Genomic DNA, 110,934 nt, shown 5'->3' with positions numbered 1-110,934 from the left:
ACCAACATGGTAAGAAATATTGTAACAACGTCATGAACAAGTAAGAGTTGAATCGTGTTAATGCCGCTCTCCTGAAGAACATTGTTGCCTTCTATGATGCAAAAAGTCCTTGCAACACGTCCTCCAAGATGAAACAGGCCCTTGGAAGGCCATCTAGTTGATATGCTTTCAAACAATTAGGCCACGTTGGGACAATGGGACCCAACGGTTGTACACACTACATACAAAAATACTCAAAATAAAGAGGGAAAACTCAAAGCATGTAAAGCTAAAAAAAAAGAAAGAAAGAAGACGTTTTGAGAGAGTAAGAGAAAAAAACAAGATAGTAGAGAAAAGTGAGTTGCATCATTTCTGAAAAAAAAAAAGAAGGGGAAGTACTCTTTAGATACACTTGTATTGGCAATACGCAAAACTGATACGATATTGATATGGTATCGGCTTAGATCGGCTGTATCAGACAAAATTATCCCTGAAATTCTTTAAAAAATGAGTTTTCTGACCATTTTACCCCTTGTTCGTACCATGCTACCGATACGGTATCAGTGACTGAACCATGCCTCCACATATGGTAAAGAGACATATCCTATTGCAAAGTCATGTCCTTGTGTAAAGATACAAATTTCGATAAGGAAGATATCACTATGAAAAAAGTGCTCAAAAACCACACTTGGGTGGAGGTCTTTATGCCGAGAATCGTGGCGAAAGATACTATTTAGCCACGGTTTCCAACAAACACGGCAAAATGTACTTTGGGGTTGCAAATATACTAAGGTTTTACATAACCGTGGTCATATATCATTTTTTAACCGCAATTTTTTAGGAACTGTGGTAATATACCAATATTTAGCCGTGGTTTTTAAGAACTGCGGTAACATACTATTCTTTAGCCGCGGTTATTGGTAACCGTAGTCATTGACTAGTTCCTTAGACACGGTTTCTATAAACCATGTTAAACTACCACTCTTGTAGCCAGACTTTCTAAAAACTGTGGTCATATATTGATACATAATTGTGGTTTATAATAACTATAACTATATATTTATATATTTTACCCAAAACAAAACTATATATTTATATAGTTATATGAAAAAATATTTTAAATATATATGAAATAATATTTTATATAAATATATGTACTTTTATATACATATATATTTATATATGAAAAATATTTTACCAAAAATATTTATCTTCTTGTTTTATAGATATATCAATACTTTACCAAATAAAAAATATACATACATATAAATTATATGTATACTTTTTTTTGGTAGAATTATATATATATATACATACATACATACACACATATTATTAATAATTTTCAATTTTCCATGCTCTACTCACAATTTTTTGGCTTGCATCATTGTCAGCCAATGATGGCCCTCGAATCAAAATCTTTTTCCCTAAAACTTCGATTGATCTGCTTTCAATGTCATCGTATCCCCCTATCAAAATTCAGAAACTTAGACCTACGATCTTCAATTTTCGTGCTCACCTTATAATTTTATGGCTCTAATCATTTTTGGCCAATGAAGGCTCTTGAAACAGAATCTTTTCTCTGGAACTCCAATGGATCGGATTTCAATGTCATCGAATCCCCCTATTAAAATTCAGTAGTTTAGACCTAATATTTTAAAATATTCGTGCTCCCCTTATAACTGTCTAGCTCACATCATTGTCGGCCAATGAGGCTTTTTCCTCGGAACTTTGATTGACTTGATTTCAATACTATTGTATCCCCCTTTCAAAATTAGGTAATTTAGACCTACAATTTTATTTTCCATGGTCCCCTCACAATTTTCCGGACCCATCATTGTCGTCCAATGAGGGCCCTAGAAATAAAAACTTCTTCCCTGGAACTCCAACTAATCTGATTTCAATTTCATCGGATCTCCCTTTCAAAATTTAGTAGTTTATACCTAATATTTTCATTTTCATGCTCCCTTACAATTTTCTACCTCGCATTGTTGTTGACCAATGAGGTATATGGTTTTGTTTCTAGGGTTTGGGTTGATTCTAGTCGATTTTAATATTTCATCATTTTTTAAATATGTTGTGTGAAAATGAACTTATTTTCAGTTCCCAATTTTAATTTTAATAGTGTATGCGGTTTTCTGGATTATTTACATTTTTTTATTTTCACAATTTTATTGTAATATATTATAAATTTTATGCAATATTTTGACAATAAATTATCTAATTTTATGATTTTTTATACTGAAAATTTATTTATAATATATTTTTTCAAATATAATTTTATGACTATTCTTGAATATGTTTAAATATATATCTTTTTATTTTTGGTAGATAACAGGGCTATTCATTCACGCGCGCCCCACGCCAACAGAAAAACAGGCTACATAAAAAGATACTAAAAAAAGATAGGTAGCATGACCAACAGAAGGTTTGGGTATATAGAACCCAGATCGACGGAGCGGAAAGTGACCCAGTCTCGCATGCCAAAGATTGAGTCATCCGGAGAAGGGGATGGGTGAAAACCATTGCCCCAGATAAAGTGCTGTCAACATAGCAACTGATAAGCATGCAATTTCGTGCCAAAAGAAAGGACCCCAAAAGTGTCGAAAAGATCCGCGCCATCATGCCCATGCAAGCTGGCACGCTGCCGCGCCGAGAGGAGCTTCGGTGAACGGTGACCGGGCCACAAGATCTGTACGGCGAGAGGGGTAATGGAGCCGGCCATTTCCATGGCAACACCAACGCCATAACCGACGTAACCTGCAAAACCAAAACCTAAAAAAGAAAAAGAAGGTGGTGGAACTCGGCACCACCCAACTAAAAAAGAAAAACCTTCCACATCAAACACCTCGGCGTTGCTCACAGCTAGCATTGCCGATACTTCCAACAACTGCAAGGACTGAAACTCCAGCAGCATCAGCCATGTCCCCCTGCCTATGAGGCTTCCACCACCATCCATAAATGAAGAACAGCTGAGAACCACTAGCGCAGACCGATTGTTCAGCAGATCTAAGAATAAAATGGGGGGCCAAGCGCTGGGTTGGGCGAGGTCATTCATGCTACAAGCAGGGGAATCGACATCACAGTCCTTGCCGCAGACGTCGTCCCAGACGATATCGCTGGCCATTCCAACGGTCGGTGCCGAAAAATCGCCGACAATCGGAACACAATCTGGAAAGTCCCAATAAGAAGCATAGGCAAGTGTTTCAAGGCGAAAGGGTAGACACCTAAGCTGCCAAGGACTTGCGACAGTGTTGCAGATGAGTGCATCATCGTCTGCAGGCTGCATCTCGCACAACAGGCAAATACCATCTTCGTCGCAAGGGAGTTGTCGTTGACGCTACGCTTCCATCGTTGACGGAAAGGAGATGGCCACAGAGGGATTTCCATCGTCGGCATCGTCAGCGGCGGCGGCGTCGGCATCGTCGTTGTCGTCGGCGTCAGCATCGCCGTCTTCATCATTGACAAGGCTGAGGAGTAAATAGAGAAGAAAACACGCACAAGGGCGGAGATACAACATGCACAGTGGCGGACGGAAGCAATCACGGCTGCGGCGGAAAGAAAAGGGAAGGGGAAAAAAAAACCCTTTAAAATATATATCATACTATATACTATTATATAAGTGCACCAACTCATGCTTCATGGCTACTTTTTTACTTGACTATTTTATCCTTCGTTCTTGATTTTTTTTTTTTTTTTTTGGGTCAATCCTTCATTCTTGATTTAACTACATTTTTTTTTTACAAATGTATTTGTCTTTTATTAGGTATTTTCATAATTTATCGGTACCTTTTTATTTATTTTCATTTTTATTTTATATCAAATAGTATTTTCCCCACTTCACATCGTCGACCCTCTCACCCCCTCTCTTCCTCGGTCTTTCGATTACGTTCTCTCCATCGACCAATGCCAATCTCGATTCCTCCTCTTCTCCCAAACCAAGCTCGAACCCTAAATCCCTTTTGTAAATGTTTGTAACCGAAGAAACCTGGGGATTTTATACCTTCCGGCAACGGATGCAGGCTTGCAGCGGCGAGTCTGGCGAGTCTCCACTCTCCATCTAAGGGTATTGGATTGCAGCGTGTCTTCTCCTTTCTCAGTGGATTGCAACGAAATATCTCTCCGACTCTTCAGTGGATTACAGCGGCCCCTCCTCTCTGTAAATATCTCTCCCTCCTTCCCTCTGTCGACATGACGCAGTTATGTTCTTCAAATTGTCCGGCACCACCATTTAATGGTCCCTTCCCCTGTATCTTGAGCAGTTATATTTTTGTTTGATTTTTTTTTTTTTTTTAAACTTTTCCAAACCCTTATTCGGACCTTTTGAAGTCTGTTTAGATTATGTAGACAGGTGAGCAGCAAGACTTCCATACTGCCATTGCAGGACCTGGATTTCATTCACTGACGAGTCTCCACTCTCCATCTAAGGGTATTGGATTGCAGCGTGTCTTCTCCCTTCTCAGTGGATTGCAACGAAATATCTCTCCGATTCTCCCAGTGGATTACAGCGGCCCCTCCTCTCTGTAAGTATCTCTCCCTCCTTCCCTCTTTCGACATGACGCAGTTATGTTCTTCAAATTGTCCGGCACCACCATTTAATGGTCCCTTCCCCTGTATCTTGAGCAGTTATATTTTTGTTTGATTTTTTTTTTTTTTTTTTTTTTTTGAACTTTTCCAAACCCTTATTCGGACCTTTTGAAGTCTGTTTAGATTATGTAGACAGGTGAGCAGCAAGACTTCCATACTGCCATTGCAGGACCTGGCTTTCATTCACTGAATTCAAGGAAACTAATAGCTCGGAAGAGTATAGTTTCTGCAAGTAATGTCTAGAGACCCCAGTGGAGTAAAATTTCATGATCCATGAGAATTGGATGAAAAAGAATGAAAATAAATATGCAAATTAAAAGCTAATTAGGCTCATAGTCTGCCACACAGTTTCCCCCAAGGTGGTTGTTGATTTCCATAAACTTGTTTTGTTTCCATTTCTGAAGGACTAAGGGCGTCTGATCTCTACTTTTGCCATTTCATGACTGCAAAATTCTTCATCCTAGGCTTGTTTGGGACCTTACTTTGCAGACCATAACTCGGTTATGTCGATAAAGATTTCACCAGTATACTGAATGGGTGGTTTTGTGCCATCTTCCAAACGCGGCTATGCCTGACTTTTGCTTGATCATACCAATGAACATTAGCATTGACCCACTCCAGATGGGTTTGGATCTATCCAAACCAGCACTTTGAACTGGGTGGTGAATTATACATTTAAAGGCTATTAGAGTTGATTTAAGCAGAGTAATTGGGTTAAGAAGGTTTTGGGTCAGGCACTCATCGAAGGGGTATGATCCTGAACATATGAGAGTTTTAGGGGGAGCAAGACTTGGTGGGTGAAGGAATATTACCAAACCAAGGACTCTCTAGGTTATGTTAATTACAGAGGGAGCAACATGGAATTAAGTCCATATTGTGCCTGATGAGTTTGTTCTGATCAGGTTTTTTCTGATGGCACAGAATCCATATAGAACATTTAATTGTTGCATTAAGGTATTTGTGATGGCACAAAAATGAAGTTTTTGATAATCAATTTTCACATGTGGATTTAGGTAATATAAGAGGCCACAGGCTCACAAAAGGGTAATTTAATTCCTCTCATTACTAATATTGCAAGTAACAAATATACATTTTGGCCATGATACATGGAACTTAAAAGACAATTAACATACATGTATGGGTTGTGTATAGATCCATTTGGAGGCAAACCTTCCATCAAAAACCAATTTCCTTGGCACAAATAGAATATATAACAAAGCATTACACTAAAATAAAATACACCACCAAGTTATAGGATATTTTACTTCTAATGTTGTCCTGTGATGTTTGACAACATTTTCAATTTTTTTTTTCTGACATTGTATACTGTTATCACCTCAGGAGTCAATTTGGTCAGAGAGTCTGTCCACAGCCTGATAGAGCAGGAAACAAGGCTCTTGTAGGAAGCTCAAAAAGAGGTCAAAAGAAGGTCAAAAGTTCTAATGCTAAAGAGGTCTCACAAGTCACAGCCTTCTGAGGATTGGGTTAACCCCAATAGCAGTGCCTGCATGCCAAAAAATGCTGGCAAAAGACCAGTTCATGCGGAAGGCCAGTCCATTGGTCAGTGGTATATAGGCCAGGATGGGAAAAGGGTAACTAGAAATGCTATATTTTCTTTTACGTATGTAGTTCTAACACTTTATATATCAACATGATACCACACCTCTAAACTATCATACCTGTGAAGGAAGTGAAGAATCTTTGTATTATAATTTAGGACTTATGGAAAATGAATAGGATTTATTTTAGTCATTAAATATTTTGATCTGATGATGTTTAATGATGTTCTCTACTCTCTCATATAAGATGGAATGATATATCTGATTCTTAACACCATTCTGCTTCAGGTCCTGTTGTGAACCCTCATTAAAGTTAGGGGCATTGTGGGTTATAGGTTTATAGCTATCCATTGTGGTCTTCAGGCTTGATAACTATCTGATTGGGCAGTCTTTTTTTTTATTTTTTATTTTATGAGTCCTTTTGATTGCCATTCTGTTTTGGTATCTGCAGGTACGCATGATCTCTTCTATAAGTTCTTTAGTAGAGAGCTAATAGGCCAGTAATATTGTTAACACCATCTATGTTAGGCACCAAAAACCAACAATATTTTTTCAACCCATTGATTTTCGTGTGAGAACAAAGAGAAATGCTGTTTTGATTGTTTCCGAAAAATCATGTAGGCTGCAATTGATTTGTTTCGTGAGTACAGCCATCTTCAAACTTTGTGTAAAATCTTGGTATTTGTATTTTTGTTTGTCGGAGTTCAACACTCCTAAATATTTTTCAAATGCATAGTACGAGGGCCAATGGGAAAAATTTTAAAACTCGGGAATGTGACTCGGATCAGCCATGGCATTCCTGATCAGGATTAGCCAATCCATCCTGATCCAGGATGAAAGTTTATGAAATAATATTGTTATCGGTATTGGATTGCTACATTGTATTCCACTTATCCATCTTTATACTTAAAACCATGGCAATGGGTGTTAACTGGCTTACATGTAAATCCGTTAACTGGCTTACATGTAAATCCCCTTTTATTATAAATAGAATAAGAGGAAGGAGGGTTGTTTGGTTACATATAAGGGCTCTTTATGACTGAAAGTCTGAAACTTGTCTACTTGTTTGGAGGTGATCCGGCAATCATCAAGCCTTTTTGAATCACCTTTGATAAGTTGCCAACTGTTTGTTTCAATTAATCTTATAGACCTCAATTTCATTAATTTCTCAGACCTTTAGCATTCTTGAACACTGCAACCAAGAGCTCTGACCTTGTTTTATTAGAACCTCCAGCTTCACAACCCAGTAACCTTATATCCCTCCAGGTTCCATGCCATGATATTTGCAACTGAAACCCTGTGTTGTCCGGCCGCCTTGGCCCCAAATATTTGGAATATGGCTTGATAAGTTGTCTTTTTCTGTTTTAAACTAGATAGCTTAAAAACAGTTAATATATATTACAAAAAGACATGTTTCTTGTATAAATGTTTTTCTGCCATATTATTTTGGATAAAACACATGCAATTGTGATTACGAATTTTCATCTATTATGTAACATAGTCTGAGCATCAACTGGATAATCCCTGGGCATTTTGCCTAGCTAGGACCCTGGACACCTGCATTTGGGTTCTGGGTGGTGGGTAAGAGGAATGGCAGCATGATTGAAATTAAAGTGTAGGAAAGGTTCCTTTTTTCCTTAATGCCTAAGTGCCTTAATGTGTCTTCTTTTTGGTTCAGAGTTTATGTTATACTGACATTATCTCTTGATCATCAGGTTTATGTCAATAAAAGTGGACAGGAGTTGATGGGGCGAGTTGCTTATATGCAATATAGGAAGGTACTTCTAGATAAATTTTATGCCATTGTCATCTCTGCAATTTTTCCGTTTTTGATTTGCATGTGGAAAACATATTATGATCCTCATTAATATCCCTACAATCCCTGTTTCTTGATCCACATCTTATTATAGCATGATCCCTTCCCCAGATCTCATATTAGTTCTTTGAATATTCTAAATCTTGATCGATTATTTGAACTATGATGACTGTTATTGATCTCATTGATATCAATTTGTGATCTCATTGATATCCAGAACTATGAATAGAGCTATTATAGCAGAGCTTGTGAAACTGTACAAAGGTTCTGATCTGGGAATGAGATTGCTCGCTTATGATGGAAGAAAGAGCTTATACACTGCTGGGGAACTTCCGTTTACTTTGAAGGAGTTCAACATTAAACTTGTGGAACAAGATGATGGAATCAGTGGTCCCAAGTAAGTTTATTGACTCAGCTGTTCCTATCCCCTTCACTTTATTCGTATCTTTGCTGGGGACTCTCTATCCTTTGACGTCTTGGAACCAAGATGGATTTCATTAGACACGAAAGAAATGTTTCAATGGCTTCTGGTGGTTTGTTTTTTTGCTTTCCTTTCTTAGCATCATAATGTAATTACTTCTTCTATCCTTACACAATTTTTAGGGTAACTGAAGAGTTGAAATATAACTGAATTCTTCATGAATTGATAGAGGCATGCATGGTCTAGAGATAGGGATCACTTGTGGACTTATATATGCAAGTTCCAACAAAAAAATAGCAGCTAACCTTGTCATGGGACATTCTTATGCAGGTAAAAAAATAGCAGCTAACCTGGCTACAGTGGGTTGGAAGTTGTAACATTTCTTTAATTTCTCCAAGATAATCCCTTAAAATTATTTATAAATGTTTTAGGGTTTAGAGAGTATGATAGGTTTCAAATTCACTCCTCATTAATAGAATATCCAGATCTTCTACGGGGCGGGCTGTCCCAACAGCCGTGCTGCGCAGATAGAAGGTGGTACGCAATGACCGCCTTACCCCCACTCTAGCAAGTTGCTCAGACAGGGGTAAGGTGATCATTACACACCGCCTTGTGTTTGTGTAGTGTGGCCGTTGGGGCAGCCCGTGCCGTAGAAGATCTGGATTGTTGCTTTCTCATGAAAAGAAGGAAGAATAATATTACAACTTTGAATATTGAAAAGCCATTTATAAAGAAAATTATCACCACCCATGTACCCATTGCTTAAGAGGATCCAAGCTTTTAGGTTGACAATATAAATGATAAAATTAACCAAAGCTTAATTATTTAAATCACTACTAATCACACCCCACCCATGGAAAATTATTTGTTATTTGTTAATGTTTATTCTGTTATTCTAATCACATGAATCGGTACCAAACTTCAGCAAGAAGAAAATATTATAACAAGCGACCCTCCCCTATCAAATATCTCTTCTGGATAATGTTTCAATGGCTTTTGGTGGTTTGTTTTTTTGCTTTCCTTTCTTAGCATCATAATGTAATTACTTCTTCTGTCCTTAAACAATTTTTCAGAAGGGAAAGAGAATATAAGGTGGTGATCAAGTTTGTTGCTCGAGCAGACTTGCACCACTTGGGCCAGTTTCTTGGTGGTAAGCGAGCAGATGCTCCACAGGAAGCTCTTCAGATTCTTGACATTGTAATGAGAGAACTCTCCTCTAAAAGGTATGATTTCATTGAATTGTGTGTCTGGTTTTACCAATCTATGGTAGCAGCCATTCTTATTTGTCCAACAATTTCTGTAATTTAAAGGTATTGTCCTGTTGGGAGATCTTTCTTTTCTCCTAACATAAGAACACCACAGCGGCTTGGAGAAGGTGTGGATTTTATCACAGGATAAGGCCTACCCAGATGGGCCTAACCCTGCATATTGGTGAGTGGATCCCAATTAAATAATCTAACTGTTGATAAGAGAAAAAGATTTCTTGGTGTCCTTACTGAAGTCTTGTCCATTTTCTTGTCTGGTTGTGAATTGTGATAAGAATAGGCTACCAGTCCCAGTTCTGATGATGGTATCTTTGTAAGGCGGTCACTAATTGTGGGTCGGTGAACGGGTCGAACAGACAACCAACTGAAGAACCATTGGAACAATTATTTGAGCAAGAAGCTGGGGATCAAGAAGAGTTCTTGGTCAAACTCAGAAAGAGAAAAACTGAAAAATGCGGAACTATGCTGGATTGGACGAAGATTTCCCTTGTGATTGGACTCTGGGTTCATTAACTGCTACCCTATTGTTCATGGTCTGAAATACCCTTCTCCAATCCAATAAGAGAGAGAGAGTCAGATCGGGTTGATGAAGAGATACTTCTCTTCCCCATGGGTTGAGGGAGAGAAACTGAGTCCTAATGGATCAGTGTCAGCTATGGTTTTCAGAAATTAGGGTCACTGAAGAGTTGAAATATAACTGAACTCTTCATGAATTGATAGAGGCTACATGCATGGTCTAGAGATAGGGATCACTTGTGGACGTATATATGCCAGTTCCAACAAAAAAATAGCAGCTAACCTTGTCATGGGACATTCTTATGCAGGTAAAAGAGAAAAATGATACCTGAAACTGGACGAGCAATATGATTGGAATGTAGGGGCAACAGATTGTCTATAAACTAAGATGCAAGAAGGTTGTTTTAAATGAACAATATGAGCAGTTGATGTATCTCTGTCATTTCATGTATCAATCAAAAACTATGCTCGATTTCTTCTTTTCCAATGGGCTTGTATCTAATCACACATTGACTGAAGGGATGCCAACCAACACCATGTTAATGTTGGTTCACTTTAGATAGACACCATGTTTTATATAAAAGAGAGATTATGAACAGGTGATAACTAAAATGAGGAATTATCCATTATTCTATGATAGAAATACTGTTTGTATTGTTATCAGCAAAACTCAGCAGCATTATCATCTGACTGAAATGTGGAAATGTATTGCTAGAGGCATTTCCTTCTCTGGTTGATTCTATTGGTTACTATTTGTATCTTGGACAAAGTGGATAATTCTCCATACACAATTAAGCTTAAAAAATTAATAACAGAGCTATGTTATATGTTCAAAGAGTTGGTATTTTGATCCAGCATAATGAAAAGAGCAAGTATCAACTTCCATTACATAAACATAAGGCAGTGCAAATGCAGAGGAAGTCGGTCAGAGTTCGGTCATTTTCGTGCGCTATTGCGCTCCCAAAGGGCAATGGCACACACACACACTCACTCAGTCACTCACTCTCTCTCTCTCTCTCTCTCTCTCTCTCTCTCTCTCTCACTCATGTGTGGATGAGAGAGACTAAATACTGCGAGAACAGAGAGAAATGGTACATATGTAAAAGGAGTTTTGAAGTTTATTAAAGAAAACGGTCATATATACATATAGGTACAAATTCTAGGATAAGGGTAGCAGATGTGATGAGCCACCGACCCATGGGACTCCATCGCTTTTGAAAATTTTCATTTCGAGAATATAGACATAATACCGCGAGGATCCACTGAAAATCCTAGGGGATTTGATTGATGGACGTTGTTGATAATCCCACTAATTAAGTTAACAATGATGGGTGCATGCCATCCATCTTCCTCAATCTTTTTCTTCCAAAATTTCCCCACTGGATCTGCTTTCCAATTGAATGATGAAAATGAAAATGAAAGAGGCCATCGATCTTTCCACTCTTTTGTTTTTATGTTTTTCAGAGTTTCCAAAAATCTTGGTTTCTTTCAATGCCTATCTCTCTCTCTCCACTCCCCTAATTCTCACGTTGTTTTACTCTCCCCCATGTGCCTTCTCTTTCTTAAACTCTTGTTTGTCACCTCACAAAGTGATAGGATACCTTTGGCCATTAGTTACACAAAAAAAAAAGAAAAAAAAGGTAAGATGGTTGAAGAAGATATGAAATAAATCTCAAGTTAATACTTACCTATCAATTATAGATTTTGTCTCAATTGAACTTACAAAAGGAAATAATTGATATACTAACACTTCAATAGCTCCGTTCAATTTCTCATAAAGGAAAGAGAGAGAGAGAGAGATAGGAAATAAATCTAAATTCAGTACTTACCTATCAATTAGAAAATCTCTCTCCATCGACAGACCACCTCTTTTTATAGCTAACTCTCTTTTACTTTCTCTTTCTCGTTCTCTATTTTTTGGGGAAATCTGAGGGCCCCTCAGAGTTGGATGATAGATATGTCTGGTTGTAAGTCTCCAAGCCATTAGCTATGGTACTGAGAACATCTTTTGCTGAAAGTGCTGCAATTCTTTTGAACTCTAAAGATCCGTTGGCCCCTCTTATTTTCAGTAATAGAATTGAACACTCTGGCTTCATGGGTTGTTATGTCTTCAATGATATATTCTTTGTAAAGAAGAGTAATAAATAGTCACAAAGTTGTTCTCATTTCTATAAGTTGTAAAAAATTTTAGTTCTTTTTTATGATTAACGGGTTGTACTTGTATTCATATTCTCATAGAGAAGATTTGTCTTTTTTCCTTTATCTTGGCAAAACTGAGAAATTCTTTTTTTCAACATTTTGATTGATGTAGTAATGGAGAAAATATGAGTGCAAATGGAATGATCTGCTCACTTTTTTCTCAAACCAAACAAAAGTAACCTTACATAGTTATGTTCTTTACTTTTGACACCAAATGATCCAATTAACGTGTCACAAGCCAGAATCAAAACAATCAAAACTCCAGTACCTACATTTTCCCAATTCCCTCTGTAGTAGCATTGTGCTCTAACTTGATACAGTCTCTTTAAAGTTGTTTGTGACTGAAATCTGAAACCAGTCCCCTTTTATGTAGAGTTGCTGCTTCCCGTTTCCAGCTCTTTCTTGTAGATCAAATTTGGCTACCATGTCCTGCCCTCTCAATCTTTTGGGTTAATCTTTCACTCCTCCCAATAAAAGCATTTGAACCCGTGAATTCCATTGGAACAAACTTCACCAATAACAGCATAATAGCCTATATTTAGTGTTAATTGAAGATAAAGGGAACCACTAACTAAACCATGGACCACTTCAATCTGGCTAATGGAATGGGGTATTGAAAAGAAATTGTTTTCCTTTACATTGTATAATACATCAGTGAATTTAAGCTTTGTCGAGTTCTTGAAATCGAATTTGACATTGAAGAAATCTTTCGTATGTGGGTGAAATTTTTTTCATAATGGTTAAAAAAATTGTATTTTTGTTGAGGCCATCTCTCATTTCCCTCCATTCCTCTCTCTTTCACCCCTTCCATATTTTTTTCATAATGGTTAAAAAAATTGTATTTTTGTTGAGGCCATCTCTCATTTCCCCCCATTCCTCTCTCTTACACCCCTTCCATTCTCTCTCTCTCTCTCTCTCTCTCTATTTCTCTTTCTTACGGTCACACACACATTCTTGTCAATTTTACTAGTATATATATATATATTACCAAAAAAATTATATATATAATATGTATTTATATTATGTATTTGTTTTTACAAATATTTAATAAAAATTATTTTAGTGTTAGTTGGAATTTTATATAAATCTATATATTTATATAGATATAGTTTATATATGTACACTTATAAATATAACTCTGTATATATATATATATAGAGAGAGAGAGAGGAAAGAAAAATATTTTATAATACTTATTTATATTATGAGAGAGAGAGAATTTTATATAAATCTAGATATATATATTTTTGGTAGAAAATCTAGATACATATACACTTATAAATATGGGTGTCTGTTTGTAACCAAGACAGATTTTGTAATCATATTTTTACCCTAAAACAGACGTGTCAATGAATTATTAGGTCCAAAATTGTAAATTGTAGACCGTCATCTCTCCCAAAGAGGCTGACAAACATGTGACGGTGGTATTTGTGGGGTTAATATGAAGAATTCTACCAAGGCCATTCTCCTTCGTGAAACAGATCTGTTTAGCTTTCGCAACTTCTGTTCGAACTTTGTTTTCAATCGTACGAAGTTCGAGCAAGTTGCAATGAGTTAAAACAAAGACGGATAGTGAAGGGAAAGGCCATGGATAAATAGAGCAGGCCATGTATCTCTCTTCCCCCAAAAATACTTTTTCGTCATCTTCTTCTTCACCTTCTATTTATTCTCCAAACCTAAACCCTCCAACTTCTCCTCCCAAAAAATCCGATCATCTAACTTGTATTCTCCAAAAACCCTAACAAATTATCAATCACAAGAAAGCATTAGGAGAATAGGTAAGGTTTTAGACCTACCATTGACAAAAATTTCCCCTCTATCAACTTTTAAGAATCACTGTTAAGATCATTCAAGTGTTAGGATCGAATTTATTCTGCTATTAGCAAGACTTTGAAATTTCGACTATTAGGGATTCATCTGAATTTTTTTCGGTCGCCCTTGTACGATCACAGATAGATGATTGACGGACGAATTTTGGGCGGAGAGAGAGAGACGGAGGAACATGCCAGATCTCCCTCTCATATCAGATCAGAGAAGCTCATCACTGTACGTAACTAACCTTCTTTCCATTTTAAGATAGAATCTAATTTTTGGAAATGATCTCAAACTTTAAAGTTCAATTACAAAACAATCCCCATCTCAAAATATTGTACTCTCCTATATGCAAGGGTATGAAAAAGTGGTTACAAAATCTATTGTAACCAGCTTGGTTACAAAGAGCTTTACCTTATAAATATAACTATATATATTATTTATGTTTTTTAATCTATTTATTTATTTTTAGTATATATTAATAAAGATTTATGTATATAGCTGCGGTTAGGACATAACCGTGACAATATACTAGTCTATAGCCGCGGTTTACGGTAATTGCAACAAAATCTGGGGTTAACTAACCAATTAAAGACGAACACGTAAATCAACATATGGACATAGTAATATAAAACCACGACCATTAGTGAAATTTGAAGAACCAAAAACCCACCCAAATTTTCTCTTCCCGCTCTCATTCCCTGCCTTCTTACTCCTCCATGTCAAGTTTTTTGTTGACCAACAGAAGGAAAAGAAGAGAAGAAGATGATGAAGAAGAAGAGGGGGAGAAGAAGAAGAAGAAAGCTATTGGGCGGGTAAGTTTTGTTATGTTTTCTTCTCTAATTCTTCATTTTTGTTTTACAGATTGCTGGGAAGAAGAAGAAGAACAGATGAAGAAGAAGAAGAAGAAGAAGAAAGCCTACGATAAGTTTTGTTATGTTTTCATTTTTTTTTTTTTCTCCCCTTCAATTTCTGACCTCTTTCTCTAATTCTTCATTTCTATTTTACACATTGCTGGGAAGAAGAAGAAGAAAGCCTACGGGAGAGGTAAGTTTAATAGTTGTTTTTTCTTTTTACTTCTCTCTCTAACTATATATATTTTGTTTACACAGTTAGGGGCGGTGTGAAGGGGCAGGGGAACGATGTGCACGAGGGCGAGGTGTTGAGAACAACCTGCAGAGGTGGTGGTAGTTGCAGGGGCGAGTGATGGTTGGGGAGCTTTGTGATGGGACGGTGCTACAGGCCATGGGATAGGGTGGGTTGAGGGTGCAGCAGGGTCGGGTTGGGACGGGAGTGGACTGAGGGTGCACCAGGGGCAGGGGAGCAGTGCCGGAACAACCTGCACCTATCGGACCTGGTAGGGGTGGGTTTTTCCAAATTTTTTTTATTAAAACAATTACATTTAGCTACGGTTATTTATAACCGCGGCTAAATATAAATACATATTTTGTAAATAAAAATAAGAAAAAGAATATTTACCCAAAAAAAAAAGAGGAAAAAAAAATATGATACATAGACATGGTGATGAGGCATGAAACACCCCTCCTATCAGAGGCTGCCACATGGCCGACCCGACCTCAGTCCGAGAACCGAGTTGGGCCGAGCAAGAGGCCGGCCGACCCCATCTCCGATAAGTCACTGTGAGAGCCAGGACTCGAGCGAGCTAGTCGGTGGTGCGAGGCCGAGCTCATCTGGTCGCCATAGACTCTGGCCGAGCTTACGGCCGAGACCAACCTCTCGGGCCGACCTCCCTTGCCGACCTCCTCTGCCGACCCCACTGGGCCGACCTCAGAGGCCGAGCCCACCTCCACAGGCTGCCATAGCACCCCGGCGAGATCTCCAGGACCACGTCGGCGCATCCCGAGAATCGCGGGATAAGGATCGAGCCACGATCCTAGCGCAACACGGAATCGCACTCTACATGGACTCTTACCTTAATAAGAGTCCGACACCGAAAATAGCTCTCCACTTCGCTATATGCGAGAGAACCTTCCAAAAGAAGGACTCCTACCATACTAGGACTCTCCCAACCGCCTCATCTCCTCCTCACTCTATAAATACCCGGGTATGAAACACCATCGAGGATCGGGGATTTTACTACGCGATTCTGTTGTTGCATTGGAGACTGACTTGAGCATCGGAGAGTCCTAGGCCGGAGCCACACCGGTTCTCTTGTGCTCATCGCTTGGTTTTGGCAGGTTCATTCGTGGGTGAACCAAGCATCGGAGGTTTTCACACGCAACACATGGTTATTTAAAACCGCGGCAATAGAGAAGTACTGGAATGTAGACCCATGCACAATAACCACAGTTTTGTAAAACTGCAGCTAAAGATTCTATACATGCGTGGAATTAAAAACTATGGCCGAAGACTATTTTCCAAATACTGCAGTAGCTTTCGCCGCGGTTCTGGGTGAAAGACTTTTGGCCGCGGATTTTTGAGCATTAGCCACGGAAAAAACCGTGGCAAAATAACATATTTTTTATAGTGTATACTTAACACATGTCCTAATGTAGGGGTACATCTCTTTATGTCTCTACAAAGAGATTTGTCTACCAATGTAGAGGTATGTCTCTAAACCACCTATAAATATAAGAGGTAATTTGAATCTTTAAAACACATTTTTAACATTAAAATACAACAAGCAGTGCACGTACAAGCATCATACGCTAATACGTACGTGCAATATAGCCAACTCGGTTCTTTGAGTCGCTTGGGTATCCTACACACCCCTTTTTCATAATTGTCTTTCCCGATTATATTAGGTTAGGTTAAATAGTCTATCTATCATAACCTTCGTAGTGTTTCTCATTGGCATGATGTCAGCGTAGCACTCTACAGTGCCATGATGTCAGCTTAGCACTCTACAGTTGCATCTATGTTCATGTGAGACAACTTTTTTTTATGGGACAGAGTTCTTTGGCCCAATGGGGATTTTAATCCTCTCCATTTCTAGATCCATTATTTTTTTATTATTTTTCCCTCTAGAGTGCGACACGTGGCAATCTTCAATCCAACGGCTTTAAATCATTCTCTTGTTTTTAAGTAATAAATTAACTATGGTTACCCAAACCCAGAACCTAACCCGGGTCAAGATTAACCAAACCAAACCAAACTAAACCCATGGTAAATTCAAACCGAAAAACACCCAACCCTAATCTCATCGTGTCTCTCTCTCTCCTATGCCCTCATTGCTCAACGAACAGAGAACGAGAAGCTGCTATTGCCGCTGCCGCAGGAATCGTCGAGTTGCGAACGGAGATCCTTCATTTCGTTGTCGCCCCCATCTCGCCGGATCCGTCGAGGAGAACCGGAGTTGCAATCGATAGGGGTTGGCTCCCCATTAAAGGTACTCTGATTTTTATTTTATTTTTTATTTGGGTAGAACCGTTCTTTCTCTGATTGTGTGGACTAAAGATGATCTTTAATCCTAAAATCCCACTTTGAAACATCCGTCCTTTCTCTTCTTCTACTTCTTCTTTTTTTTTTTTTTTTTTTTTACAAATTTGTATATACTGCATAACTGCATAGCATAGCAGAAAATGTGGGGAAATATTCATATATACCCCGTCTCATAGCAATTGGGATAAGGCTCAGTGAGATGAATTGAATTAAATTTCTGTTGCCTATATGTGTGTTAATGTAGACAAAAGGTTTGGAGTGTTTTTTTTGTAGTAGTTAAGTGTTTGATTTGAAATTAATGTTAATTTGCTAGGATGTATTAACTATTTGGAGATAAGAGAATAATTTTTGTTCAAAAAGATAATATGGACTAAAGGGTTGGAGAAATAAGCGGATGGTTAACTGTCTGTTTTAGTTGTCTATCAAGAAAAAGTGTTCTGTTTTGGTTGATACATGTTATAAATGAGAAAACATTTCTATTTTAAAATACAGATGATTAACCCTCTGTTTTAATTGTCTATAAGAAAAAGTGTAATGTTTTAGTTGATACATGTTGTTAGTTGTAACAGAGCTGGAAAGAATAAACCAGCAACAGAAAAAGGGAAGAGAAGAGAGCACTCCACTTGTAGGTATGTGAAAAAACTGAGTGTGTAATAGATGTATGTGAGTCTTTAGCTCAAAACGGAAGAGCAACTAGGGTTATACCCAGTAGATGGTGGTTCGACTCCCCCAAGACTCATAATTTCTTGACTAGGGGATACAATATGTCCTTTCTTCATGTCAAATACTCTACATATTCTTGCTGATTAATTCATCTATTGTTTGGTTTTTGTTCCCATTTTATTTGCCTTGTTAAGATAGCTCTGTCAGATTTGTTCACTTAAAGTATCAACATTTTTAAAGTAAATGTGTTCTCATCATCATGTAGGAAGGAGCGTGGTACGTGGTAATACCTTTGAGAAGGTTGCCCACAATTTGTCACACACTTGCTGTCATTATAGGGACCACGGTAGTCACACACAGAGTTAATGCTGCAACCATCTTCATCAGCAAGGAAGCTTGGCCAGTATCTACCAATGCTCTCTGACCATTCACCCAAGCATGAACCTTACCCAAACCTTGTAAAAATTAGACATGAAAACAAATAGTTTGAATGATGATAGTAAACAGAAACAGAGTTATTTACAACATTCTACCAAGTCATCATCCTGTTGATGGGAAGATCCTCAGTGTACCAACTCTTATGTGATTGGATATCATAGAGCTGCCTCTACTATCTAAATGATCCCCTAGACAAAAGATTCCACTAAAACAGGCTAGTCTGACTATCCTCAAGAGGATTCCATCATGGCTCCATTGCCAAAATCTTTCAAAATTAAAAACAAGAAAAATACAGCTCAAGAAAGCAACAATCTCAATTACAATTATATTAAATATAAAGGCATTCACATGCACTCCAAAGCAAAGAATTGCCTCTTTTTAAGTTCTTATTGAAGCCATTTTCTCACAATCGTGTTAACTGTATGAATCCTGATGGATTCGAACCATCATAACCTGGGTAATTTTCAGGTGCTCTCCCATTTTGAGCTAAGGATTCACTTTCAAAAAAATATGTCAGAATAAACAAAAGGATTAATTTGGTTTGAACACATTGGCCTTGGTGCAACGTTTAAAGGGTGCTCTATTGTGATCCGGCCGATCCCATCCCGATTCTTGAAACCCTGTTCTAATAGTTCTAAGGCAAGAAATGGGCAAGTTTTCTCAGGATTAATTCCAAACCCAGTTCACCTGGTACAATTAGTTAACAAATGGATCAAGGACCATGGGTATTTTCTCCTAAGTGAACCTATGGAATTTTTTGCAAGCCCAAATTAGATGTTCAATGATGGGGAATCTCCTATGGTAACTTCTTCTGCCCTTAACTGATAAGAGTAATGGCCAAGAGTTGAAGGAAGCAGCTTGAGCTGTAGTGTTCATTTAAGACAACAAACCTCTCTTAGCTTATGTGAAATATGGACACACAGGTTCATCACAGGAATCATCAGAGGGCAGAGGCATTCAATAGGGATTTAGGTGAGCAGAGTGGATTGGAGAAGCAAAAATAGAACAGATTTTCACAATATGTTATTTCAACCTCCACAATGCATCAAAAAGAAAAATTACTCAGTCCTGCATACTAAAAAGAACATTCACTTTCTATTCAAAATTTCACAGGAGAGAGAGAGAGAGGACCCCTACTGAATTACTAGAACTATTCACATTACATTAATCGAAATGGTCAATTTAATCAATAAATGAATTATTATAATTGCTTTCCCCTTGTAAGACTAAACTAAATTAAATAAGCCACTTCAACCACAGTAATTCCCACCCATTCATAACATTATTTCTCTACCTACATTTAGAGTGGAGTATTGAAACTACATCCAAATAACCAGAGCCATCAAGAGCAAAATTTTGTCCCCTCAATGCAGTGATGAGAAAGAAACATTAATCAGCGAAAGAACGGTTCTATAATTAAAAAAAATAAAAAAATAAAAAACAACAGAGAAAGGACGGATGTTTCAAAGTGGAATTTTATGATTAAAGATCATCTTTAGTCCACACAATTAGAGAAAGAATGGTTCTACCCAAATTTATAAAAAAAAAAATCAGAGTACCTTTAATGGGGAGCCAAACCCTATCGACTGCAATTCCGGTTCTCCTTGACGGATCCGGTGAGATGGGGGCGACAACGAAATAAAGGATCTCCGTTCGCAGCTCGACGATTCCGGCGGCAGCTTCTCGTTCTCTGTTCGTTGAGCTTCTTTGTTCATTGAGCAATGAGGGCATAGGAGAGAGAGACACGATGAGATTAGGGTTGGGTGTTTTTCGGTTTGAATTAACCATGGGTTTAGTATGATTTGGTTAATCTTGACCCGAGTAATTAGGTTCTAGGTTTGGGTAACCATAGTTAGTTTATTACTTAAAAACAAGAGAATGATTTAAAATCGTTGGATTGAAGATTGCCACGTGTCGCACTCTGGAAGGAAAAATAATAGAAAATAATGGATCTAGAAATAAAGAGGACTAAAATCCGACCAATGGGGTGGGATATCCAGCCAATGGAGAGCATAGGACATGGTTAGTTTTTGTTTTTTTTTCCGATAAGAAGGACACGGTTAGTCAATAAGGGGTGGAGAGGAGAGAGTGATAAAAACAGAGAGATAAAGATGGATTCACATCCTCTACTTCCACTACTTGTACTTCCATCCTACTTCTAAGCCCTATGAGAGTATCACCTGTCTTTATGAGCATCCAACAGCTAACATCAGTCAAATTCAAAATTTTTTTTAATTTCATCGACATGATTGATCCACCTTAAACCCCCACTCAAACCGAACCCAACCCAACCTACCCTTAAACCAATCTAGGGTTTAAACAATTCAAACCCAAAATCCCCAAATAGATTTGGCTATTCATTGTCCTTTTCCCAAAAAAACGCAGATTAGGTCAAACTTCTCCATCGTCTTCTTCCCAAAAAATGGGGAGCAGAGCAAACTTCTCTTCTTCTTCCCAAAAACGCAGAGATTCACGATCAGAGCAAAGCCCTAAAATGAGTTGCAGAACCGAGACCATGAGAGGGAAGTGGGACGGAGGTCAAAAGATGTGAGCAGAGCAGATCAAGCAAGTAAGCATCCATTGAGCTACCCAATTAAAGTATCCATTGAGCTACCCTGTCCAACAATAAAGCCCAAGAGGGGGAGGGGAAAGAAATATTAGGACGAGGATTCACAGAAAATAGCATCAGAATTGACAAGACAAGCACAACTCCACTATCCAAATCTGGTGGACAACAAGAACACCATAGAACAAACAGATTTAAATATGCTAATTACAAGCCAACTTGCCTGATATTGACAAAGCAATCAATATATAATCTATTCATAGTACATAATTTCAACAAAGCCAGCTTACTGTAGCCCTCCAACCAAACTAGCACAGAATCAGATAAGCTGAGAAACTCTCCCCTTCCCCCTCACCGGCAAATTCTCTACGAATAAGCAATGAACCAATAGAGAAATCTGTAACCAGATTCATCAAAACATTCTTTTTTTTGTGTGTGTGTGGGGGGGGGGGGGGGGGAGAGAGAGAGAGAGAGAGAGAGAGAACCCAGAAAGAAAACTTCATGTCTAGGTACTGTTATCACATTTGGTGCAATTGGAGGAGAAAATGCCTTTGATTCACCTAATATGAGTTCGATTACAGCAAATAAGGAAGAAATAAAACATTTCGTATCAAACAACCCCCCACATGGTCTTGTCAACCAAATTGGCTGGATTTGAGCATGCAGCAATCAGGATTCTTGTTTATGACATCTACTCATGATAGAGTTAGCTAAATCTGTCCAAATGTGAATGCAGTTGGAGCAGGAGATGATGTTAACAGAAAATTTATAAAGCAGAAGGAATGAGTCTATCTGAGGGTGTATATAACCTGAATTTGAGACAACCGTGTCACTCTGAATTTGTATTCTGATTTGTTTCAGAGAGAGAGAGAGAGAGAGAGATTAATTACCTCAGTCTGATGACTTGACCGTGGCACGTTGCTGCGCCGTGGCCTCAATTCAGAGTCCGACAACGACCGTCGCACGGTGTGAAGGGAATGAGAGACTGGGAGAGAGGCAGTCAATAGAATGAAGAAGAGGAGATGGGGGATCGATGGAGAGGGCGAGTGTTTTGGGGATAATTTTAAAAGCTAGTCTTTTTAGGGGACCTTTTGCTCCGCCGGAAAGAAGAAAAGGGAGAGAGATCGGGTTCATGGGTGGAAACGTGAGCTGTTGGTAGATGATTTTGGAGAAGATGGATTGAGTTCAATTACGTTTTACTTCTCTATTAAAAAAATTAGTTGATATTGTTGGTTTTCTTTGATTTTCTAATCGTGAATGTAATTTCACTGAACTATCCTCATATAAGTATTTTTATCAAAAAAAATTTATATATTATAAAACAAGATAGAACATGGGTTTCCATACCGCATATGCTAGGATAGGAAAACAAAGAAAGATAATAATTGGATTTGGTATCTAGAAAAGAAGGCGCTAGGCTGCATGCAGCGTACACCCAAACGCGAAAGACATAATGATTGCCTCATCCCCATGAAATGAAAAATTTATTCTTAAGAGATGTCCTTGTGCACACCTCCATTGTAGAGACCACACAACGATCCATTTACCACAAAGGGAAAAAGTTTTATGTTTGAGAGCGTGACTACTGTGCCAGCTCGAGACCAATGAGAACACACGAAGAAACATCAACAAGGGTGGGGTGATCCATAGAAAACGAGTTCGGGACGTACGAAAATGTTCTTGTACCAGAAAACATTCTTTCAAAACAAAAATAATCATACAAAAAAGACAAAAACCTTTATTATGATGCTGATAAAAAAATTGAACGGACAAAAAGACAAAGCTGATTTGTTGGTGACAGATCTGTTCGTTTTGTTTGATCGGTAATTAGTAGCTTCTTAGTGTTCATGTAAAAGCGTAATGGGGAAAGCAAAAACTCAAGTAGTAAGAGGAGAGGAAAGTTGTAATTACATCAGAATTGCGCATTTTCGTTCCATATGTCTCCATGTTCTCTTGCTTTCTGGATTTCTGGAACCCTATTATGAAAATTCGCAATTCGTGAGGTCGGAGAGATGAGCGGGAATGAGTTCCGTTTCTTCTTATCGTGCGACATTAATCATCCTGCAACGTTTCAAATTGAGAGATTGGAAGGAAATTTGCCGGTGACGAAGTCTTCTCGCTCGGGTATATTATCATTCAATTCTCGAATTCTTAACAATGTTCAGTTGTTAGTCATATTTTTTTACGATGTAAGGGAATATTGGTAATTTGGTGTGATGCTTCCGTGTTTCCATTTCTGTTTTGCTGTGTGTGTTCCTTATTAGTATTTAAAAAAAAAAAATTCCCCGGAAAAGCTTCGGAAACGAATGAAAATGAAAATTTGGGCTTTCCTTGATGTTAGAGAAGGGTAAAAGAAAAAACAGTTTTCCTAGTAAAAGTTTTTTATCCTTCGTGCAGAAATTGATTCACCTGCAGACGAGAGAAGGGCACAACTATACGTTGAGTGTGCCTTATACATTGATGGCGCACCCTTTGGACTTCCTATGAGAACAAGTTATCACATAATTGTTGCCTGATACTTTGTATACTGTTAATTATTTTGATTTTTTTTTTTTCTCTTTTATGTTGATATTACTTGTGGGTTTTAGGGTTTGTATCCTTTTACTTGCCACTCTGCTCCCTTCTAAATTCTAGCTTTTGTTTATTTTACATAATGAAGAACTTGCCTGAACTGCAGGTTGGAATCTAGTGGGCAACCATATTGCTGGAATGAACTTATCACCCTTAGTACAAAGTATCAGGATTTAACTGCCCACTCACAGCTCACATTTACTGTAAGTTAGTAGGACTGCCTTGGAATGAATAAAATCCAACCTCTACTTTGGTGGGTTTTACTATTTGCCTTTTAGATTCCAATCACCATATCTTCTGCGGTTAATTGGATCAATGCTATATTACCAGTTCATTAAAATTTATTTTGATGATGCATGTCACATGTGTTCCTTTGGGTCCTGAAATGACTGGTAGCAAATAAAGAACTAAAATAATTTTTTAATAGTTGAAGATTTGTTTAGTACAATGCTGATGTCTCAGTTCTAGTATCTTAATTGCTCCTGAAGTTAATATATCCCAATAGATAGCTATTGGCGTTCACTTCACATTATGTTACATAAAACCTGAAAGTCTATTATAGGAACGACAAGAAGAGTTGCAATTAATCCATTTGCATCATAATCTTTATCTGATTATCTAACAGTTAACTATTTCTCGATGACTTCTTCGATTTCTACATTGGCAGTATCCCTTTTTCTTTTTTGACTATTTGTGCATTATATTTTCTATATAAAGGAGTCGAACATTTAGAGATTTGTTTGCCCGTTATCTTCTTGGACTTCCAGGCTTGGGATGTTTCATGTAAGAAGGATGAGGGATTAATTGGTGGGGCTACCATTCTTCTTTTTAACAGCAAAAAGCAACTTAAAACAGGAAAGGAAAAGCTTAGGCTTTGGCCAGGAAAAGAAGCAGATGGATCATTCCCTACAACTACTCCTGGAAAGGTTAATTTTTAGGATGATAGTTTTTTCCTCTCGAATTTTTGATTTAATTTAAATTTTATTATATATTTCAATATTTCTGCCTCACCTACCTTGTTATCTGTTTTTTTTTTTTTTTTGTCAGTCAGTTTCACTTATGTCTTTACTATGGCTTAACTTCCTACAGGTCCCTCGCCATGAGTGTGGAGAGTTGGAATGTTTGGGAAAACTTGCTAACAAGTATGAAAGGGGACAGATTCAACGTATTGACTGGCTGGATCGTCTAACATTTAAAGCCATGGAGAAAATCCAGGAAAAAGAGAACTGCAGAAGTGGAAACTCTCATTTATACCTGATTGTTGACTTCTGCAGTTTTGGACACAGAGTTGTTTTCCAGGTATGGTTTTGGTATGTTTTTTCCTTGACTAGCTGAAGTATTTTTAAACTGTTTGCATCCCTTAAACTTTTATTTTGGATTTTCTTTTGAAACTCTCATGCTGTTTATGTGTATGGACACACAACACTGAGAGAGAGAGATATGAATGTCTAGCTGTATGATTTACTTCTTTGTGCTTGTAACTGAAATTTAGTTGCACTAAAATTGGCATGGATTAACCTAATACCTGAATGTCTATCTGTATGATTTACTTATTTGTGCTTGTAACTGAAATTTAGTTGCACTAAAATTGGCATGGATTAACCTAATACCTATGTTGGTAGTATCTGTACCAAATGTGAACTTGTTCATCAGGATCTGGTTGTTCATTGTTGAGTGCTTTTGAATTCAAGAAAACTGGTGATTTGGGATGTGAAAATGTAAATAGGTTACTATTTACTTGCTGATAATGGGGGGGGGGGGGGGATGTTGTGAAGAAGAGAAAACGAAGTCATGCCCATATCCTAATAAGAAAACAATCTAAGATATAAATCCTAATGACAGAAGCTAATCATTCTTTCACATCATGGGCAGCAATTCATTGTGCTAATTTTATTAAGCCTGAAAGCTCATTTTGGTCTGAGTATGAGGTTAATGGTAGTCATAATAGTTCTAACAAAACCCTGAAAATGTTTTCAGATAGAAGAATATGTAAAATGAGTGGAGCTGAAATAGGGATGTTGACATGGTTGATTGGAAAGATTATGAACTACAAGGAGAGAATTAGACATGAATATTTGAGGGCACTCAGCAATAAACAACTGGCAAAAAAGATGAGGGAAATTTGATTGAGATGGCCTAACCTTTGTAACTGTGACAAATCAATGCATCAGTGAGAGCGAGCAATATGGTTCAAATTGGTGGTCTTTAAAGATGAGGGGAAGGGAAAAAACGATCTGGGTTGAGGTGGTGAGGAAAGGCATGAGTGCTTGTGCTGATGTGGTCTTACATACTGTGGAACCATGGAGCAGAATTCATAAAACTGATCCAAGTAATTTAGATAAGTGTTATTGTATTGACTGCTTACGGTGCAATTGGACAACTTAACCTCTCATTTTATAAACATAAGGGATATTCACATGTATCTGACATTTGATTTGAAAAAAAGAGTTAGTTCTTACATTCTTATTTCTAAGATCTTTTGGGGTCTCCTCTCCCCTTGTTTTAATTATATCATTTTGCTAATAGAAACTAATTTAAATACTTCCAACTTCCAAGAGGTAGAGAAACTGGCTCAACATGTCAATTTTGTAGTCAAACTTCAGTTATATAGCTCATAATGTATTGACCTATTCCCATTGTAGTATCAGCCACCAAAGCTTTACATTCTATTAGAACAAAAATTGACAGGGGCTTTATTTTGTTACATGGCAGATATCTTTTGTGATGAAATTTACCACGGGCTTTATGAATCCTCTCACTATCTATGATATTTCTGACCTTATGAGATAATACAAATTCATAGTTCTTTGCATTTTTTTTTGTTCCCCTCCTGTTGTGGTTGAATCCCTGAAAGTAAGTAATTGGTCTTATCTCTCAACCAGATTGATGCTATCTGAAAATCTAGATTAAGGATCTTAGATGCAAGCAGGCCCAATAATCAAATCTGTGATCAGATCTGAGGTAAAGGAAGCAACTGTGTTGTTAAGGGAAGAAATCAGATTGATGGAAGGGAAGGGAAGAGAGATGATATCGATCCTCTTTGGAGGAAGAAGAGAGAAGAAGAGAACAGAAGAGAAGAGAAGAAATCAAGTTTGGGATACCAATCCCGTATGCATTGCTCAACAGCACCAAAACTCTTAGAAAAAACTCATTCTTTACTCAAATTATCTCTAATTGATGGGGGATGTATTACATAATTAATGACCTTCTAAAATTCCTAATTTGACTCATAAAAGTGGTTCTAGTCACTCTAATACACTCAATAAAGTAAATAAACTCATAACAGAATTCTATCTAGCTATTAAGTATCCTAATCTAATTCAAACACTCTATTTAACTACTAACCCGTGTACTAACATTATCCCGACTTTATGGGCTAATAAGTTAGGTTCATTACATCAATAAACCCAAAAATAAGAAGCCCAAGGTCTATAGAACCCAACCATGTGCCAAAATAAAGTCTTCAATTGACCCAATCGACCCAATTGAACAATCTTAACTGCATCACAAATGTTCTGTCATAAAAAACTATTAGGAATAGTATCGTTTTGTTAATGTAAAAAAGTAATTTGTGTGCTAAGCAATATCAGTAGCGCAACAACTCAAGTGGAATCTAGTCTATTAATATACAAATTTAGTTGAAGTATCATGATGTAAATGATTCAAATATTTTATCATGATTTGGTACCATGCATAGGGTTGGAAGAGAACTCTTACAATCTATTGAAATTTGAATGCATTTATGATGTATTTATACATTGCTTATTGAATAGCATGCTAGCTTGATTTAGTTCAGGAGATAAAAAGTGTTCTTCTAGTTGTAGGAACCACTTTGATTTGACCTAAGATGGTTTTCATATACCAGATTCATCAAGTTTGGGCTCAGTGTTTGATGGCGATGTGCTCAATGCTTTTAATGGAACTATTAATCTAATTTTCCATTTTCTGACAAATTTTTTTTTTTTTCCATTGTTCACTTTGATCTATTGATATAGAATTCTATGATGGTGCTTGATATTGTTACTTGTTTGACATATAGGAGTCAGGAGCGAATTTTTTTTCATCATCTCCTGTATCATCAACAAATGAAATTGTTACTGTGTGGGACCCAGAAATGGGAAAAATAAATCCTTCTGGACATAAGCAGCTCAAACTGGCAAGGAGTTTGACTCGTGGTATCATTGACAAGGATCTCAAACCAAGCTCTAATGAAAGGAAGTAAGCTCAAATTCCAAGCTTATCACAGTCATATCTTTTGTCACACCCTTTATTTGGTATCATTTGAACTCATCTTATTTTATTTTCAACTTCCTCACTGTTAGAGCAATGTTGTGTTCCATTTATAACTTGATGTGAAAGTCTTGCTTCCATGACAACTATTTCATGGTTGGTGAGCTCCTCATGTGCATCAGTGGCACTGATTTTGATTCATATTTCCTCGTGTATGAAAAAAATTACAGAAATAATATAACCTGGGGAGCTCATGGGAAAATGAATTACTGTAGTCGCATGAATGTATTAGCTCCTTGTATAAACCTTAGTTGTCATCTTCGTTTCATTTTCATTTTGGACAAAAAAATCCAAAGCGTTTTGTTTTGGTGGCAAAAACAAATCAATTTCTTCACTAATATTCTCCGGTTTAAAATTTTGGGGTTTTCAGCCGTTTCGGTCTTCGGCCTACGTCAGCTTTTTCGCCCAAATGCACAGGAACTGTCAATTGGATTCCTTATTATAAAATTCAAAATCAACGGGTTTTTTTTTTTATTTATAACAAAAAGTTTAGGGTAAGTGAGGTTCCTCATTTCATTGCCTATAACTTAAATTGCCCCCTATTTCAGCTCATATTTACTAAAATTACTTCAAAGAAACCTCTTCGTAAGTAAGTACTTAAGTGTCAATAAATCTATATTACAGTATATAGATAATATTTTTAAGGAGTGGTATTTTTTTATATAGATCTATAGGGTGTACCCAGTGCACGAGGCTCCCGCCACTGCGGGGTCTGGGGAGGGTCATAATGTACAGAGTCTTTATCCCTGCTTTGTGGAGAGGCTGTTTCCCGACTCGAACCTGCAACCACTAGGTCACAATGGAGCAACCTTACCGCTTTGCAGAGAGGCTTTTTTGTATTATATTGACCGAAAATTTCCATCGAAATGTCAAAATACCAAACAAATTTCATTTTTGGACCAAACCAAAACGGCCACCAAAACGAAACTTGCAACTAAGTTACGCACACTACAGGATAAGGCATATTCAAATTTCAAAGTGTGGCAAAAGCAAAACAAATTAGTGCCTCCAATTACATTGTTTTACTGAGGCACTAGTATGAGTGGTAAAATTTGCAGTTGTTTTCTAGTCGTCTATTATTTTATTTACTCATTTTGTTCTCTTATTTCGTTGTCTTTATCATTTCTTCAACACAAGTTTCATATTTTTTGGAATCTATTTGTTGGTTCTTTATGTTGAGGATAATCATGCCTTTTTCTTTGTCATAAGATCAATACAAAGAATTCTAAAATACCCTCCAACAACGACCTTGAGTGGTGATGAGAGGCAACTGCTGTGGAAGTTCCGTTTCTCTTTGATGTCAGAGAAGAGGCCCTCACCAAGTTTCTTCGATGTGTTGAGTGGAGTGACCTTCAGGTCAGGATGCGCTCATTTTGTTCTCATTCTTTTTCTTGGGTCATTTTGTGGTAAAAAATATTGAAGTTTGGTTCTTTCCATCTAACATTCCAATATCCAGATTGCTATTTATTATTCTTTTGTTTTTATTGTCTTAGTGCTCACTGGGTATCAATAATTTTAGTTTTGTAATATTTCATTCTTTGCCCCACCTTACTATTATGATCACCTGTATACTTTCAAAGCTTGATTTTAGAGGTCTGGGTTTATGCTACTGGACTGGATCAGCAACTTTCCAAGCCACGAAGTTCTTGAGTATAAGAACATTGTATACTGTCAAACTATATAATTCAGTCAACTAAGCCTTTGCCCAACTAAATGGCCTTGGCTACAGGTGCTCTGTTTCGCTACTCAACTCTGTTTATACTGTGATCATTCTCAATTCGAGGCCATTCTTATCTTTTCTCACCATTTGTTCCCAAGTTACCGTTGGTCTATCCCTTCGCCTTATAGATATTAATCATATGATAGTGATAGTTATAATTGGACTTTTATAGTGTTGGATCTGGCCAAGTAATCTAGTGGTTCAGCATGGTTAGATATTAATCATATGATAGTGATAGTTATAATTGGACTATTATAGGATTGGACCTAGCTAAGTATTCTAGTGGTAAAGTATGGTTAGCAAGTTTGCTGAGTAAAATTTCAACCTGACTTTCATGTGTAAGGCCATTAGAATATCTTTAAGAAGTATTCATAATACTGCATAGCTCTGATGATACTTGGATATATTTTATATGTATTGACTAATAATTTGTACCGAGAAGGCTTAGTTGAGTCGAGTATATTGGCTAAGAATTCATAAATTTGGAGATACTGTGAGGAATAGAATAAATGAGCTTTACTCCTGTAATGAATTTGGGACTTTTGGTTGAATTTTTTCTGAAATAATGCTTTAAAGGAAAACATAAATAGACGATTTCTATGTTGATTATATTTATTCTAATCTGTCTTAAATAAGCTAAGTTTTGAGAGAATTTTTGCAAAACAAAGGAATGAATCTGAGATGGAATTTTATTGAGGTTACAGAATCTCAGAGTGCGGGTGAGCCTTGGCGCAATGGTTAAGTTGTGCTATTGCAACCTGTTGGTTGCAGGTTCAGAACTTGGAAACAGCCTCTCCTGCAAAGCAGGGGGTAAGGCTGCGCACATTTGCCCTTTCCAGACATGCAGTAGCAGGATCCTCGTGCATTGGGACACTCTTTTCTTTGAGAATCTTAGAGCTTATCATCTAATCTATTGATACTTTAAATATAGGTATTTCATTACAAACGCAGGAGAGTTGGGAGATTATGATATACATTTAAAAATTTATGTTAATTTAGTAAATATATGAGTAACTATAAACTGATTAAATGTATATGTGTGCTTGTTAGAGGCATAATAGATATTTAATAAAACAACTAGTTAGTTAAGGAAGAAAAATTAGATATCAAATTTAAAATCTAGGATGATTTTTTATGGTATATTAGTAATTTAGTATAATTTCTTATAAATGTATACTTAAATTCTGCGGGTGCTTTAATTAAATTCGTTATAAATTAAAAACATGAAGGTCCTTGAAGGATATTAAAAAGATAAACAGTTTTAAACTTAAGAGTATAATAATAAACATTATAGCATCCAAACACGCTCATACTCATAGTTCGAGAACTCGTGAAATCTCGGCGAGTTTCTCGGTTTTTTGAGAAACCGAGACGAGATGGAATACGATATTAAAAAGTACAAGATCTCGGGTCGAGATCTTAGCTTGACCCATAAAATGACCCATCTACCAGTTTATTTACTTACCTAACTTGACAGAACTCGACATATCTCAGCGAGATCTCGAATCTCGGGTTGACCCATAAAATGACCCATCTACCAGTTTATTTACTTATCTAACTTGACAGAACTCGACATATCTCGGCGAGATCTCTCGGGTCAAGATCTCGGGTTGACCCATAAAATGATCCATCTACCAGTTTATTTACATACCTAACTCGACAAGATCTTGGATCTCGGATCTCGGGTTGACCCATAAAATGACCCATCTACCAGTTTATTTACTTACAATCACAGGCTCAGGATGATGATATGAGTATGAACACCATGCTTGCAAGTTTCGGAAGCATGAGTATAGATACTATTAGTGAGCGATAGTCGTGGCATTCATCTCAGCCTCATCACGACTATGATTATGGCCAGGAGAGCACAGGTTCCGAATATAGTGGCTATGGTCAGTTTGGGCAGTCAACACATGAGTTTGACAATTAAAGCACTGGGTCTGGTTTTGGGCCCATATTCCCAGTCCCAAACTAGCCATACCCATACATGCCTCAATATGACAGTAGCAGTGGATCTCATGCCTCAAACCAACAGCCTCCGCCTCTTCTATACCCTAGGATAGGGGAGTTGGAATATGTTGATGACAACACTTATATGAGTGTTGTGGCAAACTATGTGCAAAACTACAACAACACTATGGCATGGGAATTTTATGTGGATATGGTTGGGACTGAATACATTAACATATCACATTTTATATAACATTTGTTTAAAGATTGATGTATTGTACAATTTAACATTTCTAATGCTTATTTAAGTTGTTTTACATTAATTGAATGTTTTGATTGCTGTCAAAATTTGGACTTTGTTTTTGCAAAATCTGATAGTGCCATTGTGTTTAAATGGCCTAAAATAGGTTGAATATCAAGTTTCAGACCCAAACTAGGTCTAAAACCCACCGAGTTGAGGCTTAGAGTCGGAAAAAAAAATGCACCAACTCGGCTCATCTCGCCGAGATCTCAACTCAACTCTGTTTTTCCAAGGGTCGAGTTGGTACCGAGTTCTGAGTTCTCGAACCACGCTTGTACTTCACACACAAACATATACATTGGTGTGTTTTGTTTCATTTTGGATTGATAATTATATCAAATCTATAACTATTTTTTTGGACATTCAGAAAAAGAATAATTTTTGGCTGGTATTTTGTTGCGACCCTTGGCGCAATGGTTAAGTTGCGTTATTGCAACTAGTTGGTTGCAAGTTTGAAACTTGGAAACAACCTCTCCAGCGAAGCAGGGGGTAAGGCTGTGTTCATTTGCCCCTCCCAGATCGTAGCGGGAGCCTCGTGCACTGGGATGCTCTTTTAAATATTTTGTTTCAGATCATTTTACACCATTTCAAAATCTTGTAGAATATTGACAGAAATCTTTCATTCATGAAAGGCTTAATTTACCAACAAATTCAAAAGTGTGAACCTTGTTTATTAGAATTATTGAGGACATGCGTAGTTAACGAATATGATGTTTATATCAAACCATTCATCCCAGATGTGGTTTATAGCAGTGCCCTAGTGAAGCATTACATACACCTATGCTATGGCAGGCGCAAAGTACCTTCAATACAACAAGAACAACAACTCAGCCTTATCCCAACTAAATGGGGTCGGCTATAGGGATCCTTGCCCTCCAATCAGTTTTGTTTGAGATCATACTTGATACAAGGCCTAAGCTATGCATGTCTTTCCTCACCACTTCTCCCAGAGTCACTTTAGGTCTGCCCCTAGCTCTTTTAGCTCCTTCAATTTGCATCAAATCACTCCTCCATGTTGGAGCATCTAAAGGCCTCCATTGAACATGGTCATGCCACCTCAAACGACTTTCTCGTAACATATCATGTATCGGAGCTACTTCCAAATCAGCTCTAATATGATCATCCCTTACTTTATCCTTCCTAGTTTTGCTACACATCCATCTCAACATCCTCATCTCAGCAACACTGAGTTTATCGATATGATGCATCTTAAGTAACCAACATTCCGCACTATACATCATAGCCGGTTGTATGATTGTTCTATAAAATTTTCCTTTAAGTTTTAAAGGAACATGCCGACCGTAGAACACTCCAAACGCATCTCTCCACTTCATCCATTCTATCTTAATTTCTGTGAAACATCATCCTCTATATCGCCTTCTTTATTTAAAATTTATCATCCTCTATATTATATTTTGTCCCTCTCATCAATTTCACCACCTCATTATCCGTCCTAGTATAACTAAAGTTACACATCATATATTCCATCTTCGTTATACTTATCTTAAAATCTTCTGATCCCAAGGTTGATCTCCATAAGTCCATCTTGGTGTTAATCCTGCTTTTGTCTCATCCCCCAAAACAATATCATCAACAAAAAACATACACTAACGGACCTCATCTTAAATGTCTCTGGTTAAATCAAATCTATGATAAGTGCAAACAAATAAGGGCTTAAAGCTGATTAAACCAGTTGTAATTGGGAATTCACTTCCTTGACCCCCTATAGTTCTTACACTATTCACCACACCATTATACATAACTTTAACTATGCCCACATATCTTCTCTAGTACTTGCCGGATTAATTATCTAGGGGTTTTTTCTACATCAATAAAGACCATATGGAGATCCTTCATGCTATCTCTGAATCTTTCCATGAGTCTCCTAAGTAAATAGCATTTGCCATGGATCTTCTTGGCATAAAACCAAATTGGTTCTCTGTAATAGTAGCTTCTTCGCAGATGATTTTCAATAACTCTCTCCCATATTGTCATAGTATGACTCATTAGTTTTATGCCTCTATAGTTATTGAGCTTTGAATATCCCCTTTAATTTTATAAATCATAACCACAATGCTTCTCCTCCATTCATTTGGCATTTTCCTTGTGTTCATAATCTTATTTTATTATATAGTTTGGTTAGCCAAGATAAACCACAGATTCCTAAACTCTTCCATACTTCTATTGGGACCCAATCTAGACCTGGTGCCTTGCCTACTTTCTTCCTCTTTAAAGCTTCTTTTACTTTAGGCACCCTAATTTTTTGTATATATCAACGATGTGTGGTGTGAGACACTGTGAGTGAGACTGGAAGCTTGAAATGTGAACCAGCGTAGTTCGACATTGGTGAGATGGCCGATGCTATGTGTGAGACTGGAAGTTTTGTGTCTTGATTGGTAAATGCTGCCTTCCAGGACACTATTAGTCGGAATCGCTTCATTTAGTAGGCTGCAGAATACCTTCAATAATAATAGATTTATCTATTGAGTTGTACATGGTGAATTGATTTGTTACAGTTAATGAGCCTTATATTGGAGGACACTCATCCTTTTTGTATGGTTTCCCTACCCTTCACAATGAGATCCCTGCATGGGGACTAGGATCTTAGGAAGTCCAAATAAAACTACTATCACTACAATGCATTACTCCGATATCAAGTTATCCTTTTAATCTTCCAAATTTATGTTCAATCTTCGTATTTTGTGTTTTATCAAAAGGTGAACATGCAGGATCAACCATGCTGGCCCAAATTTAGAACTCCTTCAGAGGCCCCTCAAGTTTGTTGAGTCAAAAACTTTCAAATGGTCTTGTTCTATGATTAATGCAATTGAAATTACTTACCAGTTTTAGATTGCCATTTTCTTGGTGATATTTTCCCTTGTTGAGGAAGAGGCATATTTTTTGACCGTTTGGTCGAACAATATATCAGCATATGATTAATATGTTGAAATATTTACAGGAGGCAAAGCAAGCGATAGAACTGATGGGGGAGTGGGAGACAATTGATGTGTGTGATGCACTGGAGCTTCTATCTCCTGTTTTTGAAAGTGAAGAGGTGTGTATTGAACATAATCTTCAGTTCTTACGGGTTTTTCAGTTTTGAAACTCCTTAACGTTAACGCCATGTATCATTGTCCTCTATTCTACTCCCCTTTGGCTTTGGAAATTTGGAATCTAGCCCAGTATCATTTAATGTCACGTAAGATGCACTGTAAAAGCAGCTTTGGGGGTGCATTTAGCATGTTTTTATTTCTCAGTTTGCAGAAACAAAGTGCAATTTTTGCTTAGTGATTGTGTTATTTTCTGCTCTACCCCAGTAACCCAAAAAATGGTTGGTTTAGAAAAAGCGGTCAACCGTTTTCACTCTACAGGATAGTGCATCAAAGATTGAGTAAGTAGAGTGAGAAAATAATGGAATCTGTGTAAAAATGATTCCAAACACTGGATCAGTTATCTAATATATAATATATATGATGCTACCACGGGTCCTAAAACCCTGATTATGGGTCGCTATGCGCCCACCCAAGTAATAAACTGCTCAACAATCGGAAGTGAACAAAAAATTCATTACCAAAACAAGATAAGAAACAGAGGGACCCCTAGAAGAAGGGGGAAAAGAGAAACAAACAAATAGCAAAATCAACAATACAAAGCCTCACCCACTCTAGAACGAGTGGGGGAGATCCCAAGAGGCAACAATGAGCCTATTTCTAGGAGAATCAACACATCTAGAGGGGCCCACAGACGACGTGTTTATGACATCAGAGAGATTAGTGTCCCAAATCTGCTGGAATGATCTTGATTTGGAAGTCCATCTTCTGAGATTGCGCTCCATCCAAATGTGATATATAGTGACATCAAAAGCAAGCTTACCCACATGATCACATATTGAGTTACCACCAAAGGACATGTCCGCACAAATCCATTCACGTTCAAGGGGAAAAATTCTTCTTCTCTGGGGCCAATGTCTAGAAAGGAGACCACTCCAAATCATTTACAAGAAGGGGCAGCTGAAGAAGAGTTGGGCATCATCTTCATTGGCATTCCAACAAAGGCAGCATGAGGAGGAGCAGAGATCTGCTTATGAATAAGGAAGGACTGTGTGAGGAGGTAGTGGGAGAGGGCCCGCCATGTAGTGAAGTTGTGGCAGGGAATGTGGATCTTGAATCAAACCAAGTTGCGCTAGGGAATAACCGGTCCACGAGTACGAAGAAGATCCCAATCCAACTTGGAACTGAAAAGCCCCGAGGAAGAGGCAGACCAAAAAACAATATCTCCACCACTAGTGGGCCTTCTAGGGATCCCCGACAAAGCAGACCATATAGCAGACAGCTGGGGGGAGGAGTGTTAAGAGTACTTAGTTTCAGGGGTATATTTGTACTTAGACACTTATGTATTTAATGTGCTATTTGTATTAGGCTAAGGGCCTGAGTGTAATTAGATATTCTTCTCAATATAAGGCTGTTTGTCTCAATTTGAGAGACATAACAGATTACACCAAATTGTGTTTGAACTTTGCCTCCCTTGGAGCTTTTCTCCTCTAAAACCTAACATGGTATCAGAGCACTTTCTTCCTGGAGTTTGAAGGTTGTGTGGAAGGCTGGAGTGAGCTGCAATCTCCTTGTTCTTGTTGGTTTGTGAAGGAAACCTTGGGGTATCTTCACCAAGCTTCTCCTTCCTTGTTTGACAACCAAATAGGGAGCAACTAGATGCTCTAGCATCGTTTGGAAGTCTTCTTCCTTCTCATTTGATCCGCTCAAATCTGCTGGTAGCATCGAGAGGAGACAATGCGAGTTTCGGCCAGGCAGTTTTTCTCCTGGTTCCGCTGATCGATCTCTTGGAGTGATCCAGCTCTTAGTGTGAGCTTTGTTTGCTGCTTTCTTTGGGCCATACAGCATCGTTTTTGGGTAAGGAAGACTTACCCTTGTTGCTCCGCTGCTGTTTCTTCTTCGTTTGGGTTTTACAAGCCTTTTTCAGTTTTTCCGGTCTTTTTTGCCTGCTTTTTCTTTGTGTTCAAGGAGCAGTGGCTGTGGTTGAAATACTGTTGTTTGGACTTATTAAGCATTTGATTTGAGTTAAATATGGGTGACAAAAATGAGGAAAAAGCCTTGCCTTTGTCTGTAGACCCACTTGCTGCATCATCCTCTGTCCCTTCATATGAGAACACCAATGTGCAGCTTCCCATTGTCAAGTTGGACAATACCAATTACCTAGATTGGTCTCGATCCATGAAATTGATCCTTAGGTGTAAGGGAAAGATGGGGTACATAAATGGCAGCATCAAGGCACCTCTTCTTACCGAGCAAGGGTATTCCAAATGGGACACTGAGAACTCACTGGTGATGGCTTGGCTTCTTTTCTCAATGAAGCCTGAGATTGGACGGAGGTTTATGGGTAAAGAGACTGCCAAAGATATTTGGAACAGTGTTGCTTGTATCTTTGATCGTGTTGGAGACTCTACAAAGGTGTACCAACTTCTCCAACAGATTGTTAGCCTACGCCAAGGTGATAGAAGCATCTCTGACTACTATTGTCTTGTTGTGGGCCTGTGGGAGGAGTATGATCACTATAGAGATCTTCAGTTGTGTCCTGATGATGAAGTCAAGGTACACAGGTTGTTTGAGAAGGAGAGGGTACTATTTCTTCTTGGTGGCTTGAATCCTGAATTTGAGCCTCTAAGGGTACAAATCCTTGGCCGACCTAGTCTTCCCTCATTGGAGGAGGTGTGTGGATATCTACAGAGTGAGGAAACCCATAGGGGTGCCATGGAGACTAGTATCAACACCACTATTGAGCGCTCTGCTCTTGTTTCTTCCATCCCTCAGGACTCCACTAAGGGAGCTGATAAGGGGGCTGCTAAGGGGTCTTCAAAGAGCCGATTCTTATGTGACCGTTGTGGTAAAACTGGACATACGAAGGACTTCTGTTGGGATTTCCATGGGAAGCCCCCACCTGGTTCCACTTGGGGACTAAGGGACAGCGGAAGAAGGGGCCTAAGGCTCATGTTGGGGTCATTGAAGCCGATTCATCCTCTCTTTCCCCGTGACATTGCCGCTTCGCCGGGTTGTAGCCCACCTCGGACGGTTCACCCAGCTCCTACTTCTACTGCACTCAGGCCTCTTCCTCCTCCGACATCACACCTTGGGTTATTGACTCGGGCGCCATGGATCATATGACTGGTAGGTCCCAGCTGTATAATTCCTACTCTGTTTGTTCTGGGAAAGATAAGGTAAAAATTACCGATGGTTCATTCTCTTCCATCTCTGGTAAGGGAGATATCCAGGTTACACCTTGCTTACCCCTGAAGTCTGTTTTTCATGTTCCCAACTTTGCTACTAACCTTCTTTCCATTAGCCAATTGACTAAATCTTTGAACTGCTTTGTCACCTTCTTTCCTACCCATTGTCTTTTTCAGGATTTGGTGACGAGGAAGGTGATTGGCAGTGGTCATGAAGCTGGTGGCTTATATGTTTTGGATACTGGTGCTTCCTCTGTTGTACAACCTCAATCCTATGTTTGTGGGCTAGAAGGTGGACGTACTCAAGAGGATATTTTGCTTTGGCATCGTCGGTTGGGACACCCTTCTTTTTCTGTTATGAGGAAACAGTTACCTCACTTGTTTATTTCCTTTCCAGTCTCTTATGTTTTTCATTGTGAACCTTGTCTATTTGCCAAAAGTTGTAAAACAGTTTATACATCCAATGGTAATAGATCTACTTCACCTTTTCATCTTATACATACTGATGTTTGGGGGCCTTCCCCTGTTACCTCTTTGCGTGGCTTCCGCTGCTTTGTCTCTTTTATTGATGATTATTCTCGGGTTACTTGGGTGTACTTGTTGAAACATAAAAGTGATGCCCATGTTGCATTTACAAATTTCTATGAGTTAGTGTATACCCAATTTCAAACCCGGATCCAAATTGTTCGTTCTGATAAAGGTGGGGAGTATATGTATAGTGGTTTGGAAACCTTTTTTTCTGACCATGGCATTATTCATCAGGTGGCCTGTGTTGATACCCCACAACAAAATGGGGTGGCTGAAAGAAAAAATCGCCACCTTCTTGTAGTGGCTAGGTCCCTTTGGTTTACCATGCATGTTCCCAAAACTTTTTGGTCTGATGCTCTACTCACTGCTGTCTTTCTTATTAATCGCATGCCGTCTAGTGTCTTACAATTTCAAGTTCCTCTTGATGTCCTACCCTCACGGTCTTCTTCATTCTCTCTCCCTCCAAAGGTGTTTGGTTGTATTTGTTATGTACATGTTAGCAAATCTGCCCGCACTAAATTGGATCCTAAGGCTCTAAAGTGCATCTTTCTCGGGTATTCCTCCACCTCCAAAGGATATAAATGCTATCATCCTCCCACTCGTCGGTGGCTTCTCTCCAGAGATGTCCGTTTCTTTGAAACCATACCTTTTTTTCAGTCACCTCTTTAGGGGGAGTGTCCATCGCTTGGTGGTGGTATTGCAAGTGAAGAGGTTCCCGAGTCTGTCTCACTTCCTATCTCCTATCCTGTTCCTATTTCACCTTTTCAGATTGACAAGGGAAAGAGAAGTTCTGTTGAGGGGGAGCCTTGTATAGAGAATGTAGTTGAGGGGGAGCATCCTTGTGTACAGGCATAGTTCGAGAACTCGTTACGTTTTGGTATTTGAGTGACCGAAATATCCGAAATATTCGAAATTTCGGATATTTCGGTCAAATATTGTATTTTTCTGGTATGTTTCGATAGGTCATTTCGGTGGGTTTTAGGCCAAGTTAAGGCACGAAACTTCATGGAAACCCTATTTTAGGCTATATAAACACATTTAAATGTTCAAATTGCAAAAATAGTCACCCAAAATGGTGTTTTGGATGTGCACCATTGATTGGCAACGTGCGGTCGAACCTAATGTATAAGTGTATAACTTAGTTAACTACACATTTACACATATACATTGTACATTAAACAAGTAAATTGACTTGGAACTAAGTTGGAAACATAATGACTCATAAGTTAAGTCATAAATCATAATATTAAGTACATAAGACATCAAGTCAATAACAAGTTAACAAATAACAACTTAAGAGTTAAGATTTAAGAAGATGATATCAAACATTCCAAATCACAATATGTCAATATCCCCAATTGTCCCCTACAAGGCTACTGAAGTCAAGTAGTCAACTAGTCATCATTCATCTCAAATGTTTACAAATTTGCTAATAATAACTACTCCGCCATCCAGGATCAACCCCCTCATGGTCCGCCGAAGCCGACGTGTATTGCTCTCCGATGTAGGACAAATGCATGCCACGTCATAGTCCGGGAGAAGAAGCGAGTGTAGTCATCCACGTAGCCATGTAAACTGCATCATCAACATCTTGAAGGTAACCTATCCTAGGATATAGGTCACCAAAGCGTGAAGAAGTACTACCCACTGATCCACTATGATATGAGTCTATGACGGCTCAGGAGCATGTACGGGTTATCAGGCCGCATTGGTGGGTTGGGTAGCCGATATAGGAAAAGAAGTCATGCACAAAAGACGATCCACTATATCCTTGTGAGTGGGAGTCATACTCAAAGCGGGAATGGATGGAGAAGATATAGGCTTGGCCCCAAGGTGCGCCCAGAATGCCCTTCGCCACATGGATGTGAATGAGATGAACCATGCTACGATTGTCTGGAGATGGACTGCTTGTCTACATGAAAAGATGGGGCACGGAAATGCCCACTCGATCCTCTGTCTCTATCGCCAATACTCGACCCACCAACAGAGTCGATAGGGCATCAATGTCCATAAGCTCACCGCCTACTAGTACCACTACCACTACCACCAGGCGGACTGGACTGCCACGCTGTTTTCTCGAGTAGGTCGAGGTGGACGATGTGGGCCGTGTGGCTGGTGTGGGGCCGGTGGGGGCACGGATTGCCTCTTCTTGCTCTTGTACCACAAACGGGACTCGAGTTCCCTCATATGCTTGACCACCATCACCATCATCATCACGTCCATCATTACCTTCATCGCGTCACCTCCATCATCACCATCTCCACCAGGACCACCACCACCATCTCCACCATCACCATCTCCACCACCACCATCTCCACCGAGATGACATGACCAATCTTCATCCTCCTCATCAACACCACCATGGCTGGAACGGTATGGGTAATGCGTCCCGTGCATGTACCTACCCCTCTGCAGCCGTGAAGTCATCCACATCGGCTTGTATATGTTCAGCTATCATGGGGTCGAGTCTACCTCCAGGCTGATCTAACACTGGCTCACCTCTATCCCTCACCCAATCAACAACGGGATCTTCATCATCCGACTCCACCTGGAAAATGTCGGCGAGATCGATATTTTCCCTAATACCCTCTTGTCCCACGCGTATGTGTTGCATCTTGAACCTCAAATTATAATGCATATACACTAAGTCGGAGAGATGTTCGGAACCCAATCTATTTCTCCTCTTGGAGTGGATGAGAGAAAATGTACTCCAATTCCGTTCACGGCGGATCTTGAACATGTCCGGGAGAGAACCTTGATTGCTATTTTTCTTAAATTGTTTGCGAACCCCATACAACACCCACCATTCATTGCATTACAACAAAAGAAACATGTCACCTTCATTTCAAAAGAATAAGATATTGAATTGAGTAATGACTAATGAAGTAATGACTAATGAGTACCGGCATCACGCGTGTCCGGCCTTCTTGCACTTCTCGGTTCCAAAACTTCCCAATGCATCCCTAAAAGTCTTCAACTATAATCATTTGGAAAATATTTAAAATTAGTAATGACTCGTTACTATTTAGTATTGAATTGAGTAATTCCAAATGAATTATAACGTATAAGACTTACCTCATTGTGCATATTGCCTGTAAGTTACTATTCGGCTCCAACTTGCAACTACTTCTTTATTGCGTCAATAAGACTATTATTCAACCCAAGCCTATAACTATATTGGTACTTGGGGTTCAAATAATATGCTGAAATTGACATTACATATTCACTAGTTAGTAATATATCCTTCAAATTAACTTTAAAAGATGTAATTGCATAAAAAACAAAGAGTGTACACTCACACCTTATGCAGGTGGATGCATAAGTTGATTTTCCAGCTCCTTGATAATTTTGAGAAAGTGTTTGCTACCTCGTGGATTTGCATTGTAAACACCTTCATTCATCAAGTCTATGGCAGCATATAGATGTGGCATGGTTGGTCCCTTGATAGCAGAATCAACTATATACAAAACCTTGACCACTGGGTCCAGAAGTTGTACCACTTTATGCAACTTAGACCAAAAGTCATCGATGAAATTGTAGCTTGTGCTTCCTACCACCATGGGTATTGGACCCATTCCATTGAACTAGTCTTGAAGCAAACATTGATCTCATCCGGACTTCTTGGTTTCTATACTCTTGAGTGCAATGTAGTTGGTGGTGAATCTAGTTATGCCTGGCCTCACTAAGTCACCCCCACACTTCTCCCTCAAGAGGTTTAGTGCAAACCCATGGTTGTAGACAAAGTTGGTCATTTGCCTTGCCTTGTCCACGACATGTTGTACCAATTTGATCTTTCCCATGTCCTTCAACATGAGGTCTATACAATGGGCAGCACATGGAGTCCAAAACAACCGGTACTTATTGTTTTGCATCAACCTCTCACCGCTCTTGTAGTTGCTTCCGTTGTCCTTTACAATTTGGACAACGTTCCCACTCTACATCTTCTACCACTTCCTTCAAGATTTGTAGATATACTTTGCATCCTTTTTCTCCTTGGATGCATCAACAGACTTGAAAGACTGTCATCCCATCACAATACACCATAAAGTTGATGATGGACTTTCTTGTAGGACCAGTCCAACCATCACACATTATGGTCACCCCATAGTTCTCCCACAGCCCCCTCATTTCATTGATGTAGTCTTCAAGCTCTCTCTTCGTTGGGCAAATACACATTCATAATCTCATATGGGGTGGGCCCCTATACCCTGGGCCAGCCTCGGAATGGAATCTATCATAGTCGATAAAAGGGGCCTTGTCTTGTGTTTTTTGGATGGTATGGTATAACATCCACTTAGCTATAGATTCCTTCACCATCCCCTTGATTTTTCATGCTCCCTTGATTTTTGGTTGTTTGTTGCCTTTCTTTCTATAAACACCAGGTGCTTAGTGAATCTTGGGTCATCTTGTGGTGGTGGAGGCGGGGGAGCTGCCCTCGTACTGTGATCTCCTAAAGGGATTAGGCAACCCACCTCCTCCACTTGTACTGCTCCTCCACTACCACTAGCACCACTCTCAGAGGTACTAGCTCCTCCACTACCACCTACTCTCTGTCTCTCGACTCTCTCCCGATCCTCGGATAAGCGGCTCGCTCATCATCCGTGCTCGTCTCCAATCCCTAGCCTCTTGCTCGGTCTCTATATCATCGGGAACATAGACATCATCATGTCATCATCATCATCATCACGATGGCTTGATTGGCCTCCGCGTACACCTCTGCTTCCTCAAGATCTACTTTTGCCTTCTCCCTCTCGAGCCTTCCTCTTACTCCCTCCCTTCATGTAATCAATGACAGCCCTAGATACCTCCACGGGGACCATATGACATGCGACCACTTCAGGAGAATTCCCGGCTAGATGTTGTTTGAGTCTAGTGGCACCACCTCCCAAAACTGCATGTGACAATAGTTGCATTGGGATTTTCTTTTATCCCCATCGAATTGGAGTGCCATGCAACCATGCAATGTCACCCCTAGTGCGCTGGGTGTGCTCCCCTCCTCCCGGGTGCGGGCCGGCTACCTCTGCCCCTCTTGCCTCCGCTCTGTGCGTTTACCATGGTTCGTCATAATCGACTAATTCTTTGTTGCATGAATAAAAGACAATTCATTAATCATCAAGCACATCAAGTCTTTTAGTTTAAAATTTTAAATGTTTAAGAATTAAGATTTAAGAGCACTAACACAAGTATATAAGTATATAACTACTTAGTATTTTTCCCCTAACCCTCATATTTTTCTCATATTTAAAAACAATTTTTAAAAATATTTTTCAAATAAATATTGGCCTAGCACAACAAAATCGAAAAGATATGTAAATGGGCAGCAAATAAGAAGTATGTACAATTTACTTTTATATTTTTCAGTAATTTGAAAACAAAAACCTCATATTATTTCTTATTTTTTACTATTTTTTTGAATTTTTTAAATATTTTTTATAATTTTCAAAAATTAAAATAATTAATTATTGGCAGAAATATATTTTTGACACCATGAGGCCATAGATCGGCCAATGGTGTCTAACATATATTTAATTCATCACCATACAATATACATAACCCCTATTATTTTTTGATTTTTGTTGTAAATAAATCCAATTTTTGAAGTAGAAAAATAAATAAATAATATATATACCAAAAAAAAAATTCGACACTGTGAAGTCGTAGATCGGCTTCCGGTGTCTAACATATATTTATTTCATTATAAACAACATGTTGATCAAGCATTTCCCTAAAAAAAATCAATTTTGAGAATATGGTTTTACCTGAAATAGTGGAAAGGCTTCACAGATGTGCTAAGAAGTTTGTTCTCCAAGTGATTCCGGCGTAGATGTGGCAAGGATTCAAGTGGGAAGTGGAAGATTGAAGAAGAAATAAGCAAAAACCTTCAAAAACCAAGCAAAAGAGGAAAAATGCTTTGTTTCTCAGTTTTGGTCGAAATTTCGACCGAGACTATCGAAACATGGTATTGTATATAAAGCATTTTCTCGAGATTTTCGAAATCTCGCGAGATTTTGAAAATGTCTCGAAATATCTCGAAATCTCGAGAATTTCGATCGAAATTTAGTATTTTTTTTATTCGAGGGGTCATTTCGTTTCGAGGGGGTCGAAATTCTCGAAATCTAGATCGAGATTTCGTGAGATTTTGAACTATGTGTACAGGGGAACAGAGAACAAGGGGAGCTACTGGTGTATACGAAGGAAAGGAGAAATCCTGCTTCATGGCTGCCTATAAAGAAGACCTGCCAAAATCCTTCTTCATCACCTCATCCTGAGTCTCCATCCATCGAGACAGGTATACCTTCTTCTACTCCTATATCCTCAGACTTGGACCTTCCTATTGCCCACCACAAGGGAACTCGGGCATGTACTAATCCCATTGCCAAGTTTGTTTCCTATGATTCTATTTCCCTTACAGGTATAGCCTTCTCTGTGACAATCTCCTCCATATCTATTCCCAAGAATGTAGCAGAGGCTATGGCAGATCCAAAATGGAGAGAAGCAATGAACACAGAGATGTTGGCACTTGAGAAGAATCATACTTGGGACCTTGTTGAGCTCCCTAAAGGGAGAGTCCCTGTTGGGTGCAGATGGGTATTCACAGTCAAGTTCAAGTCTGATGGTACCGTGGAGAGATATAAGGCAAGACTTGTCGCTAAGGGTTATACACAGGTGTATGGCATTGACTTTCAGGAAACCTTTGCTCCAGTGGCCAAGCACAACTCCATTCGGGTACTTCTCTCAATGGCAGCAAATCTTGATTGGCCTTTGTACCAACTGGATGTGAAGAATGCATTCTTACATGGTGACCTAGAAGAAGAAGTGTATGTGCATCCTCCTCCTGGGTTCAAGCATACTGGTGACAGTGGGAAAGTGTGCCGTCTTAGGAAGGCTCTTTATGGACTCAAACAGTCTCCTAAGGCTTGGTTTGAGAGATTTAGACAAGCTCTCCTGCAAAACGGATATACTCAAAGTCAAGCTGATCACACATTGTTTATACAAAGGAAGGACAGCACTATTACGACTCTCATTGTTATGTTGATGACATTGTGGTCACGGGAAATAGTGAAGCCGAAATCTCAAAGCTTAAACTTTACTTGTCTCGACAGTTTGAGATCAAGGACCTCGGTCCATTGAAGTATTTTCTGGGGATTGAGGTTTCTAGATCCAAGCAAGGGATCAATGTTTGTCAAAGGAAGTTTGTTCTTGATCTTCTTACAGAGACAAGCTACTTGGGATGTAAACCAGTCTCCTCCCCCATTGAGCAGAATCACAGGCTAGGGGAAGATTGTGGTGAACCGCTTGTGGATGCTGAAAAATACCAGAGATTAGTAGGTAAGTTAATCTACCTTTCCCTCACCAGACCTGACATTACCTATGCTGTGGGAGTGGTGAGTCAGTTTATGCATGCACCCAAGGTGGGACATCTTGATGCAGTTTACAGGATCCTCAAGTACTTGAAGTCATGTCCTAGAAAGGGTCTTCTCTTTTCTAGGAATGGTAACTTCAGAATTGAAGTATATACTGAGATGCGATTGGGCGGGTCTATTTCTCGATAAAGGTCCACCTCCGGATCTTGTACATTTGTTGGGGAAACTTAGTCACCTGGAGAAGCAAGAAGCAACCTGTGGTAGCTAGGTCAAGTCTTGAAGCGGAATTTAGGGCCATGGCTCATGGTGTGTGTGAAATCTGGTGGTTGAAGAAACTTGTCCAAGAATTGGGGTTTGAGACGATAGAACCTATGAGTCTATACTGTGACAACAAGGCAGCCATAAGTATTGCACATAATCCGGTCCAACATGACCGGACAAAGCATGTTGAGGTTGATAGGCACTTCATCAAGGAGAAAATAGAGTCTAAGACTATTTGTACCCCTTTTGTGAAGACAAGTGAACAAGTGGCAGACATATTCACCAAAGGACTTAGTTCTCATCACTTCAGTTTTATGTTAGACAAGCTGGGTATGTATGACATATACCACCCAGCTTGAGTGGGAGTGTCAAGAGTACTTAGTTTCAGGGGTATATTTGTACTTAGACACTTACTTATTTATTTTATGTGCTATTTGTATTAGGCTAAGGGCCTGAGTGTAATTAGATATTCTTCTCAATATAAGGCTGTTTGTCTCAAGTTGAGAGACATAACAGATTACACCAAATCGTGTTTGAACTTTGCCTCCCTTGGAGCTTTTCTCCTCTCTTCTCTTTCTCCTCTAAAACCTAACAAGGAGGAGGGGGAAACCCAATCATCATGTTGGATTATGTCCGAAACCTTGGTGCAAATATGAAAGAGGGTTTTTTTTTTTTCTGGAATTATGAGTTAGAATGGGGTTAAAACAGAAACAATATAAATAAGAGGATTTTATGTAATAACAACATGTGAAGTACTTAATCCCCAAACTCTTAGTCCCGAATGCCCTGCCTGCTGTAAGAACAAAACCACCAACCAATTCAGCTTTCACTAGTTCCACTAGAGTCAATTGCATAACTCTTTCATTGTTTATTTATCTGATTATTTGACCTATTGATGACTGTTTCTAATAGATTTGTGAGTGCAGAATCTTATCTCAAAGTTTCAGGTTGATCCGACTCTTGTGGTATGTGTTCCTTACTGCAGTTCTGTTGCTTTTGTCGTTAGGTTGAAAGAAGAAGTGCTGAAATTGCCATTAAGTACTTTTTTTTTGGTGAATAAATAATGTATTACCAAAGAGGAGAAAAAGGACAAGAAGGGGGGGGGGAATATACAATGGGGAAAGAGGGGGGAAGGGGAAGCGAACCAACTAGCGGGTCCTCAAAATAGAGCTATCTAAACCCCAGGATACAACAATATGCCTGTTCCTTGGGGTGTCCGGGAGGGCCTTCAAAGGAAAAACACGAAACTTGGAGGAGACATCAAAGAAGATGGCTTTCCAAATCAAGTTGAACGAACGAGAATTGGATGTCCATCTCCTAAGGTTCCTTTCCAATAGCGGGTCCTCAAAATAGAGCTATCTAAACCCCAAGATACAACAATATGCCTGTTCCTTGGGGTGTCCGGGCGGGCCTTCAAAGGTAAAACACGAAGCTTGGAGGAGACATCAAAGAAGATGGCTTTCCAAATCAAGTTGAACGAACGAGAATTGGATGTCCATCTCCTAAGGTTCCTTTCCAAGATCAGACTGAACGGTGGTCACGCTTTCCGGTCTACCGTGACCCTCCGCCCACAAGAAGCGGATAACGTAATCTCGTTCCATTGTTGGTGGTCCTTGATCTTCCCTCCTGCTTACGCAGTGTCGATTACTAAAGCTATTCCCTGGTGCATGCATTTGAATCGCGAATTGTTTCGTGATACCGATTGTCAGCGTAGTGTGTATTTGATGTATGGGCCCTTTTAACCAGCGTATGTATGCTTTTGGGTACGGGATTGTGCTTCTACCTCACTTTTGTTTGATAGTGGACCACTACGTGGACCCTAGTTTCCACCGTCTTTCGCTAAATCCTGGCCGGCCTTCACCCCCTCGAGGGTCTATCTTGGAAAGGAACCTTAGGAGATGGACATCCAATTCTCGTTCGTTCAACTTGATTTGGAAAGCCATCTTCTTTGATGTCTCCTCCAAGCTTCGTGTTTTGCCTTTAAAGGCCCTCCCGGACACCCCAAGGAACAGGCATATTGTTGTATCCTGGGGTTTAGATAGCTCAATTTTGAGGACCCGCTAGTTGGTTCGCTTCCCCTTCCCCCCTCTTTCCCCTTTGTATATTCCCCCCCCCCTTCTTGTCCTTTTTCTCCTCTTTGGTAATACATTATTTATTCACCAAAAAAAAAAGAAAAGTACTTAATGGCAATTTCAGCACTTCTTCTTTCAACCTAACGACAAAAGCAACAGAACTGCAGTAAGGAACACATACCACAAGAGTCGGATCAACCTGAAACTTTGAGATAATATTCTGCACTCACAAATCTATTAGAAACAGTCATCAATAGGTCAAATAATCAGGTAAATAAACAATGAAAGAGTTATGCAATTGACTCTAGTGGAACTAGTGAAAGCTGAATTGGTTGGTGGTTTTGTTCTTACAGCAGGCAGGGCATTCGGGACTAAGAGTCTGGGGTTTAAATCTCCCTAACGCATGGACTCAATCCCCCAAATATCAGGTCAAACCTTGGAGGAGTTGCTGAGTTCCAACTTCGTTTCTCAACCCACAGTTCTTTTATTTATGCTGCGTAACCCAACAATGTAATATGGGAATAGAATGAATTGAAGAAGATAGTTGAGTTGTGGTGGTGTGTTGCGAGAGCCTACTGGCTGGCCGCATCTCCTTCCCTCTCTCTTATTCTCGTGTGCTGCTACTTTCCCTTCTTTTCTCTCATTGTTCTAATCTGATTAAGGCTTCTTATCACAGTGAATCTCTCTTGGTCCTCCCTCCCTTTGCCATAATTATCCTCCTTCATTCCCTCATTCCCTCTTCCCTATTCTGTTATTAATTTCTATTGAGTGGGAAATTAAAACAAAAATTACTAACTTAAGAAAATCTCATACATAGCTATCTCAACAATATAAAATAAAATGCAATTACAAAAATATTCCCAAATAACAAAATAAAACCTTATCAACCCGTTTTGGGATTGGTTCATCTCAGTCTGGGTTTCTAGATTGGGTCATGCTGGTCCAGCCATGATATTGCTACTGCATCAATTTTGTTGGGCAACTGGCAGTTGGTGTTGTCATTGTTGCCAACACAGTCAGTGACAGACTCACAGGCAGTCCGTAGTACAATGGTAGATTGATGTGGCACAATAGGTGGGCAAATGTACAAAGTACAAAAGCAGACTGATGCAGAGTACAGAGCATAGTGGCAGTGTACATGTGATGGTACAGATAGTACAGTATCAGCAATCGCAGAGCTATAGACAGATGTGATGTCACAGAGCAGTGGCAGCATGCAGTTGTCAGTATCAGTGAGATGGCATGGCAGTTAGTGTGGCAGTCAGAGCGATGACATGGCAGTTAGTGTGATGATATGGCAGTTGAGCAGTGGTAGTGTCAGTGTCAGCAGTCAGTCAGTGTGATGACATGACATAGTTGGTTCAGATGTGTAGGGTGTTATGGCAGTACTGCCACTCTGGCAGTGAAGTTTTGGTGATGTGTACAGTGTTATGGCAGTCAGATAGTGACTTGGCAGTGCAGTGGTAGTACAGTCAAGTTGGTAGAGTTACTGAAGCTTCCGGACATGTGTGGCAATGGTTTATGATGTTTGGTGACATCACAGAGGTTTCCGGATGATGCACAATATTTACAAGTGTTCTGGCAATGTTGGACAAGTCAGACAGTGAGTTCGCAGTGCAGACAGTATTTGGCAGGTATACAGTGGCATCTGGGCATGTATGATGCCATTTGGTAGCCTATTATGGCCTTACACAGTGTTTGGCAGTACATGGAAGCAGAAGGTGAAGGTCCCGTATAGTAAAAGTGGAGATTTCATAGGTTAATGCAGTGGCAGGTTTGGAGCTATTTTTGTAAGGCTTAATAGTGAAACTGGCAGAGTGAGATCTAAATGAGAAACATAGTTTGTTGAGTCGTCTTTCCAACGCAACCGGAAGTGCGTAATTTCAATGTCGGACAAAGGAGTTATGACAATTTCCTTAACGTCACATAGAAAAGAAGCTAAATGGGAGGTTTTACGGATTTTTGAGCTCTCAGCAACTTTTTCCTGAGAATGCATATATGGAGTTAAGGTCCTCCCCGTCACGAGCATGGTGGGGAAAACTGTGTCGAAAAGTACCTTAAAATGAGGGAGATATGGCAAAGATACCTTTTCAGGCAATTTGAAAGGCTGAGGCAACTTAATATGGTGAAATTGGCTACACTGAATCGCGATATCAGTGGCCAGGATCAAGCCACGTCGACCGATGCAGATTTAAAGGTTTGGATGAAGGCGCTGAAGGCGCACGATTTGGCGACGAGAAAGATGCTCTTGCGAGCATTCTGGTTGGTCAGGTGAATGGAAATACCTGCGCTGCAATCTATGGGATAAGAAGGCTCTCATGTCAATTCTTCCGTGTTACTCGTCACACTGTGCACGCTGGCGGAGATTCCATTTCATGATTCCTGCTCGCTCCCGAGTTTGTAGACGGAAGAGATTCTGATGTAGATTGAAGCATGAAGAAGACCAAGACAGGAAATTTTTTTTTTTTATTTATAAAAATGTACTGTTCACGTGAAGTCGTGAACAGTTCCATAAGTTACTATTCACGTGAATAGTGTTGTGGGGCTCAAAATCAAGATTTGGCTTGGATGAGATCCTGCCAATATTTGTTAGGATACTATCTATTAGTTTCTATTTCAGTAGTTTTTATTTTCTTGCATTGTTATTGAGTCAATAGCTAAAGTTTCTATTTTCCGGCAAGTTTCTATTTTTATGTTAGTTTCCTTTTTTCAGTTTTATTGGCAGGCAAGCAATCTCCCCACACTATTGGGAGTTGCTAATTTTGTAACCATTGATGAGATGATTATAAATAAGTGTATGTGGCTGAGCATATGCTTGTGTGTGTGATTGGTATACTCGGGACTGCCCCGACCAATAAGGTTTTGGTTGAAGACCTCCATATCAGCATTTGTGTTTGTGCATTTCTTTGTATGCATGTGTGCCAAAAGTGAGATTACGCTATCAGTGTGTTTATCAACGAGATTGAGTTATGTGTGCCGTACCGTGAGAGTTGATAGTCACAGTGCCATCGGTGTTGGGAGTACCAAGGGTGTGTTGCAACTGTGTTGGGAATAAATTTGGAGAAAATTTTGTGACCCTGATTCACCCCCTCTTAGTGTCAATCTAGGAATATCAAATTTGTTTCTATTTTTGTATGAATAATGACTATGCTTTTAATAAGCAAAAGGAGAAGAGTAAATATGTTTCAGCTTGGAAGACTGATAATTAATAAGTTGGAAGAGTTGAGTGGTATATTTGTTTAAAGGTATTCATTTTTCCAAATGAAAGGTAGTTACTTTCCATCCTTCAAGTCTGATGGAGAATTTTCAATCATGAAGCTCCATAAGCCAATTGATTTGTGTTTTCCCCTATTGGTGGCCCAAGATACTTAGGAGCCTTCTCTCAACATCACAACTAAAAAGATTAACTAATTTGGTTTTTATCTCTTTTCCATAAGTAATACCAGCCCATATGCCTTTACTTAAGCCTACTTTTGAATTGTACTTGTTTTCAAAAGTCTTTTTTGGAGCACAAAGATCTTGAAAGCATTTCAGAGGATTCAGATTATGAAAAGATTTGGTTACCTGGTGAAACTGAGGTTCTTTGTCTTCTCAAAATTTTTATGCAAAAGTGATTGTTCCCAATTCCCACTATCTGGCTATCTGCAAATTCTTTATCATTAACAATTGTAGGAGTAAACGATAGTATAGATTTGTAAACAGGGACATTCCCCAAGTAAAGGTTGAAAATTGCTAATTATTTTTGACATACTTACTGATTATTCGGTGCTTTGGCTTCATTTCTTGCATTTCGGTGTTATCCTTGGGCAATAAATGTTGCAGATGCAGTTGGTCTTCCAGTACTACTACTAAATTCCTTTTGTGGTTCATCCTGATAAGTATGCTTATTTAGATTTTATATTATGGATTTCTGGTACATTTTTATTTATGCAGTTTTCATTCCCCCTGAATAGGTTCGTGCATATGCTGTGAATGTCCTTGGAAGAGCTGATGATGAAGAGCGTCAGTGTTACTTACTTCAGTTGGTTCAAGCTCTTCGGTTTGAGCGCTCTGATAAATCTCCCCTATCTCATTTCCTTGTGCAACGGTGTATGCTTAAATTAGCTCTCTAAGAAATATCATTTTAAGTGCCAAGCTTCTGCAGTAATCTACTGCCAACCTCTTGATGTCATCTGAAAGGACTCCGTTGGAATTTGACAGCATTGCAGAACATTGAGTTGGCTAGCTTCCTTCGATGGTATGTGGCTGTGGAACTCCATGATCCTGCATATGCAAAGCATTTTTACTGTACCTACGAGATCCTTGAAGAAAATATGATGAAGGTATGGCCTTATCATTTTTAAGGGGTCTGTGTTGCCCAACCTCTGCTTAGCATGATAATCCTAATACTTGAGGTAAAAATGTGATAAAAGCTATTGGTACTGTTTAGTGATCACTGCAATACATTCATTATTTAATGCTAAATAGTCAAAAGATGGTTAGTCCAAAGATAGAACTGAAAGCTATCCAATCTGTTACCCAATCTGTGGAATCTGTTATGAAAAATTTCACTTCATATAGCCAAAAGAAGAGATTCTCCTTTATGTATGTTGAGATATCGCATTTTCATTGAAGTGGATATTTTGTAACAGTATTAAATTATGAAATCCCTCCGAGGCAAATTCGAGAGCTTGTAAATTGTAGTTAAAAACGTTTGTCATGTTAGGTTGGTTTGGCTGCTTAATGTTGCAATAACCTTCTGCTGTTAGCCTGAAATGTTTATTTACCCTTACCACAGTTGACAGCTGGTGTTAATGGTGAAGAAGATGGATACAAATTGTGGCAAAGCTTGGTGCGCCAGACACAACTGATTGCCTAGTTATGTTCTATAATGAGAGATGTTAGAAATGTACGTGGAGGCAAGGATTTAAGTCTCGGTATCGGGTATCGTATCGGTCAGGCGATTTTAAGAGACGTATCGTATCGTATCGTATCGTATCGGAGATACGTATCGATCGGTGCAGAAACGCATGAAAATGATCAAAATACACATGAAAATACACTTTTGGACACAAAAAACAATATAAACAAGCAATTTGTGTCATATATCATGCATATATACTAAGAATTGTGAATAATCAATAACCGAGACAAGTGCAGCACTTTGAAATTGTTATAAAAGATTAAATGATGAAATTCTTTACATATAGAGTCACTCTATTGCCATGAAGAATGTCGGGGTGGATCAAAGTCATGTCCTAAGGGTCTTTAACAATAGGAGCGACTAGGATGATGTTGTGTCTTGTCCGAACATAAGCACAATCTCGAGCCCAGTCAAAATACGATGGTAGTGACTCTCCCACTCATAGTAGAATCGTGTGTCTTTGCTCTGGAGTGGCTAATGTCACGACAAGACTAGGTTGTGCTTGTGCTTGATTCTCTCCGTATCCATAACTTCCATACCCTAAAGCCCCATGTCCATAGCTGAAGAAGAACTCGATGCATAATGCCCATGGCACGATAAAGCACCAATAATCGAACTAATGCTAAGTGACTCCATGCCACTCATAAGCACATCACTATCATATGGATTGTGGGAGCGCTTGGCGGACTTGCCCTTATGCGGCTTCGCGAGTAAGTCTTATGGCCGGCAGGCTCGGCACCATGATCCATATCTTGGGTAGTATATGTGTATCCGCCTCACATGTGAATCGAACCCCAGACGATGTTGTGAAGCCTCATGGCCACTACCACTACCTCCAGCACCATGGCCACCACCACCACCACCACTACCATCATCATCATCGTCATCATCATCATCATCATCATCATCATCATCGCGGCACGACAATGAACCACCACCACCATCACCATCACCATCACCATCGTCGTCTTCATCCTCATCATCAACATGTTGTTGAGTTCCTCCATACGGATGACCGACCTCGTCCTCCCGACTAAACCTTCTTCGAGCTACTTTCATTTTCTTCAACATTAGGACAAGGATCTTGTGATGGTGGCCGTGTTGCATCCTCATCCATCTGTTGAATGATGCTCTCTATCACGGATCGAGTTTGGTTGTGCGCGATCCTCACTTAATTGATCCATCACCAATACCTTATCGGTATCTTCTATCCATGCTCTAACTGGATCTTCATCGCAAGTAGGTGGTTGATGTCGATTGGGTTGACATCTACATCATCTCCTTCTCTTTCCAGCTCTAAATATTTAAGCTTGACTTCATGTTGTAATGGACATACACTAGCTTCTCCAACTTTGAATAAGCGAGACGATTCCGGGGTTTGGTGTGTATCAACCCGAATGTACTCCGATTCGTTGCCACTAGAGGATGCCGTCAGGGATAATACTCAATTGCAATTCGGGTTAAGTGTGAGCACTAGTACCCCATAATTGAGCCACCAATCACGCACAATAATAAATGAAATATTAAAAGACAAAACCTTAAAACAAATTTTAAATGATATAATAAATTAGGTAAACCTAACTTACAGGCGTTGTGTGCTCCTAGCATGGATAGCCATTCTATCAAAAACCACGAGTGGCCTCTCGAAAATACTTAGCCTAGAGAGGTATTAAAAATATATATATATTAGTTCCACTTCCACCAATCACTCTATTCTTGGTTTCAATCATTTATACAACTAATTTAGTTCTAACCTCATCCATGGCAAGTGTGGCCTTCGCTACATCCTGGCTCCATTCCGTTCACAACATTCCTTAGGGCACGCAATAGATCCGGTCTACACCCTATATCATTGGAGTATTGGATATCCGGATTCAAATAATATCTTGCACATGGTTTGTAATGGATGGTTAGAAACCTAGAAATTCTAATAATAAATAAATAAATAGTAACTTACTAACTACTAAGTGTTTAAAATGAAACCAAAGTCATATACTTATAAGATTACCCTTGATGAACATCTTGAACCAACATATTTTCCCATCGATCGGATATAATCTTCAAATACTTCTTGTTTGATGTTGGATTATTCTCATGTATTTTTCTCTTCACACGTCCCATGGCATCTACCATCTTACCCATGGTCTGCTCTTTATCCCCATCAACCTCTCAAGCATAAAAAGAGTGGCATCATAACATTATAAAGTCGGCCCATTGCAGCCCAAAAATTTGAGGAGGTAACAAGATCTTGAACAAATCTCCCAATTTCAGACCTTGCATAATTGCTAGTCAACCACTCAGAGAGGTGAACATCCGTAGCAGCCCATGCTTTGAAATGAGGCTATCAATTGCAATGTAATTTGTTGCAAATCTTATTGTTGCAAGCCTCACTAAATCCCCTTGTGTATAACTCCTCATCAATGCCAAAACCCAACTATGGTTGTAAATAAAGTTGGTGATTTTCCTTGCATTACCAACCAACTTTTGGACCTTGGGCAATTCTCCTATGTCCTTAAACATCAAATCTATGCAATGAGCTGCACATGGTGTCCAAAATAAATGTTGCCTCTTTAACATAAGCAAGCTGACCAGCTTTCTTGAAATTTGCTGCATTGTCGAGTTACTACTTGGACAACATTTTCTTTTCCTATGTCCTCCACAACTTCATCCATTAACTTGTACAAGTAGTTGGCATCTTTGATTTCACTAGATGCATTGACCGACTTGTGGAAAATCGTCCTTCCATCACAGATAAGAAAATTGATGATGGATAATCTTGTTGGTCCACTCCATCCATCACACATGATGGTCACTCCATATAGTGGTCACTTCTCCTTGAACCTCTCTACATACTCATGCACCTCTTGGACAATATCATCCAAGTAAGGCCCAAGCAATCTCATGAGGTGTGGGTGGCTTAACATTTTTCCCACACCGTGAATCTCCTTTACCATGGCCTTGAAGTGGGGATTTTTGGCCTTATGTGGTGGAATCATAGAAGCTGTGGAACCATCTGAGATTGCTCGCCTATCCTTTTACTAAGTGTTTTGGGTTGAAAGCTTTCTTGATCCTCTGTTGGCTAGCATCCTTGCTCTATAGACATTAGGATCCATGTCTCGATATCCGGGCTCTTCTTTCTCTTACCCTTACCACTCTTTGTAAACCGGTCAAACATCCCTTCACACTGGTTGCTCTACTAAGGCCAACAGGCTGCTTACCCTTACTTAGAGATGGACGACAAGAGGAGCCAACACCAATATCTACAGGGGCCCTGGCTGGGTCGAGTTGATTGACTTCTAATCAATTGCTCGGCTCTCCATTGTTGCTCTTTTGCTTCATGTCTTGATTGTTTCATCGCCAATACCAACTCGGGTCCTCCTCTGCTTCCATATCCGATCCTTCATAATCTTCAAAATCTTCCATCAAATTTTTCACCAATGCATCAACATCATCATGTGCTTGCTTGGATTTTTTTGGAATCTCTAAGGTGTTTTTGCATTGCCTCGCTTAACTCTACAGGGCACTGTGACACTTGGAAACATTTCCATATCCTCCCGCCATGTGCTCTTTTTGCCGAGTTACCCCACCTCCAAGATGTTGGGTGTCACGGAAGTTGCACTGTGTATGCAATCTATTATTGTTTATTTTGGTACAATAAGACCACCCAATGTCTTGTTGTCGCGGCATCGTCCTAAATACCAAACAAAAGTAGATAACTATATAAGATATATATTAAACAATATTCAAATCCACACATCAATAATTTATTATTTATACAACTATACAAGTATAGACACACATTATGATGCATGTCATGCATTGCATCATCTTCTTTTATTTACTACCTAGCAAAGTTGCCATAAACAATATTTAAACATTTTTATATTTTCTACAACTAGTTACACATTATTTAATTTTTTAAATAATTAAAAAAAATGACATAATGTACTACATATATGAATCTAAGTCTTTGATTCTATTTCAGCCAATCATACATTTTATCAAACTATAATGAAAGAGTATAGATGGAAAAATCAGATTTTTTACATTTTTTTAAGTATTTTATAAATTCAGAAAATACCCCAAAAAAAAAATACAGATTTTAGGGTAAATGTATAATCTTCTTGGGATGTCATACATCTATACATAATGTACTCCATATCTTATAAACATTACCATTTGTTTTAAAGTTAAGAAGAAAAAAAAAAAATTCATTTTAAAGAAGGAATTTTCGGTTTTGGGTAAAAATGGTCAAAGAAACATGGATTTGAAACCAAATCTTTGTAAATGCATACAAAGAATGCAATTTCTATGTTTGTTTAACATATTCTCTTTGATTCATACCAAAAACATACCAATAATCAAAGATTAAAGCAAAAGATTCAAGTTTTTTCAAAAACTTACCTAACCCTTCAAGAACAGCTTTTGAATTCGAATGTAGGCTGTTAGATCCACCAAATGATGTGATTTCAGCTCCTCTAAGTTCGTTTTGGCAAAGAATTGAAAGCCCTTAAGAAATCTTACCCAAAAAGCAAGTTTAAATGTGTTTTTGGAAGGGTTTCTCAAAGCTGGGAAGACCTTTTTCCGCTGGACTGCTAGAAATCGAGTTTTGGGTGAAAATGATGAAATGGCCATGTGTTTTTTAAGTTAACGATACATACCGAGACGTATCGAGTCGTCTCGATATGTATCGGTATGTATCGGTCGATACATATCGATACATATCGAGAGGCGATATCGTCGTCTCGATACATATCGTTTTTAAATATAATAAAATAATTTTTTAAAAACTCTCGGCTGTATCGATACGTATCGATCGTATCGTGATCGTATCGATGCGTCTCGTCGATACGTCTCGATACAGTCGAGACATTTACATTTAAAAAAATACGTCTCGGCTGTATCGTATCGACCACGACCGACAACGAGACGTATCGGCCGAGACGATACGATACGCACCGAGACTTAAATCCTTGCGTGGAGGGACCCAGAAGAAAATTGAAAAGCTAAGACAGTTACTAACTGGTCTTCTTAGTGAACTTACCTACTTTGAAGAGGTGCTTCTTCTTCTCCCTTTTCAATTTATGTTTCCTGTTTCTGGCTATCATATCTGCTAGAGAATCAACTAGAGGCTTGGACCATCTTTTCTTATATTTTGAGAGAATAAAAATGATGCAGTGGACTCCTCAGGAACATCTTCAGTAAATAGAGGTCCCTTCTATATTGGGAACCCTCATTCCAAATTTCCTTTTTGCATCATCTTTTGACTTACAGAAGAATACATAATCTAGTAATTGCTGTGGCTTGTTTGACATATTTTTCTTCTGCATACTTTTTTTTTTTTTTTGGGGTTGCAGCATTGTCAGATTTGTCGATTCTGCTTAATTGTGTGATATAATATCCTCATACTTTGCTGCATTCTCAGCCAATGTGATCACCACTGGCACCTGGTGTGCTCATCACTGGGATCGTGCCATCAGAGTATTCAATCTTTAAAAGTGCATTGCATCCTCTGCGCCTGACATTTCGAACAGAAAATGGTGGAAGCTGCAAGATCATATTTAAGAAGGGGGATGGCATTCGGCAGGACCAATTGGTAGATACTAAATTTTCATCTGCTTCATCAATTTTCACCAACATTCATGGCTGCTAACCATGTTTATCTGTTACACTGCTAAAAGGGTTGTTAGTGTTGGGGGTTGGTGGATTTGTGTTTGTCTATAGTTCCGTATGCCACTACTATGCTGGCATGTGGTATTGTGGCAGTCATGATCTGTGATCTTTCTTTCTATGTAGGTTATTCAAATGGTTTCTCTAATGGACCGGTTGCTTAAACTGGAGAATCTTGATCTGCATTTAACTCCATATAGAGTTCTAGCAACTGGACAAGATGAAGGAATGCTGGAGTTCATACCATCCAGTTCCTTAGCACAGGTAAGTGAATGTCTGGATGTTGCCTCACAGGCAGGACTACTTCTTTTTACAAATAATGTTGAAATCAGACTTCTTAGTACTCAACTACGTTGTTGTAATTCAAATAAACCAATACCTACGTCTTTGTCTTAATGATCATTAATGATCAGTGCCATACAATTGCTTAAGAATCTTGAGAACTTTTGGTCGGCTACTAGGCTATATGATGTATATCAAAACATGAAGAAGAAGACAAAACACTGTTCACATGATTAGTGTCACAGCCCCTTGATTTGGCTTGGTGAGAACATTCCTAGAAGAATCGTGGGGCAGATCAGTCTTTAATTATTAGCTACTTCAAGTCTTTAAGTGAAGGGTATAAATGTCAATTTCAATTGACAAATTTTGAATTGCAAGTGCTGGTCGAATGGCATCTTTGGTGTGTCCCACATGAAGATTTCGGCTGCACATTTTGGAGAGTGAAGATTTTATTTTGTTGCTATTTTTTTTCATCCTAGTTATTTAAAGTAGTTCCTATATTCATGTTGCAAGTCTACTATGTTAAGTTTCTATTTTCTTTTAACTTGAGGTGCAAGCATTGCCCTCTATATATTTGTAATGGCTTTTTGAAGCGCCCCCCCCCCCCACCCATGATTTTACAGATGAATGAAAGACTGCTTATTGCAAATATGATTCCCTTTGTCAAGTTTGATTGTGACTTGAAGGGCTGAAGGAGCCTGGCTGAGAGAGCCAAATCCACCTATCCCAACCTTCTATTTTCATCTTCTCCGTCGAGTCAAAGACCTGCTGTGATCATTCCACTGCCAAGAATACCACTCGAGTGCTGTTGCTGCTGCTGCTGCTGGAGATCATCACTCGAAGGTTGAAGACACCTCTCCAACACTGTTGTTACTGCTGCTGGTTGTTCCATCGATTGGAGCTGTTGCTGAACCTCTGCAACCCCTTTGGTTGCAACTTACTAATTTCATAACTCCCCCAATCCTTCACCAACCCTGCTGGGTTTTGAAACACAACATCCCCCTTCCATTCCCTCCACTCGATCTTCTCTTTCACCCAATTCCACAGGCTGAAACCTTCTATTTTCAGTCCACCCCCATAACTTCACTTCTACCCTTCAGAACTTCACCAAACTTGCAGCAGAGCCCTCTCTCCATAGATCCTACACTCGATCCAAGTTAGAGCCCAAACTGGTGGCTAGTTTAGCCTGCAGAGAATTAGTTTCTATTTTGGGAGTTGCTGTCATATCTTCCAGCTCAACCATCAGAATCAATTGGAACTTTCAGCAGTGTTTCTATCCTATACAAGCATCATTCGATCCAAAGCTGGGAGAATTCCTTTGGCTGGTTTGGTTGATTTCATGAACTTTCTAATTCTGCCTCTTGTTTCTATTCTGGATTTGGGGGTTTACTTGGGACTAAATTAGGTTTAGTCTTACATTACTATATGTACAAAAAGTCACTCTTTGTCATCAACTTCAAATATCTTACCATGAGGTGGGTCTAATAAATACTCATTGCTTATCTTCATCTGTGCCATAGGCCTCATTTTATGTGGTTTTTTTTTTAAGGATTTTAACCTACAGGTTTTATTATGTATCATCCTGCAGTGGACTCTTGAATTTTGTTCTTTATTTTTTTCCAGATTCTATCAGAGCATCGTAGTATTATAAGCTATCTGCAGAAATTTCATCCTGATGAAGATGGGCTATTTGGGATTACAGTTACATGTCTTGAAACATTTATAAAAAGCTGTGCAGGCTACTCTGTTATCACATATATACTAGGGATTGGTGACAGGTACTTTTTCATTTTAGCTCTGTAGCTATGAAATGGGAAGAAATCATCTCAGTGCTTCTATGTGCTGGAAATGGCACCAGACCTTGCTGCATTTTACTGCAGAATTTATGGAGTTCCATTATAGAGGTTCTATGGAATGTTAAAACTATGAAAAGGGTGGAGTTGAAAAGGACATTCAAGATGCCCCTGTATCATGAAAATATAAGAAAAAATTGAAGGGTAAAAAAAATCTACCATGGCCATTTGGTCTTTTACTTAAAATGAACCATTGTCATTATGGTTGATTTTGGCAGCAGAATCTTAATGTCTATTTTGGACCTTATGGAATCATTTGGAATTTTTTATGCTGAAGAGCGTGACTAAGTTACCCACATAAGGAGCATCTATGTGTCCATGAGACCATTTTTTATTGAAGGGCATGTGTTTTTCTGGGAATCAGCCACTTAGAGTAGTAGTTCAGTCATTTTTTTTTTAATTTCTCTGAAGTTCTGTTCTTTAAGTCCAGGTCTTAGGTATTGTATTGGTATCGGTATCCGTATCGGTCTTGGCCGATACAGATAACTGTATAGATTGGCCATATCAGGCCGGATCGGACTGTTTTGCCCCTCAGAATACCGTTTCTTGGTTTTTTGGACCATTTTACCCTCCCCTGTACTGATACCACCGCAATGGTATCAGTGTCGTATTGATATCGGTACAGGAGATACCGATGCAGACCTTAAACCGTGGTTTAAGTTTTGTTTGGGTCTACTCTGAGCTGGTTTTCTTTTATTTGTTAATTTGGTTGTTAAAATTATAGAAAAGTGTCCAAACTCCAGATATGGTAATTGTGGATCCTACGGATTTTTGGGTATCTGAGTTTTAAAATTTAGGTTTAAGAAGGATTGTCAGAGCAGGCCAGCAGAGAGGGTGATTACTCTACATAAACACTAATATTTGTTTGCTTAGTAGTTTTTCAGATGATTTTTTTTCTCTGTCCTCCAAACAACTGTTACCTTGGCCATCTCTGAAGTTCTGTTTTGGCTGTTACGTGACTTTTGTTAACCACATCAGAATTTGATTTCACCAGTTCAACCCACATTGTTTTAAAACTTAACGTTACCCATCAAGCCTCAACATTTTAATCTCAAATTTAACCCACATATTTTGCACACCATATTCCATCAATCCTGACTCTAATTCTTATGAAATCCTTGTTTCTTTTCCTTACTGGACTGTCAGGACAGGCATGAGATATGCACACACAAGCACATGACCAATGAGTTGAAGCCACCCCCCCCCCCCCCAATAAAAAAGAAAAGTAGCTTTCTTGGGATCCATAATCTCTCATTTGGTTTTATTTACCTAGTTATTTTGCTGAACAGTCCCTATTTAGTTTGCTTGACATGCGATATCATGTTGTAGCACATTTTGGATGCTATCAATTAAATTATTCAGGATAGAATTTCTTGAAGTTACTTGAGAAGAAGCTCTTGACAGTTGAAGATAAGTCCATGGACATGGTTGCCTCAAATCAAATGTTGTCAATACTTTGTTTGGTGCTTAGGTTCCTGCATGAGCAAAAGCTTTAAGAAGCTGTCACAGAGGTGGTGCTTCTGATTTAAGGGCTTAACTTAGAGATACTTAAATGAAAATAACTTATTATGTTGTCTCGAGCAAATGCTGTGCACCCGTTGTAAGCAGTTTCAATATGTTGAAAAGCCTGAAAAAGTTCCATACATGCCGAACCAATTTCAGGTTCCCCCTTCTATGCAGCTATGTTAACTTCTGCAGTTATGTTGCCTATTTGTAATTTTAGTCGATTGCTTAAGAAATTGGTCTTTTTGAGTTGTAGGCATCTTGACAACCTTCTCCTTAGGGATGATGGACGCCTCTTCCATGTGGATTTTGGTTTCATTCTGTGTAGGGATCCTAAGCCATTTCCACCACCAATGAAACTGTGCAAAGAAATGGTTGAGGCTATGGGTGGAGCAGAGAGGTTTCATTTCCTTGTTATAAATCATTGTTGGTTCAGTTTTTGTCATTGTAATTTCATTGCTTAGTATGTTTCTGGGATGTGCCTAAAGTGATTCGTGGAGCTGTGCACAAAGACATGTGTGCCTTCAGGCCTCTTACCTAACTTGGACATGATAATCACCTTGAATCAATGTGTGGCTACTTGGCCTTCGGATTTAGGTTAAGATTAAGCTTGCCTTTTCAATTGGCCATATCCCTTGTCTGGGCTGGTTCCATAACTGTAATGCCTAGGCACTAACAGTCATTATGGAGTTAATGCGCAGGCAATCTTGATTTTGTTCAGAATGACTATGTTTGTTTGTGATTAGTTTGTTAATCCCTTACTTCATTCGTGTATAGGGGCGTACTCAGTGCATGACGATCCCACCACTGCGGGGTCTGGGGAGGGTCATAATGTGTGCAGCCTTACCCCTGCTTTTGCAGAGAGGCTATGTCCAGACTCGACCCGTGACCACTTGGTCATAATGGAGCAACCTTACCGTTGCTTCATTCATGTATGCGTATGTTAAATGGTTTTCGTCTAAATATATTATGATTTTTTCTCCTGCAGCCAGTACTATACAAGATTCAAATCCTATTGTTGTGAAGCATACAACATCCTAAGGAAATCTAGCAACCTGATCTTGAACTTGTTCCACTTAATGGCTGGATCCAACATTCCTGACATAGCCTCCGACCCTGAAAAGGGCATTCTTAAGGTGAATGCCGATTGTTCACTGCATCCTCCAACAGAAATATGCAGATTCTTGCTGGTTACCCTAACTCTTTCAACTCTTCTTCTATTGATGCTTGTAGCTTCAAGAGAAGTTTCGGTTGGACTTGGATGACGAGGCCTCCATACATTTTTTCCAGGATCTCATTAATGAGAGTGTGAGTGCCTTGTTCCCTCAAATGGTTCAGACCATTCATCAGTGGGCTCAGTATTGGCGCTGGGCGCTGATTCTATAACTTCGTCGAGGTCACAGTACCCCTTGATGTTTAACAGGTAACTAAGTAAGCATAGAACTTCTTTACTTAATTTACTGTCTGAAACATTGTGCTTGTAGCATAATAAATCTAGTAGTAGATTCTAAAATGACCTACGAAATACCTAAATGGAGTATCTATGTGGTGCTTATGGTTAGGTACTGTGGTGACAATGGGGATGTGCTTAGAGTCAACCACGTTTCCACCCTCTAATTTATGTTTTTAATTTTTATATTTTCTAAAATTAACTGAACCATCATAATTCTTAGCTTTTAAGTGTGCTAGGCATTGGTAGAATCATCTGGTTTGGTTAGTTTTGGTATGTGAGATCTCGAGTCCAACCTCTATGGATTTTTGCACTATGTCTTTGTACATGGTCTGTGTAGGATGCTTTTGTTATCTAGATCCCTTTTGAATTATAAATTCGTTTTTCTGTTATTTTATAGCTTGCTTAAGAATTCGTTAGTATTTTTCTATGTTTGTAAACATTTCATCCAGCATCTGAAAAATCAGGTGACTTCTTTTTCCTGTTAAATTTTCAGACGAGGGACCATTCGGACAGAAAGTACTTGCTCTCAGAGGTTAGATGTATGTTGATTGTAAATAGATCTATGTAATTCTGTTTCCAACATTCATGTGGCAAAGGGGTTAGATTGGCTGGGGGTCCTGACGTGTAAATTTGCCTCATCAACCGCTTCTGTGATAAATTTATCATCCCTAAGCCAGTCAACAAACTCCAACGGCCTTGGGAATGAAAAGCATCTGCTCTCTCCCCCTCCCCCCTCCAAACTCATCTAGAGTCGATACTTCAGTGAGGTTTGATTGTATATTCCTCTTTTATTGGTCAGTGTTCATCTTCTCTATGAAATATGTTTGAAAGACAAAATGAGAAACCATCAAATTACTTGTGCTTGTGTAGATGGGACCACATTTCTGAAGGCACTTGGGATTTACTGCAATAGTGCAATGGTGGATGCAGGAAGAACCACCAACAAAATGTGCAGATGAGCATCTCTTTAGCATTGAGGGCATGGAAATCCTAGAATACAACCTACCCTTCGAACATCAAGGTTTCAAGTTTTGGGATTGGCAGGTACCAATCTGGAGATACTGAGACATTGGCCAACAATGGGCCAGGGTCAGGCCATCCCAGCTGACGCTGATCTGATCTCTAATTCTGAGTTTAAGGCTGTGTTTGGTATGCGTTATTGGAATACATTCTTGGTCGATTTTGCATTCTTAGAGCATAAAAACAATTATTTTTATCATCCGAGAATGCGAAATGCATACCAAATACTGCCTAAATACCTACTTCAAAATGCTAGCGGAAAGGTACTATAGCCTATAGGGGTGACTGCCAATTGCCAAGTGGATTTCTAAAGGGGAAAAGATATACTTTTGATGGAAATGTTAGTTGATATGTTATTTGATGTTAATCTTGTCACTCACTATTGGGAGATTTGTCAGCACTTGGTAGTGGTGTAACTTTTAATTAGAAAAATTGAATGCGTATTTAATATGGGGAGAATATATACGTTATCCGTATATATTGATCCGACGGGTCAACCTATATCCGGGAACGAAAGTGATATTTTTAATGAGGAAAGATAGGGAAGTCTACACTGGCAGTGTGTACTTCTTTTCCCTGAATATGGATTTGAATAATTTCATGAGGCATGAGAAAGCATGAATGAAGAGCCTAGTTGCGAAGGTGCATGGATCCAAGCTGAAGAAGGAGAGAAGGATAATAAACACAATGCATTATATCACTTGAGGTGAATTGGGGAGGGGGATCACTATCAGGCTGCGTGGCCCTTGCACCAGTACGGAGGCCAATGAAAGCACGTGGGCATAGGGGTGAGATTTTTTATTTCATGAGACAGGGTGGGCACTTGAGACGGGGTGGGCACTTCCTGTGTCTAGCATAGGTGCCACAGTCTTGGCAGCCTTTTTTTTTATATATAAAATAAAAATAAAAAACTGATTCTAAAAGTCAATAAATTTGTCATTTTGTCAATTTAAACTTCGAAGCAAAATTTAATCATGTAATCCATTGTATATTTCTATCAAAGAATCCATTGTATATAAGAACTTTTTATTTGGGGGGGGGGGGGGTTAGTAAAGAATAATTATCACCTTCAATTTGCGGGTACCTCCAATTCCTCTAATAGGGGGGAGTGGATCCCATCTTGGGCAGTGTTTTCGGGTAGGGGGTAGGATGGTCATTTCTACTCCCATGTGAGGAATTGGAGGGAGCAGTGAATTGGAGGGGACAATGATTCGGTAGTAAATTGCATATTATATCAGTAGGAAAGGCAAAAAGAGTCTTTGGAGCTTGTCAAAGAGAAGACCAATTTCTGCCCAAAGGAAGCCAACAACAAAGGAGGAGGAAACACTAGTCATTCAAAATTTGTAAAAATTAGCTTATTGTGTTACATGATGCAAGGATACTTGACTAAAATTAAACGGAGTCAAGGTTATGTGGAAAATTGAATCCGGCTACTCTCCAGGGAGTCTAGCACCCAGAGAGTGTCTAGTGAAGCATCCAATGGCATTGGGTTGCTGGCCGGGCACATCAAGATGTGTGTTGGGCACACATCCTCGTGCGCCCAATGGTCCAATGCCATTCGACGCTTCACTGGGCACTCCCTGGACGCTGGGCTCCCTGGAGAGGATCCCGTCACTAAAACTTTGTTCACATATCTCTCTAGATGGCATTTCTATAGAAACTTTTCTCTACCAACGGATCTTTAAAAGTCAATTTAGGCGACAATTACTCCCACTTCTTTTTGTATTTACTAGGATTATAATTACACTAAAATTTGGTAATTTGTATCTTCTAAGGTCCCAGTAATCCAACTTTTTTATTATCAGTTGCAACTTGGAATTTGAATATTAGGACCTTAGGCATAGAAATCGCTACACATTTGCTTAAAATATTTCAACTTTTGCATTGATTCTTGTTTATCACTTTGTTTCAATGCTTTAGGCTATGTTTTTCTTACATCTTATATTAAAAAATTCGGGATAAAAGTTTTCCTACAGTGTGTGAAGAAAAGAAAAAGTACGCCCATCAAGGGTTATAAATGTTTTGCTCCTATAGTACAAAGTTGATAATATCCCTCCATAGTCTCCGATTCCCTTTGCACACCATCCAAACCCCTCTCCCTTGCTAGTAGGTGAAGGAAATTTGCCTTCAAAAATTTGTATTTCAAAATGAAAATTTTTTAAGAGATGATAGTTGATTAGAAAACTCTTTGATAATCAACTATTTGTATCTATGGAGAGTTACTATCACAATTATGACTATCTGAGAATAGAAAACTTTTGAATTGACAACATTAATGATCTTTGCAGTATATCTCAACTATTTTGCTCTGAATCTATTGAACCCTCCTTTTCCTTGTGCATTTAGCCATCAAATTTTTTTCTACTCTTATAGGTATTCATGCCACCCAAAAATGTATTTAGGCTGAGAACATATCCATAAAAGATGAGCTTCAATTGAGCTGTGATATTATTGATATTGTGAGTGCCTCGGAATGGTTTTCTTCTTAAGTAGTATTTTACGAAGGTTAACGCTCTTTGGTGTTTAGTAGTATTGGCATTTAATTATTCATTCAAAAAAGTATTAATATTTAATTTAATTAATTATATAAATATTAACAATTAAGAAGGTGGGCCTCTGATGCAACGGTAAGGTTGCTTTATTACAATTTGGTAGTTGTGAGTTCGAATCAATGAAACAATCTCTCTAAAAGCATAGGTAAAAGATGTGTACATATGCTTCTCCCAGGCTTGTAGTAGCGGGAGTCTCATGCATTGGATATGTCATTTTTTTATGTTCATATTTTTTATTACCCAAAAATAAAAAAAATAAAAAATTTGAAGGACATACTTGAGAAAGTTTTTCCCCAACTTCTATAGCAAGAGAAACAAAAGCCAGATTTTCTTTTGAGTTGGGGTTGGGAGTGGGGGGTTTCAAGCTTTCCCAATTTCTAGTGCTATATGTTTTAGCTGGGAGAAAGATTAGTGGACCAAGAACTTCTCATTTTGACATGAGAAACAAAAGCGTAAAAATCTTCTCTAAACATATATTAAGAATAGTGTGGATGTTTCTTCATGTCCTCTCACATTGTGACCATGTAGATTTCATATTGATACTCTCTTTCCTCTTTGACCACGAGAAGGTCGTCTATTAGTCATTTATTGTACTATGATTGGTGTAGAATAAGGGATTCCTCACATTGGAAAACCCTAGCCCTTATTATTGTTATTATATTATAAGGTTGACCTCGACCATTTTTAGTTCTCTACTAATTTGCCAATTTTGAAAGACCGGTCCACAACCTACATGTCAAAGTCATGCGATGAGCCTAGGCATCAAGGACTAAGGTAAGGAGTCTTCTATTGCAAAGTTGAAGAATCTTGGCATTTGAATTTGAACCATTGCAAATAAAAGGCGTGTTTGGCTTCCACTCTTTTGATGCTTATTAGCTAAAATCCACACCATACGGGTCGCGGGTGACCCACTTAGCATGAGTGAACCGTAAATTAAGGTGGACCCGAAATTTTGGCCTCTAAAGGAAGCGGTCTTGGTTGACCGTGATAGGCACCGTCCAAGTATTGACAGCAAACATATCGAGATGGTCAAGGTCAACTATTTGATATTTGATATTTTTTTTGGTAAGATATTTTATGATTTTTATTTCCAGCAGGTTACGGAGATTTCGTCCTCCCACGGGTTATATGTCTCATAATCGAAGTACGTATTTCCCAACATTCCAAAAGCAGGGATTATTTCGCTATTAATATTCAAAGTAAAGGATGTTTTAGTCCTTCGAGGCTCCAGCCACATAATATAAAAAAGGGCAACTCTCTTAATCGTCTATCCTCGACCTTTCACACCTCATTTTGCGCGTTGGTGTGAGGCTACTTCGCCCCTTCGTCCTCTCTCGTTCTCTGAAGTTCCATTTCGTTCCCCCTGTGAAGCTTTCCAAAGGTAACCAACCGTTGTTGCTAAGTTTCGATAATCTTGAATTTGTTAATTTCAATCTTAAGCGGGTGATCGGTAGGTTCAAATTCTGATTTCGTGCAAATAGTCTGTTCCATGTTTACACTTTACATCACTCTTTCAAAATCACGGGCTCTGAATGATTTCTGTGCCGATTTGGGGATTCTGGAGGTCGATTTGGTGATTTTTCTGCGCGTGTTTTGTTGGAGGCTTGGATTATACCCATTAAGATGATTCAACGGATCGTTTGTTTTAATTTTTTTGCCTCTTGGAGAGCGTTTGGATCTGTTTGATGTTTTCGTGTATTTGTTGAGATTATCTAGATATGGTTTTTAACATTAGCTAATTTTTTGTTTTGTTTTGTTAATGGAGCTTTTCTTCGCTTGGGAGAGGGTGTTAGGGTTTCGTTTTAATCTTGCTGTTGAAGTTCATGCCTTGTTTCTCAGATCTGTTAGAAGGGATAACATTTCAAACGGAAATTCTGTCTCAATTCATCACTTGGGCTTCTTTTATGGTTTATTAGAGACGCCTGAAGAGTTTTAGCTTGCTTTAGGGCTTTAATACGTTTCTCGATGTTATGTCAGCCTAGCCGGGGCTTTTATTTTTGTTGAACTCGTTTTGAATGATGGTATCTTCCGAAGTTAATGGTTCCAGTCTTGTGATCCAGCTGCGATGATGATATTTTAATATTTTTTTATTATTTTGGTTTCTTCCTTGGCTGATTTTAGCTTTTCTGTTACCTGAACCTTGAAAGGACCTACAGCCACTACGAAACATGGGGCTGAGTTTCACAAAGCTTTTTAGCCGGCTTTTTGCCAAGAGAGAGATGCGAATTCTGATGGTTGGTCTTGATGCTGCTGGTAAGACCACCATATTGTATAAGCTCAAGCTTGGTGAAATCGTCACTACAATTCCCACCATTGGTAAGTTTAGATTATAGAATCTGTGTTGATGCAGGGTTGATTATTTTTGTATTTTTTTTTTTTTCATTTTCCCTTATTCATTTACTTTCCCTTTTGGTTTGCTGTCCATATTGAATTGAGGCGTGGGTTGTTTTTAAACTTTCAGTTCTGGAAATTATCAGCAACATAGAAGTCCTACAAATTTCATTTCCGTCTAATCATATTGTCGATGAAAAGTATTTTGTTAAGTTATCTGAAATATTGGTTTAGGGAACTAGATTTTATAAACACTGCTTCATGACTGCATGGTGGATGGCAATGATGATTTGTATATTTTTGTGGCATCATATTTCGTCCGGTTCCTGTTCCTTGTAGTTTGTCTCTTATGGAAAAGGACTATTTCTAAGGGATGATAATTGTAAATAAAAAATATTGGAGTTTAGGATGAACCAAAGGCTTGCTATTTGCTAAAGGCCAACATAGTCTTATCATTTAACCTCCTCTGTTCTATCCATTAATTAGCTTTTTATTTGTGTAGATTATTGGGTAGGTTATAACAGGTGTGTATATGTTGTAATGAACTCAAAATGCATAATCATACCAAATCTTTTTGCAAGAAAGAAGACAACACTAAGAACATGGGGAATAGTAGAAAAGAGTTACAAAATAACCATATGAATTTTCTAGAAGCTCTATTTATTTGCTTCCTTTGACTCTGTTTTAATTGTTTGGATCATTCTAGAGATACTCTATGACCCTCACTGGAATATTTCAGATGTCATAAAATTTAGTTCACTTTCTTGGCTTTTCTTGTAATTTTCCTCCCTTTTATTGGAAATATATAATGTCCTTGCAACTATTTTTTGATGTCCACAATAGATGGAAGGTTTTTACATTTGTAAAGTTAATTAATTGGAACTTTCCAAACCAAGAAAAAATTAGGTCCAATTCAAATATAATTGTGAGTCATAATAATTATGCTGTAGCTATTATTTTCAGGGTTCAATGTGGAGACAGTTGAATACAAGAACATCAGCTTCACTGTTTGGGATGTTGGTGGTCAGGACAAGGTAATAATTTTACTTTTTGATGCTGAACAAGATACAGATGTTGATGCAGATGTTGGCTAATAAAAGTTTCTTTTTTTATCCTGCAGATCCGTCCACTATGGAGGCATTACTTCCAAAACACACAGGGTCTGATATTTGTGGTGGATAGCAATGACAGAGATCGAGTTGTTGAGGCAAGGGATGAGTTGCATAGGATGTTGAATGAGGTATATTACTACTAAGCCAACTTTTTTTTAAGCGTATTTATTTTGTTTGTCGGCACCATGGATGAACTTGATTGCTATATGCATCAGTTATTAATGGGGAAAAATCAGTTGTAAATATATGTAGTAGTTAATTAGTTATGAGGTAAATTCTCTTTTCCCTGTTATAACCTATCTTGGCTCCTGTCTTTTTGTTTGCAACGTGTGACATTTTGTGCTTAAGCAAGTTTCTGTCAATTTGTTAATTGGAATCTATGTCGCTGAGTCTCTGTCATGTGTTCCTAGCTGTAGCTTAAAGAATTTTTTGAATTGCTCTTATTGTTTTATTTGAGTGTGGAATAAATCATTACCACAGGCTGGGGAGATAACTTCTCTCTATGGGCTATTGTCCCTCCCCCCTCTCTATATGGAGGTTTGATTAGTCTTTCTGAAAGTTGTATGGGTTGGTCGCTCTCTGGACCTGACCATGTCATGTTCTACCTTTTCTCAAAGCTTAACTACTCCATGTGGTGATAGGCATTTGGTATGTGCGTTTGGGTTGAAACTTGCCTTATGACAGAAGTTGATGTGGACATGTACAGAATTTTTTCACTCCGATGGAGTTGCCATTTGGCATTTCATCAGAGCCCATGGAGGGAACCATCTCATGATCATAGTGAAACATTGTCTTAGTTAATTTTTATATTTGAACTTGAGAACATGGCTCCTTTATTTAAAATTTAATATTGTTTTGGTGGAAGCACCTATTGATTGGTGAACCTCAAGTAACCATAATTGGTAGTGCATGATTATTCTGAAAATCAGTTTGGTAATGTTTAAAGACTATTCTAGCTGTAGGTTATTTGTTGAATAAGAGTTTAAAACTGCATGGGTTGGTAGTTATTGATATCAAAACATAACTTTGCTTGATCGTGGAATTATTGCCATGAATTGTGGTTACTTTGAGTCTAATTGAAGTGGCTTATATATTTCTAATGCGAGGATGATCTCCTTTAGAAGGGCATTTGTCCTTTCCGAGGGTATCTGTTGCCAGCCTGGGGCTAGTAGGAATGTGATAGGATTCTTTTTGGTGGTTCATGCCATTGATGATTGCCATTTTGGCTAACAATATTCCTTGATAAGAAACTTCTGTTTCATATGTTAACCTGTGGGTGTGTGTGGTTTGCTGTTAATGGTTAAATGCTTTCTGCAATAAAGTATCTCCATAAAGATAATATCAAATGCAGCTTATCCTATCAATGTGGTAAATTAATTGTTAAGGAAGTTCTGGTATAAGTGAGGCTATGTAATTTTTTGCTGTTTCCAATGTACCATCTTATTTATGATTTTGGCTCTCTCCTGAAGCTTGTATGGTGAGGTTCTGGGCGAAGGTTGTCCAAAGTTCAGATGGAGCATCTTATTCAATTGAAATTATGCCATAGCATTTAAAGAATTAGCCCAATCTTATTAAGTTATTTTTAGTGGACTTTGCAATGGTGAATCTCTCAATTACACACCTTAATTTCCCTGCCCCCACTTATTTTTTTTGGGGTGGGGAGTGGTTGTAGGGACCATTTGGAACTACACAATCGGCAAAGTTGTCAAGGCCTCCCAGTGCCTTTGTCACCTAGGTGGATGCCTAGACACCTTGTAGCCGTTGCTTTGCGTCCAGGGCCCCCTCCAACTCCTCAGGTTCCCTTGACACTGTGCAAGCTATGACGATGCGAATGCGTTTCGTCGACTTGAGGAATTTTCAATGAACTACATGGTTCATGAAAGTTTTGCTTAAAAAGCTAACTTGCTAGAAGTCAGGGCAAGGTTCCTTCTGCTTCTGTGATGGAAATATAACAAGGAGGAATCAATTGGAAGTGAATTAAAAAAAAAGGGCGTACCCAGTGCAAGAGGCTCTGGCCACTGCGGGATCTGGGGATTGTTATAATGTACGCAACCTTACCCGTGCTTTGCAGAGTGGCTGTTTCCCAACTTGAACCTGCGGCCACTAGTTAATGTAATACTGAATCTGAATGATCAAAACAGTACCAATAACAGGATCTTTATTTCAAAGAACAAAATTTTCAGACTATAGAGAAATCATATGGCACAAAAATCAGATGGACGGATGGAGCTGATACTCAAATCGACATCAGTAAATAAGAGGTGGAATTATTGCTGAAATTCTAGATCAGTCTAGTGGACCGATCTGAAAATTTGGGCTAATCCTAGTCGTATTAGGATAGAGGGTCAAATGAGTAAATTAACCAATCAAAACAAAATTTAGAAATTGGGATCAAGTTTTCCAATCAATTCTGAACATAAACTAACAATCTCAGCAAAATTAGAATAGTAAAACACAGATTTGAATCAGTATCCTGATGTACAGATCAATAAATAATGGGGTAGGGCAGAATAGAGATTTCACTATATGTCTAGATCAGCAGGTTTGATCTGGGCCAAATTTTGATCGAGTTCCTCTTTAACAGTGAAGAACAACTTCAAAGGACGTCTTCTCTTTGTCCTTAGGAGCCATTTTTATTTGGTTGTACCCTGAAAATCCGTGCATGAAGGACAATAGGGCATGTCCTGCAGTGTTATCCACTAGAATGTCTATGGGGTAGCGGGAAGTCATCTTTTGGGCTTGCCTTGTTCAGAGTTTGTACCTCTGTAATGGTCGTTGGTGTTGGCCAATCAAGAATGTTCTTCACTTTCTCAGGATCAACTTCTACTCCCTTTGAAGAGACAATAGATCCAAAGAATATAACCTTGGGAAGCATAAAAGAACACTTCTTGAGATTGATGTATAGCTTTTCAATGCGGAGCACTCTCAAGACTTCTCTTAAATGATCAATGTGGCCGTTTGGATGTTTGTTGTATATCAAAAATGTCGTCAAAGTACATAAACAAGAAACAACCAATAAAAGGACAACGTACCTTTGTCTTAATCCTCATGACTGTGCTAGGTGCAGTCGTCAGACTGAAAGGCATGACTTTCCACTCGAAAAGTTCATCCTTGGTATTGAAGGTGGTTTTCCATTTGTCTCCTTGTCAAATGCGAATATTATGGTGATAACTGCTCTTGAGGTCCAATTTGGAGAACACCTTAGGCTCCAGAGAGTATGTCTAACATATTATCAAGTCGCCGTATAGGAAACCTGTACTTGGTGGTAATTTTATTGATAACTTTGTTGTCCACCACATAAGCCATGTGTCATCCTTCTTTCGACTGAGCAATTTTGGTACGATGGGCTTAAACTTTCCTCAATGAACCCTTTGCGTAGTAATTCATCAACTTAACGTTTTAACTCCATATGCTTTGTAGGGCTGAGACGGTAAGCTGTTAGGTTTGGTAGCATTAATTCAGACACCAAATCAATGACATGTTGTATGTTACGCATAGGAAGCCAACTCATTTGGTAGCCCATCAGGTACCAAATCTGAAAAATCAGAAATGTTTATTAGGCTTGGAGAGCTTGACTTTTGGTTGAGGGGTTAGTTCTCTATTAACAAGAGCTAAAATTATTCCAAAATCCTGACTTGATTGAATGAACTTCTTCGGTGGGATGACCAGCATCTTCTTTTCAGTGTCAATACTCTTCTGATTGGTCCTCTATGACCGACCATGCTTGCAAATCTCATCTGGGATATTAATAGGGTGGAAGATGGTATGCTGCCCCTGGAACTTGAACACATAATAGTTCTTTTTACCTCCTATCATCACATCATTATCATACATCCATGGTTTTCCCTAGTAAGATGTCTGTGAGCTTCATAGGTATCACATTTTATTTTTTGGTAGAATAGGTATCACATTGCACCATACATCTTCTTCTTCATATTGAATGAAGCTTTAGAAGTACTGAACTCACTGATTTACCTCAAGTGTTGCCATTCAGAAGAGAAACCTTATACGGATGTGGATGCATCTCAGTTGGTAGCTTTGACCTTTTCACATAAGCCTCTGAAGTAATTTCCACTGTCAATAATGACCAGCATAGTATGATCTCCCGAACGCATACTGACTGTAGAAGATGCAGTTACGTTGCCAATCTTCCCCCTTGGTTTCAGCCACCAGGATATGGGCATACGGCTAACCACATGAATGCCATAAGACCTTTCTTCATTTGTATAGGCCTCATAATAATTATTCCCAATAAAGTCCCGGTCCTCAAGTGGATCTGGAAATAAATCAGGATTATCATCATTAGCTTCTTCCATTTCAGTAACTGCATTTACTTTCTGATGTTGTGGACAAGTTTTTGCAAAGTCTCCAAACTCTTGACAGTGATAACATTTTGTTCTGTTGTTGCTGGTCATGGGTGTCTTCCCTTTCTTGTCATAAAATTGTCTTTGATCTCTATTGCTAGCAACTTCCCATTGATGCTTCTCTGTTCAGTAGAGATCTGTTGAAACATCTCCAATATTCTTGCCACATGATCAGGTGGGTCTGGAAGTCTTGAACTATTATCTGCCATGCTCTGATACCAATAGGTAATGTAGTATTGAATTTGAATAAAAAACAGAACCAATAACAGGACCTTTTTTCAAAGAATAGAATTCAGACTGAAGAAATATATGGCACAAAATCAGATAGGTGGATGTGGTTGATACTCAAATCAAGTTCAGTAAATAGGGGGTGGAATAGCTGCTGAAAATTCCAAATCAGTCCTAATGGTAGGTAATGTAGTATTGAATTTGAATAAAAAACAGAACCAATAACAGGACCTTTTTTCAAAGAATAGAATTCAGACTGGAGAAATATATGGCACAAAATCAGATAGGTGGATGTGGTTGATACTCGAATCGAGTTCAGTAAATAGGGGGTGGAATAGCTGCTGAAAATTCTAAATCAGTCCTAATGGACATATATGAAAATATGGGATAATCCTAGTAATACTAGGATAGGGGCAAATCAGTATATTAACCAAACAAAACTAAATTCAGAAATTGAGATTAAGTTGCCCAAACAATTTTGAACATAAACTAACAATCTCAGCAAAATCAGAGTAAAATCCAGATTTGAATCAGTAATTCAGTATACTGATGTACAGATCAGTAAATAATGGGGAAGGGGCAGAATAGAGAGTTCATTATATGTCCAGATCAGCAGGTCTGATCTAGGCCAAATTCTGATCGTGTTCATTTTTAACAGTGAAGAACTTTTCAAAATCTGAAGCTATTCTAATGGCTAGATTCTTCCAACTCTAATTCATGCAAAAAAAGACTAGTGTATGACTTCCGAATTCAAAACACTAGTTGCAGGAAATTAGAATGTGAATTGCAGAAAAGCAGAAGTGTACTTGAAACAATGGAGAAGGGAATGGGGGAATAAGAAAAAATAAAAGAAAACACCCGGGCTTCATACCGCAAGGTGGTTGGGTAGATCAAACACCAACCAGCCTTGATCAAACACAAGGGTTTCTTCACTAAAGGAGAAGAGGAGCAGCAACAGCAGCTGCAGCTTGTCTTTGTTTATAAAAATCGTGGGCTCTAATATGCCCATTGATTTCCTTTTATTGACAGATAGAAATCAGAGTTGGAGGGTAAGTCCTTTTATTGACAGATAGAAATCAGAGTTGGAGGGTAAGGTGAACCTTAACCAACCCCAACTTGTTCTAGACACAATCAACCTTAAAAGTTTTACTTGTATATTGAATATTAGGATGACACGGACTCCACTAACGTAAAGAAAATAAAGATAACTTAAATTGACCTAACATTGAGCCATACATTGGACCATAATTAAATTGAACCCATCTGTTCAATTTGGACTGATCCAAAAACAAATTAACATAAAAGAACCAAGTTTAAACAGAATTAAAATTAGCTTTGAACTAGGCCACCATAGGCTGGCCCATGTTGGACTTCCTACAGTAGTAGGTCTTCAGATCTTCATCACTAGGTCGCAATGGAGCAACCTTGCCATTGTGCCAATTGAAAGAGAATTGGTCCTGAAAAAAAAAACGACAAAGAACAGGTTGGGAGGGTGAGGAATCTGAGTTTGAATTTGTGTGTGTGGGTCCATTCTACATACATCATCAGGAGAAGGTTATGATCTAGACAACAAATAAAGTTTACATATAGTATTTTATTTATATGATCTAGTATAGTTGTTACAATACCAACCTTGTTGTCACATTAGTGGACCTGGGATCTGTTCCATGACTAGGTCATAAATGAGGTGTGTAGGTTTAATAACCAGGGGTTTTTTTTTCTCTAAGACCAGGTAACAAAACGGGAAAAAATTATCTAGTTAGGACCAAGGTCATGATAGCTAAGGGTCAAAATCCTTGGCATGCCATCCAATTTCTTATTCTCTCTCTCTCTCTCTCTCTCTCTCTCTCTCTCTCTCTCGCTATGCTGTAGTTGGTGTATGGTGGCATAACTGGTATATGGCATTAAAGCAGACATTATGCTGTATATTACCTTCTTCGAAACCTACCTAAGATGTCTGCTATTGCTGTGCCACTCTAATAGTGTACTAAAATTTGATACATTTGGTTTCAGGATGAGTTGCGAGATGCTGTGTTGCTTGTATTCGCTAACAAGCAAGATCTTCCTAATGCAATGAATGCTGCGGAGATCACTGATAAACTTGGCCTGCATTCTCTCCGCCAGCGTCACTGGTAAAGTGCCTTTTTGGCTTGCATCCCACCAATCGATATAATTGCAGTCATTTTCTTAATTCTTTTTTGGGGGAGGTATTTTCCAGTGGTCCTGCTTGGTCTAACATTTTTAGTTTTTCCAGGTACATCCAGAGTACTTGTGCAACCTCTGGAGAGGGCCTTTATGAGGGGTTGGACTGGCTCTCCAACAACATTGCTAACAAGGCAAGTACTTGAACTGCCTTTCCTTTGTCCACAGTTTAATTGACTATTTGGCCCATGGGCATGGAGCCTTAACATTACCGTTTAGTTAATCGAAGCTGTTGTCTTGCTGTTTTAACTTCGCTTTTACATCTTTGCTCTATCTAATTGTTTTATACTCCTTGCTTGTTGCTAGGCCTGAGGTGAATGAATGCTGTGCTTCATCAAAAGAGGGTGTTTACAAATGCAGGATTTATACTGTGTAGCGCTGTTTTTTTTCTTCTTCTGAAGACAAGTAGGCTTGGGCTGTGGTGATGAGAACGGATCCTTGTTTTCCTTGACTTTGTAGTAGGCTTGTAATAGTTTGGATGGTTAGCCAGAATACTCTCTGTGGGCTATTTCCTGGGCTCAATGTAATGACGGCTTTAGCTATAGACCTTTTGGGTTGTTAATGTATGGTGGTACTTTATATACTCTTTCAGAAAGAGGATTACGTTTTGTGATCCATTATGTTTGTTTCGACCTATGGTTCGGTAGTTCTTTTATTTTTTGTTTTTCATAGTTCCTCTCTCTGGTTTGGCAGTTTTGAATTTTCAAGATTCTTTGTGACAGTTACTGATCCGTCTCTTTTAGGTGCTATATTTAAAAGCTGTAGAAAATCTAGATCCCAACAGGAGAAATGAAGTTGCAGAAACAGTGACGCAGCACGTCTGAGCAGCTTAGAGAATGAAGTTGCACACTGCATCCTCCACACTTGGGTGGTTCCACTGTCTGTTCCCACTGCTCATGTTGCTCACGTTTCATGCTTTACCATTATACATATAGTGAAAAACCTAACCCGTAAGCCGCACATTGAACTAGCTTATGCACCTCTTTCTCATTCATAGAATACTCTCATTTTCTCTTCTGGCTCTAGATCTACAGCAACGGAATTTACCTACGTGGATTTCGATTCTGATCCAGTCGGAGCAGGTCTGAACCTCGAAATAAAGTATGAATCGACGTCCATCGATTCCGGCGAAGATCCTTTACAAATGACTTCTATGTAGGAAAAGGTTAAGATTTCAGAAAATTGAATCGGGCAATGAATCGGTCAGTGCTGATTTCAATCTGAACCGGCTGGATTCAGTCGGAATTGGCCGGAAATGGAGTAAATTTGGTGAGACTCTGCTGGATTGGCCACGACCAATTCCATTCCCATCTGATCCGCCGATTTGATGCTCCATTTTTTAAACCTTGAGAAAGAGTTCTCCAATTGTCATGCAGCGTGTAAAATTTATTGTGTAGCTAAGGGATGGAAATGCTGGGTTACAGAGATCTAACGGCCATGGAATAGAGTTGGCCCAAACTATTGCACGCGTAAACAATAAGGCCCTTTTGGCTAAAGAATCTGCTATCTGATAGGATTCTCTAGAGATGAAGTAGAATTGACATGATGAAAGTAGGTTGCCCACTAGATGGCAACGGCAGAGTCCTTGAAGAAGTTCTTGTAGTCCGATTCAATGGTCAGATCGCCAGATTTGGGAACCTCTATGGTCTTGATAAATCACTCCAAGCCTCCTCTGCTGCTAGTCAATTCACTGTAGAAAAGTTGAAATTTTTGAGGGTGTGGTGATCATTTTCCAAATGCCTATGTTTGGCTACAATGGCAGTGCATCACATGTGCTTAAGTAGCGTTCTCTTTTTTTTTAAATAATATTTGATTAAATTCTTTACTGACACACAAAATGGTAAAATAATAACCGCATCTACAAACACCTTTATTGATGCAGGGCCACACGATTGGACAACAAATCCTTTCCTTTTAATTAAATACTTGTTGGATATAACATATTTATAAAAAAAAAAAAAAAGTTTCTGGGAATGTATTGCCTTTGTCCAGTCATAGATGAAGTAAAATGACCATCCTGCACTCCATGATAAGTGAATATTTCACCCCATGATGTCAAAATATGTGTGCTCTCATTAGTCCTGCATGGCAAAGCCATGCTTCCCACAGAGAACACCGACCCTACCTTTACAGAAATATCCTAGATGCTTTTTCCCATCATTTAATATGATTTCAATTCCAGCTTATAGTCGGTTGTCTGAAGTCTTATCGGAAGATCAGAATAGAAGATTCTCGTAAAGGGTTGTGTCATATGTCACACGTGTAGCAAGGTGGTGTCAATTTGATAACCACAAACCTAAATGTCTACAAACTATAAAGCTTTCCTTTGCCAAAAAAATAAAAATAAATAAAAATGTCTACAAACTATATATAATTGCTCCCTTCCGATCTCCCAATTTTTGTGCTAAAAACACACAAACCTAAAAGTCTATAAAAGATATAATATAACTGCCCCATCCGGTATTCCCATTTTTGAGCTAAAAACTGTTCTGTTGTTGCGAGAAAGTGAGAAGAACACTGAAATTTTGAGAGAGACCAGATAGAATCCAGATTACGGAAGAGAAGGGAAAATGATTAGGGCAGGTTGCAGGAAATTTCTAGGGTTGGTGCCCCAGAAGAACAATCAAGCGCCGGTTTTGGTTCGCCTGTACCATGAGAGGGTTGTGGATCATTACAACAACCCTCGAAATGTCGGATCCTTCGATAAGAATGATCCCACGGTTGGGACGGGGCTCGTAGGTGCTCCGGCTTGTGGTGATGTTATGAAGCTTCAGATAAAGGTCGATGAACAGACAGGGAAGATTGTTGATGCCTGCTTCAAGACCTTCGGTTGTGGATCAGCCATCGCTTCTTCTTCCGTAGGTTGGTATCTCTACAAGTCGCTATTTTCTAGGGTTCCTGTATGGATTTATTTTTACGTTTTCCTATTGGAGATCTTGGAATTTTTTTCTGGGGTTCTCCGTTACTCCGATTCGGTAGCATTAGCAATTTCGTTGCTGAACACTTTAGATTTTATCATACCTTGAGCGAGACTTTATTTTCTTGGGTTCATTTTTGTTTCAGCTACAAAATATTTAAAGGATTTGTCAAAAAAGCGAAAACGAACTGTGTAGGGGTAAAAATAAACAGAAATTTACCTGGATTATATGATGTGACAAGTAACATTAAACATTGAGCTCAATAATGCTTAACATTTTCTTTTGAAATGGGGTGAAGCTTCCTGTTGTTTCGTGGTTGATATTTATTGGAAAATTTTGATATAAAAAACTTTAAACATTCCATATTTAGGTTCCCCTCCCCCGGTTATTTCTTGTTGAGCACCTGGTTTGTGCAATGACCATTTACTGATTCCTTGGTGCATTCTCTTTTCAGCTACAGAATGGGTAAAGGGGAAACAAATGGAGGAAGTCTTAACAATAAAAAATACGTAAGTCCCTCTCCCTTGTTTCCTTCATCTTGTTCTATTTAACCGTTGTCCTTTATTTGGTTGATGATTGTGAAATCTTATTATTCAATCATCTATTATGCTGACATCATTGCTTTCATGATTATTTGATTGATAGTCGTGACATATTTTGTGATAAAGGTATTACTTTTCAATTGTGCTCCATTTTTTGTTGTTGTAGGAATCACTAAAACTTGAACTGTTTTTGTCTTTGTTTCACATTCTTTCATTTCTGGGGTATAACTCTTTCTATATTAAAGGCATTGTCATTATGGTGAGCCTGCTACTTTCATTGGTTGCTAAGCAAACCTATAGGTTGCAAAGTTTATTTTATATTTTCCAAATCTGATGCAGATGAGTCGCTTAAAAGACTTATTTTATTGGAAATAAACCTTGGGTTGAGTTATGAATGTGTTGGGCCTTTGATTCCATGTGTTTTCTTTGTAATGGGCCACTTTAATGTGCCTAAAATATGGGTAGAAAGTAGGAAAACAGGATTGACTTCATTAGTCTAGTTAAGAGTCATGTTTTTAGTCGGTTTCTTTCATTAGTTTAGTTTCCTAGTCAGTTTATGTTACCTTATTAGTTAAGGATTGCGTTAGGCTTTTCCTTTTAAGTGTTGAGTCTGTTTTGAGTATTCTATATAAGTTTGCAAGAGGTTACACTTGTACACAAATTTGAATAATGAGGTTGAGAAAAAAAAAAAAAAAGATTTGTGCTTTGCTCTGTGAGAGAGTATGGTGAGATGCCATTGGTGAGAGACCAAAATATGGTGAAAGGCCGTGGGTGAGAGACCCGAGTCTGAGAGAGGCTACCCTATCTTTTTGTTCCCTTTTTTGATTTCTTGTTTTAGTTTTATTGTTCTGAAATTTCCTGCTAATCTGAGAACTGATTGAAGTAGTTACTGTTGCTGGACCTGAAGTTTACAATCCTCTTGTGGACTGGTTATCACTTGTGACTGGTCTACATTAAAATCTTTGAAAAATGAAAGCACATGAAAAAAAAATAGCTGAGACATATAAAAAAATTATGTAGATGTTTTCTCGTCGTTGGCAGCGACAGCAATGTTAGGAAGGAGCCACAAATGATGGTTCTTTTCTTTCCCAGAAAGATATTTTGAAATTATAGCCTTGCTGGGTACCCTGTGTAGATGGTTGGATTGACAAATGGACTTAGCTGGCTGTCTTGTTTGCTCAACCTTTTCCTTCAAATAAAATGGTATACAAACTGCCACCATGGACTCGAAATTATCAAAATTAGGTTTGCAAAGGGTTTGATTTTCTGGAAAGGTACGGCGGTTGTGCATATCTTGGGTCAGAATAGTTTTTGGAGTATATCTCTAGCCAATTTCAGAAGAAGTTATAAGGATACAGTCCACATACCAAGGATTGTTAATAAAATTTCAATCTATTATGTTAATCCAACAAAAGAGAGAATATATTGGTTTGTTAAAGTACTCCATGACTCCTCCATACATTTTGCTTGCATATTTGACCTTTGGAATCGGGTTCGTTCTTCTGTGGCATGTTCATTAGATTTGGGTTAGCTGAAACTAATTGGCAAGGAAATTTAGGAAGAAATTGGGAGAGGTTGCACTGAACTACCAACTAGATGATCTGCACCTGCCTTATAAACAATAAACCGACAATAGCTTGGTTATTAAGAGCAAAAGTCTGAATGCTTTACTCAATTTGTATTTCCAGTCACGATCGTCTCTTGGATTGTATTTTTTTTTCTCTCCCTGAACTGTGCATAGATTAGCCAGCATACCTTTCCTGGTCTCCCTTTGTTTCAGAAAAGCATGGTAGCTGGTGGTGTGTCTTCTCTTTGTCCCTTCTTGCTCTTGCCTTTTTGTTTTCACTTCTCTCTTCTCTTTTGCTTCTCACCCATTCTAACTTCTAAGTCATTTTTGTTTGGATGACTTTTTTTTCTGTCACTTTGGTTACTACGGGATAGAACTATCAAATATTAGATTAAAATCGTTACCTTTGTGACTCAGCTCTTCACTTATACATAATAAACTAGTTTGTACACAATGCCTTCAGTAAATTGTTATAGGTTTCTATGACATACAAGCTGAAGAAACAGACATTAGGTTCAAGTAACAACACAACTTCTATTCTGAAAGGTAGTAGTAGTGTTGTTATTTGAGTATTTCATTATAGTTTGATAAATGTCTAAATGATGATGATGTGTTTTTCTTGATCCCTTATGCCCTCTGATGCAGATAACTCACATTAATGGGCTTATTTTATTAGATTTAAGATTTAGATTGGGTTATGTATGCGTTAGGCCTTTGATTCCATGTGTTTTTATTGTAATTGGCCGTTTTAATAGGCATAATATATGGGTAGAAGGTAGGCATACGGGATAATGCTTGCTTTGTTAGTTCTTTTTAATTTTAAGTTGTCTAATAGGCTTGAATTTCCTCACCTTATGGGAAGGTTTTCTTTTATCAACATGCTTCTTATTTATGTTGCTTAGCAATAGGATCTTACTTTCATGTTCAGATTAAGATAATGCTTTAGTTTTTATAAATAGCTTGTAAAGAGCCAAGGCTCAGAGACGATTTAATGAATAAAGTTTGAATTTTTCTTCACGAGTGCTGTGCAATTCAGTATGGGGTGAGATATCCTTGGAGGGGAGTGAAATTCTATACCTTGTTGGTGGGAAGCTATTGTTATCCTCCTCTTTTTGTATACTCTGGGTTTTTTTTTTAACGTTAAGTATGGTACTGATTTAATCTGTCTTCGATTGATCTTTCTAAATTTTAATTTCTCTTCTGTTTTGATTCAAAACATCATCCTTCAATCTATTATTACCCTGGTTTGACCTATTTTCAGTCTGAGTTATTTGATCACCTGAAACTACTCATCAGATCAGGGTGAAACTTGGAGGCATTCAAGGTCTCCCTAATACTGACCTTCGACCAGGGTATTGTTGGGAACAGATACACTTGTTTTGCTGTTACTGAATTTCTCTTAAATTCTGTCCTGTCTTATATTTTAGACCTGAGTTTCTTTAATTACTTTCTATCTAGCTATTAGGTTTAAATCATACTTTGAGGATTGTTTGATCCAGCCAAGAAGGGAACTCGATTTGAATCTTAGGCTGATCTGACATTCTGATTGTGATTAATTAGAAATCTTTTATTTTCTGAATTTCAGTTTCAGATTTGATTCTGTTTTAATGAGAGACTTAATCTGACTATTATATTTAAGCTATCTTCTGAAGATCATCTATCCTATTTATTTGTGAGTGATTGTTAGAGTTTGACTTTCGTCTGAGAAAGTTGGACTTTTTGTTGATTTTTCTAGTTTGGGTTACTCGGGATACTATCAGAGGGGTGGTTAGCCTGAACCTAGGGTTCATCCTACCTACCTCTCACCAACTCTAAGTTAAGGTGGCATCCAATATCAGTGTGGTAAGACTTATCATCACCTGAGCTATGTCTTCCAGTGAGGGCTTTGTTCCAAGTTCCAACATAGAAGCCATGTTGTGATCCTTCTGTGGTAGAAATAAGATTCTTTGATGCTCCTATATGTAAGAGAGTAGTAGTTGAAAATGGAGAGATCTAGATGATCGATGGGGAGGAAAGGAAAAAACTGATGGATTATCACTTTTTGTGTAGCATTTGTGGTAGACTTTGAACCATTCGGCACAGTTTTTTTTTTTTTTTTTTTTTAATATAATTATACTCTCTTGAGCGACCTCATGTCTTATGACAGCTGATGAGAATGCCTTGGACCCAAATTTGGTGAGATTGAATTTTTGCTTCAAGTCAATTGAAGTGTTGGAGTTGATTCAAGAGAACAAGATCTTCATCAGTCTTCATTTTCTTCCCACCCTGATTTTATGATTGTTAGCTTTAAATAAAACTTGAGAGTTGTGTGTGGCTGTCCAAGTAGTTGGGATAAGCTTGTTAGTGGATTATTAGTAGTAGTCAAGTCTTTAGAGTATCTAGTTTTAGGCACCACCTCCTGTTATGTTTAGAGTTTAACAGCAACGGGTATGAGGGGTTGTGACGCTAAAATCTCGAGATCACCTGGTTGACCTTTATTCACTCGATCACATCTTCTTGCCTAATAAATACGATGTATTTTTTTAATGTGTTGATCCTGGCGGAGCATATGCATTTATTGCATTCTTGTTTGCATACAGCATCAAATGTCACAATTAACACTGCAAGTGTTTGAGAACAGTTCGTAAACTGCTTTGCTTGCTTATGGCATATTCAATTTCCTTGGATACTGGGTAATTGATTGTCTGTTGGATAGTCTTAGGTCTAATAAGCTGGGAGCCTAGCTGTTAAGACTGCACATTAGAAGAACTTAACTGATTTGGATGTTGGCTATTAGGCATTTACTGATGAGAGCTGAATTTGACTTTCATTGTGGTCATTTGGAAGTGTTCACGAGTATTTGATGTTGAATGTGTTTGGGCGGATAATACTCAATTCTTAGTATTTTTTGTGCTTTGCTCATCTGTTAGGTGCCATGCATGGTGTATGTTCTTGTGGAGACCTCCTATCCTTTCTAATTGTTTTCCTTTCTATAAATTTGCAGGCAAATAGCAAAACATCTCTCACTTCCACCAGTGAAGCTCCATTGTAGCATGCTTGCAGAGGATGCTATCAAGGCAGCCATTAAAGATTATGAAGCAAAGCGGGGCCAGTCGGGGGAAAATGGTGCACCTATTGAGAAAGCTGCTGATGCTTAATTAGTAGATGTACGTGCCATGGTGGAAATGGTTTTGGCCGTCAACTACATTGTCATAATAAATAATGTATGATGTATGAACCTTGGTGTTCCGTCACACTGCCTCAGGATCCCTTTGTATATTTACATGCGCAATGTATCTTTTATTTTGCTACAAGTTTTTTTTTTTTTTTTTTTGGTAAAGGCAAGTCTATTCATGAGAACATGAAGAGCTCGTAGGAGAGTGAGCTAACAACTCAATCAGCCATGGAGTGGAAAGAGGCCAGACTGTCATTCACGTACAGGACAGGGCCTTCCTAGCTAGAGAGTTTGCGACACAATTTGCCTCCCTAGGAATGAAAGAGAAAATACAATCCTTGAAATAGGTGGAGATATGGATAATATTAGAAAGGATAGGCTGTACGGGTAGTGGAGGAGTTGCAGTGGTGCCTCGGATATATGAGATGAGGGGTTTGCAGTCAGACTCAACAATGATGCTCTCAATGCATTCGGAAATAGCCTCAAGCAGGCTAACCCTCATTGCGAGGGCTTCTCCTTCAATAAAAGAAGAGGAGGTGACTTCAGATTTTGCTACAAGCTTTACAGCCTTTTAAAGTTCACAAGATTTTGTGCCATACTTGTTTTCTTCTCACTGTATCATCCAATAGACAGGTTGGTTCTGTGAACGACACTTTCATGTCTGGTAAGCCAAGCCCGAGGCCAGTCCATGAATATCTTAGTGATCCGTTCTAGAAATCTTCAGTTAATTAAGCTAATGTAGTTCAACTGTGCAAGTTTTTTTTTTCTGTAGAATCTTGTACAACACTCGAGGACAAACAAATTGACATCCAATATCCAATTCAGAATCAGAACCCAAAATTCAAATCGAAATTGGTTGTTTAAATTTGAATTAATTTGAAATTTTTTATTTGGTTTTGGTTTTGAAAAGTGAAATTCGGTTTGGTTTCTATTTTAGAAACGAATCGTCAGTGTTGTAGAAAATATTATGAAGATCAGATTTGACATTATTGACCATCTTCATGAGGTTGTAATTTTCTTATCAATTTTATTTGATTCATCAACATGATAGTTTCACTTAAAACTAAACTTGAACTAAATTAATAACACTTGAACTAAATCCTCCGATGTTGTGTACCAACCCAAATGAAATTGATACAAAATCGAATATATTAATATCGATTCAGTTTAAGTTTGATTTTAGCTATGAGTAAAGTGCATTTGGAGGCTCAGTTTACAGTCCCTTGTATTTTTTGGTAATAGCTTAGCCTTCCCTTGTACCTTGGACTGATAGGATATGCGAATGTTGCCTATGTGGAAAAGAGAAGAGAGAAAATAAGGTGGGAGAGACGAGATAAAATAAGAAAATGTAATAGATTGGCTTTATAAAAGAAGCCATGCCTCTTCAATTTACAGAAGAGACTCCATTAAGAAGATTGATGACCAAGAGATTATTAGTTTCCAGCAGGACATTCTCATAACTCCTACTTGCAGGAATACACAAGGCTTGTTGATTAACCAAAGCTTCAACAACATAATCAAACGGAGTTTTTTATGAAGTTGGCAGCACACAGGTAAGGTAATCGCAATTCGGATATGGGATATCAAAATCAACTTCTGATTCGAGTTTTTTTTTTTTTAAGAAAATAAGGCTACTCAACAAAGGAAAACAAAATACATGAGACAGATAGAGAGCATGATACACATAAGATATAAACATTCGAGTTGATGACTTTTTTTGTATTTTTCCCTCTCTCACCACTCGCACTTGCAAAGACGAGGGACAGTCGGACCAGTTTTTGTAGCTAAGGGTGTCAATCGGGCGATTCGGTTTTCGATTTCGGTGTGAGTTTCAGGGAAATCGAAACCGAACCAATAAGGACTTTTCGGTTTCAGTTCGGTTTGGACTCGGTTCGATTCGTTTTGTGCTATAGGTTTCAATTCAATTTGAAACCTGGGTATAGACTGGTTTTGTATAAGGATTAGGTAGTACTTTTAGGGTTTGGGAGTCGGTTTCAACGTTCGGTTCAGGTTCAAATCAACGGTCAGGCCAATTGGTGGTCCGTCGGTTTAGCGTGAACCGAGCCAAAACCAAATGGTGCTTTAACCCACAAACTAAAGCTAAACTAATAAGGCTTCGGTTCGGTTTGGATCTGGCTCAATCAGATCGATTTGGTTTAGATTTTGGGATCTTTATCACCTCAATTTCCTCAATTCCATCCAATAGAAAGGGGGGGAATGACCACCCTACCCCCTGTCCGAACATACTTTTCGGGTGGGATCCACCTCCCTCTATTAGAGGGAATTGAGGAAATTGGCGAACAGGCAAATTGAGGTGATAAATTTTCGATATCCATCGATGTTGGGCTGCTGGGTGCACCAACATGCATATTGGACCCATGCAGCCACACATCCCTGTGCACTTAGCAGTCCAATGCCGTTAGATGCCTCCCTGGGCGCTCGGATTACAGAAGATCAAGAGCCCGATCCAACTGTAATGGTCCCGGCTAACCACCCGTACCATAAAGAATGGCACAAAGTCTCAAGGATTTTTATCCTCTCAGGTTCTGACACCATCTCAAACTCCCAGCCAAGTCGGCATCTTGAGAAGTTTTTTTATGGTTGGGATTCTGGTCATTCATCAATCTTAATTACTCTTAAGTAGTCTTCTCTCGAGGTTTGTTGATGTTCCTGTCTCTAATGCCCATGCAAGTAGGGCGCAATTCAAAGAGGCTCTCCTTCTCACATGAATAACCAACCCCTTTTTATCGTTCTCTTCCTCCAGTCTCACGTGACTTGAAAAATGTCATCCCTATAATGAATTGCCTAGCTTATAAAGAGATAGAGAGAGAGAGAGAATGATTTAAAGAATTTTAATCAAAATTGGAATTGGAATTGGAATCGAAATGTCATCATTGACTTTGATCGAATTTAAGGCCATGCTAGTGGCCTATGGGCCCTTGATAAGAAATGATAAAAAAAAAAATCAAATTAACTGATTTGTATTGAATTTTTAAGGTTTACGTTGATTCCCAATCGATTCTAATTGAGTCAAAATCGAAACAGATCAATCCGATTGTCAATTCCACTTACTTGAACCTTGGGTGTGATGGATTGGTGTGGTCTCTCTCTTTCTCTCTCTCTCTCTCTCTCTCTCTCATATGATAGATTGGTACAGTTGCTTTGTTACGTGAAGAAGAGGAGATGTCTAGGAAACAACTTAAATCGGCATCATATCCATGGATTTAGTGTATGGTATCGAATCGGGTATTGATCATCTTGAAAATCGAAACGATACCAATATAGATCAGCACGGATCAAACTGTTTGCATTTGGTTTCTCTAAAAAATAATTTTTTGACAGTTTTACCCTTGAATCGTACCATTCCACCGATATGGGATTAATAAGGTTTCAAGATTAACCTGTATCGATACCAATACAAATCGTTTGATACAGTGAATCCGAAACCAAACCAATAAGGTTTTTCGGGTTCAGTTCGGTTTGTGATATCGGTTTCAATTTGGTTTGAAAACCAGGTATAGATTGGTTTTGGATAGGGATTAGGTAGGTTTTTTAGGGTTAGAGAGTTGATTTCAATGTTCGATTCGGTTCATGTTCGATCCTATTGTGGCCCACCCGTTTAGCCCAAACCGACCCAAAACCGAATGGTGCTCTAACACATAAGCCAAAGATGAATCGGTAAGACATTGCTTCCGGGCCGGTTTGATTTAGGTTTGGACACCCTTACAATCTCATCAATCTTTTCTTATATATGTGCATGCACCCTTCGTAATCCTATGGCCAACTTTGATTGAACCGAAAATTAACATATGAAGAAGAAACCTTAGGATACGCTTCTTAGTTACCCCAATTGATTTGCCACATGGCAGACCTAAACACAGAGCCACAGTTTTTTGCCCGTGGGTTGTCAATTGTCATCCACCAAAGCTTCTCCCGTAGAAAATTTTGTTTTGGAGGGCAAGGCGTGTAATTTTGTTGGCTCACCACCACCGTTCTACACTTCATGGTTATTGGTTACACCTTACACGTGGGTACCTCTCAACCCCTTAAGAATTAGAGAATTAGAAAGGTCGGGAGGGTCAGACAAGAAGTTTGGCATTTCAACTAAAAGTGATTCGGACCGTACACGTGGGGCAATTTGAGTGGGTGGAAAGGGGGGAGTGGTTGTCTTCCCTCCCCGTCCTCTGAGCTCTGTGTACCCAATCATTTTATTACATATTTTCTTATTCCATGGGCTTACGTACCAGTCAGTTACCACTCATTTCTCCAAATATCTAATGTGGATAACGACGCCAGTGATATATAGATGATAAGGGAGAGGAGTCACACAATACTTTTAAACATTCTAGCTAGTAATTTAAACATCCACTTAGGACCCGGATCCGGTCCCTGTACGTGGTGTATAATCGACTCTTCGCTTGTGTGTGGAATGAGATGCCAACATGAAAAGACACACAAGAAAAAAAAGCTAAAGAATCATAGGCGGCTCTGATATCATATTGCATTCAAACGTACAATCTTGAACTATTGGTGGTAGGGGTGCAAGTTTTGCCCTGTCGGGTCGAACTCGCCCTGAGCCTGAACAGGACCTGGGTTGAGATACCTGGCCTCAGACTGAAGGTATCTCAAGGCTGAAAATTTCTGATTCTGAGTCAGGATCGGGTTGGACCAGGGTAGAGGCCTCGGATTGAGCCCGGCCCGGCTCAACCCAACCTTATTTTAAGTTATACTATAAAATATATATTTTTTTGTTTTAAACTTTAAATGACAAACATATTTTTTTAATATAATATAATATATTATATATGAAGATAATAAGTGATAATATATTTGATTATAGTGTTATTTTATGTAAAATCGATAATTTTCTCCTTGATCCAGCCCAACTCAATCCAGTCCATGCATCTCTCTCTTCCACCACTCCATGATCAGGTTCAGTCAGGGTCAAGCTGGCCCGATCCTGAAGGCGGGTCAACCTGGCCGGACCCTGAAGTCAGGTCTGGGTTGGATTTTCCAAGCCCTGAGTCAGGATTGGGCTAGGCCAGGGCTCAGGTTAGGAGACTTAGGGTTGGGCTGGGGTTTTAAAAAGTCCAGCCCAACCTGACCCTGTTGCAACCCTAATTGGTAGAGGGTCCAACTAGTATATGAAGACACCCAAGATTACAAACTTAAACGTAATTGATATGGGAGTGTGAGACGACTTGTTCACGTCTTTAGTGCCTTCAAATACTTGAAGAGCTCCCTCCACTTAACATCTTAAGGCTTTGGGTTGAACCAACCAACCCATGTAAAATGAAACCCAACTACTTTTTTCCTTTTTCAATCACACCCACTTATATTTTTTCATCCCAACAATCGTAATAAGAGCAGAATGGCGTTTTCAAAAGATCACAATAAAAACCAAAGGACGGAGTTTCCCTCCATTCATGTGAATGGGATCTCACTGGGACAAGAATGGGTATCGAGAGAGTATTTTGAAACATATTTAAACTGAAAAGAAGTTTGTGAACCCTAAGATGGTGGGTGAAGTCTTATATGACTAAAGTGAAACTTAGTCATGGTTAGAAAAATTTGTCCAGATGATTATGCCTATCTCCACCAAGAATGACTTTCTCTTGCCTCTTTTTGTTTGATGTTTTGTTAGTTTCTTTGGAACACGTTTGGAGCTAACAAAAATGAACAAATGTGGAACATAATCCTTCTCAAAAATATTTTTAATTATAATTAAGAAGTGGAGAGGCAAAGGTCAATATCACTCTCCTCTTATTGATCATGAATTTCTTATTAATAGCCATTCAGAAAGATTGCATTTTTTAAGTTAAGGATCGCTTAAGAGTTATTGCTTTGGAATAGGATTCTGAAATATCAAATGTGAAAAAAAATTATGCCGACATGGAAGCGGCGCATCTTCCTAATTACTTTGGTCCAAATAGGTAAGCTCGGCTTGTAGACGAAGATGACATATTGGCTATTGCCTGTAACTATGCTCAACCCACTTAGCAGAGTCCGGAAGCTTTGTCTCCAAATATAGAGGACCTCACCTCCTGTTATTGTACGGTGCAGTACTGCATCGTGCGGCGCTGCAGAGGCCATGTGGTACAGTGGGCCCCACATGGTGCACATGGCCTCTGCAGCTGCCGCACGATGCATTACTGCACCGTGCAGTAACAGGAGAGGATAAAAATTCCGTTTTCACGGTTCAAAATCTCGGGATCAGTTGATTTGCCTGGATCAAATCGGATTGGTATCCAATCTTAAGATATAAACGATGTTTGAACGAATCATTAATGGATGGGTCATTGGATTAGGAGAATCAATCGGATCACATGATCCGATCTGATAAGCGTGCAATGGGTTGAGTTTTTTTTTTGTTATTTTTTCCATTTATATTCATGATTTGGCTTACAATATGTGTTTTTTTAAACTTTGGAATCTAATCCTCTGCTGCCGGAGTGCAGCCTCACACAAGCAAGGCGAAATGGCTGCCCAAGCACCCTGCCCAGGCGGGGTCCATGTGGGGTCCATGCCTTGCCTATGTAAGGCTGCACGCCAATCGCAAGGGTAGGTGGCAGTAGAGGATTCAAATTGTTTAATTTTAGACTAAATGTATAACATTCCTATTAATTTTTTTGGGAAAGAGAATGCCACTCGGTCTCGCAGCGCACGTCGCCTTTGCACCCTGAAACAACAGTGCGCAAAATGACTGTCACACCCCCTGACACCTTGGAAATAACCAGGGGTGCAGCAATCATTTCGTGCCCCTTGTGTCACGACACAGGGGGCGTGTATGACAAAACCAAGTGACAATTCTTTCTCCCTATTTTTTTTTTTTAATTTTCTAACCAATATTTGCCAATTTCCAGCAAAACTCAGTTTTTATCACTTCTAACTGATCTGACCGATTTTGACCAATATGAATCAGTATTGAATCAATATCAGCTTTGAACGATCTCAAAATTTCGAACAATATCAGCTTTGAACGATCTCGAAATTCCGAACCACACTCCACCAAAGAGAGAGTAGGCTAAAAATATTGGATCCGGATTGTCTCCAGAGAGACTAGAGCCCAGGGGGCATCCAACGATTGAGCTATACTGCACATATCTCGATGCATGCCTAGTGATGTGTGTGACACACCCTACGGCTGGCGGAAACTGGGATCCCTAGAGACGAGCTAAATTAAGAAATACTGACGTCTGTAGCCATTCCGGTCCTCGTGGATGCCAATCCTTCCTTCTTAAGAAAAAGAATTTCCTGCAAATCGTGTAATAGGAATTTTCCTGCTGCCCATCGCTGGTCGTCATCGAAATGGAATAAACCCCTACTCCCCTATGGATTCGTTAATATTCCTTAGATTTTTGTATCTTTTAAGATACCCTTAGAGCGAGATTCCATTTTGGCACCTGGGGCAGCAGGAAATTTTTTGTCTCTTCTTAACATTTTTCTTGTACAATGACGCCCACTTGACGCCTCCCCCCTCCTTTCCATACCTCCACAAGATAAGAAGAAGAAGAGGAAAGAAATCCTTTTTTCACCTCTATGAGATATCTCACTACAACGACGTCCTCTACAAACAACACCGACGACCCTCATCAAATCTCAGCCTTCCTTTGGCTAGATCGACGGTGGAAAAAAACCTGGAGCATAGACCCCCCACGAGAAGCTTCATTTGAGTTTCATTTTAGTATCATTTCGGTTTCATGTAACTCTCATTTTATCTTTATTTAAAGAGTGGAAGGACTTCCATGGTGAAGCTCAGGAGCAAAGACTGATCGAGTTTGTTTACTTCACTTCCCCAACGCTCCTCAAAACACCACACTGCCGGCGGCAACAACTAATTATGGCTCCACCAGAAGTTCCCGTCGACGTCTTTTCGGGTTCCGGCAAGATTACGATTCTTAACACAGGTTACTCTAAGAGGGCTTACGTAACATTCTTAGCCGGTAAGGGTGATTATGTCAAGGGAGTGGTGGGATTAGTAAAAGGTCTACGTAAGGTGAAGAGTGCTTACCCTTTAGTGGTGGCTATCTTGCCTGATGTGCCTGAGGAACACCGTGAGATCTTGAGGTCTCAAGGCTGTATCGTTCGTGAAATTGAGCCCATCTACCCACCTGAGAACCAAACACAATTTGCTCATGCTTATTATGTCATCAACTACTCCAAGCTTCGTATATGGAATGTAAGTGAATCAATATATATATGTATACTATATAAGGTGATATGTTCTTTAACGCATTTAATCAAACATGTTATGTGATTTTTTTTTTTTATTGTAGTTTGAAGAGTATAGTAAGATGGTTTACTTAGATGCTGATATACAAGTGTTTGAGAATATCGATCATCTCTTTGATGCACCTGATGGATACTTCTACGCTGTATTGGATTGTTTCTGTGAGCCTGCATGGAGTAAGTCACCACAATACTCTATTGGGTATTGCCAACAATGTCCTGATAAGGTGAAATGGCCAGTAGAGATGGGTTCACCACCTTCCTTGTACTTCAATGCTGGGATGTTTGTGTTCGAGCCTAGCCGGTTAACTTGTGAATCACTTCTTGAGAATCTACAAATCACGACACCGACGCTATTCGCAGAACAAGTAAGTCATGGTCTAATGGATTATAGGGGATCGAGTTTTCCTTCACCCATGGTGAAACCAGAATCTTCTCACCATGGCTATCGGTACTGTCAGATTACCACGGGAGGAGTTAATGATGACACAAGAGTCAATCACATGATCACATCTTCTAACCACCCACTTCATCCAAAGTGATGTGATCTTATGATTGGATTGTGAACAATGAATTTCATCATTAAACTTCGTATAGGATCGAAACCATCCTTGGATTGCGATCGAATCCACCCTTCATCATGGATGAAGGGAAACTCGGTCCTTCCTTCTAAATAAAATCCTAGAAGAATATTTTCTAGTTCTTTAGAATAATTTTTGTGGCTGTCTTGAGCCTACTCTCCAACATTTGGTTCAAAGTTGTCTAGAGAAGATTCTCCATGAGTATGAGATAAAGAATAAATGATCCTTGAGGGTCGACTTCGATGAACATGGATCATCTGCACGTACGTGTAGGTGAACGTATATCTTAGAACCAATCACATATTTATTTAGTTTTCATAAATAGCCCTTCTTCCTTTCTAAATGACAAAAATAGGACAGGTGGTGATTAGCACTTTACCATGATCAAAATCTTTGATGGTAATTGCTTGAGGGTGAGGAACTCAGGAACCCTAGTCAAATAGTTAAAGGATTAGCTTGAAACTTCTGTGACAGTCCTAAGGGCATTGGTGGGTGTTTGGTTAAGCCTCATAGATCATTCTCTTAAGGGAAATTGAAGGATTATAATAAGAATCTTACTTCTGTTTCTACTTCTAATAAACATTTCTTTGTGTCCATTTAGGATTTCTTGAACATGTTCTTCAATCATATGTTAAAGCCCATCCCTCTGGGATACAACTTAGTTCTAGCCATGCTCTGGCGCCACCCTGAGAATGTTGAGCTGGACAAAGTTAAGGTGGTCCATTACTGTGCAGCTGTGAGTACTCTTTATTGACTCTACCTTGGAACTCTATAAATCTCTGTATCTAATACTGAATCTCATTACTAACCTTTTTCTTTATTGTGTGTTTAAAATAGGGGTCAAAGCCATGGAGGTTCACTGGTAAAGAAGCAAACATGGACAGAGAAGACATTAAGATGCTAGTGGAAAAATGGTGGGAAGTTTACAATGACAAATCACTAGACTTCAAGCCAGAGGATCCTGAACCTGAGGGAGAGACATTTTGTAGGCCAACAATCATAGCTACCATGCCTGAGCCTGAGATTTCTTACATTCCAGCACCTTCAGCTGCTTAAACAAACTCGTATAGATGATATGAATTAAATTCTTAGGTGGGTTTCTGTTGTTTTTTTTTTGGTAAAAGTGGGTTTCTGTTTAGTTCTTCTTTAGATATGTAATGCTACATATTATAAAGTTTACAGGAGATTTTGTATACATTTGTTCTCTCATGTTGGAATGTATATAAGTAGCTTGTGGTAACCCATCCGGTAGACATAATTGCAAAAAACACACTCCCAAGGCTTGGATATTCTAGTGCAATCCAAGGGCAGTTTTAGGGTTTTCCTGATTGTGAAAGCAATGTTATTGAGGGGAAGTCCATGGATTTTGGCCAATCTCATCAGCATTGCCGGGTTTGTACTTTTTGGAACCACACAAAATTTTGTGGAGTTTACTCGTCTGGTCTGAACTACTACTACTACTTCAAAGGCCCAAAATCAGTACCAAGTATTCTACATTTTGGAGCATGCATGTATCAAAATTTTTTTTTTATCAGTCTTACTATATTCTATTCTATGGAGGACGAAAGTGTGCAATGGGGTTTTTACGCACCACAAGCTACCAAATGCGCTGGACACTTGTTCACAAAATATATATATATATATATATGTATATATATCACAAATCATTTCTCTCAGCCCCTTCCCCCCCTCCCCCTTCCCCTTCAAAAAAAAAAATGTATTACTATCATGTATTTGATAGGTAAGTTATAGAGGTTGGACCTTGGAGCAACAACGGTAAGGTTGCTCCATTGTGACCAAGTGGTCATCGGTTCGAGTCTCTAAAAACAGCATCTCCGCAAAGCGTGGGTAAGGCTGTATACATTATGACCCTACCCAGACCCCGCAGTGGCGGAAGCTCTACATTTTGGAGCATGCATGTATCACACTATCTAGGGGATTCACAGACAAACTCCAATTGGACTATTTTCATCTCTCTCTGATTAATACAATGTCATGAGTATTTATTGCTCGCTGACTCCATTTTTATATCCCTCTCCAGTGGCTCTTTTTTTTTTCCCCCCTCTTTCCTTGGATGTATCTTTGGGTTTGTAGAAGAGGGACTTGATATTTTGTATACTTTTGTATTTTTAGGGGTATCAATGTAAATTTGAGGTCCTATAATGGTGAGTGAATCCCCAAGAAATCCCAAAATTAATGGTCCTCCTTACTTGATTCCGTATTTCGCAATAAAACTCTTCATCATCTCTCAAACACACATACACACACTCAAGACAGACAAAAATACATAGGGTATGATTGCCCACCTCTAGGGCCAGTTGGGTGATAACCTAAAACTATGAAGGTGAAGGTGATCTATGAACTTTCTGAATCATGGTTGAAAAACCAAGTTTTCTGACTCGACTCATCTTTCAGAAAAACCTGGTGACTCGACCTTGTCAAAATCGGTCAAGGCAAGTCATGTTTTTTATTTTTTAATGTAATAAATATGTATAAATTAGTTAAAAATAGAAAAATATAGAAAATAAAAATAAAAATCAATGACTCACATATCAATGTAGTTTTGAGTTTACATCATTGAATAAGATAAGGGAGTCAAGGAGTTGAAGGTGTCTTACTGTTTTAAAATTCAGATTTACTATTTTACTCAACTCAGTTTCAAAGTGAACCAACTTTATGGTTTTCAAAAAATAATTAATCTCGTCGAGTTTGTCATGAATCGGGTAAAAATATCGAGTACTATTTAACTCGAACAGTTAATGACCCAGTCTCATCATTTTTTATCCTAACCTAGTCTACACGACTTTTGATCAGATTTTCTAAAATTTTGACTCGATTCAAATGACTCACTCTAATCAAAACCCGATTTTTCAAATATGCTCTAAACAATATGAAAATAATAACTAAAAATTTCAAGGACTACATGTGAGTAGAACGGGTGGCTTCTACTTGCCATGTTTGTACTTTGTATGGGACCCACTTGTTTGTAGTCCTAGGATTCCTCAACCAAAAGATTCAACTTGCGCATAAGCCGCTAGGAAACAGAAAAAAAAAAAAAAAAAAAAAAAAAAAAAGACTTCACCGACATGGATACAATATACTCAAAAGTTGATGTCCTCTTTTATTATTTTAGTCCATTTTTATTTTTTTTGGTAAATTTAGTCCATTCATATCACACAGGTCAGAAAGTAGTCTAGACAAAAAGTTGCCAACCAATAAAGACAGATATTTGAACATACAAAATAATATTTATTTCAAACTTTATAATGAGGATTAGGATCTCAAATCTTCAGCTAAACAATACCTTTAAAAACTTTTTTATCTACCAGTCTTGTGTGCCCCACCCCCCTTTTTTCCTCCTTTTGGTTTCTTTTGTTTTGTGGAACATGTATGTATTCAAGTTTGTTTCTTCAATCTATCCAAATGAAAATAAAATAGAAAAGAACAAACCAAATCTTGGTCCTATTTCGGATTTAATATTTGGTTCGTCACAGTTCAACTGATTTGCTGATTATCATGTGCATCGACTCAATCCTACCCCCTTTTTCATCTAGAAAAGGATGAGGAGGTCTATGAATTCTATAAACCACTCCTTTCACTTATAAAATGAAGGAGTGGTCGGAACCTCGTGCACTAGATATGCCCTTTTTACTCCTTTCAGTTACAAAATGATACAATGTCTTAAAACAATATGAAAATAACTGCAAAATTTCAAGAAATGGGTGGTTTGTAGTGTTCAAAAAACTTCATATGTTCATAAGAACTTGTTTGTAGTGCTAGCATTCCTTGATCCAAAAGATTCAACTTGCACATTCTCAAGCCTTTGCTAACCCACAGATGGTTCCTAAGCATTTGACAAAGTGTGCTAAAACTTGGGAAGATCGAGTCAATGAGATATCAACAATGAAGGAGAAACCACTTAGCTTAAATGAAATAACTGATAATGATAGTATCAGACACCCATTAGCTAATTATATATATTAAGGCACTAGGAAAAACAATCTTATCAAATCTCCTCTTTTCTTATTTAAAATCATTCACATCGTACATGGGTAAAAAGGCAAGCTTAAACTATGTTGCCAAACAATAAAGAAAGATATTTGAAAGTGCCGAATATCATTTATTTAATAATATGTAATGAAAATTAGAATCTCGAATCTTTAGTTAATCAATACCTTTAAACAATTTTCTGTGGACCAATTCCTACTTTAACCTTCTTCTTTTTTTTCTTTTTTTTTTTTTTTGGGGGGGGGGGGGTGTGGGTGTTCTTTGTCTTTTGTAGAACACTTATGGATTTAAATATAATATGCTACATTCGTTTGTTTCTTCAATGTATCCAAATCTATGAAAATAAAATAGAATAGAACAAAGCAAATCTTGGTCCTAAGTTGGATTTAATATTTGGTTTGTCACAGTTTCACTGCTTTATTGATTATCAGGTGTGAGGATAAGTTTCTACAAGTTGAAGGCGGCTAGAGAGATGGGCCTAACGTAAGTCCAGGGAAGCTCAAGAGTTCTTATCTTCCCAGTTTCCACCTTCTTGAATTATTAGTAATAGTACAGTAGTGAAGTAATAAATGTGGCTCAGTGGCCCCTTTGCTGGCCCCGGTGTGGGGCTTAACACAAAACAAATTATTATTAAGTGCATAAAGCTGCACAATTCTTGGTCCAAACCATCCCAACAATCCCCTGACCCACAAAAAAAAAAGAATAAAAAAGAGAAAAATGATAAATAATTTAAGGAAGAAGGTTCCCTTCGACCCCCGAATACTAATTCCGGCGAATGAGGGACCCATCACGAATATACCCCACCACTCAAATGTTAGCCAATACACAAATGGGTCAACCTTGGAATTCCCTTGGATTTTGGTTGGTCATTTTGTGAGGTAGGGTACCAGTAACAAATAAAACTTGTGTAGCACTAAAGAAGAGATTTGATTGAAAAGTGAGGTGAGATAGCAAAGGTGGTCTCAATTCTCAACCCAACCCACCCCAACCCAACCAAGCTTTATCCCAACAAAACGAATTCATCAATGCCCCTTAAAAATTGCCAAGGAGTTTATAAGGAACATCAAAGGTACCCAGTTGTTCTATAGAATACGCATTTGCAATTTTAAGAAGTTTCCAGACTTATAAGAGTGGACACCTTACTCTCAAGTGGTGGACTAATAGAAAGAGAGAAAAGGGAAAACGAAAAAGGAGCCAATTAGGATTAACTCTGGTTTCTTCAATAATGCATCATAGAAGCATCTAGAACGTAGAAAACTCTCTTGTAAACTTAAACTTGATGTATATAGGATGTAAGCTACTATTGCATCCTAATAAATGCTTGAAGATCTGCAAGATGTGCTAGAAATAATTTCTTGGTTATTATAAAAGACTCATTTTGCAAGAACATTTTGATGTTAGAAATTTTAGTTTATAGATCCAAGATACTATAGCCATCCTCACCTTCGTGATATTCATCAAGGAACTCTGGTCCATGAATGTTCTCACCATCAAAGAGGAGGGGTGCAAATTCTGTGCGTCTCTGTTGCTTTTTATCATTTATCTCTATAATGGCAATAATCTTTTCCTTGATGCAATCTTCAACTTTCTTTTCTTCCTCAATCACATTAGGCTGAAGTCCAAGGAGAGAACAGCATTCTTTTTGGAACTCTCTATCATTGGATGACAGAATCAGGCCAGTGATTGTTCTTGCTAGATCAGGGGCATAACTGCAAATCTGAGGAAAAAAGTTCATCAAATGAAACAATGTAAGCAAAAGAAAAAATATTTGCAGAAATCACAAATTTCATTGTGAATGTTAATATGGTTAACCAGTAAAATGACAGGGAATTGGAATGATAATGTAAATTATGTTCTTCAGTTTTCGCTTTTTTATCCATAAGTTCACAGGAAACTAGTCATGTTTTCCTTCCTTGATCTGTAAAGAATTACCTTCTATTACAAGAGAGCTCCACCCCCCCCCCCCCCCCCAACACACACACACACACCCAAAAAATAAAAAGGGACACCCTTCTACAACATGAGAGTTTATAAGAGTACATATTATATTATTCTTTTACTAACTAGGATTTAGGAACAATCCATGCAATGCTTCAGTGATCTTCTGTTCATTCTCAATCTATATGGAGCATTGGAGCCCAAAGTCCAACAGCCAGTCAACAACATGGTTGTCCACAAATGAAGTTGCTTGGACTACTAACATGAACAATAAAAATACAATGTAGGTAGGTTCCATATATATATATATATATAAAAAAGAGAGAGAGAGAGAGAGAGACCTTAACAGCATGTGCACTGAGGAGAGTCCCTTTATACCTCTGCTTCAAACCATCCAAGGCGACTTTAATTGCTTTCTTTACAAGGTGTTTATAACCTTTAGTCTTTTGTTGTGCTTGTATTATTGTGACCTTGGCAACAAGTCAAGGAATGGCTAAGCACATTTAAACCCAAGAGTGGGAACTCAAAAATATGTCATGGCAGTTATTCAGGACATCTAAGAAAATAATGCATTAAATATTATGTTGGATATTTCTTATGGTAACAGTGGATGACGATATCAATATGGGTATATGGTGGCAAATTCTCCCATTCTAGAATTGCGCAGCCATTGCTATCCAAAACATTTGTTCCCAAGTCCAAACCATAACTTTTCCAGTCAATACTTGTCAATCCATCTAGAGATGATTGAGGAATAGAACATGGTGAGAACTCTTGGAAATATAACACCTGTAAAGCAATTCCCATTAGCAAAGAAATAAATTATATAAACAGCTAGGGTACAAGTTGTACAACCATGCAATTGAGCAAAGAAGGACCTTCAATGATCTCCCCCCCACCCCCCCCCCCCCTTCCACCACAAAAAAAGAAGAAGGAAAACCTTATATTGAGGTTACAGCAACCATTATCCTGTCAAAGTCTTTTTCCTTCAATGAGTAAAATTTTGCAATGTCTTAAAACCAGAAGCAGAGAGATATATGGATGTGCCAGAATTTTCGTTCATAAAAAGGGCATAACCAGTGCACAAGGCTCCCACCAATGCGGGGTCTGGGGAGGGTCATAATGCATGCAGCCTTACCCCCGTTTCACATAGAGGCTGTTTCTTCCCAGAATTTCTTTCATGGGAAGAAAAATTAAATTTTCCATACTTTGTGTTAAAAGCTCAAGTAGATAATTTATTTATTTTTCTCCTTTTTAAGACTATAATTCAAATTATCTATGCATTCCTTTCCTTTTGTTTAATTTTCTTTTCTTTGGTTGCATTTTCTTGAATGGTCAACTGCCTGGGACAAACAGTTCAGCAAAGACCTGCAGACACTCTTGATGGATTTAACTGGCTTTAGGTTGAGTGATATCACAGCTGAAATTGCCATTGGGTCCTAGGCCAACCAGTCCATTCAAGTTGAAACAATTGGATATTTATTAGACCTTGATCAAATACTTTTCAAATGAGAGCACTCAATTTTAATAAATTATCACCTGCAATAAGTCATAAAACAATACCAGGATTATTTTTAAGTTGATATATCATAAAACAATAACAAATATATGAAGGTAAGAAATTTCAGTAACATGTTTTTAACCTCTGTTCTTGCACTGCATGCCCTGAAGCAGGACGGACTTGAATCACTTGATGGCTCTGGTAATTCACTTATTATAATTACAGCTTCCACCACCTGTCCGGTGCTTCTGGCGCTTTCTGTACGGCATCCTACTCCATTTCCAACCTTCAAATGTTCCCTAACAAGTGGAATTAACACATATAAATCATATCTAGAAGATTTATGCCAATATAAAGAAGACAAGACATTATGTACGGATCCACAAATTCAATAGTAACGTGTTAAGTATGCTATGTGTTGCCAGTGGGTTTTGATTGACTTAGAAATAAAAAATACAAACTTACAGATAAACCATAATATCTGTACTGCTGTACAAAATTGAGAAGGTTCGAGTTGGCTTCATTCAGAGTTTTCTATAGGGCCAAAAATGTACTCATAAAATATATACTATTTTTCCCCACATTGACAATGTGGGAGATACGGACAGCTTATCTCAAATTTGGTGGTCCATCTTGCCCCTATTCATCAAACAGACTTAACTCTTTTTTCTTTCTCCTTTAAAAAAAAACGTAATAGAATATAGATTTATCTCTTGCAATACATTATATTGACACACGGGGAAGTCAAAAATTGGGCGAAGAATTGACCTATGACTAGATAATAGCATGGACAAGTTCCCTGAGGTTGGGCCCTACTAGATATTCCATGTGGCAAAAGAAACTGTTGGTCTGGGAATGACAAATTGCTGTTCCTAGACACCAATATTTGAACAGAACATCTACAAAGGAACATAAATTTGTCATTCCCACACCAACAGTTTCTTTTGCCGCATGGAATATTGGTGGTCTATGTTAATGATATCATAATATCTGAAGATGATACATCTGACATTGCAGAAGTAAAAGCTTATCTACATCAGCATTTTTCAGTTGAAAGATCTGGGTGCTCTCAGGTATTTTCTGGGTGTTGAGGTACTACGAAGTAAGAAAGGGATAAGCTTGTCGCAGCGAAAGTATGTGCTAGACCTGTTATCTGAAACTGGTATGCTTGCCTCCAAACCAATTGAGTCTCCTATGGATTCCCATCAGAAGTTTGGCACTACTATTAGAGAAGACTTTGATGATCTACACCAGTATAGAAGGCCAGTGGGGCAATTGCTTTATTTAACTGTTACTTGCCCCGACATATCTTTTGCAGGTGAGGTTATTAGCCAATTCATGCAGTCACCGAAGAAGATACATTGGGAGGCAGCTTGTCAAATCTTGAGATATTTGAAGGGGGCTCCAAGTGATGCAACTACAGATCTGTTAACCAAGATTGTAGGTCGCTATGGGCCCACAAAGCTGAGAATTACCTCAAAGAAGAGCCCCTATTTGATCCAACGTCTAACTGCATCACCAGGAAAGGGGTTCACTTAACGTCCTCATTAGAGTGTTGATCTGGTAGGATACTTTGATGCTGACTGACTGGTGCTGATGAAGACAAAAGGTCTACTACAAGGTTTTGCACATTTTTTTGTGATAATAATCACACGGCGTAACAAGAAGCAGATCATTGTGGCTAGGTCCAGTGCTGAGACCGAGTATAGAGCTATGGTTAATACTACAGCTGAGTTGATGTGGTTAAACTCTCTAATTCAAAATTTGGGTTTCCCGGTCACTCAACCTATGAAGATGTGAATTCACCCAAAAAAAAAGAAACCTATGAAGATGTTTTGCGACAACCAAGTTGCTATTTACATAGCCAGCAACCCGGTGTTTCATGAAAGGACAAAGCACATCGAGGTTGATGGTTGTTTAGTGTGGAGTGCTGTCATGAAAAAGCTCATCATTACACCTTTTGTCTCCTCCGCTGATCATCTTGATGATATGTATTCCAAGCCTCTGTTTGGACCCGCCTTCTGTAAGAACTGTTTCAAGTTGGGCATGGTTGACCTATATGCTCCAGCTTGAGAGGGAGTGTCAAAGTCTACCGATATAAGTTGTAAGGGGTACATGACCCATGTGTACCATTTGGGTACATATGTGTCATGTATACACTCATGTGTAGATGGCGGTATATCTTGCTTGTGGGTTTATTTCTTAGTAGATTCTAGATAGATTTGTTTCCTATTTCTTATCTAATTCAGTTTCCTTTTATATCTAGGATTCTAGGCTGTAACCTATTATATATATGATCAAGGGGTGTGCAATTGTACTCACCGATTCTGCTCTCTTCTGAATAGTAGAATTTCATCAACTTCTCTCTTTCTTCTTTTTCTGATATTACTGGTTTATTAGTTTCAATACTGTTACAATATGTACTGATGTTAATGAGAAAAAGAGGATTCTTATAGGCAGGTTCAGCTTTAATAAAGCAATTGCTGATCATCATGGATACAAACAGGACATAAATTAATTGCTTGATGTATTGAAACATATACCTCTCAGGAAAATGAGATGGTATTTGTGGGGCTTCACAAAATAATTAGGCTAGGTCAGGGACACCACTCTAACAGCATTGGTAATGCATAATGTAGAAACTGAAACCTATTCACAATGCAGAAAATTCAATAAACAGAAAGAAGAAACAATCACACACAATCGAAACACCTTGCAACACAAGTATTTATGCGGTTCGGCAAGGTGCCTACATCTTCAGTGAGATGAGAGCAGTTTTCACTAACAACGGAGAAAGGGTTACAAGCACTGTTCCTCATGCCTATCTGTGTTTACAAAGAATTCCCAGTAACCCTAATAATCCACCATTGCATAAATTTATAGAGAAATAAAGAGATTCAAATTTCCTGAATTACCCCCATGTAAACCCTTCGGAGACAGCCCAAAACCCAGTCTACAGAATACAAGACATCAACCCTCAACATATCAATCATGATGCAACTGGTTTTGGGGTGCAAGAGGGCTAGGCCTGGGTTGGGGAGTTGATAAGTTTTGAACCAGATTGAGCCCAGGCGCAGCCCAGATAATATTTGTTAAAAATTGAGCCTGATTTGTACCCTTAAACTGGTTAAACTTTTAACATACCCTATGAAATAGTGCCATTCCACGACAGACTATCAATTTCCTAAAACTTATTGGCATGAGTCAAGGTTGATGAGCATAAGTCATAAACCAAATAGCAACTCAAACTTCAGCCCAGAAAAGCAAAGAGATAGATAGCAGCAAGTGTACAGGGCAGCTATTTCTGCGAAACTAACCTACTTAAGAAGCAAGAAGAACATTGTTGATCAAACATATTTCCATGCTTAAGAACATAATCTTCAAGGCCTGAGGTCAGGCGTTCAACATTTGATATGGGAAGAGAAAGAAGAATGCCCTCATCCGCCAAAAGAAGATTTTCATATCCCGATCCATGGCCATTGGCTCGTTCAACTACCAGTTCAACTGCTACCTTCTGGACAAAATTAAAATCAACCAATTCATTTTGTATGAGTCATCATCTAACTGCACAGCTGAGGGAAGCAAAGGAATATACAAAATTGTTCAGTTAGGCAGCAAAACAATATGCTGATACTTACAGAGTATTAATCAATGCCAAGACGATGGAAAATATGAGCAACAAGAAGTGCTCTGATATGAAGTGTGGAGGAAAAGGATGCTTGAAAGTTGGCAGTCAATAACTCAATCCCCCCACCCTCTTTGTGTTTCCCATAATACCATTATAACATATTAGCACATTCATTCGAGAAATTCATTGCTTAATGAGGCCATAATGGTCAAAATAAAATTTGAAAAAAGCAAAATTACATCCCTTTTCACCACAGCGAAATGAAGAGAACTAATGAGAAATAAAAGTCCTATGAATACAAGATATTTTGGATCAACATGAAGCATTGAACAATAAAAAAGCATTATGAGTCAGTGAGCTGAACTTACCGGAATTTTTAGGATAAGCATCTGCAGAAACAGTTGCAAAATAAAATGGCAGTCAGCGAATAAAACATAACATTCGTAAGCATCTGAAAAAATTTCAATACAAAAGTTCATAATCAGACATTAAATCAGAGTGTTTGATTCAACAAACCCAAAACATAGGATTCATGAACAGAGTATTTAAATAACTGCCAAGAGAAAAGGTAGTACTCTTACAAGTACTAAGATGTAATATAATTATCCAAAAGGCCAATAAACAAGGGCATAGATAAATAAATAAATAACATTATTAATTTGGAACCAACAAGGATTTTGATAAGAAAAAGATGTTAATCATGACCCATTAACTCATGATGGACAAAAAAATGAGATACCAATGATGATAATGTTAATATTTAATAATATATACACTATAGTAATGTTTTTCACTTAACTTTAGTAGCTTCTGATGTACTGGTAATTGTATCATCGGGGTTGGTTTCCATTTTAGTGTTTGGGTAGTATAGGTATCTTCAAATTTTTGGTTAGCTGAATATTTGCCATGCATTTCTTCCACCAATTCTCTCTTCGTCTATATATAGTTGAGGATACAAATATACAATGATTGGTTCTTTACTGAATACAACTCATTGCCTTCTCATCAACTTCTTCTTGCTTTGACTTTCAATTCTCTTTCCTCATTGATTTTGGATTCCTAATCCCCATAAAACTAGGGTGGTGAGAATTCTCTTGCATTAACTTCATTTTGTTGGCTAGGATAGGAAGTTGCAAAGGCTTACATTGTTTATGTTTACTCCAGAGACTAAACCATGGCTCCAACAAAAGCTACAAGAATTTGTAATTTTGCAGGGGTTTCAGTGCAATTTGACTGTTCATAGTGTGTCACCACCTAACTGAAGGGTGAATAATTTAAGAGTTAAGCCCTTATTATTTTTATTGCTTCCAATAATAAATTCATAGTTAATACCTCTATCTTTCATCCTCATTTGTTTCCCATAAGCAGTTCCATAACTTCACATATAATCTTCCTGCAAGTGTAGGAGTGAGTGCGCATGCACGTCTGTGTGCACATGCGCACTTGCATGAGTGGTAATGTTGTGGCACATGGTTGTTTAAATGACTAAAAGAAAACCTGCTGAACCAGGCAGATGATGCATTAACTTTGGATCCCATAATGGAGCAAGCCAAACCTTTTGGAAGAAGTGAGTGATCCCTTCTATTAACTCCTCAATGCTCTCGCAAGTGGACAGAGATACTTCAGTTCCACTGAAAGAAGGAAAAGAAAGAATTTCCAACTGGTTGTGAGGGAGAAAATATGAGAAAGCAACCACCCAAGTGTTGTTTCAGAAGATGCTTGCCTGAATTTTGCCCCATTCTTAGGGGTTGAAGGCAACCTTGTCAGCTTTCTCGCAGCTACAGTTTCCTTCAAATTTATATGGTAGTGAAAAATCTTGCAGTCACATGTGCCTGAAATTCCTCACAAATAATCACTCAGTCAAAGAAGCCTTATTTAGAACATCTATTTTCAGTTCATCATCATATCCTTTTCCACTGTGCCACATTCTTTCTTCCCCCTGATTTGTTTTAAATGGGTTTGTCAGAAGGTTCATGCTAGCTATCAGTCTGAAGCCTTCTGTTATCTAGCTAGAGATCTATTTGGCCATTACTGTCATTATTAGCTACTCTGGTGCTCATTTTTTATCTTTAGCTATTAGGAGAAACCCTAGGAAAAGCACTAGGTGTACCAGCCAAGTATTCTCCACATAAAGAAAATCATAAAATGATAGGAATTGAGATATACATGGGGGGGGGGGGGGTGGAGACTATAATCCTGGAGACTGGAATGATGGTCACTAAGCCTGCAACTACAAACTTTTGCTCTATATGAAGCAGAAATAACGTGTTGCAGCAATCTGTAGAACTCTTGATCATGGCACGGGAAAACTGTTACTCTGACAATTTGTATTCTTGAACTGTACAAGGACCTAAGAGATCAATTATCAATGCGATTACAACTATAAAGAAGAAAAACTTACTTGTAGTTGTGACGGAAAGCACTCCATCTGCATGAAAAAAATGAACTTGCTTAATCTTGCTTCTGAATCAAATTAAATGAATTAATAACTCAGACATATTCCTGCCATGCATCTACAGATCAAAAGAGCTCTAGCTCAATTATCCAGAGTTTCTTCAACAACTTGCACGAATAGATTTTGATAACAATATGTCGAGTCTCTATGCATAAAAGTCTTACTTCACTGCAAATGCTCACCAACACCAAATCAATAGGCAGTCTTTTCAACTTGGTATAGAAAAATCAATCCTTCCATACGATACAAAATTGTCTATGAACCATGTAATATGTCATTTTGAATGGTTGACGAAGTCTTGAAGCTACAGCCAGCATTGCCACTTAAAAGGTCTTTTCATCTGATAGACCCAATTGGTACTGTTTTGGAGATGTGTCAAAAGCAACAGGTTTACCATCTATTTCATTTCTGTGATCAAGCACTACTCGTGAGACATAGATCACATATTGTTACATACAATAGTTCCTAGACTCTGTCCGAATCTTGGGGCATAAATACATATTGCTATGCTCTGAGCCTCAAACTAGGGAAGCACCTTGGCGTCGTGGTGGTGGCTGCCAGTGCAGTAGAGTGCTGGCCTAAGTCCAAGGGAGAGGCCGCTGGTTCGACTCTTCTCCCCCCCCCCCCCCTCCAAAGCCTGTAACTAAAATATTATCTATTGCGGAGAGGGGCAATCATTTTCCAGTTCCAATTTCCAGCATCAGAAAAGAAGCAGCATTCGAGAATTTGCTACCTTATTTATTAGCAGGCAATTACAACCACTTTTGACGAGTGAGACCACTCAATTTCCTCGGCCAAAATGACATCAACGTTTATCTAACAGCACGTGATTGCAATCTCAAGGCAAACTAACATTATCCAATGATTTTGATCAACAACAAAGAGAAAATATATTGTGATAACGTTTAATCAATTCTCACGTACCGAAATTGTCGTCAGAAACGCTATTCCTCGGACACTTCAAGTTTTGAAACTCTTCCAAGCAGCTCCCAATGCCGGTATCTGAAACTGATAAATATGGAAAGGAAGATATTTTCATAAATTTACAGAACTCGTTATCCATTCTAAATGACTCTATTCTCTTTAAAATCTTCTAGCTAAGAAGCGATAAAATGATTCAGCGGTCTTAGCACCTACTGACTGTTTAAACCCTCGGATTTCTGAATTAAGAGGTGAGTTCCAACTGTATTCATCAATGCATGTCAGGAAATTTAAGAACATAAATTTTTACAGAAAACTTCCTCGATCATTCTAAATCAATAAAAAACTATGTTATTAAACTTTCTCTAGACGAACGTATTAAAAATAATAATAATAAGGAAAGCTTAAGAAACAACATTTCCAGACAAAAGGTTCCTTACATGAGATTCTGACGAGCGGAGGATCGGAGTCGGGAATGCGTTTAAGAACAACCGTTAATCTGCAAAGATCCTCAGCTATCCGGCATCTTTGGATGGCAGAGGAGATTAACTAGAAAGAAAAAAAAAAATTAGAGGTGAAGAACAAGAACAATCAGAGAAAGTATAAGCAGAAGAAAAAAAGAGTTTCTAAGATTCAAAATGAATTTAACGCACATTTTGGTAAAGGCTTTGAGTGTTGGAAACCTCCATGGAATGTTTTCCTCCGATGAGAAATTCCCGCGCAGCTGAGAAGTTTACAGTTCGTGCTTCGCAATTTGCAAATCCCCAATGTGCTTGTAAATATATGTATATTCACTTCGTCCCTATTTATACAATAGAGAATAATTACCACAGAATGAGTACGGATCCTCTCCAATCACTTGGAAGTACTGGAGGGATTTGGCCATAGGACCATATGAACCCTGCACTTCCAAATAAATACCAGTGCTTTCAAATGACTGGAGAGGACCCCGCCTCGCCAGAACTGACTTGATTTGTTTATGCGAAACTAACGGTACTTTGGCGCTCAAAATTCAACAAGGAAGAAGGATTGGGATCGCGATGCAGAATTGTAGAAAGGAGAACAAAGCTGTTTTTTAGTCATTTCATGTCCGAGGTGTAGCCTACACGGCAGGCAGCGTCCTCTGAACTCTGAGGTATCCCAACTTTCCCAAGGCAAGGAGGCAGGGCAGAGAGGTCATTTCATGAGAAGAAGAGAAAAACACAAAGGTCACTAGCAGAGGTTACTCTCTGGACAAGAATCATTTTTCCTTTAAAATAAAGGGTTAATTCCAAATGTCTCCTGAAAATGGCCAAACGTATGGTTAACCCCCTTGAACTTTCACTAATATAACGTGCCCCTGCTTTCCAAACTAAATACCAATATAGTCCCTCCCGTTAGTCTAAGACTGTTATGTTCTAACGTCTGACATTTTTTATACATGATTAGACCATTCTATCCTTGATAAACTGAAATGACAAAAATACCCTTAGAACAAAAAAAAAAAGGTATGCTTCAACCC

General features: G+C 38.6%; 5 protein-coding genes and 1 pseudogene across 15 annotated transcripts; 5 read left to right on the top strand and 1 right to left on the bottom strand.

The window, feature by feature from the left end:
- Window positions 1-8,162: 8,162 nt before the first annotated feature.
- Window positions 8,163-9,760, top strand: LOC122672030 (protein argonaute 10-like). The gene is made up of 3 exons (XM_043869539.1): window positions 8,163-8,338; window positions 9,436-9,585; window positions 9,673-9,760. The coding sequence occupies exons 1-3, from the start codon at window positions 8,163-8,165 to the stop codon at window positions 9,758-9,760; spliced, it is 414 nt and encodes a 137-aa protein (XP_043725474.1).
- A 13,424-nt stretch (window positions 9,761-23,184) lies between these two features.
- Window positions 23,185-64,916, top strand: LOC122671639 (annotated as a pseudogene).
- A 4,153-nt stretch (window positions 64,917-69,069) lies between these two features.
- Window positions 69,070-78,608, top strand: LOC122671641 (ADP-ribosylation factor-like). 6 transcript variants are annotated; one of them, XM_043868979.1, is made up of 7 exons: window positions 69,070-69,135; window positions 69,901-70,070; window positions 71,049-71,119; window positions 71,206-71,325; window positions 77,803-77,921; window positions 78,044-78,183; window positions 78,298-78,608. In XM_043868979.1, the coding sequence occupies exons 2-6, from the start codon at window positions 69,923-69,925 to the stop codon at window positions 78,135-78,137; spliced, it is 552 nt and encodes a 183-aa protein (XP_043724914.1). In that variant the 5' UTR covers window positions 69,070-69,135; window positions 69,901-69,922; the 3' UTR covers window positions 78,138-78,183; window positions 78,298-78,608. The 6 variants fall into 6 exon arrangements, with proteins under 6 accessions (XP_043724914.1, XP_043724915.1, XP_043724916.1 ...); XM_043868980.1 differs by having other exon boundaries at window positions 69,100-69,204; XM_043868981.1 differs by having other exon boundaries at window positions 69,115-69,137; window positions 69,877-70,070.
- A 1,871-nt stretch (window positions 78,609-80,479) lies between these two features.
- Window positions 80,480-86,264, top strand: LOC122671643 (iron-sulfur cluster assembly protein 1-like). 2 transcript variants are annotated; one of them, XM_043868985.1, is made up of 4 exons: window positions 80,480-80,853; window positions 81,364-81,418; window positions 86,002-86,177; window positions 86,209-86,264. In XM_043868985.1, exons 1-3 carry the CDS (start codon window positions 80,562-80,564, stop codon window positions 86,153-86,155), a joined length of 501 nt encoding a protein of 166 aa, XP_043724920.1. In that variant the 5' UTR covers window positions 80,480-80,561; the 3' UTR covers window positions 86,156-86,177; window positions 86,209-86,264. The 2 variants fall into 2 exon arrangements, with proteins under 2 accessions (XP_043724920.1, XP_043724919.1); XM_043868984.1 differs by having other exon boundaries at window positions 86,002-86,245.
- Window positions 86,265-94,012: 7,748 nt separating this feature from the next.
- Window positions 94,013-96,057, top strand: LOC122671640 (galactinol synthase 1-like). The gene is made up of 4 exons (XM_043868976.1): window positions 94,013-94,351; window positions 94,449-94,769; window positions 95,584-95,718; window positions 95,820-96,057. Exons 1-4 carry the CDS (start codon window positions 94,013-94,015, stop codon window positions 96,036-96,038), a joined length of 1,014 nt encoding a protein of 337 aa, XP_043724911.1. The 3' UTR covers window positions 96,039-96,057.
- Window positions 96,058-100,332: 4,275 nt separating this feature from the next.
- On the bottom strand, window positions 100,333-110,253 carry LOC122670526 (type 2 DNA topoisomerase 6 subunit B-like). Of its 5 annotated transcripts, none has more exons than XM_043867439.1 (12): window positions 110,087-110,253; window positions 109,874-109,982; window positions 109,437-109,520; window positions 108,459-108,485; window positions 107,781-107,889; window positions 107,613-107,688; window positions 106,426-106,446; window positions 105,747-105,943; window positions 102,572-102,728; window positions 101,521-101,717; window positions 101,270-101,399; window positions 100,333-100,707 (listed from the first exon to the last, which is right to left on the bottom strand). In XM_043867439.1, the coding sequence occupies exons 1-12, from the start codon at window positions 110,120-110,122 to the stop codon at window positions 100,402-100,404; spliced, it is 1,449 nt and encodes a 482-aa protein (XP_043723374.1). In that variant the 5' UTR covers window positions 110,123-110,253; the 3' UTR covers window positions 100,333-100,401. The 5 variants fall into 5 exon arrangements, with proteins under 5 accessions (XP_043723374.1, XP_043723375.1, XP_043723376.1 ...); XM_043867440.1 differs by having other exon boundaries at window positions 109,437-109,514; XM_043867443.1 differs by having other exon boundaries at window positions 100,371-100,640.
- Window positions 110,254-110,934: the final 681 nt, after the last annotated feature.

Source organism: Telopea speciosissima, chromosome 8 (genome assembly GCF_018873765.1).
Source record: "Telopea speciosissima isolate NSW1024214 ecotype Mountain lineage chromosome 8, Tspe_v1, whole genome shotgun sequence".
In the NCBI taxonomy this organism is placed as follows: domain Eukaryota; kingdom Viridiplantae; phylum Streptophyta; class Magnoliopsida; order Proteales; family Proteaceae; genus Telopea; species Telopea speciosissima.
Note: the sequence above shows the minus strand (reverse complement) of the source record. Positions and strands in the feature narration are given on the sequence as shown.

Bases quoted from the DNA above. Each gene is read 5' to 3' on its own strand.
- LOC122670526 (XM_043867439.1), bottom strand. From the start codon at position 110,122: ATGGAGGTTTCCAACACTCAAAGCCTTTACCAAAAT. The intron at 109,521-109,873 runs GTAAGGAACCTT...CATATTTATCAG, and splicing joins TCCGCTCGTCAGAATCTCAT to TTTCAGATACCGGCATTGGG. The intron at 105,944-106,425 runs GTAAGTTCAGCT...AATTTTGTCCAG, and splicing joins TGCTTATCCTAAAAATTCCG to AAGGTAGCAGTTGAACTGGT.
- LOC122671640 (XM_043868976.1), top strand. From the start codon at position 94,013: ATGGCTCCACCAGAAGTTCCCGTCGACGTCTTTTCGGGTTCCGGCAAG. The intron at 94,352-94,448 runs GTAAGTGAATCA...TTTTTATTGTAG, and splicing joins CCAAGCTTCGTATATGGAAT to TTTGAAGAGTATAGTAAGAT. The intron at 95,719-95,819 runs GTGAGTACTCTT...TGTTTAAAATAG, and splicing joins TGGTCCATTACTGTGCAGCT to GGGTCAAAGCCATGGAGGTT.
- LOC122671643 (XM_043868985.1), top strand. From the start codon at position 80,562: ATGATTAGGGCAGGTTGCAGGAAATTTCTAGGGTTGGTGCCCCAGAAG. The intron at 80,854-81,363 runs GTTGGTATCTCT...TTCTCTTTTCAG, and splicing joins CATCGCTTCTTCTTCCGTAG to CTACAGAATGGGTAAAGGGG. The intron at 81,419-86,001 runs GTAAGTCCCTCT...ATAAATTTGCAG, and splicing joins GTCTTAACAATAAAAAATAC to GCAAATAGCAAAACATCTCT.
- LOC122671641 (XM_043868977.1), top strand. From the start codon at position 69,770: ATGATGGTATCTTCCGAAGTTAATGGTTCCAGTCTTGTGATCCAGCTG. The intron at 71,120-71,205 runs GTAATAATTTTA...TTTATCCTGCAG, and splicing joins ATGTTGGTGGTCAGGACAAG to ATCCGTCCACTATGGAGGCA. The intron at 71,326-77,802 runs GTATATTACTAC...ATTTGGTTTCAG, and splicing joins TGCATAGGATGTTGAATGAG to GATGAGTTGCGAGATGCTGT.
- LOC122672030 (XM_043869539.1), top strand. From the start codon at position 8,163: ATGAATAGAGCTATTATAGCAGAGCTTGTGAAACTGTACAAAGGTTCT. The intron at 8,339-9,435 runs GTAAGTTTATTG...ACAATTTTTCAG, and splicing joins GATGGAATCAGTGGTCCCAA to AAGGGAAAGAGAATATAAGG. The intron at 9,586-9,672 runs GTATGATTTCAT...TGTAATTTAAAG, and splicing joins AGAGAACTCTCCTCTAAAAG to GTATTGTCCTGTTGGGAGAT.